At 30.2% G+C, this 141273-nt stretch overlaps 17 protein-coding genes across 34 annotated transcripts in view; 10 read left to right on the plus strand and 7 right to left on the minus strand.

The window, feature by feature from the left end:
• The first annotated feature begins 10543 nt into the window (after positions 1–10543).
• LOC137818184 (stem 31 kDa glycoprotein) lies at positions 10544–12319 on the plus strand. Its single transcript, XM_068621451.1, has 3 exons — positions 10544–11217; positions 11688–11897; positions 11980–12319. Exons 1-3 carry the CDS (start codon positions 10793–10795, stop codon positions 12155–12157), a joined length of 813 nt encoding a protein of 270 aa, XP_068477552.1. The 5' UTR covers positions 10544–10792; the 3' UTR covers positions 12158–12319.
• A 6745-nt stretch (positions 12320–19064) lies between these two features.
• LOC137818493 (stem 28 kDa glycoprotein) lies at positions 19065–20530 on the plus strand. The gene is made up of 3 exons (XM_068621950.1): positions 19065–19510; positions 19808–20020; positions 20206–20530. Exons 1-3 carry the CDS (start codon positions 19134–19136, stop codon positions 20381–20383), a joined length of 768 nt encoding a protein of 255 aa, XP_068478051.1. The 5' UTR covers positions 19065–19133; the 3' UTR covers positions 20384–20530.
• A 3138-nt stretch (positions 20531–23668) lies between these two features.
• On the minus strand, positions 23669–25549 carry LOC137819099 (uncharacterized). The gene is given in 6 exon segments (XM_068622839.2): positions 23669–24027; positions 24030–24112; positions 24114–24154; positions 24874–24914; positions 24917–25071; positions 25493–25549. Coding segments are annotated over 5 exon segments (522 nt in total). The 5' UTR covers positions 25053–25071; positions 25493–25549; the 3' UTR covers positions 23669–23806.
• A 444-nt stretch (positions 25550–25993) lies between these two features.
• On the minus strand, positions 25994–28462 carry LOC150024842 (Pentatricopeptide repeat (PPR) superfamily protein). Of its 2 annotated transcripts, XM_090296782.1 has the most exons (2): positions 26245–28462; positions 25994–26132 (listed from the first exon to the last, which is right to left on the minus strand). In XM_090296782.1, exons 1-2 carry the CDS (start codon positions 28280–28282, stop codon positions 26086–26088), a joined length of 2085 nt encoding a protein of 694 aa, XP_090152908.1. In that variant the 5' UTR covers positions 28283–28462; the 3' UTR covers positions 25994–26085. The 2 variants fall into 2 exon arrangements, with proteins under 2 accessions (XP_090152908.1, XP_090152907.1); XM_090296781.1 differs by lacking the exon at positions 25994–26132 and having other exon boundaries at positions 26163–28462.
• A 484-nt stretch (positions 28463–28946) lies between these two features.
• On the plus strand, positions 28947–31690 carry LOC137818185 (stem 28 kDa glycoprotein). The gene is made up of 3 exons (XM_068621452.1): positions 28947–29441; positions 29975–30184; positions 31390–31690. Exons 1-3 carry the CDS (start codon positions 29050–29052, stop codon positions 31568–31570), a joined length of 783 nt encoding a protein of 260 aa, XP_068477553.1. The 5' UTR covers positions 28947–29049; the 3' UTR covers positions 31571–31690.
• A 6341-nt stretch (positions 31691–38031) lies between these two features.
• Positions 38032–41120, minus strand: LOC137819357 (protein IQ-domain 26). Of its 3 annotated transcripts, none has more exons than XM_068623173.1 (5): positions 40441–41120; positions 40258–40343; positions 39542–39965; positions 38903–39109; positions 38032–38803 (listed from the first exon to the last, which is right to left on the minus strand). In XM_068623173.1, exons 3-5 carry the CDS (start codon positions 39926–39928, stop codon positions 38210–38212), a joined length of 1188 nt encoding a protein of 395 aa, XP_068479274.1. In that variant the 5' UTR covers positions 39929–39965; positions 40258–40343; positions 40441–41120; the 3' UTR covers positions 38032–38209. The 3 variants fall into 3 exon arrangements, with proteins under 3 accessions (XP_068479274.1, XP_068479273.1, XP_068479272.1); XM_068623172.1 differs by having other exon boundaries at positions 39542–40016; positions 40441–41119; XM_068623171.1 differs by lacking the exons at positions 40258–40343; positions 40441–41120 and having other exon boundaries at positions 39542–40228.
• Positions 41121–50643: 9523 nt separating this feature from the next.
• LOC137818186 (nuclear poly(A) polymerase 4-like) lies at positions 50644–55207 on the plus strand. Of its 6 annotated transcripts, none has more exons than XM_090296341.1 (12): positions 50644–51163; positions 51260–51337; positions 51806–51913; positions 52162–52224; positions 52312–52473; positions 52604–52717; positions 52825–52887; positions 52996–53325; positions 53428–53592; positions 53697–54491; positions 54597–54673; positions 54768–55207. In XM_090296341.1, the coding sequence occupies exons 1-12, from the start codon at positions 51050–51052 to the stop codon at positions 54793–54795; spliced, it is 2097 nt and encodes a 698-aa protein (XP_090152467.1). In that variant the 5' UTR covers positions 50644–51049; the 3' UTR covers positions 54796–55207. The 6 variants fall into 6 exon arrangements, with proteins under 6 accessions (XP_090152467.1, XP_090152468.1, XP_090152469.1 ...); XM_090296342.1 differs by having other exon boundaries at positions 50654–51163; positions 53697–54479; XM_090296343.1 differs by having other exon boundaries at positions 50657–51163; positions 54597–54707; positions 54791–55207.
• A 567-nt stretch (positions 55208–55774) lies between these two features.
• Positions 55775–61743, plus strand: LOC137818187 (hexokinase-1). 2 transcript variants are annotated; one of them, XM_068621454.2, is made up of 9 exons: positions 55775–56272; positions 56934–57084; positions 57202–57384; positions 57838–57912; positions 58047–58202; positions 58328–58426; positions 58503–58633; positions 60499–60580; positions 61106–61743. In XM_068621454.2, exons 1-9 carry the CDS (start codon positions 56001–56003, stop codon positions 61442–61444), a joined length of 1488 nt encoding a protein of 495 aa, XP_068477555.1. In that variant the 5' UTR covers positions 55775–56000; the 3' UTR covers positions 61445–61743. The 2 variants fall into 2 exon arrangements, with proteins under 2 accessions (XP_068477555.1, XP_090152471.1); XM_090296345.1 differs by having other exon boundaries at positions 55961–56272; positions 57224–57384.
• Positions 61744–65545: 3802 nt separating this feature from the next.
• Positions 65546–69215, plus strand: LOC137819577 (auxin-responsive protein IAA26). Of its 3 annotated transcripts, none has more exons than XM_068623470.2 (6): positions 65546–65715; positions 66370–66859; positions 67547–67830; positions 68268–68463; positions 68786–68850; positions 68936–69125. In XM_068623470.2, exons 2-6 carry the CDS (start codon positions 66483–66485, stop codon positions 68953–68955), a joined length of 942 nt encoding a protein of 313 aa, XP_068479571.1. In that variant the 5' UTR covers positions 65546–65715; positions 66370–66482; the 3' UTR covers positions 68956–69125. The 3 variants fall into 3 exon arrangements, with proteins under 3 accessions (XP_068479571.1, XP_068479568.1, XP_068479572.1); XM_068623467.2 differs by having other exon boundaries at positions 65577–65715; positions 67544–67830; XM_068623471.2 differs by lacking the exon at positions 65546–65715 and adding an exon at positions 65942–66049 and having other exon boundaries at positions 68936–69215.
• Positions 69216–77842: 8627 nt separating this feature from the next.
• On the plus strand, positions 77843–84473 carry LYK3 (protein kinase family protein / peptidoglycan-binding LysM domain-containing protein). 2 transcript variants are annotated; one of them, XM_068621972.2, is made up of 11 exons: positions 77843–79082; positions 80362–80439; positions 80550–80855; positions 81467–81612; positions 81702–81791; positions 81903–82008; positions 82795–82946; positions 83044–83141; positions 83222–83369; positions 83614–83721; positions 83975–84473. In XM_068621972.2, exons 1-11 carry the CDS (start codon positions 78485–78487, stop codon positions 84137–84139), a joined length of 1995 nt encoding a protein of 664 aa, XP_068478073.1. In that variant the 5' UTR covers positions 77843–78484; the 3' UTR covers positions 84140–84473. The 2 variants fall into 2 exon arrangements, 1 of the variants encoding a protein (XP_068478073.1); XR_016516245.1 differs by having other exon boundaries at positions 78018–79082; positions 81907–82008.
• A 911-nt stretch (positions 84474–85384) lies between these two features.
• LOC137819504 (uncharacterized) lies at positions 85385–87529 on the plus strand. Of its 2 annotated transcripts, none has more exons than XM_068623378.2 (4): positions 85385–85574; positions 85745–85891; positions 85975–86728; positions 87060–87529. In XM_068623378.2, the coding sequence occupies exons 1-4, from the start codon at positions 85491–85493 to the stop codon at positions 87269–87271; spliced, it is 1197 nt and encodes a 398-aa protein (XP_068479479.1). In that variant the 5' UTR covers positions 85385–85490; the 3' UTR covers positions 87272–87529. The 2 variants fall into 2 exon arrangements, with proteins under 2 accessions (XP_068479479.1, XP_090152472.1); XM_090296346.1 differs by having other exon boundaries at positions 85444–85574; positions 85698–85891.
• A 1304-nt stretch (positions 87530–88833) lies between these two features.
• On the minus strand, positions 88834–93078 carry ELF7 (hydroxyproline-rich glycoprotein family protein). Its single transcript, XM_068621531.1, has 13 exons — positions 92855–93078; positions 91911–92778; positions 91657–91725; positions 91456–91563; positions 91191–91371; positions 91037–91113; positions 90818–90937; positions 90544–90649; positions 90035–90121; positions 89871–89939; positions 89640–89711; positions 89391–89534; positions 88834–89311 (listed from the first exon to the last, which is right to left on the minus strand). Exons 2-13 carry the CDS (start codon positions 92723–92725, stop codon positions 89174–89176), a joined length of 1986 nt encoding a protein of 661 aa, XP_068477632.1. The 5' UTR covers positions 92726–92778; positions 92855–93078; the 3' UTR covers positions 88834–89173.
• Positions 93079–95740: 2662 nt separating this feature from the next.
• Positions 95741–97672, minus strand: LOC137818605 (histidine-containing phosphotransfer protein 4). Of its 2 annotated transcripts, none has more exons than XM_068622127.2 (6): positions 97244–97672; positions 96882–97012; positions 96712–96783; positions 96492–96563; positions 96260–96332; positions 95741–96036 (listed from the first exon to the last, which is right to left on the minus strand). In XM_068622127.2, exons 1-6 carry the CDS (start codon positions 97301–97303, stop codon positions 95989–95991), a joined length of 456 nt encoding a protein of 151 aa, XP_068478228.1. In that variant the 5' UTR covers positions 97304–97672; the 3' UTR covers positions 95741–95988. The 2 variants fall into 2 exon arrangements, with proteins under 2 accessions (XP_068478228.1, XP_068478229.1); XM_068622128.2 differs by having other exon boundaries at positions 95741–96058; positions 97244–97424.
• Positions 97673–106331: 8659 nt separating this feature from the next.
• LOC137819523 (NADP-dependent malic enzyme) lies at positions 106332–111642 on the minus strand. Its single transcript, XM_068623401.2, has 20 exons — positions 111444–111642; positions 111037–111311; positions 110820–110940; positions 110644–110718; positions 109883–110034; positions 109684–109789; positions 109513–109578; positions 108905–109000; positions 108728–108799; positions 108536–108619; positions 108353–108451; positions 108141–108188; positions 108018–108071; positions 107833–107931; positions 107662–107751; positions 107500–107577; positions 107328–107402; positions 107146–107236; positions 106927–107055; positions 106332–106669 (listed from the first exon to the last, which is right to left on the minus strand). The coding sequence occupies exons 1-20, from the start codon at positions 111471–111473 to the stop codon at positions 106581–106583; spliced, it is 1929 nt and encodes a 642-aa protein (XP_068479502.1). The 5' UTR covers positions 111474–111642; the 3' UTR covers positions 106332–106580.
• Positions 111643–113207: 1565 nt separating this feature from the next.
• Positions 113208–123463, minus strand: LOC137819175 (ABC transporter G family member 36). Its single transcript, XM_068622946.1, has 23 exons — positions 123035–123463; positions 122470–122844; positions 120951–121160; positions 120745–120829; positions 120468–120627; positions 120299–120375; positions 120155–120208; positions 119707–119797; positions 118957–119258; positions 117897–118495; positions 117560–117720; positions 117348–117457; positions 117107–117263; positions 116861–117016; positions 116587–116756; positions 115703–116035; positions 115315–115605; positions 115137–115220; positions 114928–115061; positions 114611–114838; positions 114352–114523; positions 113871–114125; positions 113208–113760 (listed from the first exon to the last, which is right to left on the minus strand). The coding sequence occupies exons 2-23, from the start codon at positions 122826–122828 to the stop codon at positions 113488–113490; spliced, it is 4461 nt and encodes a 1486-aa protein (XP_068479047.1). The 5' UTR covers positions 122829–122844; positions 123035–123463; the 3' UTR covers positions 113208–113487.
• Positions 123464–135576: 12113 nt separating this feature from the next.
• On the plus strand, positions 135577–137749 carry DTA4 (downstream target of AGL15-4). Its single transcript, XM_068623358.1, has 3 exons — positions 135577–136407; positions 137062–137401; positions 137490–137749. The coding sequence occupies exons 1-3, from the start codon at positions 135872–135874 to the stop codon at positions 137721–137723; spliced, it is 1110 nt and encodes a 369-aa protein (XP_068479459.1). The 5' UTR covers positions 135577–135871; the 3' UTR covers positions 137724–137749.
• A 2348-nt stretch (positions 137750–140097) lies between these two features.
• The window catches only part of LOC137819324 (protein SAWADEE HOMEODOMAIN HOMOLOG 1), a 5684-nt gene continuing 4508 nt past the window's right edge, over positions 140098–141273 (plus strand). Inside the window, exons 1-4 of one of the 4 annotated variants that reach the window (XM_068623126.2) lie at positions 140098–140164; positions 140710–140862; positions 140988–141073; positions 141165–141210. In XM_068623126.2, coding sequence (XP_068479227.1) covers positions 140809–140862; positions 140988–141073; positions 141165–141210 — 186 coding nt within the window. In that variant the 5' untranslated portion in view covers positions 140098–140164; positions 140710–140808. Of the gene's footprint in view, positions 140165–140187; positions 140391–140709; positions 140863–140987; positions 141074–141164; positions 141211–141273 lie in introns of those variants that run through there. The other 3 variants (XM_068623128.2, XM_068623125.2, XM_068623127.2) reach the window with 3 other exon arrangements.

The following is a 141273-nucleotide window of genomic DNA, read 5'->3' on the forward strand; positions in this document are numbered from 1 at the left end:
TTCTTACTTTTGTTGCAGTCCTTAATGTGCCAACTTGTGAATCTGTTAACAAGTTCCATGCAAAATAAACTTGCATGTGATCCTTAAAGTGATCATATTTTTTTTTTCAAAGAGCAAATACACTGAATCAGCAATAATCTATGTGGATTTGTCTAATGTATTAGGTGCATACTCTAAACCAAACCAAACCAAAGGCTTATGATCACATAGTGTTGGTAATAATAATGTTATTTAAGGATTACATTGGTGCATATCAGAATGTCACACATTTACCATCTCATGTATTATAATGTTTGTAACAACAATGATGTCTAACGATGTTTAACTGCTTAACATGTGAGTTAAGCATCGTTTTACATCTTTGTAACAACAGCGATAATGTTTAACATGATAGTTTTTAAATAGAAAGAAATTACTTGTGGAAAAAATTATTTATTAGAATGAAAAATAATTAATTATATTAAGTAATATAATTATTAATTAGCATAAATAATGATAATGTTAATACAAATAAATATTTGTATAAGATGAAAATACTATTAAAAATAATATAAAAAAATCTTTCAAGGCAAATAATCTAGAAAAACAAAATTTATTTTAAAAAAAATTAAATTTTTAAGTTTTTTTCTGACAACCAAGTAAAGAAGGGTAAAAGAATGAGAGCTAGGGTACAGTCACGTGAGTGAATAGAGAATCTTGAACCCTAATTATGTGCAAAATGACAATAGAGTGATGTGACTACTACCAGAAATGTAGCCTAGTAAAGTTCTCTCATTTTGAAATGGAATCACTACATTTGAATAAAGTAACACCATTATTACTCACACACTGCCCTCTGACACTGTCCATGCCTGTGGATTCAGGAAGACTATTTCTGAAAACAAAAGAAAGAGAATAAAAGATAAATTATTTAAATTAAAACATTTTTTTTCTCTCATCAATATGTATTGTCCCTCTCAAATGTTATGGTTCAAGTGAAGAGAGTACACTTCTCTTCCATTCTGGTGTTAAATAAATCTGCATATTTTTATCACCATTAACTCTGCATCACCATGTGCAAGCTTAAGCATTTCAATTGCCAAATGCAAGTGCATCACATGTAGAATAATATATGTACCACTTATACGACACGGAAACGGATAGAGATACGTAAAAATTTTAAAATGTAGAAGACGAGGATATTGATTTATATATTATATAATTATGAATTATATAAATTAATAATAAAAATTTATGTGCATAAGTATATTCTGGATTATTTGTTTAGAACAGAAAGATGTTCTTTTATGATTAGTTTACAAGGATTTTTTTTTTTTATAATCATAAAATAATTTATACAATAAAATTTGAATTTTTAAAAAATTAATATATATTTTTTTTTTTAAATTGTGTTAGAACCGTACTATAATTGTCATAAATCTAAGAAATACTTTTTGAATTGGACACTTCACATATAAGTATCATACAAATGTCATACAAGTATCGAACACCGATACATCATTTAAGAGAAGTGTAATCATGACTTTAAATTTTAATAAGATTTTAATAAGTTCTAATCTGATAAAAATATATTTAAAAAGTATATATATTTTTATTTACAGCCACATAAAACATTAGTTAGAATCTAACTCTTATAAAATATTTAAAAGGGATGTGAGTGATGAACATATATTTATTTACACACAATAGCCTTAATCATAGATTATTGGACTATAATAATAAATAAATCCATTGTTTTAATTAATATTCTTATAATTGGGTTTATTTGGGTCTTAACTATTATTATTGTTAATTTTGTGTTTTTAGAGTAAATTATCCGGAGGAAGCATCTACCTTTGTGAATGGGCCAAATATGCAAAAGTCCAAGTTGCTTCTTGAACCAAAACAGAAAAAATATTATGAGGAGAAGAAAGAGAAAATAAAAGCTACAAGATTCTAGAAACAGAATTGGAAGCAAATCTTTTGCAAAATAAAAAGAATTATGGAAAGATAGAAACTTGAAAACGGTTAACAAAATATAAACTACAATATTCTCTCAAAATCCTTGGAGCAGAAAAGCCTATAAAAGGACACAAGCATCAAGGAGAAAAAGGGAGAGCTTCATAGGGTTTTCTTAGTTTCTTTTCTTCTTTACAATTCTTTTGTTTTGCCTCCGCATGGAAGGCTAAACCTTTTTGGTTGATTCCTCTGTAATTTCCCATTGAGCTCTGAGGTTTCGTTCAATAAAAGTTTCTATTTTTAATTCTCTATAGCAGTTGTTTTTATTGTCTAATCTCCTGGAAAACTAGTTTTTGTGAGAGGTTGTACTTGAACGCATGATTGAGAGTCTTCCTTATCTTAAACTTTGGTTTCTTAGTTAGTTCACATTGTTCTAATTAATTTCTTGGGCGCATGATTCAAGGGAGAGGAGGTAAGCATTCCCATGGAGTATACGCATGAAACAAAGTGGGTATTGATTAAACTAGTAGACGCATGCTTTACTGGTGAGTTTCAGTTGAATTAGATCTCTGATTTAGCTCTGTTGGAGGATTGAGAAAAGATTAATCTTTAGAGAACCTGTGAATAATTCAATGGTGGAAGAACTTGGGATCAACCGCTTTTTATTTGCTATTTTAGTCTTTTTTATATTTTCTGCACAACTATCTCAAACCCCTTTTTTATCTTTATTGTTATTGCTAACTTTTATTGCTTGCAGATAGATTTTAAACCCTGATCAACTGATTTTACTATTGGATTCGTTGGAAGACGACTTGGGGACATTTGTCCACAATTATACTATCATCTCTCTAGTGTTAGACAAGTCTACAGCAAAACGACAGCTATGAGTGAGTCAATGGATATAAAAGAATTTAAGACTTTATATGATAAATCTTGTAATAAATATCAATCATGTTAGGAGTGTTTTCACATCTAGTTCATAAATAGACAGATTTGAAATTATAATAAAAATCACATTTTTTAATAAAAAATAATTTCACTATATTAAAAAAATACATTCATAAATACCCTTATCTGTGTTTAAAAAAATAAAAATAAAAACAATTATTTTAATATTTTTAAAAACATGTTTATATCTTAAAATTAAAATTTGAGATATGTAAGCGGATATTTATCTATTGTTTTTTCATGAGACATTAAATAAAAATGAATCTTTTATTTAAATTGGGAATATAGAATTATGAATACTAAAAATGAATCTTTTATAGAATAGAAAGAGTTTTAGTACACTTTCCATTCTTGCCTCGACACTTTTTTTTCTTTCACATGGCCAACATATTTATTAAAGACTTTCAATCATTTTATTTTTTGACTTTTGTCAACAAGTGTCTGAAAATTATTATTCACTTTTGCAGAGAAATAAGACTTCCTTTGGAGATTTAAAAATACACATTATAACAAAACTTTATCATTCAATAAATCAAAGAGGAAATGAAAAGATGAAGTTTCGAGGAAAAAATTAAAAAAAATATATTAGAAATCTTTTCTTTCTTCTTAGTCTTATACATATACATCTTAGTAGCATTCTTTTTTATATATTTTTCGTGTATTTTGTAATTTTGTAGAATATATGTGAGTTTTAATTGGACCTTAATTGAACTTTCATAATTATCTTATCTTGTTTTATATATAAATTATTAACAAATTATTCATGTTTTTTCATATGTTTTTCTTATATCTTCATAGTTCTTTTTAATTTTAATAATACTCTTTCATAGTTCTTTTTAATTCTAATAATACTCTTTAAGTATAGATGTAAGTGTAGTGATTTTTGTGATAATGGTTGTTTGTGGTGACCGGTCATGGTGAATGTTAGTGGTTAAAATATGTTCTGTAGTGTTTTTATTGATGATGGTTGTGTTTTCGTTATCTTATTTCTTTTTAACTTTTTTAAGAAGCTACTTAGAAGAAAAAACACCAGCAAGATACAAGAATGGAGTACAAAACGCGAAAAAGAATTAACTTCACACTAAAAAATGTTGAATACAACGAATCTTCTCGTCGACTATCTCACGCACGTTTAAATGATGAAATTGTTTCCTCAAAAGTTGTCGAAAAAAAAAAGTGAGGACAACGGAGATTATTTAGAAATGTCACATTATAGCTCTTTTTAAAAATTTAAAAACTTTAAAACCGGAATTTAATAATTATTATAAAACGCATGGAAATGTATGTATACTATTGTTGCACTCTATGGTCACTTGACAAATTAAATCTAATACTAATTGTTCACTTAATTTAGATTCCATTTGAATGTCTCATTTCTTAAAAAAAATATTTTGTATCAACTCTCATAATTCTTTGATTATAGATAAGGTGGAGTCGGTCTTAAAAATAATTTCTCAACTTTATATAAGCTCAAATATTTTTCATGGATGTCTATAGTATTTACATAATATTTATTATTTTTTTCCAAACTTTTTCTTATTTCTTATACTTTTTAGATTAATGGATTTTAATACATTGATTTTTTTTATACAGAAAATAATAAATAAATATAAATTATTTAAAGAGTGACTCAATCTTTATATAATAAATAATAGAAAAAAAAAACAAGACTTCACACCTCAAACCTATCATATATATATATAAAGAAGTTCACTATTAACTAGAGGTTATAGAACACTAATCATTATGTACTAGTACATAGATTGATTTGTATATTATTACTACAGTGTTTTAGTAACAGTAGAGGTTTAGTAACAGTAGTTGAACTACTACGTATTCTATGTTGTTTTCTTAATTATAATTTACAAACCAATGAAAAAAAAAGTATAAATTTATTTTGTTTTGTGATAAATCATTGTGAGACATAATTTATTATACCCTAAAAAAATATTATTATGAAATAGAAACTAATTTTAGAAACCAAAAGTAATTAGTTGTTATAATGATTAAATTAAAGACCGTTTTAGATACTAAAAAAATATTGATTTTTATATTGATTTTTATATTAATTTTTATTATTGATAAATAATTTCTAAATTGATATCTAATTAGCTATCAAGATTTTAACTTTTTAACTACCAATTATTTATATTCTAAATTTAGTAGCAAAAACCTTGACAACTAATTAGATACCAATTTATAAACTATTTATCCTAATATAAACAAATTTAGAAACCAATAATTCTTTTAGTCTTTTAAAATGATCTCTAATTTAGTCACTATTACAACTAATTATTTTTTGTCTCTAAAATTAGTTTTTATTTCATGATTTTCTTACATTACAATATAATTAACTTGTATTATATTATATATCTTCTTGTACAACTAATATAGCTCTACATCGTTTAAGAGTCGAGGTCAAATACAATTGTTGAAGGTCGTTTAAATACATTTTTCTTTATAAACAATTGAATCGTTTTTAAGGACAAAACCGTGACGAAACTCAAAAACTCAAAAACAGACAATTCTGAAATCCTAACAATACTATGTAAATGGACTTGATTTCAAAACAATTTAAAATTTTAAGCTCTTTTAAAACATAAATTATCATAAAAATATTAAGTTTGAATTTTGTGTTGGTTTTAAACCTTTGTAGACTAAATATCATAAAATACTGATAAAAAAAAACATTATCTCTACTTATTACTGTCTTAACAGGCAAGAAAGTGAAAAAAAAAAAGACATACCCCACCATGGATCGTTCCATTTTGAACAAAATTGAAAAGAAAAGTGCACTCACACAATTTTTTATATACTTTTACATAAAGGACATTTAACTTTCTGTTTAAAAAAAAGCATAAAAACAAAATTTGGATTTAGTACTGAATTTTTGGTGTTGTTTGCAATTTTAAAATATACTAATCCTACTATTTTAGATATATTAAAAAGTTAATAATATATCAAAATTAATATATTTTAAAAGTATAATAAAGGAATAATACTTATAACGAGTGGTTTGCGAATATATATATATATATATATATATATATATATATATATAGTTTATGTTATAATCGATTGTATGTTATATATAATCAATTACATAATATACTAAAAAAATAAAAAAATAAAGAGTATTAAAAATAAATTAAAATAGTAATAATAAATATTAAATAAATTTATATACTAAAATTATGTATTAAGATTATTAATAAAAAAATAGTTAGAAATTGTAATAATAACAATACAAATAATAAGAATGAATACAATTATTTATAATAAAAAATTAAATTTATATAATAAGAATAATAAATTATAGTATTAATTATAATAAGAAGAATAAATAGAAATTTTAATATTAATAAAATTAAATTTTAATATTTATTTATTATTAATAAAAATGTACTTTAATTATTTATAAATATATTATTTTACAATAATAGAAAAATCTTAAATAATAATTATAGAAAATAAAACACTAAAAGTAATAATATTATAGAATAATAATGGTAATGAAAATACTAATAATAATAATAATAGCAATATATAATAATTATCTTATTTTATTTTATTTTATTTCATGAAAATATTTTTATATGTTTAGATATATTGTCCTTAAGATAATTCGTAATTCTTTTTTAGTCAAAATCATAAAGATTGTACCATAATAATGCTTTAACTAAATGTGGTATTACAAATAAATAATTTATCGTTTATTTGATGCTGGATTTTTATATTAATTATTGTTTATTTTATTAAATTATACCGAATTTTTATTTTGAGTTAATTTTTTTATAATTATTATAATTTCAATTTTATTTAATTTTATCAATATTCATTTTTATCAATTGTGTATGCATTCACTATATCATCTTATTTTTTTAATGAGTTCAGGAACACTAGCAGAAATAATGTGTTAATTACTCTTACATATGAGTTCTATATATAAATAAGTGATTGTAATCTGTATTAAATTAATTTTAACCATAAAAATAAAATTGTAATCTTATAATTTCATTAATTAAATTTTTCTTTACTTTTTTTTTCCTATACCTCAAATTTATTATTTTTTTTCTTATTCGAAATCACTTCTTTAGCATTTGTTTGAATTAGGAGTTCACTATTGGTAAAGAGAGAATACCTTAAGCTTCACCGTATTCAATGTTGGACTAAGCTTAAATTTTCTTACCATAATCAATTATTTATTTATTTATTATTTTTATTTATTTATTTTTAAAAGTTTTCGTGTTAGGCATCACTATGCAACTTGACATCTCAGCTAAGCTGACACCTCAAGTAACAACAATTATATGCCATCACATAAAAAAAAATATTATTAAAAAAAAGAAAGAAAATACAAAAATATGAGGGGACTAGACCAAAACCCATATGTTAACACAAACGATACATAGGTAGATTATACCTATTCATAAAGAATTTTAAGAACAGACTAGTTGGGAGTCTATTATGCCAATAAAATGATTCTTTATGAATAAATCCTAAATTAGCCAACTTATCAGCACACGCATTCCCTTCACGAAATATATGAGTTACCATAAACCTGATTGTCCCACAAAAATTAAGACAAGTATTCCATCGATTCTGAAGCATCCACAGAACATTAGTCCTAGCAGTAAATGCTGCACAAATCAAGGCAGAATCACATTCAAGCCAGACATTAGTAAGCCCCATTTTTTGAGCTTCCTCCATAGCATGTATAACTCCATAAAATTCAGCAACCAAAGTAGTTTGAACTTCAATAAACGCTGAAAAAACACCAATAAATTCTCCCATACTTTCATGAAAAATACATCCACAAGTAGCAAGACCAGGATAACACCTAGCAGCCCCATCAGTATTAATTTTGACCTAGCCTGGTGAAAGGAAATTTCCATCTAATAGGAAGAGGACGAAGAACTTTACCACTACGAGTCTTAATACCGAAAAACTTAATCACGTTGAAGTCCAACATATCATTCTTCATTGAAGCTTTAGACGAATTTCCCACTAGACAAGTTAAATCTTTAATTATCGAAATAGCCTTAGAAACCCCAATCTTATTTATGCAGTTATTTTTATCATAATTATGCAAATTGATTATGTATGTAATTATTTTCTTGCCATAATTAATTATTTATCAATTATCCATACACTTACTTTTTTACCATAATTAATTATCTAAATAATTTTATAAATATTTTTTATAATTTTCAATATTACAATTTAAATATGTTTTTATAACCTTGATTTTTGAGGAAATTATTTTTGGAATGGTTTATTGGGAAAAAAATATTGCGGAGTTACCTACCAAACAACACTTCCTATCTATAAGACTCGGACCCTTATCTTAAAATAAAATGTCCATGTCAAATATATGTATCAGACATCGACACTCGTACGATGTGAAATATGTAATTCAAAAAATATTTATTAAATTTATGACAATTTTAACATAATTAAAAAAAAAATACACTAATTTTCTAAAAACTCAAACTATTATTATAGAAAAAAAATTATTTTAAATGAATTGCGTATTCTTAACAGTTATTGCTTTAGTCCAAAGATTCCTTAAATGATGTGTACCAGATTTTAACTTTACTCTGAAGATGCCTTCTAATTATAGCTGCCCAAAACTCAGCTTTATCGAAATTCACACATGTTACATGTAAGTCTATTAAAATGGTTAAATAATAATTAATATAGCAGTGGCCTTTAATTTGTAGGTCAAATTAAGGCCCTGACACAACCCTATTCCCATTGGATAACGACGTTACTTTCCAACTGAATTCAACATTTCAAATATCCTCACACCTACTACTTTATTATACTCTGCATATTACATTCAATATTTATTAATCAATGTTATCTTATAATTCAACTTTTAAATATTTAAATCATGTGGTATAAAATATTTTTAATTGTTGACTTTTTAAAAAAATAAATTTTTTTGGTAATGAAACTGTTAAATTTGATAATTTATATAGTGTTTATTTTCATGTAAGAGAAGGAGAAAAATAAGAGGGAATGTTTTTTTTTTATTTCAATGATTTTGAGAGTGAAAAATGGATAAAAGAGAAAATGAAGATCTATTTTCATTTTTTACATATAAATAAAAAATTTATAAAGATTGATGTAAGATTATTATATTTTATCCATATATTTTTGTTGATCGGTGAGAAAAGGAAAAAAAAGGAAGTTATTTAATCAGATTTTTAATACTGTGTTATTTTATTCATTTCTACCTTTCTCCACGATTTTTTTTATTGCTTTTCAGCTATAGTTTACGAGGCATATAAATAAAAAAGATGTTAATAATATTAAGTATATAAAAAAGGTGGCTTAAAATAATTCAATAGAATATTTACGGGGCATTCCAAATTTTTGTTAACGTGTAAATTTGGATTCAATTCAGAATTTTGTTGAAATTAACTGCATTCTCAAAAAAAAAATTATAACTATTTATTTAGTTATTAGTGATTTTGTTATTAATATATATATATATATATATATATATATATATATATTAACGTGATATAAAAGTTTAATTTATTGTTTTGTTTATATTAAAGCATATATTAACATGATACAAAAGTTTCATATATTAGTTAACTTTCTTGAATTTATATTACTGTAAGTTTTGTTAAAATAGAAAACTATATAAAGTAAATATATGCATAATATTTAAAAACCTGTAAAGTTTTGTACTAGTCGATCTGATTTTTTATTATATGCTCTAATATTTTAACGCTCATTACAAACAAAAAGTAAATCAAATATAAGAAAAGGTTAAATTATAGGAATTTAAAATAATTGTATTATTCACAGAAACTAAAGATTTATGATAATCTTTCTTGTATAATATTTAACTTTCACAATTAATTATATTCAATATGTGATTTAGATTCAAACTTAGATTCTCTAATAATAATAATAATAATAATAATAATAACAATAATACATAAAATTTATTATATTTCTAAATCATCACATATTCACTTTAAACATTTTACAAATCACTTGAAAATGTTTTTCAACTCTACACATAATATCTCTAAATTATCTCATATATAATATATTAGGTTTTTGTTTGTATCAATAAATTATGAATAAATCCAACCAAAATATTACTTTAAACTCAATAAATTTAAGCCATATGTTTATAGATATTTATCCTCACTCATTTTAATTATCTTTACCAAGGACTTTCAGTTACTCTTAAATTTATAATATCATGTGGTTTGAATAACATGTGCTAACTGCATAAAAACTGACAATCTGTTCATTCTTTGGAAATTTGTTCAAAACTATTTTACCTAACCATATTGACCATAAATTTTTATTATTTTCTGAAATTAATTATTCATTATATTATTTATAATTTTAATTTATTTATATTTAGATAAAAATACCTAATATTTAATTATTCTATTTTTTAAGATGAGAATAAATTTGTATACCTTTTGAAAAAATAAAAATACTTTCACAAATTTCAATAAATTTTTCACATAAATTCACTCTAATATATCACAATAAAAAAGTGACTTTTTTTCACAATTTTTTCTCCAATTTTTAATACTTTAAGAAAATATTTAAAAGGAAAATAATAAAAGCACTTTACAGCCAAATAAAGCAGCTTTTTTGATTCCCAAGCCATATCATATCACTCTTCAATTAATCTTGTAATGTAGAATAGTGTATCCTTGCAAAACGTGGACTAAATAAACAAAACAACACATTTTCAAAACACAAATTAAAAATTGGACTTAATCAAACGTGAAACATTATTTAAAGCTTTTTTAGTATGCATGCTTATTTTTTATTCAGAGAGTTTATTTTTTATTTTTTCTGTGACCCGTGATCAGAACTTGTTTCTGTCATTGTCTATTTAAGGAACACACCCTCAACAATGTTCTTCACCAAAGTGGTTAGTGATAGCAAAAAGAGTGAGGTGAATATGAAGTTCTTCTCTGTTCTGATAGTTGCTGTTTTCTTGGTAGCATTGCCATGCCATGGCTCTGAGTACCAAGTGTTCCCTCTCCAAATGAAAACTGGCTCCAATGAGCAATACTCCACTCAGGTATCATGCACAAGTTGGAGACTTGGTGTTGAGGCAAACAACCTCATCAAATGGAAAACTGTTCCAGCAGCATGCCAAGAATACGTAGCAGATTACCTTCTTGGGGACCAATATAGATCAGACTCCAAAACCGTTTGCCGTGAGGCTTATTTCTATGCTAAAAGACTAAATATCACTGCCAAAGACGTGTTTGTGTTTGACATAGATGACACTACACTCTCTAATCTCCAATATTTTGCTAACCATGGTTTTGGGTATGTTCTCTAACACCCTTTTGCTTAATTTTCTGTCTATTTTGGAATATGCACCAGTTCATGTTTCCATGTCTCAAAGTCTAGAACTTTGTATAGTATAAAAAGTGATTGCTGATGAACACTAATACCCTTTTGCTTAATTTTCTGTCTATTTTGGAATATTCATCAGTTCATGTTTGCATGTCTTAAAGTTTAGAACTTTGTATAGCACAAAAAAGTGATGTTTGATGAACACTAATACCCTTTTGCTTAATTTTCTGTCTATTTTGGAATATTCATCAGTTCATGTTTGCATGTCTTAAAGTTTAGAACTTTGTATAGCACAAAAAGTGATGTTTGATGAACACTAATACCCTTTTGCTTAATTTTCTGTCTATTTTGGACTATTCATCAGTTCATGTTTGCATGTCTTAAAGTTTAGAGCTTTGTATAGCACAAAAAGTGATGTTTGATGAATACTTTGGTGGCAGGGTGGAAGCACACAATGCTACTGCCTTTAAGATCTGGGTTTCCTTTGGTGAGGCATTTGCACTGCCTGAGACTCTTGTGCTGTACAACAAACTGGTGAGTCTTGGGATCAAAGTTGTGTTCATAACAGAGAGACCAGTGGATCTGAAGGATGTAACTATTTCCAACTTGAAGGAGGTTGGATTCCACACTTGGGAGAAGTTAATTGCCAGGTTAGTTAAAAATGTGTTTATGGAAGTTTACTGAATGTGATGAACAGTGTGGAACATGTGAATAAGTGGTTTTTGGTTGCAGGGATCCAGCCATATACTCTGGGAAACTATCAAATGCTTTCAAAACTTCTGAGAGGAAGAAGCTGGTTGCAGAAGGATACAGAATCGTTGGAAACATTGGAGACCAATGGAGTGATATTGTGGGAGAGAAGAAGGGTTTTAGGACCTTTAAACTTCCAAATCCCTTGTACTATGATTGAGCTCTTAAGTATCTAACTTTACTGTCAACTATGAAATAAGATAGTTAGGTGCTTTGTGTTTTTCTATGTTGTTGTGGTGTACTTGAAGCAACATGTTCCTTTCTAGACTCAAATGTTGTCTTCTCCATGTGAGTTTTATGAATCAAGAGAGTTCTTGTTGTACTCAGAATGTGTACTTTTGTTCAAGTTTCTTCTTTCATGCATAGTAGTTTATTGCCATAAAATAAATCTTAAATTCTATTTATCATACTGCTATATAACTTATTTAAAAAATGTATTTATAAATTAAATATTATTTATTAACCCTAATAAACAGTGAGAAGATAAATTACAAACATATACATAACATTGGCAATATAAATGTCTTTTCTTACTGAGAAATTATTAGTGATTCACCATCTTGAATGAAATTTTATCCACAATCTTTTCTTGCTGAGAAATTTTTCTCATTCAAATAACATAAAATTATTTACTGTAATTTGCATGTGTGGGAGATTTTCATTATTTTGGTAAACGTTTATCTTTTCATTATTTCCATATATGCATAAAAAGCCTTTTTTTTCTCACCCTCATTAACTACAAAAAAGTTCAATGAGAAATCTGAAAAACATAATTAGGACCAATTTTTTTCTAAGGTTTTTTAGCTTTGCTATAGTCTTATGGCAATTGCTTCTTCCACCCAACACTTTTGAATTTGCACCCAACACAATTTAAAAAATTCCAAACCTTTTATTCTGAAAATGAAAATCCAGAATTAAGAATAATGCATACTGAAAAAGTAGATTTTTTGAAGAGATTATTGTGTTCTGGATATAAAAATCCGGAAAAAAAAATAAAATCTCATTCTAGATAAAAGAATCTAAACTTAAAAATAATACATTTTAGAAAAATTTATTCAAAGAAATTATTGTGTTCCAAAAAGGGGTATTTTTGTTTTTTTCACTGTAATTGGGTGCAGTTATATGCTTATATGCTGCAGGAAGCAATTGCCTAGTCTTATATTTATGAGTTGGCAACTTCTTCCTGCACCTCCACAAATTTCTTCCTGCATCCTATCATTTTCAGAAAAGACTGTTTGCCCCTTTAAAAAATGACTTCCAGATTCTTTCTGAAATATTTTTGGAACATCTTTTCCAGAGCTGTTTTATGAATTCCAGATTTATCAATTTGGAAATTAAAAAAAAAAAATTGTGTTCCAGAAAAGGTGTTTCGAAATGATTTTTTGTCTTGCAGATTTTCTATTCCAGAAATACCCTTTTCTTACGGAATCACTATTTTGGAAACATCTAAAACTGTAAAGCGTAATTTCGGTATTTTTGAAGAATGTAGGGTGCAGGAAGAAAAATATGGAGGTGCAGGAAGAAATTTATGAGTTTTATAGGTCCAAAATTTCAGCCCAAATATTCGTAAGGCCCAACACTGTCCAAGCAAAGCCCTTATCCGCATAAAGAGAGTTATGTTCTGCATGCTTAATGTATTCTAGAATTTCGAATTTTAAACATCTTTTTATTGCAAATTATGAATTGATGAAGCTCGAGTTTACTTAAATAGTAAAAGTATCAATGATATATATAAAACTAATGAAATATTGATAAAATAAATTATGAATTTGTTTTTATGATAAATTAAAATAAATTTATTTTATTATAATAAATTTATATTTTAGATAAATTACCTTTCTACTTATTATTTATATAATGACTGGTTATGATTATAATGAGTATGTAAATAGATAATAAACTACAAAGATAATAAATGTTTTCCTTTTCGGAAATAATATATAATTTTATATTAAATTACAAGTTGATAATAATTTAAAAATATTTTAATATTTGTAATTATTATCATTCGTTAAAATGGAATAAAAGAGTGATAGGATAAGGTTTTTGATAGGGTTTGTGTTGTGTGTGAAAGTAAAGGTCCCACACTGAGTGATATTATTATTACACCCAATACATAAATTTTGTGGGGTTAGTTCAAATTGAAACGTGATCCACGTGTCCTTTTCAAATTTGTGGTCCAAAACTTCTCCGTACAATTCTACAGTACACAGTTTCATCTACTTTTATTTGCACCGTCTGTTTTCAGCGTCTCTCTCAATCTGTCTGGCAGTACAATTTTTTTTGTTTCTATACAATTTCTTTTTTTAGTTTTTTTTTGGCTATTATTATTTTAATTTTTGTATGTTGTCTCTATAATAATATATTTTGTATTTATTTGGATAGAGTGAAAAAAATAGAAAAATGTGATAAATGACTGAAAAATAAAATATTTAAAGTAAAATAAAGTAAAAAGAAAAAAAGAAAAAAAATCAAACTATTACTACAAGAAATAATGATTATTCAATTCTTATTGCTGATAAAAAAAAAATAATAAAATAAAAATTAATTTTGGAAACAAAATATAATTAATTGTTATAATGATTAAATTAGAGATTATTTTAGAGATAAAAAAAGATTTGGTTTCTAAATTAGTTTCTATTATTAATAAATAGTTTTTAAATTGGTATATAGTACCAAAGTTTTAACTACTAATTATTTAGATTCTAAATTTGATAGAAAAACCTTGATAATTAATTAGATACTAATTTAGAAATCATTTATTAATTATAAAAATTAGTTTAAAAATCAATAATTTTTTTAGTCTCCAAAATGATATTATATTTTTATTTATTTTCTTTGTGTGTTATCAATCGGATGATACTCTAAAAGGTGCCAACACTCAAGTAAAAATTAAGTATTTGATGATCGATGTAATTAATTCATTTTAGAAACCATTTAATAATAAAAAAATAGTTTCTAAAATGTACTTCTAATAATTATTATATAAACTAATTATTTTTTATTTTTAAAATTTGTTTTTATTTGATGAATTTTTTTAGTGTATATAATATGAATGCAGACATCTTTATAATATGAGTGAGGATCATGGATAATTGATTATGCACCTTAATTAAATATTTAAATATTCAGTAAGTACATAAAAATTAATTACGAAGCATATTTAAGTGAAATCAATTATTCATATGAATTGATTCACTAAATTTATATTTATGTTTAAGTATAATCATATATATATATATATATATATATATATATATATATATATATATATATATATATAAGGCGAAGAAAAGAGCGAAATGACATAAAGCAAAAGGTTCTGGAATTATGAAGAACATCTAATTTCCGCATCTCAAAATTATTATAATAAACTAAAATGTTCTTCATCAAAAAACATGAACAAGTTAAAGAAAGTTTCATGTGAGTGTAGGACATTTCTTAAATAGAAACTCGACAAATAATCAAGTAAATGTCATGTCAACTTTAATTTATACATTTTCAAAACATTATTCATTTAATTTAAAATAATTTATATTTTTTTTCTTTTTAATTTACCTATATATTTTATAAGGAATAAAATTGTAAAAAAAAAACTTAAAAAAAAAAGATAATATTTAAAATATGATGATGGACTCTAACTCGAAATAATTAATTTTCAAATTTTAAAAAAAAAGTGTGTTGTGTAAAATTTGTTTAGGTTCCCAGTTTTCTTCAACCACCTATATTTTATAATCATATTTACTTTGTATACTAATCTTGAAACAATGTTTAAAAGATAAAAAAAAAACAATTAATTTTTTTTTTAAAAATCTCCATAAATAAATATTTTTATTTCATCAACATTTATCTCTTTTTTATTTTATTTTTTTAAGAGTTTTGGTATTTTGGTACAATTGTAGGTGAGGCATGTATCACGTGTATTAATTATTCCTAGATTCACGACACCTGAGTGGAGCCCCCAAAAGATATTGTATTATTTGGACAAAGATGTTTTTGACATCACTCTTCTTATTTCACATTCTTATTCTTATTATTATTATTTTAAAAACCATGATTTCAAACAATGTTTCTTTATATATATACAGAGTGTACATATTTCTAAATACAATTTTTTTATTAAATAATTACTACAAATCAACTGATTAAATAATGATAATATAAAAAAATACTTGAACTTGGCTAATTTAACATAATTTAAATTTCAACTCATGATAAGAAAAGTAATTATTAATATTCTAACTCATTCAGAATTTATTAAACATAAGCAAACAATGATCATTCAAAAGTTCAATGTGCTTCTACACCCAATTTTTTTTTTTATATATATATATATATATTCTCATTTTAGAAATATATATCAAGTTTCTAAAAATTTAAAAATAGAAATAAAAAATAATTTTAGCTTCACTTGGATATAATGTGTTAAAACTTAAATGTTTTTTATTCTAATTTTATGGTATGGATTAGAACCAATATATTTCACCTATCGAAAATATTATTGACACTTTAATATTATTAAAGTGTTTTTTTTTTACATTTATTTTACAAAGTTATATGTAACATATTTGATAATTTATGTGATTTATATTATGAGTAAAATTAAGTTATCTTATTCTATAAAAAATTAATATGTGATAGTGTGTTAAAACTTAAATCTTTTACATTCTAATTTTATAATAATGCCTTAGAACTAATATAATTGACCTATCGGAAATATTATTCACACTTTAATATTTTTAAAGTATTTTTTATATTTATTTTACAAATTCATATATAACATATTTGATAATTTATGTGATTTATATTATAAGAGAAATTAAGATATCTCACAGTTTTAAAAAACAACTCCAACACCGACAAACTTCCAACAAAAAGCAGATAAAATTTCAAAATTTTAACCTATACAATAAGCATTTTCACTTGTTCATTTTTTCAGAAAATTATTTATATATTGATTTAGACATATGGAATGTAAAACCTGCACATATTTTTTAAAAAAATATGATAAAATCAATTGTAAGAAAATAATAAACTCACCTAAATTAATTTTTTTATTAGTCTGTCTTTATCAATTCCTTGTTAATGGTGTAATTTAATAATGAAAATAATAAACCATTAATACTAAAAAATAGAAAGAGTAAAAATTTCTAAAAAAATTAAAAATAACGTATTTTAAACTTATTTATAATTTTTTTTAAAAAGTATTTTAATTTGTTATTAAATACATCTTATAAAATAAAAAATAATAACTTTTTTGGATAATATTTATTTTGTATATAACTTCTTGATAAGTAATTATAACAATATAATATATAAAATAATAAAATAAGTTTTAAATATTACATTATTATATTATTTTAGTTAAATTATTAAATAGTATATAAAAAAAAACTTTTCGAAATACAATTACTAAGAAAACAAAAACTTACTTCCACTTTTCTTATTCAATCACACAACTCTTATCCTAAATACAACCACAAAACAATTTGTATCTGTCTCTCTCTCAGCCTTTCATCCTCAAATTTTCACTACTGTGAAAAGGGGAGAAAAAACAGGAAAAAAATGAAAATTTATTATATTTAATAAAGTGAGTAAATTTGAGTAAAAATTTGTAAATAATATGATTGATGTAATTGAAATATAAAAAAAAAGTTTATTATTAATTGATTTATTAGAATATTTATTTTAAAATTGTATTTTTTTTAATTAAAATAAAAAAAAATTAAATATTAATGTTTATGAATACTTTTTATATATTTGTATTTGAAATGTTTAATTAAAAAAAGTTATAATTATTTTTTTAAACCAACATTAGTGTTGTGGCTGAACACGAGTGAGACTCCACTCAAAAAATTATAACAGTTCAATATAAATAAATACTATTTAAATATTGATGAATTTAATTTATGCATTTGGTGTTGGTAATTACTATTCCTAAAGTAAATTGGTATAATGAATTATACCATATTATTTTTCATTTCTCAATATTAAATTAATTGCTTTATTTCCAATTTTCTGTATCAATAGAAACCTTATCGTGGCTTTGCTTTACAAAGCCAATTATATCTTGATTATCATTATCACTTGTTTTTATTATATACAACTACTTTAATTTTTTAATTACTAATTATTTCTACGTATGTAAAAATCAATAATCAAATTTACAATTAGTCTATTCAAATTAGTACAAATAAACTAAACCATTTCAAATGAGTATTTAATAAAAAATAGAAAAAAAAGTGTTCTAGTTAAAATCTTCATTACCTACCCGAATATTCAAAAGTCAAGCTTTTAAGTGATGTTATTTATTAGAGATTCATTATTACCGTACACCACCAATTTTTCAAAACTAGCAAATAATAACTGATTTTTGATAATAAATAAATTATTTAATACAAATAATTGCAGAATACTTATACTTATTATTTTTAAAGGGTCCTAATATTTTTAACGAAAATTATATTTGAAAAGTAAAACATATTCACGTCACAATAAAATATTTAAAATTAAAAAATAAACTAAATACAACTAAAATATTAACTTTTGAATTGTTAAGTGTTGGAGATGTCACATGAACTAAAGAGTAGAACATTTATATATAAGTGAATATAAACTTTATTTTATAAGTTCGGTTTTATAAGGTTGAGTTAAACTTATTAAAGTCAATTTTTTATAATATGTTATCATAATCATTCTGAAGTTTATCCTAACGATTATTTATTGGGTTTATCAGGTCACCTGCTATCGAATTGTTACTGAATCACCTATAATATATACTCTCAGACATAAGTTGGTAATATCGACGTGAGCAAGTGGTGGAGATTACACATATAATATGAACAACATATATTATTGAACTTATCCGGTCATTCGCTATCGAATTGTTACCGAATCACCGGTGTGAGAAACAAGTTGATAATATCTAGGTGAGAAAGTGATGGAGATTACACATATGATGCACGTACAAGATTGAAAAAGTAAACTAAATTATTGGAGTGTAAAAATTAGGTTACAGATGGCAGATAATTTATGGTGGAGGTACAGAGGCAGCGTGTATTTAAGGATGCAAAGCATGGAGGAAGAAGATGCAGAAGGTAGTTGAGATAAGAAGAAGAAGAAGCAGTGAGTGAGTTATGAAGTGCCTCGTGTTCTTTGTTGCTGCAGTTTTGGTGGCATCTCAATGCCATGGCGCTTCCTTCCGAAGCTTCCCTCTGAGCATGACAACTGGTTATGGCGACGGTGCTAGTGACACGGAGGTACGATGCGCCAGTTGGAGGCTTGCGGTGGAAGCACAGAACATCTTCGGCTTTGAAACCATTCCTCAACAGTGCGTAGACGCTACAGCCAACTACATCGAAGGAGGACAATACAGATCAGACTCCAAAACAGTTAACCAACAGATTTACTTTTTCGCTAGAGATCGCCATGTCCATGAGAACGATGTCATTCTGTTCAACATAGATGGAACTGCACTCTCCAATATCCCATACTATTCTCAACATGGATATGGGTACACTCTTCTCTTTTCTCTTCTTTTCTTTACCTACTATTCTCCTTATTCATCCACCTTTTTGGTTTCTTTGTCCCTACCAACCACATCAAACAAAGGTTTTTCATGCATGGAAACCTATATAATATATAATATGTGTTTTCGTATGTTATATTTTAGAAATTATAAGTATCTCTGCGTCACTGTGTTATGTGCCGTGTTCATGTCGTATCAGTGTTTGTGTGCGGAGTTTAGACGAACTTATGATCTTCTGGGTGTTGAGTATTCTCTTTACTTGTGAATAACTTTGTGATATAGATCGGAGAAATTCGATTCCGAACGCTATGACGAAGAGTTTGTTAACAAGGGTGAGGCACCAGCATTGCCTGAGACTCTCAAGAATTACAACAAACTGGTGTCTCTTGGCTACAAGATTATCTTCTTAAGTGGAAGGCTAAAGGACAAAAGAGCTGTAACTGAAGCCAACCTAAAGAAGGCTGGTTACAACACATGGGAGAAGTTGATTCTCAAGTGAGTTTCAATACTTGTTTACTTAAAGTATGATAACACGTGTACTTTAAGCTTAACTCATCTTCCTAGGATTATCGTGTATGTGTACTTTAAGTTTAACTCATTCTCGTAGGATTATTGTGTACTTTAAGCTTAACTTTTCTTGGATTATCGATTTATAAGATGAGGTTCGATTTTGGTTGCAGGGACCCATCTAACAGTGCTGAAAATGTAGTTGAATACAAAACAGCTGAGAGAGCGAAGCTGGTGCAGGAGGGTTACAGAATCGTTGGAAATATTGGAGACCAGTGGAACGATCTGAAGGGAGAGAACAGAGCAATAAGGAGCTTTAAGCTGCCTAATCCCATGTACTACACTAAGTAGTTCATCTCATGGCTCTAGCTTGCTCCTATATATGTATCAAATAAGTAATCCAAAGAGGAGCATTGCCTGTGTATCAACTAGTCACCTAAGAGACTCCACTACTTTGTTTTCTCTTTGTGGCTTTAATAAATTATGAAACTTTCTCAACTTACTTTTTTAAGTAAAACTAGTTTATTATTATATAAATAAAGTAATAAATGTAAAAAGAAGAAGGTAATTAGCTAAGTTCTAAAAATTTACTATGCCAAAAAGAAAAGATGTCTAGTAGGGCCTGATGAATGTAAAATTTAAAAAACATTTGTAAACTCCTTCCTCACTAATTTTTTTTTTTTTAATTGTATGTTGTGATTGTTATTTTTGTACATAGTTTCATTTATAAATGTCGTTATTTATGTTGTGATGGTCCCGAATACCATCACATGTTGTCATATGACAATTTATTTTGATCCACTCTAGCTAGTACCCACCATATAATATCTTGTATAAAATAACGTTGTTAAGTGTGTAGTTTATGATAGTTATAAATATCGTAATATTTTAAGTTGTCAAAACAATTTCAGTGTAAATAACTAAACTTTTAAACACCACTTTATATACTACATTTGTAAACATCAATATTAAATTAAATTGTGAAATATTATATACTAATTATAATTGTGTAATCCAAGTATTAAATATTTTAACTTTTAATATTTTATTAAACTTGTTTTCATGATATAATTAAACATGTTTTCATATAGTTAACTCTATTTTCACAAATTAATTTTATAATATAATTAAACTCATAAATACTAATAGTTGAATAAACATATAAACAAATTTATAATAAAAACGACTTTATTCATTCATTGATAGATCAAAATTTATATGTCATTTCACATTATACCAAACTACAAGCGCATGAAAATGATAACTTAAAATTTACAAAATAATAATTGTTTCACATTTGACACCGTAGAAGACACATCCTAATATGTTTTGCTTCCTCTGGATGATCTTAGAATGTTTTGGTTTGGTGATGATGCCTATTGATTTGATGATATTAATTAAAATAGTTAAATAGCCCAAGGTTTTAATGTGATAAACTTTTACCCTTGTTTTGAGGCTTGTGAGGTTTTATAACATGTTAGGTAACTTAAGAACATACACTTGTTTGTGTGTATGCTTTTCTGAGCTTTGACACTTAGTGTAACCCAATTGAATATCTTGGTCAATTGACTTTTGCTCATTGATTGTGGTTGAATAACTTATTTATGGTGTTGGATTGGCTTTTTTCCGGTTGATTAGAAGCTTTCTGCCCAACTTTTTAAGCTTTATCGTATAAGGATTTTAAACTAAGGAATTGCTTATGTTTATTCTTTTGGTACCTCTCTTTGTGAAAGATGATAATTTTAATATGATGATTGATATGTGGTCTATGCATAGGTTTATATATTAGAAAGTACAATATCTATTTTTCAAGGCGTATATTAGAAAATAAGATTGAGTCTAACTCGACAGTACAAAACATGTTTGTAAGATGAGGATTATCTTTACTTGTATACTAAAAATTAGTCTTATCTCTACTTGATTTGTGATATCGAACATATAATCCTCACGAGACATAAGCATCCCATATGTGAAACTTTCCGTTGTGAGACTTGATATTTAGAGATAATTCAAAAACACGTGACACAATAGGTAACAAATCTCATTAAGATAAATTATTATACAATATTAGAAAATTGATCTTATTTTTTATTATTAAATTAATATTTTTATTTTATTATGTATTCATATAAAATTACTAGTATTATAACTATGAATAAACATCCTATGCGCGTATTCTACATAAAGTATCAATTCCATATCATTCTTAATAGTTATTAGTATCATAACTATTTTTATTATTATTATTAGCCTTATTATTATCATCATTATCTTAATCAATATTATTATTATATTATTGTGGACATTTATTAACAAATATTGATTCACGTCAAATTATCAAAGAATAATTATTATAGAGATATGGATTGACGTCAAATTATCATTGTTGTTGGTATGACTTTGACCATCTTGTCAATGAATTCACCTATAGACCCTTCTTCCTCAGTATGATTCTGGTAGTTTCTTAACCCTAGAAACGTTACACATCCGATTGGACCAAATTTTGTCCAAGGGATACCCTAGTATGAACTATGTCTCTAGGAATATCACCATTGCTTCAGTTGTGGTGGTGACGAAGGGAGTCTTTTTGGGTGCCATTTGCAATTCTTTGCAATGAAAGTTTAAAAGAGAGGAAGCAATATTCAAACTTTTTTTCTCAGAAAAGTGAGTGCCTGTAACGAAACTCTTGAGCATCAAATTAGGTTATCCTGTGAAAGTTGGATCCAAGGTGACAGTTTGACTTCAGATGACGATATGGACAACATGAAACCATGAAACACTTAATGTGTATGTAGTTATTCTATACCTTTTTGTTTTGTCATAAATGTCTTTTAAAGCATCTGAACTAAATAATTATTTCTCATTAAAATTGTTACTGATTACTTTTGTTGCCTTTACATTGTTTGATCTGTATCTCCTGAAACATTTCTTTGTTAGACAAAGTTCAAACTATAAGTCCTTTAATTTAGACATTCTTCATGCACCTTAGACCTTCCACATATTCTATGCAGTCTTTACCATTCATCAAGAGGAGTATCTCATCCTGATGTATGAGAATGCAAATTTTCTCTCCCAAACTCCTTCTAGATGGTCTTTATGGAATTCCTAAGCTCCATGGATAATATCTAAGCAACATTTTGAGGTCTTCTTTTGATACAATGATATTTCATTTTTTTTGTTCTTTTTGTATTGCTCCCCTTCATACTAGATGGCTTCTCTCTTTAGGCACTGGCTTATACTCAAAGATAACAATACTCAGATTTTTCTTGAATCCTTTGTTGTTAGTTCTTGTTATTTGCCTTTAACACTTTCGTTTTCAGATTTACCACTATGAAAGCAAGCAACCTTAGCATTTTCATGAGCATGCATGTACACATCTCATGCATACTTGTCTGATATGCTGTGAAAATCATAGATAATTTGAAGTATTATATATATATATATATATATATATATATATATATATATATATATATATATATATATATAACACTACCTTTTTTTTTTCATTTGTATTCGCTCTGTTTCCTTCCTTTAGTAGTGCAAATTTCTATCGCACCATCCAAATAAAGTATGCATTATGTGTCTTTTTTGGGTCCTCTGTACTCCTTTTCATGACCTCGAAACCATGCAATCTGCTGTCAAAACTATGTACGCTTATTGTCATTTTTTTCTCAATAGATACTTCAGACTGATATCTCCTCGTGTACACTCCTTTGAGAAATAATTATATAGACAAAATTGTATTTTCAGCAAAACAGAGCATCGACATCATCACAGAAAAGAATCAATAAAATAATTTAGCAACTCATAAAACATTATCTCAACGGGAATTGTAAACCAGCACTGAACAGTTAGATTACGTGCGGGCTCCTCGGCAGCACTGCACTGGTCCTCTTTCAGGGGAGGGCAGAAGTGAAGAACATACATTTCCTTTTTGTCACCGCAGCAAAGCCTTATTTTTTTTGCTTTGAAAAATCTAAGGCAACGGTATCACTTACAATAATTTCAAGAGCTCCATCTTGGTTATCTTGATTTGACGCAGTTCCCATCAAAACACTTTTCTCTTTCTCCAGATTCTATCTCCATCTTCAGCCTTGCTTTCTGACGAGCAATCTCAGCCTGGAACATTAAAAAATGGAGGACAGTGAGGATGTCTTACGAATTGAGAACTACCTAGTAATTTAAGCTATAATTCATGCACAACCATTTCCATGCTCAGTAGAACTGCAGAACGCAGTTAACATTCCATATTTTTTTGTTTATTTTAGAAAAATTGAGAGCTACCTACGTAGTAAATTAAGTCATAATTCATCCACAGCCATTTCCATGCTTAGCTGATAAAAGGAATGTAACAGAGTTTTAACAATAAAACTTAACTAGGAACAACAGTATTCTCTCATTTCATCTGATCAACCATAAACAGTATTTTACAACTATTAGATCTTAAAAGTTAAAATGTTAAATTATTGATGTGTTAAAATAGTATTTTGTTAATAGGTCTTTTCAATATTATCTTTTGAAAGAACATAATGTTCAACTTTACATGTCAAGAGTTAGAGAAGCTCCATGATTTACATAGAGGGTGTTTGGATAAATGTTGCATTTAGTTGGCTCGCGTTCCAAAGGTTCAGTCAGTTACCAAGAAGTAACAGATTGTATCTTTGAAATGAACGTGTGTTTCAGACCTTAACACAGAAAAACCAACATGAATATAGACTCTCAAACTTCACAGCCTTTATTACAAAGGCAATAGTCTTATCCCACTAGGAGAGAGCACATTAAAGTAAGAAAAATTAAAAGGATTAAAAATTTGAGAGAAATAGGTAATCAGTAGACACCTCACAGCGAGAAAGATCAGCCTTCCAAGCAGCTTCACGTCCGCAACCTCACGTTCACGCTCAACAATGTAGCTTTGCATCTCTCTATCTTTCCTGATCCTATCCTGAATATCAACCTCCAATGCTTCCTGCAATTCCTGGACAAACTTATCTACCACTGCCTTTATTCGGAGAGACATCTTGTACTAAAACCTCAACCTGAAAAGACACAAGTCCAAAATCCAATTCCTCAGTTTCATAAATGGAATTCGCTTGCACATTAGTTTAGCTCATTTTTCAAAGATTTTTTTTTTAGCTTCTTGAGAAAGTAAAAGCCCACATAACAATCATGTCCTTAAAATTAATGCAAACTAAACATTTTTTTCCTTTTAAGTCCGGAGAAAAGATTTACATAGAATTTTTATTGCAATAAATTTCAAATTTAGGCTGAGAATGAAGGCTGAGAATGAAAACGCAGCTTCATGTCATGTAAAAAATAAAAATTCATAGAGTAAAGAACAAGCAGCAGAAATATAAAAAATACACTTTATGCATCTCTCAAATTCTACAATGTTCTTTAAAAGAAATAACCTAATAACTTTTCCTCAACAGAATATTTTACAGAAAAAACAAAACAAACCGTAAACAATGTTGTGTACATCAAACACACCTCTTCCTTTTTTTATTCCCTGGAACCCTGTTATTCTGCAAAAATCCAACGGAAATTTGGTGTTTCTGAAATTCATTTGGTTCAAATTAAGCCTTCAAGAAGTGATTGTGAAAGTGTATGTAATTGAAAGGGAGTGAGAATTTAGAAGACGACCTCAAGGACATCCTTCCCCAAAAAACGTCTTGTACCCAGCAGAGTCTTCCTCTTCCACTTCTGAGAGTGTGTAGTACTTTAGGCATTTTTGTTTTCAAATGATTAGTACATACCAGCTATAGAACAATCTACCAAAACAAATACATAACACCATTCAAAACTCTCAATGGCTTAGCCTCCATGAATAAGTACAAACACTTTCAGGTTTGATAGATTTGACTGATTAAGTAGCTGAGTCTAGTCATATATGGCACTTGTCTTCTTCTATGTACTAATTACTTCTAGACCCAATTCCTTTAGTTCATTCTCTCTCACTGTTAGTATACAACATGCAGCCACAAGATAAATTTTGTGATGAGAACAATCTTTCCTCCAAAAGAAGTACTTGATGTCTTCCGTAGTCATGAAGTTCATATCAGCATCTTGTGAAAAACACTGAGTACACCATCCTTGAAAGCTTCCAACAAAATCCAGAAAACAAAAATACAAAAATCATAAGAACATTTTATCATCATAACCATCTAGATTATCTAAACACTGCAGTAACAACATTTGATTGACAAAATTACCGAACAATTTAATTCCTTGATTTAGTTGTTGTAGTTGTGTGTATATCTCGTCACATTGGGGATGGGAATGATCTTCAGCGTTGAAAGCATGCACTTTATTCTTCACTTCTATCCAACTCCAACCTGGAACCTTTTTCACTCTCCTTTCTCGCATCATCCTTGTTACAGTAGCCTTCTCATCCCACATTTTGAATCGTCCATACATTTCAGAGAGTATAACATAAGTGCAGTGGTCCTCAGGCTCCAGCTCTAGCAAAGTTTTTGCTATTTGAGAAGCTAATTCAATATCACCACAAAATCTACATGCACCTAACAAAGTTTTCAACACCATTGCATCAGGTTCAAAAGGCATTGTTTCAACCAAAGCTTTTGCCTTCTCAAGATGCCCTGCCCGACCATAGAGATCAATTGCACAAGCATAGTGCTCGTGTCGTCGTGGAATACCAAAATCAGACTCCATGGACTCTATAAATTTGCAGCCTTCTTCTACTAGCCCATTATGACTGCACGCAGTTAGAACTGCAACAAAGGTTATATGATCAGGTTTCACCTTTCTCTTATTCATTAAGTGAAAGAGGTCAAGCGCAATGTTTCCCTGTCCATGTTGTGCATACCCAAAGATGATTGAATTCCAAACAATTGCATAGTCTTTGGATGTTGCTTCAAAAGATTTCCTAGCATCTTTTATGATCCCACATTTAGAATACATGAATATCAACGAACTCCCAACATAATTATTGTTATCAAATCCTACTTTAAGTGCTAAGACATGAACCTGTTGACCTAACTGTAGAGTTGCTAAATCCGAGCATGATCTTATGACAGCCGAAAAGGTATAATGGTCAATTTCTACGACCAAAGATCTCATATGTAGAAATAGCCTCAAGGCATCTTCACTCAAACCAACTTGAACATATCCTGCCAAAATGCAGTTCCAAGTGCAACAATCTTTTAGATTCATTGAAAAGAATATTCTTAATGCATCTTCCATGCCCTTATCATTAAATCTGATGTACATGGCAATCAAAGCATTGGAAATAGGAACAGAATCTTCAAGACCGCTTTTTATCACCAACCCATGCAAACATTTTCCATTGCTTTTACACTCTTGTACAGAACAAGCACTGACACTCCCAGTGTAAGTATAAGTATCAGGCTCAAACCCAAAATTCTGCATATCAATGAACACTTTAAATGCAAGATCTTCTTTCTCGTGCATCAAATAAGCACTAAGAATGGAATTCCATGTAACCACATCACGACAAGCAACAGCACCATGAAATACTCTCTCAGCATCTTGCAAAGAACAACAATCAGAATAGGCTATGATAGAAGCATTGCAGACAGTGTTAAACAATTCCAACCCATGTTTCACAATTTTACAATGCAACTGCATTGTCAACCAACAAAACTCAGCATCATCAAGCAATGTCAAAAGTGGAGACATCGTGCCATCATCAATTTCTACACCCTCAAGCTCCATACAACGTAGCACCCGGAACGCCATGTCACGATCACCAACTCGTGAATAACCAGCAACAAGTGTATTCCACGACACATAATTACGCTCTGGCATGGTTTGAAAAATAATGTACGCATCATCAACTCTCCCACACTTGGCATACATGTCCAAGAGGGCACTACCAGAAAACATATTTTCTGATAACCCCATCTTGAGCATGATAGAATGCACCTGTTCACCAAGTGACAGCTCACCAGCTTGGGCGACACCCTTGAGAATGCTTCCCAATGTGTGGCTGTCAAATGCAAGAGCTGACCTTCTCATGGCACTGACGATTTTCCATGTGGTGCCCAGGTGCCCAGAGTTTACATAAGCAGAAACGATGGCGTTCCAAGACACAGTGTCTCTGTGAGGCATTTCGTCGAATAGTTGGTGAGCAGATGTTAATTTTGTGCATTTTGCGTACGAAGTTATGAGGTTGTTGGCAATGTAAAGGTTTGCGATGGAGCCTAACTTGATGGCTTGGCAGTGGGTTGCTTTGAGGCCAAGCAAAGTGAAGAAGTGCAACCTCTTCATTCATGAGCATCTGAAAGGGATGATAATAGTCTGGTTCTGGAATACATAAGATTTTGATGCTCAAAACGGAATCTGAACAAGACACAGACAATGGAACAGGGAAAGTTCTCTAAATTAACCAAGAGGTTGCCTTTCAATATTCAAACTAATCTTAGAGTCGTGGGATGCACAATGTAAAAATTAAAAACAAAATAAAAGCTCTCTATTAGATGATAAAAAATTCTTATATAATATTTTAGATTTTCAATTATAACTACCTTATCAGTTATTACTGTTCTATCAGTATCATTTATTTTTATTTTTATCTTTTATCTTTTTTAATGTGCTATATAAATATAACACTCAATAATCTATGTGTAACAATTCTTCATCAATAAAATATATCATTTTCTTTTCTCCTTTTCTCTTATTTCTCTGTATAAAATATAAAATAAAAAAAACTAATATCGTATCAGAGTATTTAGAAGCTCGTCATCATCTCTTTTGTTTCACTATATGAAATATCCAAAACTAATACTCTCTTAAACCAATGAAAGATGAAAAGGGATTCAATCCTTGAAATCCATGTGTTTTATGATTAAAAAAGTGCAAAACATCTTTTTCATTGCGTTCACAGCTTATAACGTGGATCATAAAAAAAATGCCACGGGTGTAGTCACAAACAATATTTTACCCTCTCTATGAAGCCATTGGTGTTGTGTATATAAAGAACAAAAGCCAAAGCCATGAAGCTGCAAGTGTAAGCTGTGACAGAACTAACAGTGACGATGAGAATGAAGGTGTTTGTTTTTGTTCTTGCTGTGAGTGTAGGAGCGTGGCAATGTGAGGGTTCAGAGCATGGCCATGAGAACCAGATTTTCCCTCTGAGAATGAAAACTGGTTCTGGTGGCCACTACATTCCAGAGGTTTCGTGCCAGAGTTGGAGGGTTGGTGTGGAAGCACATAACGTGGTAGAGTGGAAAACTGTTCCTGCAGATTGTGAGGGATACGTAGGGAACTACATGCTTGGTAAACAATATAGATCAGACTCCAAAACTGTTTGCCATGAAGCTTTTTCTTATGCCAAAACCCTAAATATCACTTCCAGAGACATATGGGTGTTCGACGTAGATGAGACCACACTCTCTAATCTCCCATATTATGCTCACCATGGATTTGGGTATGTTCTCTTTTCATTTTTCCTGTGAAAATCTCACATGATGGCACATTTCATGATATTGTGAATGTGATTTAAAAGCGGTTATACACGTAAGAAATTATGTAAATTAATAATTTCTATAAAGTGATTTACATGACTTAAAGTTTGTGTTTTGGGTCCGATTTAAAAGTGGTTATATATATATATATGTAAGAAATATATATCTGATGATATACCTAATGAAAATCGACATCTGGTGGAGATTGTAAACTAAAGGCTATAGGGTTTTGTCTCTGCAAATAATAGTTATCTCAGTGTTAACCATGAAAGTGTGTGACAAAAACGGAATTGTTAAGAGATAGATTGGGACAAAGGAGATAAAGTAGTTGTTCAAGTATGATCACTCATGGATCAAGGTAAGTGTCTATTCCTTTTTGATTGTATGAATACATGTGAGAATCATAAGATATGTATGTGAACATTATTGTATGCGTTCATAATCATGTTTAATCTAATCGTGTTTTAACTTACAATATATATATATATACATATAGGGTGGAACCATATAATGCGACAACGTCTGATGAATGGGTTGAAGTTGGTGAGGCACCAGCACTGCCTGAGAGTCTGAAACTGTACAAGAAACTGTTGTCACTTGGCATCAAGATTGTGTTCTTGACAGGAAGACCACTGAACCAGAAGGCTGTCACAGTTACCAACTTAAAGATTGCAGGATACCACAAATGGGAAAAATTGATTCTAAAGTCAGTATTTTTCACTACAAATCTTCTATGTTTCATCTCCAAATTGCGGTTCATTATCCAATTTTATGTGATTTATGGGAATCCTAATACATGTTTCTCCATACAAATCCTCCAAGGAATCAGTAATATACCCTACACTGATGTCACAAAACATGTTGTATCTGCATCCACGGCTAAAAGAACTAAGTTTTTACTTCTTATTAGTCAATCGAATTTAAAAACAAGTGAACCTTATAAAATTCACTTAATTAATATTATGTTATAAGTCGATTTTATAAAATTTAGTTAGAATTAAAGTGAACTTCTTAATATAGTATTAGAGTCATTTAATTTAATGTCTACGTATTTTAGCAAAAATTAGTTCAAACTACCTGTTATTGGACCATCCATAGTATATAGTCTAATGCACAAAGATCTCAACCGGAGAGGTTCTAAAGATAAAAATTATATATATATATATATATAAATACAAATCTCACCTTATAAACCGATTTTATAAAATTGAGTTAAAATCGCATTCTTAACAATTATTTTTACAATATTTTAATATTAGGCTTCATACGGATGAGAATACATATATATATATATGTTAGTTAACACTACAAGAAAATCATGAAATAGAAACTAATTTTTAGAGATCAAAATAATTAGTTGCAATAGTAACTAAATTAGAGACCATTTTAGAAACTAAATAAAAAAATTGGTTTCTAAATTAGTTTCTATTATTGTTAAATAGTTTCTAAATTGGTATTTAACTAGAAACCAAGGTTTTAGATACCAAATTTAGAAACTAAATAATTGGTAGTTAAAACCTTGGTTACTAATTAGATATCAATTTAGAAACTATTTAATAATAATAAAAACTAATTTAGAAATCAATTTTTTATTTAGTTTCTAAAATGGTTTCTAATTTAGTTACTATTGCAACTAATTATTTTGATCTCTAAAATGGTTTCTATTTCATGATTTTCTTGTAGTGTTAACTAACATATATATATATATGTATTCTCATCCGTATGAAGCCTAAAATTTTTTATTTAGTTTCTAAAATGGTTTCTATTTCATAATTTTCTTGTAGTGTAAGATTATTTTGATGATTTTGTTTGTGGAGCATATTTGGGAAAAATTGTAACTTTTGTTATTATTATGTATATGATGATAAGAATAATTAGAAAATAATGCAATAAAACTGGTTATTGTGGTAGGGATACATCTATATACCATGGGAAGACTGCAGTTACATACAAATCAAGTGAGAGAAAGAAGGTAGAGAAAGAGGGATACAAGATCATTGGGAACATTGGAGACCAATGGAGTGATATTTTGGGAACCAACACAGGCCAAAGGACCTTTAAGCTTCCTGATCCCATGTACTACATTAGTTGAGTTCATAATGTAACCATAACTTCCTCTTATCAGTAGAATAAGATACATAGATGTAATAATAACTTCTGTGTATATCACTTTTTGTGACACATTTCTTTTCTATAAACTAAACACCAATTGGTATGTAAGTTCACGAGAAAATTATTAAATAAAACTTAATTTTATAAATAAAAAATAATTAGTCATTATATTAACTAAATTATATATTATTTTATAGATTAAAAAAATTATTGACATCTAAATTATTAGTTCTTTAAAAAATAATTTATAAATTTATTAATAATAGAAAGTACTTTAAATATTAATAATTTTTGTAGTCTTTAAAATAATCTTAAATTAAATATTTTGGATATTTTAAGTGGAAAGACGAATCCAATCTCCTGGTTCTGGAAAGGAAAAAGAATTTCACGTTCTTCCTTTCGAGAAGGATAATGATTTACAATAATTATATTAATAAATTAGTGAAAAGTTAAAAAATATTTTTTATTTATAGATGGATGATAGTATTTTAATTTGTTTATATAATATTGAAAAAAATAAAAAAAAAAAGTATTCATAATTTACATATACATTATATTATAGTTTTTGGCAGTACGTATGCTAATAAAATTATCCCTGCAACCAAGGGAAAAACTATAGTCACATACTTGAATTTCATCCAAAATCTAAATTAAATTTTTTTCTTGCTAGAACCCAAATATTTTTATTACAGGTAATATTGTTTTTATATGACTAAAATATATATTTTTCTTATAGTGCATATATGAGCTATTTTCTCTCATAAATACAAGTTGAATGATAAGAATGTATTTCAAAAAATATTGGGATATTCTCTCAACACTTTTCACTTTCATATCAATTATGGAAAGTGAATTTTAACTTTTTAAAAGTGTTTAAATACCTAAATTTCAAATTTTTAAATAACTCTAACTACACTCGTACATACCTTTTTTTTAATCGCATATCTCTCTTCAAGCCAAACCATTATTTGTGTGATAGGGTTGACGAAAAGATTCGTTGTATTCGACGTTTCTAAGTGTAATTTTTTTTAAAATTTTGTACTCTATTTTTGCATCTATTTTGTTTTTCTCTAGATTTTGTGACTTTTGGATTGTATAAAACATATCTCAACCACCAACATTTACCACAGCCACCAACACAAGCAATCACCACCACCACTTGAAAATGAAGAAGAAATCTCACAATCTCCACCGTATTAAAAATCCTAAACCCTAAACACCACATGATGAGTACGACTAAGATTAAAATTTATTTGTAGTTTTTTGTTTTTATTTTTGCACTAAGCTTTTGACAATTATTGTGTACCTGGGACACATTAAGAATGTTATGACTTGATGATACATGTAGCACGAACATAATCCAAAATACAAATTTTATATTTTTAACTACAAAATTCATAATATAAATTTTCTATTTCAGATTATGCATTTCTATTCCTAATCATGAAGTTAAAGGTATGGCTGGAGGAAAAAAGGTTCTACTGGAAGGTCTTATAAGTTCAAGGAAGATGATGAGATAAAGAAGAGTTGCGGCTGAAAAAGATGAAAATGGTAATTTCACCACCTCCATTAAGGTGCAGGATGAAACCATGAAGGTGGAGAAAGAAAAGCCCATAAACAATTGATCCCATTATTTTGGGCCAACTTAAAGATATTGTGTTGGGCCGAGAGTGAAAATGGACCCTTAAAAAGATGACTTTGGAACCATTGGTTTGGACCAATATGTGAGTTTAGAAATTCTAATACCAACTTTACAATATTAAAACATAAAATATACTTCATGCTTAACTATCTTTCATTCTTAATTTTATGTATTTATTCATAAATTACAAAATTATATATATATATATATTATAGATAGAGAGAGAGAGAAAAAAGTGTTTTTTTTTCTTTTTTTAAGATTTAAACTACTTTTTAATTATTACTCATTTTGGGAAACAATTATTAAGAGTGTCTAAGATCTTAAATGCATACAATATAAATATTTTTATTCAAACATGATTTATCTCATACCTAGTAAACATTTATATATCTTCTAATTTTATATACACTTTTATTATTATTATTTTTTCTATTTCTTAATATATAGGATTAGAGATATTAATTCAAATTAACTAACTTCATGGTATTTACCTTTGACATTCATATGGTATAATTGTTTGGTTAGGTGGATTTGAAACTTGCTAATATAAATCCATGATAAATTACTTTTAGGTTTAATTATGTTTTGTACATCAAATTTAGGATGGATATGAATTTGATCTCTAAATAAATAAATAAAAACATATATATTTTAGTCTCTTAATTTTTTTTAGTATTTTTTAAAAATATTATTAATTGCTAAGCAGACATTTTGAGATTAAAATCAAAATAATATAAAAATTTAGATATTAAACTTATTTATAATGTGAAATCAATTAATAATTCATTATATATTTTAAATCTCTTCTGTTTGGTATCTTCCAAACATGGTCTAATAACTTCACAATATGGGCATGAAATATTTTTTATTTCACACATTATTAAGATCCTGTTTGTTCCCAAAAGACAACCACCTTATTCAATTGTTTTCGAAACTTACAAACACAAAAGGCTAACACAGTACCAAGTGGTACAATTACACGGTTTCAAACATTTAGGTACATTTCTGATCCACCCACATAACTCACTCAACATAGGTACTTAACATAGCTATAACTAATTTCTAATTTTGTACCATTTCACTTAACAACCATTTTTTCCTTCAAATGTAATAACATTATTAACTGTCACTAATTTGTGACTAAAGACCAGTTCAAGAAGCTCCATAGTATATAAATATAGATATTAATTAATGAGAACTTAAGGGGTGTGCTTTCTCCATTCAAAAAAAAAAAAAAATTCTTACACATTTTTCAGTTATTTTGTTACGATCAATCAATGTATCCGTTACAATTTTATTCTTAAAAAAGGTCTTTGTGAGTTGAGAGATGAAAATTTATATAAAGTGTTCTTAATATCAATTTTTGAATGATATGAGATTCATTATTAAAAAATCATTGAATAAAATGAATAAAACCCAATTTTAGAGGAAAAAAATTATTAATTTCTAAATTAGTTTTTATTAATGATAAATAGTTTTTAAATTGGTATTTAATTAGCTACCAAGGTTTTAACTACTAATTATTTAGATTCTAAATTTGGTTGCAAAAACCTGAATATCTAATTATATACCAATTTAAAAACTATTTATCAATAATAAAAACTAATTTTGAATTTAATAATTTTTTTAGTTTATAAAATAGTATTTAATTTGATCATTATAAAAATTAATTATTATTTTTTTTTAAAATTGATTTTTATTGAATGATTTTTTTTTAGTGATTGTTGAGTGTAACATAGTATTATTATATTACTATAAATTTGAAGATAATTTTCACAGAAAATAAAAGATTTATCATACATAGTAATTTATAATTGAATAACAGCATAGCCTAATTTTTCTCATAAAAAGCATTTCAATTCATTTTTTTTATTTCTTTCATTTTTTTTAATGTTAGTAAATATATTCAGAACTTCTTGAAAATCTGTGTCCAGCATGGAGAAAATTTGTAGTACTGTCTGTATTCCGTGAATGAACAAAACTAAGTGTAAGTTTTATTAGAAAGAGAGAATTTTTTTTATAGGTTTGTGTTATCTTTGTACCTGAAAAGTACTTTTGCCAAAACATTCCTTTTTACTTTTTCCATTGAAGTGCGTAGAACTTCATATTAACAACATTTCAACACAAATATAAAGTAAATAAAGTGAATTATTTTATACATCATATTTCTCACTATTGTTTGTGCCACAATGATTATAATAAAAAACGACGAAGAAAGTCTAATTATTTCAAAAAATATTTCATATTTTCAATTTTTTAAAAATGTTAAAGAAGTGTTCAGTGACATATTATTAGTGAAAAAAAATATTATTTTTAGAAATTTAATATGATAATTGACAAAATAAATATTTTTTTGTAAAATAAAATCAATTTATATTTAAAAAAAATGCATTATTTTCAAGAACTGATATCTTAATATTCAAAAGAAGTAATTTAAAGTTGTAAATGTGCTTTATAAGGTATTTTAAACTTATATTAAAGATTAATTGATAAACTTTAAATATAAGTTTTATTAAGTCAGGGTGTGTTTAATAAAAATCCATTACTCAATAAAACTAACACTTGCTCATATTCCCCACTACTTTAGGTTAAGCAACTTGGTTTATTTCAAATAAAATATTATATTTAAACTTTGTAAATAAAAATATTGTTAAAAAGACTACTAAAAATAATCAAATATTTTTTTTTACACAAATTAGTAATCAACATGCAAAGCATGATTAAAATAATTAGTAAAACTTAAAAAAAAGAGTTAAGAATAACATTTGATTTTTTTTTTATATAATTTTCCTGAAGTGACGTAAGCAGCATCATTAAGATCATGAACCAAACAAATTCAACCTCCATTTTCTTGAAACAAGTGATTCTGCAGAACACTGTATAAAATAAGGTTTTCCAATGTTGGAATCAAAAAATCACAACCTGCTATAATGTTTTTTTAAGAATGCAATTAATATATATTAATCTTTTGGCCATTTCTCAACGTCTCTTTCTATCCGTTCAAACAATAGGGGCAATAAAATTAAATACAGAATTCAAGAAGATATTCAAAAGATTCTTAATAATTATTATGAGTAATGTTAATTAAAAAAATGATTAAGATGAAATTGTTTTTTCCATTTATAATTAAAAAATTATTAGAGTATGATCTTTATTAATTTTTATTTACATAATAAACAAATTCATATACTTAAAAACTCTTAATTTTTATTAATTATTGATGCTCACAGAATTTAAAACACTTAAGATTAAGTATTGATTTGAAACAATATTAATATTAATATTAATATTTTTATAATTTTTCAAATCATTGTTTGATATGATCACTCTGCACGAAAATATTGACGATGATGTATGGATGAGGGCATAATCATTCTCTACCAGTGTAAATTACCTATATTACCCCTACAGTAAAAAATTTCACGCGCAACGAAGCACGTGGAACACCACAAGATGAATACTATAGAAAAGCCCGTTTCAAATCAAACCCTAATCATTGCTGAAATGAAATTTAAGATTCAAACACTGCCTTTCGATTAGACTTCTTCATTCAACTTCACGCGCTTCTTCGGGAAGTGTGTCCACATCCTTAAATTTTTTTTCTCGTTTTCTCACATATCTTTAAATTTTAATTGCACAAAACCATGAAAGAAAAACTGTAATTTTACTTTCTGTATTAATTTTTATAATTTTTTATATAATTTTTGTGCAGTTTTGTTCTTATTTATAACATTTCTATTATTATTATTTTTTATAAAAATTTATGCTATATTTTTATTTTGGTAGCGGTTTTTAAACATGTAAAAAACGAGCATACACAGTGATGTCTATATTTTGAATAATTAAAAGTTTAAAAAAAATTAGTCTAACACATTTTGTAATTTTTATTTAAAAATATAATTTCTTAAGAATATAATTAAATTGAGAAGAAAAAATGTTCTGTTCTAATTCAACACAAACAATAATATATATAAAAAAAATAAAAGATAATACTGTGTGAACATAATTGTACATGTGTTTTTTATAACAAAAACTAAATAATATAATAACAAATATCTAATCAGATAAATTCCCTTTATCATTTTTTTTTAATTTTGTTTCCTTCTATAAACACCTATAGCAGTGTCATTGTCATCACCATTTGATGTTATGCCATTTTAGATGTTATTCACACTTGATCCATGGCAATTTCAGTAGAACGTTGGACTTTGTAAATAAAATTAAGGTCAAACATTGGCTTCCAAATTTGTTTATGACTCATAATTTTTTCTGAACACTCACCTAATGTTCTTCCAATGTTCATTACCTAACACATGAAATACTATCAATAGCAAACTCATTTTTCAGTGACACAGACTTTTCAACCATTAACAGTGATTGAAACTAGTCCTAGTCAGCAATGTAATGCCCCACATACACAAGACCCCACCTTTTTTTGTTTGGACTTTGAAAGCCACCATTAAGTTTTCCTCAACAAACTTTCCTTTTATGGGTCACTAACACAAACTAGTTTTAAGTTTTCTATTCATTGCTCTTTTACAGTATCAATACAGCAATAAGCACTGTGAAAGTGAAACTGTTGGAACTATAATCCAAACCAGCAATTAGTTAGTATGCACAAAAGAAAAACTATGTTATTAAAAATAACCAAGCCAAATTATTCTCCAACACATTTCTCTTAAATGACGTGTTCGTGTAGGTTAGAATTTGTATATTTCTCTTAAATGACATGTCCGTGACATATACGTGTATGTCAGTATTCGTATTTGTGCTACATAGCATTTGGTACAAGAGCATGATTGAAAAAAGAAACTCTTTAATTAAAAGAATGTACACAAGCAGAATTGAGAATTTCATCCCTGAATTTATAAGTTGTAAGCACAAGAGAAGAAAAAAAACAAATTCTAGATATCAGTAACATCATTGAGTGTCCAATTGCCTCTCAAATTTTTCTTTGTGTTTGTGCAACTGTGACTGTCAAAAATTCCAGGATTCTTGAGTCTGGAAGAAATTTGATGATGGCCTTTGCATTCTAACACTACTTATGCTGTTTCTTGCAGCCATGACTTCATTCAGTGAGAGTCTTTTCTTGGGTTCAGGTCTTTGTTTTGGAGCACTGTGAGACCTTAGTTTGGCCTTGAATGACTGAGTATTGGTCATGTAGTTGGGGAAATTGGAGCAAGGTCTGAAGAAGGTATCTCCACAAACACTCTTAGCTGGTGTAGCTGGAGCATTAGGTCGGGCATAGTTTGTGAAACGTGGTGTGCTATGAGCAGTGGAGAATCTACACTCATCAACATTGAGGTACCAATCAAAATCTTGAAGGTGTCTGCATTCAGGAACCGAGATTCGACCAGGGACATGACAAGGAAGAGGGGACGACATTGCCTGAGAGGACATGTCTTCTCCACACTCAGACATTGTAGAGGTAAAGCGCCTAGACCTTGATCGAGTCTTGTATGTATCAATTTCAACAATCTTGGGACTCTCATCAAAACCATTCAAGGATGTTTCATAGGATGTAGGCAACCTTTTACTGTGGAATTCACTCCTTGTTTCATCAAATCGTTCCTAAAAGTACAAAAGCACAAGCAAATAAGACATTGTTTGTTGATAGATAAATGATTGAAGTAATTGGCATTCATTCAGGACCAGAAAACCAGTTTTTACCACAGATTTTCTTGCAAGAACTTCAGGTAGAAATCTGCTTTCTTTGCTCAAGGAACGACGAGCTCGTTGTGATCTGACAGCAGTTTGAGCTCTTATTAGAGCTTGCATACTGTGAAGAGTTGCAGCAGCCCTCTTTCTAACCAAGTACCCTCTAACAAGAGCTTGTATCTTAACCAATCCTTTCAGTGCTCTAAGAGCCTTCCGTGCCTGAAAGTGAACAAAACATATTTATATATGATTGACAAGGTAGGTAACAAAATTATTAGCCATGCTCAAATTTGTCAAACATTCAAATTTATCAGATATTGAATATGGTTTAAAAGCCATTCAACAGAAGAAAAATAAGGGAATTTTTAATAACAAGATAGGTCAACTAGAATGAGGAGAAGAGGCACTGTTTCATTAAGAATCTAAAATAATATTTGAGAGGAGACAGAGGAGTAGGAATCAAGCAAAGCACTTCACTTACACCAACCAAATATATTTGTTCAAGAGACAACCACCACAATCACAAATCAATGCAATTTATCAAACAGCATTTTCAAAAACAAAGGAAGCAGACATACTTACATACATACATTCATACCTCATGACCAACACCAATTGGATTTGAACCATAAAAAAAGAGAAGACACATACCAAGTAGCCTCTAAAAAAAGTTTGGATCTTCACAGCAGCCCACTTCTCCCTGCTTCCACTGAACAATGCACCTCTCCCCTGGCTTGTCAGCCTCACAACCGCCACGGCAGCCTGTGCGGCAACCATGGCAGCATCGGCGGCAGCCGCAGTGGCGGCGGCAACAGCAATTGCATGCTTATTCTGCTCAGTCTCTGTATCATCAAAGTAGGATCTGAGCCAGGTGTTATCTGTGGCAGGAACTGAAGATGGCACATCCTTCCCTGGCTTAGCAAAACTCCACCTTTTCTTCTCCTTCTTGTCAGGAGCCAGTGAGCCTGAATTGTCGCTGTGGTCCTTCTCCTTCTTCATCCCCAACAAACCCTTCAACCACCTGCTAGCTTTTCCCATAATAAGTTCACAACTTTTTCTTTTTCTGAGTCACGATCTGGAATGAGAAACGGTGCAAAGGGTAAGTGAAACTTTTTGCCTCCTGTGGCTAAAGATAAGAGGGGTAGCAACCAAGTTAAGTCAGATGTTGAAGGGACTGTGAAAAAACAAATGAAAATGAAAAATCTTGGTTTAAAAAATGGAGGGACAAAGAAAGTGAGTGCAAAGGAAAGAGTGTAAAGTGTAAAGAATCCAACAGAAGAGGATGTGATGAGAGCACGTTGTATATGTGTATGGATGAAAAGATTAAAAACCAGAGTTAAAAAAAAAAAAGCATCAAACAAACAAACCTTAAAATCAAAGTGAGTGAGTGGAGAAAACGGATAAAGATGGAACTTGTTTTGAAAATAAACCTCTGACAGGACCTCGTGAAGAACTGCATTAGAGGACAAAAAGCGGTCACAGAAAGTTAGCAGAGGCTGAAATGAAAAACATTATAATAGTTTCAGAAAAAAAAAACTTTAAAATCTCACCTTGAGTAAAGAGACAAGAATTACAGACAAAGCACAATGGTGAAATCCTATGAAAAAAGTGACAATAATCATAGGGAAAAGCCTCCAATACCCAAGACAACAACACCTTCTTATCTGATCTTGAATTCAAAAAAGAGAAAGACCGCCGAATTCCCTTCAACCCCACAAAAACAAACTGCAACAATATTATTATTATTATTGTTTCTTCTTTGTTGTTGTTCTCTCTCTCAAACTTTCTGGAGCAACGTGTAGTACATATGAAAGATACCCACTGACAACAATCCCGTGAGCTTGGTTGAAAGGGGGCATTGAGTCCCTCTCCCACCCTTTCACTATCTTGCTTTATTTGAGAGAAAAAACTGGACTGTGAGTTAAGTTCTGCAACCGAATAACACCACTTTTAAAGCCTAAAATAAAAACTTGCCACCATTGATAGTACACTGTGCTTTGTACCATTCATTAAAGGCTATTACCAACTAAAGGGTTCCTTTATATCATCTTTTTTGTCCAGATAATACCCACTTTCTCCTTTCTTCTTCACCATCATCATTCCATTGCTTACCTTCTCTGCCACACCTTCTCCAAAACCAGACCCTCCCAAAAATTCTGCCTTTTTCAATCCACACACCAAATCAATGCTCTCTCTCTCTCTCTCTTTGGGATGCACCCCAACAACAAACACTATCTTGATCTGATTTGGATAGTTAATAATAATTATCTGGGTAAGATTCAAATTTTGAATTTAACTATTTTTTAATCAGCCCTTTTTTTAATCAGCAATGCCCTGTGGGATTGTGGTGGTTTAAGAGGGAATATGCTAAAAAAACAATGAAACTCTAGCATTATTATGAACCATTTGGTGGGTTTTGTTAAGGTGACAGAACAGTGTGAGATAAGAAACATTTTCTCCGTAGATCTTGGCAGACAGATGGAATCCTGATCAATTGAATTCAATGTGCCATTCTGTTTTTATCAGAATGCAAGACCAAATTGAAATGCATCTAATTATCATTACTTGTGACTCCATTTGGTAATAGTTTTTGCAAAATGTTGAATTTTTTTCACTCTCCCTAAGCAAATTGTAATGGGTCAATTCATGCTCAAAGACACCCATTCAAACAAATCATTTCTTTTCATATGATTATAACTTCCTGAGGAAAACTAAACACTGTGAGTTTGTTTAAGTTTGTTACACGCTAAGCTAACTTTAAACCTTCAAACTCATCATAAACTGTGCTTATTTTTAAGATTTTGTGCCCCATAAATAAGTAGACACGCGCACCATTATACTACTAGACAACCTTCATATACTAGACAACCTTCCTTGTCATGATGCAAGTTTTTTACTAACATTTGTTGATGTTCTCAATCTCGTTATTCCTTTCTAAGTTCTCGATCTTCTTGTAATCCAGACTCTGAGATAACTGCAAAAGGCATACATAATTTTTGGAATATATGTTATTTATATTATTTAAATGGCATACCTTATTGGACCGGACTAGATTATGGAAGTGAGTCATGTTTAGGGACACATTACATAGCTCTTAATCATGGATTAGCTTTGCTGACTGACCTTGATTGAACGTAATTGGACTTGTGTTGTCGGTCGGCCTTATGATGAGACCGAGATATGACATCAGTCGTACGACCCTCACCAATACAGTTAGAGATCTCATATGTTGTAGATCTGACATCGACATGTTGTTAATCTAAACTTATAAGTTAATTTTGTAAGTCTGAGTAAGGTTTAAAGTTCACTTTTTAACATCGATTTTAGTTTAGATTTTCTAGTATCCCACCTTTTTCTTAGTATATACATACCGATTTATAATATTGAGTTAGACTTAAAGTTTACTTCTTAATGATAATTCTACGTGGAATTTTTGTATATATATATATATGACCCTTTTTGACTTAGACTTGTGAATACATGATAACTAGATAGAAAAGAAACTGGAAAAGGAAAAAGGTTTGAAATATAGTTTGACTGTGTAATGCATGGAGTGTAGTGTGTAGTGTGAAGTGTACAAAATGGTTGAGAATCATTGCAGTGAGCAGTGGAGTGTGGTGTGTGTAGGCATAACTTACTGGGATTCAGTGAAAGGGTAGGGACCAAGGGAGAGAGGGTAGGTAGTGTTGGACCACCATTCATTTCTTTTATAGCATTTGCCTTAGGAAACAATTTGCTTCTCACAACCTCAACTGCTTCTTTCACTATGCTCTTTCATCATCTCATCAAGCCCAAATACACCTATCCCAACCCCAATTTCTTTCACTCTAGTCAACTCTGCCAATTACTTTCCCCAATCAAATCTAAATCTAAAATTCCACCCATTTTTATGTGAAAAAAATCTCTTAAATAAAAAGAGTTGTGAATAAAAAAATATTTCCCAAACCCCTCTTTAAGAACACTTTTTCAGATTTAGATTTCCATAACATTTTTCTGAATTCTATTTTTTTTTTCCAAAATATGTTTCCTGATTTTCTCTTTCATATTTTTTTTCCCACTACAAGACAAGAAAGAAATCGTAAAAATAATTAGTCATCGCTAAATTATAAACTATTTTAGAGATTAAAAAAAATATTGATTTTTAAATTGATATCTAATTAATTATCAAGATTTTAACTACCAAATATTTATATTCTAAATTTGGTAACAAAATCTTGGTAGCTAATTAGATATTAATTTAGAAACTATTTACCAATAATATAAACAAATTTAGAAACCAATAATTATTTTAATCATTAAAATTGTCTCTAATTTAGTCTATTTTTTTCTCTAAAATTGATTTCTATTTAATAATTTTGTTTAGTTTTCAGAATCCATATTTTTATCTAAAATAAGATTTTTATTTTCGAATTGTATTCTAAAATTTCATTTCTAAAACACAATCATCTATTTTGAATTTGTTTTTTTTAAATATATTTTTTGAATTCTGGATTTTTAATTCCAAAATAAATAAAAAAATTATGGAAATTTTAAAAAAGGATAGATGCAGGTCATAATTAGTAAGATGTAGAAAGAATTTGCCATCAACTTTTTTCCTTTCAGAATAACTACATTTCACTAAATCAAGACTATTACCAAAAATTCAAAGAAAATTGTAAATCATACCAATTTTGTAAAGGTAAAATTAAACTCTACACACAACTACTAAGTTCTCTATACATTTAAGACATTTATTGAATTTTATGAATACACTCAAATTAACTATTTTTCACTTTTTTTCTTATTTATTTTCATATTAATCAATGTAAAACTTTAACAAATATTCACTTGAAAACAACAACAAAAAGAAAAAATCAGCTGTTTTTAAAAAACAATTACTTATGTTGGAGACTTCAAATTAAAACTTTCAAAGAGACATTTTGATTATCTCTTATACTTCAATTAGTTATCCATTTACAATGTCATGTAACTTTTGTAATTATCATGTCATGTAATTCAATTAAATAAGACAATGTTTCTTACTTTTTCATTTGGAAATGTTTCTTAAAACTACTATTGGTATGAACTAACCAAGAAGGAACAAGTATGAGAAATAAAAAAGTAGGTGATTAATTATGATGAACCCTAACATAAAAGGTGATGAACTAATTGTGAAACCATTAATGGAAGATGGGAAGAAGAGGAGAATGGTTGAGAGAGACAGAGATGATCCAGCTAATATACGCAATAAGAAGAGATTATATGATTCACTAGATTTAATATGTTAGATGCAACAACTATCATAGAATTAGAGTTATATATAGCCTTTTTAGTATAGGGTTGCATTAGGGTGGCTACTTTCATCATCTACTTGCAATTTTGCTTTTAAGAATTCTGGGTTTTGGTCCCAAAAACATTTTCTCACTGTTTTTTTTTTTCTTTAAAAAAACTTAAATTGTTTTTTTATATGTTGTAAAATAAGTAAATTAAAGTTTTTTTTCGTCCCTTATAATTATTTTTGTATACCTTTTAAAATTTAATTATCTGTGTTTTAGGTATAATATTCATTTTTAGGATGGACTAATAACATCCGGCAAATTCTTCCTGCACTTTCATGGCTTCTTCTTACAATTTTATATTTTTTTTTTATTTTCAGTAATATTCTTCTGAGTATGTAAAGAGTGTGATGTCTTTTTCTTTATTTTTAAGTGGTGATTGTTGTTGTTGGTGGTGATTGGGGATGAACGTTGGTAGTTGAACTAAGTTTTGTGGTATTTTTATGTGATGTTTTGTTCGTTTTTTTTATTTTTTTTAAGTCACACAAGGTGCAAAAATAAAATTAAAACTTTAAAAAAAAATCTCACTGGTTAACGTCGAATACAATGAAATCTTTTTTTGTCAATATTTTACCCAAAGTCAACTTATGAAACTACTCAAACATTACGACTATGAAGGAGGTATGAAGTGCATGATGTTACTTAAAAATGTTAAACCATGTTTCATTTACAATTATTTTAAAAAAATAAAAACTAAACCTAAATTTTTACATTTATTATGTTATTATGGAGGTGAGGGAAAATGCATGGTGGTGGTGGAGAATTTGCCTAACATTTTTATGACTTCCACGAAATTCTGTAGTCATCATGACATGATCGTGATTATTTTGTTAGACAGAAATAATTAATCAAGTTCGTATAATAATAGGAATAAAATATATTGGTCTTAATTTTGTACAGGATAAAAAAAAATTATAGAATAAATACTTATTCTTTTTGGCTCCAACTATACTTTTTTGTAAGTTTACGAAGGTATAATACCTACAAAGATACTTCAATATTTAAGTTAGATGAGATATTTTAATTACTTAACTCATAGTTTAACAATTATTATCTTTTATAATGAGGATCTTCATTTATTTATAGTTTTCTATTGGATCTTCCTTATTAATGATGTTGATCCAGATCCAATAAGTTTTTAATGATGTTTTGCAACCTTTAATTAAGATTAACCCATTTAATTAGCAGAGTTTCGCACTTTGTGTTTTTTATCGAGAGTTATTGGCTACTTGATCTCCTGGTTCTGGATAAGACAATTATTAATATTTTTTTTTATATTATCTGTCTAAATCAAATATTGTTAAAATTTTATGTAATATATTTAATTTTTCAATAAATATTGATTATTTTATATTAGTTCATGATGTCAGTTTTTTTTAATTGACACAAATTGATTACTCTTGAGACCAATAAAACTGAATTTTGAGCCAAGACATGTTTAATTGTAATAGTTGTACGCTAAGAAAGTTGATTGAGTGTTTCCATGTTTCTAGAAAGAAAAATAGGAATAATATAAATGATATACTATTTTTTTTTTCATCAATTGAAACAATAAGTTAAACAAATACATCACATTAATTCTTAAGACTAAAATTAAAGATGCCTGAATTAATATTAATTATATTTGTTTATATTTTGGTTCAAAAAAATTAAATGGTATAAAATTAAAGCATGCAAATTTAGTGTTTACAATAAGAGATATATTTTATAAGGTTTCATTATTATCTTTAAATCTTAACTAATATTATTTAATTTTTAAAATTTAAACTAAAACATCTTCTGAATATTAAGTAATATTATTTATTTTTTAAAATTTGTATCTTCTTATTTTAAATACCATAAATAAATATACTTTTATTTTTAAAAAATCAGACTAATTAACAGTACAGTTTTCATCATATAAATAATATAACATCAAATTAGAAAAAAGTATACATGTACTTTCATGTGAGTATTATTAGGATATGTTTTTATCAAGTCTTAAATGTCTTGTATTTCCCTCTATATAGTATTCGTATGAGGTATTTTTGGACGAAAATAGATACTTAAAAGAGAGTATATATATATTATTTACTCAAATTAGTTGTATATTTCTGTGATAATAGGAGTATTAAATATCAAGACGAATATTATATTTATCTCAAAATTTATTTTTTATATACCTATATAATATGTCTACTATAAAATACAAAAATAAGGTATTTGTGACCAGATTTTGTTCTAAAAAAGGTAGTGGAAATTTTCAGTATAATTTTATTTAACATACAAGCGAATTATAACTTTTAAATCTCAAAATCAAATTCGGATCTATTTCTAAATATAAGATTAAATATGTGAACATTTAAGTTTTGTTTAATTAAAAAAATATAGAAAATAAATTAAATTTCAGATTAACTCGTACATCTAATTTTTATATATTATTTTATGTAATTTTGCAAAATTTTAAGAAATTTAATTTGCTACCATTTATAATTTTTTATTTATTTATGTTAATATTTATGAATTAACGTGACAGATATTATTGGGTCAGACCATGGGCTCTTAACGGCCCATCTCTTCATTGCTACGTCTTCTTTTTACTAAATTACTTTACCTAATTCTTATTGCACCTCCATGTTTTCTTCCTGGTCCGAAAATATCAAAATTATCATTTTTAGTTTTTATTTCCGACTTATAAAATCCTAAAGTTAATATTTGTAATTTCTTGCATTCTGGATTATATAGTCCGAAATACAATTTTTATATTCCGAAATGTGTAATCTATAATACAACACAACTCAAAAATTTACAATATGAAATATGTTATTTTTTCCAAATTACATAATTCAAAAAATATTTTTAAAAATGCATTTTAACTTTTGTAATTTGGAATGTATTTGAAAAACAAAAGGGGTGTGGAAGTGTTATTCAACACAAACATGAAGCAAAAGAAGAGGATAGGGGGTGCGGTGCAACCCTATAGAGGGGGGGTGCGCCATAGAAGATGAAGAAAATGAAGAGGGAATGTTGTAGGGTTTATTTATTTCTTCCTTTAAGAATAAAATGGTATTTTCACCATCTCCATGGGGTGTAGGATGAAACCATGGGAGTGCATGAAGAATTTGTCAGTATCAAAAAGTGCATTATTGGGTCATTGGTTGGTAGTGAAGTTCAAAGTGTGGCAAGGCCTAATATCTCCTTTTCGGAAATTTCTCCCCACACCATATCATTATTTGTTGGCACCAAACGCAAAATTTAAAACTCAACATTGATTTTATTTTTCCTTACGGATGCAAAAATTCATAAGTGATTTCAATATATTTCAGATTTCGATATCCATAAGGTTATTTTTGTACTTCATTTAAATGGTTGAAACAAGTAATTCACATTCAATTAAAATAATTACAATTTTTTCAGGGCAAGGAAATTGGGTATATTCAATTAAATATTTTATACCTTAAAAATAGTTAATATTTAAAAGAATACAAATTTTCAATAGACTATTTTTCAATAATAGTTTTAAACAAATCTTATATGACATTTCACATTTTTATTTAACAATTTTTTTAATGAATCTTGTATAATATTTAAGATATTTTTATATTATTGTGATCTCAAAAACATATTACACCCATAAAAATGCATTATAAAGCTAATATATAGTTGCCACGTGAAGCAAAAAATATATTCATTACAGTTTACCTCAAATATAGTAGTGGATTAATTATTTAAACAATTAAGATGATATATCTCAAAGAAAAAAGACAAAAGTAGTTGACTCAACAATGTAAAACTTAATACTGTTTAAAAATTAATTCGTTTTATCTTAATATTTTAGTTAATACCGATTAAGAACAAGTTAGATATCAAAATAATAAAAAAATATCAAGTTTATTTATTTTTATTCAAACTTTATTATTTTTTCATTTACTCTTCTAATTTTGAATGTTTATGTAAATTTCATAACTTTGTTTCCAAATCTTTTAAATACATAAAGTTTCTTCAAAATCGTTTAATTCTAGGATGCAAATTCATTAAAACTAAATAACTTTTAAGTTTTTTTTTTATAGAAATCATATCATTATTAAAATTTACAAAAACCTTTTTTTTTTGTCTAAATAACATTTTAAAAGCCTAATCTAATACACTCCTTTAATTGAAAAAATAATCCCGAGTCGAAGCTCACTTATAATAAGTGCTACGTGCATTTTAAATGTATAGTTAACAATTTACAAAAAAGTAGGTGTTTTGAATGTATAACTAAAACTCTTAAAAAATACGATAATAAAACGGGTCAGGTTTTGCATACTAGGTTTGATGAAACCATCCGACGGACTAAGTTTGATGAATCAACTCGTTATCATTTAGGTATAATGTGTTTATTTTTTGAACTTGTCAATATGTATTGGTTCGATCTATTTAACTCGTGAGTCCGATAAGTCACAAGTGGGACGAGAGTCAATAATTTGTTATTTTTGACACTTTAAAAGATGAATCTCATGTTTTTTTTTGAATAAAAATTGAAAGTGATTAATGTTTTATATAGAACTTTATTTACATTAATTTTTTATACATCATTTGATTAATTGAAGTATGGTTGATATTTACTTTATTTGGTTAGGTATTAAATCTTATTTCATTAGAATATTAAATATTTGTTTTTTATTTTTATTTTCATTGTCCAAAAGGTAATATCAATTATTATAACAAAATAAATAGATGTAAAACAAAAAATAAAAATAAAATTAAAAAATATGAGATAAACCCTAAACCCTAAATCCATAAAACTTATACAAAGCTTTTTATGTGAAATTCACACTATTTATAGAAAACATTTATTTTTATTCAAAATGTGATGGAATTATGTTTTTGCCATTTATATATTGGAGGTTGTGTTATTAAAAAAATATCAAAGTTGCTATGTTTATTATTTAACCAATAGACACACAATATTATTAATTTTCGTGGTACGTGTTAGTTATTATTATTTTTCTACAATTTAAAAACGTTGTATTTTAATTGCGAACTATTTGATAAATTAGCAATGCACATTTTAAAAATAAATAAATATGCAGTTCCAAAAAGTTATAGTTATTAATTATTGCATAAAACGTCTTTCATGTTATCAGTGTAGGTTTGTTCAATTTCAGTTATTAGAATGTGAGGATGTGTACTACATAGAAGTTTTCATCTTTGTATTTATTGAAAATTTAAAACAATAACTTGAGTTATATATTATTAAATGTTTCAATTAAAATATTATAAAAAGTTTTAACAAAGACTTTAAATAATATTTTTTAGAGGTAAGAAATACAAAATATAAGTTAAATGAAATAATAGGAAAACATAATTACACCAAAAAAGGTATTTAAAAAAAAATACACATACTATACATTGTTATAAATATTTACCACAAACTATTTATTTATAAGTAAGACAAAAATTATTTTGTTGTTTTTAATCATTATTATGTTTTGTTATTACGTGAAACGTTTTATATTTGTTTATTTATGCATTATGTTACTTTTCATGTCTATCTAATTATATTTAATTAATTATTATTATTACTCTAGGTATAATTTGGTTATTATGTTGTTTTAATTTTATTTTTTAGCACTTTATAACTCATGTCTTACAGGGATATACTTTATTTTACAATACGTTTCTTATTTTAAATTATTAGTTTTTCAATTTCTAAATTTAATTAATTTAAAATACAAAAAAAAACACTGATTCTACAAGTTATAATAACGACAATAAACAGAACCTAATCTTCATTAAAAACATTTCACAACAATAAAGATGGTTGATGCAAAATGGTGATGATATTACAAGAAAGGATAAAAAAAAAATAAAAAAAAATCAAGATTAACCTTTAAATTTGATTTGTCCCATTAATTTCTTGACATAATTTACATAATCATTAATGGTAGTTAAAAAAAATAAATTCTTAATTTTCTTTGCGTACGAAAGATTAAAGAAAGTAATCTTAATAAATGTAATCTTGAAAAACCTAAAATCCAGGAAAAAAAATGTAACATCCTTATCATTAATCCAACTTTCAAAAACTGAAAATATTAAATATATATATTTATCTATAATCGAATAATCACTAATCCAAGATTAAGAAGATAATAATCAAATCTTCAAAACTGAAAAGATTACATATATTGATATTGATATATAATCTAATAATATAATAATATCTAAACAGAAAAATAAAATTTAAAATTTAAAATATAATTGAATTAAACACGTTGACACTGTAGTTTTACGCGCATGTGATATATTATTTTCAAATTTATATTGGGTATAGATTTAAACTGATTAATTAATAGATACCGTAAAAAATAATCTGTTGAAAAGAATATTGAATAAAATATTATGAAGCAGTAATAAAATAAAATAAATAAGCATGAATGGATAAAAAAAGATATTAGATATTAAATGTGCGATTCTATAAATATCTGAGAAAAATTGAGAAAATTGCAAAGCCCACCATTGCATTCACCGCGCTTTCTCTTCGCCGCTCCCTTCCGAACCTCTCTTTTTTCGAACCCTCTCTCTGCAATCCAATCCCTTTCAAACCTTTCAGATCTCCCTTTTGAATTTTCTTCCTCTTTGATTTTTGCGATCTAGGGCTTTTAAGTTCTTTTCCAATTTCTCCTTTTTTTCTGTTGTTGTTTTTTCATCTTCTAGGGATTGATTTCCCGTTCTGGGGGATTTTCAATCGTGGGTTCGTCCAGTTTTCGATACGTTGTTCTTTTTTTTTATAAATTGTTTTCTGGGTATCCGTTTTGTCTCGGGAGAAGAATAGGAAAAATATAAAAATATTCTTTTTTTTTTAATTTTGGGTGTTGAGATCATGGGGAGCTCTGAAGGGGTGGGGGCATCGTCGAAGCAATGCGGTATCACGAAACCCATTTCGATGGCTGGACCTACGGTTAATGATTTGCAAAGGACTACTGAGTTAGAAAAGGTTAGTTTTTTTGTTGTGGGTATAACACGATCGTTTGCTTTTTAGTGTTTGGTGATGTACTTATTTGTGTTTAAAATTGGTTTCTATGTGTACAAGTTTCTCGCTGTTTCGGGACTTTATGAGAACAAAGAGGAAGCTGCTAAGAGAGAAGAGGTTCTTCACCGACTTGAACAGGTAAGGGAGAGATAGAGATAGGGAGAGTGTTATGTGTTGGTGATTCTTCGCTGTAATGATTGTTGCGATGCTTAGATAGTGTAATTGTTTGATGGCAGCAATTTATGTGAGATACTTGTACGTGTTAATGATGATGATAAAGTAGGAGTTTAGGGGTAAGGGAGGAGCTATTTGTATGATTAGGGAGCTTATTTCTCTCACGTGGAGTTTAGTCTAATTGAGTGGTTGATTCATGCTTATTATTGTATATCAGAAGTCTACAGGGAGTTTATTGAGTGATTGATGAGAGCGCATTTTTTGATGATTTTTTTCTGCTGGTATTAATCATCATAGTTTGAATTGCGGTTAATAATAATTATAATAATATTTTATTGTGCGTTAATGTCAGTTTGTATAGAATTATTTAATACAGGTTGCAAAGCCTTCAGAGTTAACCATATAGCTTTTGATTTGTTTTCTTTATTTCAGATAGTAAAAAACTGGGTGAAGCAACTTACTCGCCTAAGGGGATACACTGATCAAATGGTGGAAGATGCAAATGCTATCATCTTGACTTTTGGTTCTTTTCGGCTTGGTGTGAGTATCTTACCTCCTTGCGTGACATGCATACCTTCATCACTTGGTTATCGTCGTAGAATCAGACAAAAATGTTTTGGATATGTTTACTCTGCTTGGGAATGTTATAATTTTACAGTTTGATAGATTCTATTGGTTTTTGCAATTGAACAATGTTTTTACTTTGTCAAGATTTGAATGCAATTTGCTGCACCTGTTTTTTATTTGTGGATTAGTTGAGCCCATTTTCATTGAGTTTAATGATGCAGGTTCATGGTCCTGGGGCTGACTTAGACACAATATGCATCGGACCTTCCTACGTGAATCGGGAGGTAGGTTGGGAATGCAAATATTTTTGTTTGTGTGGTCCATCAAAATCATATATTTTTGTATCTGATTTTTAATGTTTTCACAATCAGGAGGATTTTTTCTACACACTGCATGATATCCTTGCCAACATGGAGGAGGTCTCGGAATTGCAACCAATTCCGGATGCTCATGTCCCTGTCATGAAATTCAAGTTTGATGGAATATCAATTGACCTCCTTTATGCCAGTATTTCTCACTTGATTGTACCTGAAGTAAGTCAAATCATTTTATTTTGTACTAATTTCTCCAACAGAAGCAAATGTTATTTTGTTCCAGATCCAGTTCTGTTCATTTGGCTTTTTGTCATATTTTGGAACTTTGTTTTTTTTAATAAATCGACAGGACTTGGTTATATCTGATGTCTCTCTTCTACACAATGTTGACGAGCCTACTGTGCGAAGTTTGAATGGCTGCAGAGTTGCAGATCAAATTCTAAAGCTTGTTCCTAATGTTGAGGTGATTATTTAGACTGTTGTTTGTCTTACTGTGCTACGTCTTCCATTTAATATTATTTATTGTGCCCCCTTTACTTTTAATATATTTACCTTTTGTATGTCTTATAGCACTTTCGCACCACACTTCGCTGCTTGAAATTTTGGGCCAAAAGGCGAGGCATTTATTCCAATGTGAGTGATATTTTCAATTTTTTCCCTTGTGAATACGTTTGTTTATTTTGAATGCCCACTTACATGGTTATTGGCTAATTTATTTATGCTTTTTTAATGATTTTTCAGGTGACGGGTTTTCTTGGTGGTGTTAACTTGGCACTTCTTGTAGCTCGAGTATGCCAGTTGTATCCAAATGCAGTTCCAAGCATGCTTGTTTCTCGATTCTTTAGGGTATATACACAGTGGAGGTGGCCAACTCCTGTCATGCTATGTCCAATAGAGGAGAATGAACTTGGTTTTTCTGTTTGGCATCCTCGTAAAAATCCTCGTGACCGATCCCATCTTATGCCAATTATTACTCCCGCCTATCCCTGTATGAATTCTAGTTATAATGTTTCTACAAGCACACTTCGTGTTATGATGGAGCAATTCCAATTTGGCAACAAGATATGTGGGGTAATCACCATTCTTTCCTTGTTGAGCTAGATAGAAATAATTTGGATGTCGATTGTTACAAGTAATTGATAATCGATTCCTTTGTTTTTGTCAAAAATCCAGGATGTAGAACTGAACAAAGGTTGTTGGAAAGATATGTTTGAACCATACGGTTTTTTTGAAAGTTATACAAACTATTTGCAAGTTGATGTAGTTGCTGCTGATGTCGATGACTTGCGCAATTGGAAGGGTTGGGTGGGATCACGCCTTCGGCAGTTGACCTTGATGGTATGTTTAAATTGATACATTAGAATTAATGGAGTTTACAACTCCTGGGTACATTTGCTTAATTTGTAAGCGTGTAATTCAATTTTTTTGGTTCCTGTTTGCAGATTGAGCGTGACACTTTTGGGAAGTTGCAGTGCCATCCCTATCACCACGAGTATATCGATACCTCGAGGCAGAGTGCACATTGCGCTTTCTTTGTGGGTTTGCAGAGGAAGCAGGGAGAAGTAGTTCAAGAAGGCCAACAGTTTGATATACGAGGAACAATTGAAGAATTTTTGCATGCGGTTAATATGTACATGTTCTGGAAACCAGAGATGGAGATTTTTGTTTCTCATGTTCGTAGAAGGCAAATTCCATGCTATGTGTTTCCTGATGGTTATAAAAGATTGCGACCATCAAGGCCAACATCAAAAGAGAATCATAAATCATCTTGTAAAAATGAAGTTTCTGGGACTGAGGTGCGTAAGAGGAAGAACAATGATGGGTTGGGTGTGAGGGAGGATGCTACACTAAAAAAGCAATGTACTAGTCCTCCTGAAGGTAGATGGGCAAGTCGCAGTGGCCTTGGTACTGGTGCTGTGTCTGATAGTCAACAGTTGAGAAATGTGGAGTGCAATCATTTGTCAAACAGTGGGCAAGAGTTGGGTAGAACGGAGTCTCCTGAACCCGCCTCTAATTCTAGTGGGATTGCTTCGGTTACAAGTGATAGTGGTTCTTCTGAAGACACTGGAGCTGTATCTGTGGCAGGTTGTGTTGAAGATAGCACCGGGGGTGTTGATATGAACAACAATGGCAGGTTTGAGAGTAGTACATACGTGAACGGTTCTGTCCAACTGGTGAAAAACAGAATAACAAGCGGTGACGAAGTATTTCAACACGAGCTAAAGGTGCAGTTGCAGGTTTTGGCTTTCAATTCCTCCCTGAATATTTTTTCAATTATAACTTTCTTTTTTAGGTTAATCTGAACAAAAATTACCATTTTTCTTTCCGGGGTTTTTGTGTAGCAAAATGCAGTGCTAGGGATGGTTCTTGATTCTACAGTAAAGGTTCATTCAGAGGCGGTGCAAGAGGCGGTGATAAGGCATGTTCATGTTTAATAATGAATGTGTTCAGAGGTTGTGTATTTGTGTTTTGTCTTTATGTGGTCTCTGGTGCTTTTTTGGTGTGTATAACAGGAGACTGCGTGTGGCATCTGCAGTGTGAAGGATGTTGTGCAGTGGAGAAAAGAGGGGAGCCAGCAATTTGGGTAAGTAGTAATTTAAATGGCTGGCTTTCATTTCTCTAATTTTTTCAGGCTTTTCAAGCTTGCAAACTGCAACTGATCACATCAAGCTGAAGAGCTGGAGCTGGGATTTGTGAGCAGCCACTTGTACAGTTGCATTTTTTATGCCCTTTGACTAAGCTAACCTACACTATATCTTGTTTAGGATTCTCCTAAACTCACCTTTTTGTTGGGTTTTTCTTTTTCTTTTTCATTTGCTTTTTCTAGGAGTAGGGAGAGCCAGGGAGAGGGTGGTGGTGTGGTGGTTGTTGGGTTGTCTAGTGTGTTCTAGCATAGGCTACTCTGTAAGCTGCAACATTATTATACTCATATTTTTGGGAACTCAACACTCTACTGCTACTGTCATCTCAATCTTCTCTTCTGCTCTACAATCATTAATTCATAACTTCACTCTTTCGACTAAAACTAGAGAAATGCAACTCATTTCATAACCACAAACAAATGAACTATAAAATAAGGACAAAGATGAGCAAAATTGATCGTAATCGTAATCATAATGAATTTGTTATCAATGGAACAATGATTTGTTAATAGCTTATATTGGCTTCAGGCACTCTCGCTAATTGACAAAATAATTTAAATAACAACGAATTTGATTGCGTTAATCTGTTAAAAATGTTTCTTAAAAGTTGGTTTAAACATGACCTCGATAACATTTCTAAGGATTTATTGAATGACACAGTTACAAGTACTTTACATTTTCATATCAATAATAATAATAAACTGGCATTTAAAAATTCTTGAAGCAAAACTACATTAAGTACACTTACTCGTGTATATTTTCTAGCAAACTTGTGTGTACACGAAAGTACTAATTTATTTCTTTATTCAAACAGCAATTTGTGACAACGTTGTTTGGTTTAGTTGTTTTGTCGCGTTGTTGTTCCGATTTTTGGCATCATCATCCTCGTACACACGTCACCATCAGCCAAACAAGTACTGAATGACTCCATTTAAACAGTGACTTAAGCTTGAACTAAAATTAATTAAATTCGTTATTCGTTTTCCTAATTAGCCGCGTTGGTCAATAAAATGTGTTTATTCGCGCTTTCTATTTATATGCAAGAACATCATACAAACACAAACAGTTAGTTAGTTTTGCGTTAAAGCCGGTCGTGAAAGCAAAATGAGGAAGGTGGTAGCGTGCGCGACGGTGATCGGAGCCGCGACGGCGTGCGCGGTGGGTGCGGTGGTGGTGCATAGGTACGTGAGGAAATGTCGACGGTGGGGAAGAGTGACGGAAATACTGCAGGAATTGGAGGAGAAGTGTGCGACGCCGTCGTGGAAGCTGAAGCGGATTGCGGATGCCATGAACGTGGAGATGCACGCTGGCCTTGCTTCCGAAGGTGGTAGCAAGCTCAAGATGCTCATTACCTACGTTGATAAGCTCCCAACTGGGTATTGTTTCATTCTTTTTCTTCTTCCAATCTACCTTCAATCTAAGATCTTATTCAATGTCTTTATCGTTCTCCTTATCACTGCTTTCTTCGATCAATCTAGATCAATTTCCTTCTTCACATTTCTTCGCTTTTCATATAATTAAAAGTTCGTTACCTCCATACATGAATCTGCTGGTACGAAAATGTTTATAGTGATTTTATCTAGTTTGAACAGGATTGTCTATGTGAGCATACATGTGGTTTAACCAAAAACGAAAAAGGTTAGATGTTGCTGAGATGGTAGATTTGTTATTGTGTGGATGATTATATATTATTCCAGCTCGTTGATTATTTGATTATTGAAATGTATTGTCTACAAAAGGAAGTTGTGGATGCATCGCCAATGATGTGCCTTGTGCTACTAAAATGAGTGTTAGGAAGCTACGAGCATACTGAATCTGACCTTTCTTAACTGTAACATGACTGAAAAATTCACTGCTAATATCCTTTGAATTCATATTTATGAGGTTCTTGTGAATGAGAAGTTAGTGACTATACACACACACACACTTCTACAGCTTAAGTTTTCTGTGCTGAATGTACTTTTTTTTCTTCATTTCGGAACATTTTGAAATTTTAGAGGCTGTTGGGTTGTTCTTATGCATCCCTTCCCTTTTTAGGTATGAGGAAGGACTATATTATGCCTTGGATCTTGGAGGGACTAATTTTCGGGTGTTACGTGTGCAATTGGGAGGCAAGGATGGAGGTATCATTAGTCAAGAATCTACAGAGGTCTCAATTCCTCCTAATTTGATGGTTGGGACATCAGCTGTAAGTTCTTCTTCTTTGCCCACCAGCTGTTTTGTTTTCTCTTTTTTCCCAGCAGTTGTTGATCTTTGTGCAAATCAAATGAGAAACAAGACCAATCTAAAATAAATTGTGATCCAGGAACTCTTTGACTATATTGCAGCAGAACTTGGAAAATTTGTTGCCCAAGAGAATCAAGATTTTGAAGTTGCTCCAGGTAGACAGAGAGAGATAGGTTTTACCTTTTCCTTTCCTGTCATGCAAACGTTAATTGCTTCTGGGAACCTTATCAAGTGGACAAAAGGCTTCAACATAGAGGACGCTGTAAATCCCGTTTCCTGATTGCTTTCATGCCTTTTCCATTCTTTCAGATTCATTATCTCCTTGTCTGTTGATTATAGCATTTCAGAGATATAACTTTTTGATGATTTATTCATACATATCTTATCACATTACCCTACATTTGAATTTAAATTGAATCACAATGTATATTACAATACCCAGTATCATCTCATTTTAGTGACTACACAACATAATGAGGGTATGCTCATTGTTCATTGCATATTTTAAATATTCTATCAGAACTCGTTAGAAAAATACCCTTTATATATTTTGGTATTCCCCTAAACTCGTTGATGTGGATTTAAGTTTTATCTATTAACCTGTTAATATTGTTGATTTGAAACTAATAACTTTGGAGATTGAAGGTTTGTAGACTCTAGAAACTTACTACTTTTTTCACCTTTTTTCTACTTAGTTTTGTTGTTGTTTAAATAGGTTGGTCAAGATGTTGTGGAAGAATTAATGAAAGCCATTCGGAAACGAAGTCTTGATATGCGTGTAACTGCTCTGGTAATCGACGGTTTGACCTCTTTCAATCTGCATAACAATAAGACTTTAAATCTCTTTGGTCTTTTATTGATCTTAAGGAAAATGAATTTTCAAGGTATTATCTCCATATTTATTATATTCAGTATCTATGCTAGGTCAATGATACAGTTGGGACATTAGCAGGAGGTCGATATACAAACAAAAATGTCATTGCTGCTATTATTTTGGGAACTGGAACAAATGCTGCCTATGTGGAGCGTGTTCAAGCAATACCAAAATGGCATGGTCCTTTGCCAGATTCTGGAGATATGGTGAGGAGTTTCTGTCATTGTTTTCTTTGGTTGAGTGTGTGTAGTCTTAACAATGGTTACATATTATTTGATATGAATGATTGATTAATATGGAATCTTGTCTGGTATATGAGAGATGATTCTAGGTTATCAATATGGAGTGGGGAAATTTTAGATCATCACACCTTCCATTAACTGAGTATGATCATGCCTTAGATGCTGTGAGTTTAAACCCTGGTGAACAGGTTAGTTTGTGCTACTTTTAAGCTCCATCTTTTCTTAATAAACCAGTTATATAATTATTTTTAAATTACACCTCAGATTTTTGAGAAGATAATTTCTGGCATGTACTTGGGAGAAATTGTTCGTAGAGTACTATGCAAAATGGCAGAAGAAGCTTTACTTTTTGGTGACGATGTTCCCCCAAAACTAAAAGATCCGTTCATATTAAGGTATAATGTTAGGTTTTTGATTGGCCACTCTATCAGTGAGATTTTGTTTCTTCAGTATTTTTTTTTTCAATTGTTTTATGGGACAGGATAATTTTGTGATTTTCATTTAGCTTTACCAAATGGCTTTTCTGGGTTTCCCTGTGGAACACATGCAGAGTGAAAGATGTGATATTTCATGAACTTTCTTCCCTTTCAGTCAGAGAAGAAGCCTAATCCCAACCCAAACTTCTCCTTACTTCTGATTTCCTCATCAATGCAGATCCCAACACTGATTCTTTTAGCCCAACCCTTTCATCAAATTTTGAATCCTCACCAAACTCAACCCTAGCACCCACCAGTTGTTCTTGGTTTGGCCTCTGTCAATAGATGGCATCTTCAAGAACTTTATCTCAGTAATGCATTTCTGCATGGTGAACTCTCTGAAGACGTTTAGATGCAAACTAAAGAAATTTCTCTACGGTTTGAAATAGACAACTAGGAAATTATATGAAAAACTGTCTCTATTACTTTGATTTTGTGGGTATAAACAAGCTCATGGTGATCACAACCTTTCATTAAATTCAAGATGCATAATTTCACTGCTCTGCTTGTCTATGGTGGATGACATTGTTTTAACTGGGAATTGTGTGCAAGAGATTGCTAATTAAGCTAATTTTACATTCTCACATTCATATTAAAGATCTTGGTCTTTTGAAATATTTTCTGGGTATAGAGATTGCTCATTCAGATGCAGGAATCTCATTGTGTCATCGCAAATACTGCTTAGATCTTCTTGAGGATTTTGGTATGATGGGATCCAAACCATGTTGCACACGCATGGACAGTGCACTTCATTTTCAAAATGATTCTAAAGAACCTCTCGGTGATCCCTTTAGTACCAAAGACTTGTTGGTCACCTATTATATCTCACGGGCAGACATCTTGATATCACTCTTGCCACGTAACAACTAAGCCAATTCATGGGTATCCCACAAACGCATTTTTTAGCAACCATGAAGGTCCTTCTATATCTCAATAGTAGTACAGAAAAATGTTTAATGTTTAGACGTGATTCTCCTATCCAAATTCTTGGATTCAGTGATGCAGACTGGGCTACTTGTGTTGATTCAATAAGGTCTATCACAAGGTACCGTTTCTTTCTTGGAAATTCCTTAACTTCTAGGAAAAAGAATAAGCAAAACACCATGTCTCAAATGTTCCAAAATGGTTGTTATGTACTGTGACAGCCAAAGTGCACTGCATATTGCTGTCAATCCCGTGTTTGATGAGTGAACAAAACATCTGGACATTGTCATCTTGTTCGTGAAAAATTGCAAGTGGGGCTCATGTGATTGTTCTCTGTGTCATCTTCCAATCAGTTGACTGACATTTTCACCAAAACCCTTCCTCTAAATTTATTCGCTTTGAACTTATCCAAGTTGGAGTTAATCAATATATTTCTAACTCCCACAATTCTAACTCCAACTTGTGGGAGGCTAATAGACAAGAAACCCAATCCACCTTCAGTCCAAAATCAACATTGTACAGTCCAAATGATTCTAGCTTTACAGGAATAGCTGAACGATAAATTAGTTATAGGATTCTTCAAGAATTCGGTGTGTTGTATATATCTTGTAGTTCAGAAAAGAAATTCAAGTATTTCTCTTTCTGTTTTTATCTCTTTTATTTTCCTTTATTTAGTTCAGAAATGAAATTCAAGTATTTTCTGCTTTCACTATTTTCTCTAACAACTTCCGAAAATTAAGAAAAGGGTATATCTGTGTAAAACAGTAAATGTTTTTTCATGAGCTCCTAGTGTTGTGCTTTCTTATAATTAATGGTACTGTGTAAAAATTGTCTCATGATCATCAACACTGGAAGTGCAGGACACCTGACATGTCTGCAATGCATCATGATTCGTCTGCTGATCTCACTGTGGTTGGAAGCAAACTGAAGAACGTTTTCGGGGTATATAAAATTTTCTATTCTGGTTGGATTAAGATTTTCCAACATGCTTTTTACAGCTTGTGTACACTGACGTTTAGGAAGCTTATTCCAATTGATAGATAGTGATGTCAAGATTCTTTATGTACTTATAAGTTACAATAGTTATAATGCATCTGATACAACAATACATAATTTTAAACATATGTAGATTCAGTATATGTAGGATACATACCTATATATAAATTTATAAAACATGATAAATAGTTATTACTGTTCTGCTATTTCAAGAACACACTTCTTAGACATTAATAAAAATTACTAGTGCAAATTGTTGTCATTATAACTTTCCTTTTTGTTAAGCACATGCTGCTATGTTATTACGTAGTTATATTAGATTTTTCAAACATCAAAGATCTGGATATTTCACAGATGCATATTAGTATTATACATGAAACTCACTCCAAATTTTCATACGAAAAACATTCTGATTCAAGTTAAGAGTTCCTACTTTGATCAACTAACTTTGTTCTCTCACTTTTAAATTAGATATCTGATACCTCCCTAGAAGTGAGGAAGGTGGTTGTAGAGATCTGCAATATTGTTGCTACCCGTGGAGCTCGTCTTTCTGCTGCTGGCATCTTAGGAATCTTGAAGAAGTTGGGAAAAGACACTATCAGTGATGGTAAGGGTGAGAAGAATGTGATAGCCATGGATGGTGGATTGTATGAGCACTATACTGAGTATAGCAAGTGCCTAGAGAATACAGTTAAAGAATTGGTTGGTGACGATGTCTCAGAAAGTATCATCATTGAGCATTCCAATGATGGTTCAGGAATTGGTGCTGCCCTTCTTGCAGCCTCTCACTCCCAGTATCTTGATGCTTAATAACAGTGATCATCATCATGATATTGGGGTTTGTATCAATTATTTTTTGGAGGCCATGATCCATTTATGACCACAGTAGTCTTGGGAGTTGGGAGGGTTGACTTGCACAGCCTTTAATTTAACTCAATGTTTTCCACATTTACTCCACACCAGTTCTTTAAGTTCATGTATTCAATTCTTTCAGCAGGATTCTGCATTTTTCTCTTGCCCTGTTAACCTCAACATCATACTTGATCTGTTTCTTTCCAAGTGTCAAATTTTTTTAAACTTGTATCTATTTTATCAGTGGTTTTCAATATTTACATAAGCTTGTTCTGCAATACTCTTAGAACAGATACCTCTTATGCAAAAATTATTGGATTACTAGTTGGCGATGAGACTAAAGAATGCATTGATAATATATTTTTTTCAGCTTTTTTTTTTCTTTTAATTCTTTTGATCAACATCATTAAAACATTTGTGTTTTTTCTTACTTCAATTTAAAGTTAAAAAGTTATAATTTCTAGTTCCTTTTTACTCAACATTTACTTAAAAAATCTTTGAAAAAATCTTAAACTTCATTTGAAGCCAAATCACACTTTAAAAAAATATATATAATCGTATGAGAATATGTAGAGAAACAAGAAATATGAAAAGTTCAGAACATGACAGAGAGGCAGACCAGACAAAAAAGTATGAGATCTGTGTTTTTATTGCAGAGTATGGATCATGCAAATCCTCTCACTTGAAAAAGTTCTAAGAAACTTTTTGAAAGAAACTTAGAAAGACCACTGTGGCAAATTGGGAGTCTCATCCATCAATTCAATTTCTTGTGACACATAAAAAGGTGACTAACTTCAATTAATTCAGCTTTGATTAAACCCTCAACACGTGTTTATGTCTAATCTGAAGTCTCGTCTAATCATATAAATAACATCATTGACAATAGTGATTTTTTGTTCTAGGTGTTGATATGTAGCAACAAAGTAGGAACTTAGTGTGGTAGTGCCTCTATTTTCAGTGTTACTTGAAACATTGACTCCAACCAATAAAGAGATGAATAATTTCTGAGTGGAGTGGCATGAAGAGAAGGCAAAGTCATTTGGTAGCTTACTGAGTCAAATACATGAGAAATATATCTATGAGGGTTTGCTAAACAACCTAACTTTCTATCTCAACATGCTACTCTAAACAAACCCTCAATCTCAACCTTCATAACCACACTTCAATAGGCATTAGCTATGTCAATCTTTCTGCAACTTAAGAATTTTTTTAAAGTTAAATTTCTAAGTGATCTTTTATACCAATTTTGTTTCATTTTTTTCCCTTCTTTAGGGATAATTTCTTTTATCAACCCATTTACAAAAGAACTCATTTAAAAAATGAAACCCTATTACAAAAAATTGCAACTGAAAACCAACATGAACAGCTAAAAGAAACACCCCAAAACTACTTTCTCAAAACTATCAAATCCTAACTCTAAACCCTAAAGAAACAAGTACTTATTCTGTGATAGTGAAACTTGTTGCAAAAGTGAAGTTATCGTTAGAGAGATTCCTATGGTGGTGGAATTCAAAACATAAAGAGAAAGGCAATAAATATGTGAAGTATGTATTGGTTGAATCTGTGTCTTCTTGAAAGCAGAAATTTCTTTTGTTAATAATAATAAGTGTGGTCACAGCAGAAAGAACCAACCCTCTAAATACGTTACGTTACCCTAACCTTCGTGTAATACCAAACCTAATATTTTCCCCATTTTAAAACCTATGTTAGGCTTTTCCTATACCCTACAACTACCTCCTACTCCCCTTTTTTATTTATTTATATTATATATATATATATATATATATTATAATATTTTCCTCCATTTTTGCTCTCTATCAAAATAATAAACTACTTTATTTTAAAAAAAATATAAAATATGTATTTTTAAACATCTAATTGATTTTTAATTTTAAATATTATAATACTATATTTTTTAATAAAAATAATATCACTTTATTTATTTTTAAATGTAATTGTTATTATATAAAATGGGTGAATTTATAAGTCCAATGGTTGGTTCGAGCTAAAGTTGTTTAGGTTGTAGGTTAAACAATAAAAAGTATCTTAATTTAATTTAGGTTACAATTTCTTTTGTCAACTTAACCTATTTTACGAATTTTTCAAAGCATTTTGATAGTTTAATATTTCAGCAATTGATTATATATATCCTGTGTCTTCTTTTGGACATGGTCCTGACATGCATTTCTTAATACAAAATGATTAACTTAATCATTGTATGAAAATTCACTTAAAATTCATAGGTTAACCCAAAAATCTAACTTAATTTTATCTCAATGTCAGAGATCCATCACGATCCTATAAATAAACGACCTATCAAGGTAAATGTACGTGTTAAACAATATTGATTACACTCAATCACCTCAAATTGAGCACTAACTTAGACATTGAAAAAATACACCACCTACACCGACAGAAGATCAAAGACAACATGAAATCAGAAGTTAGTAGTGATTCAAAGAGGTTAAGGGAGGATTGAGACCTTCTCGACTTTTTGTAAATACAATTGGTGTCCACCATGAGATTCGAACTTCCGAACAATCAACTATCACACACATTTTTCAATAACATTGAGTTTCATAAACAATAAACTATGTTATGCATTATCTAATATCATGAATCTATATTAAAAAGTGAAAGAATCTCACTACAATTGGAATCAAACCATACACAAAAGTGTTATTGAAGTTGTTCAAAAGTTTTTCATTTTACTTAAAATGACGATTAAAGTTGTTTACATGTTTAATTCATATTTAATTCAGATTTGGAGTTCATGGGGGCTTGGAAACCTAATTCCATCTAGTGTTGGGAATTGATCTTATAATTCCTTTATTAATGGTTAATGCTTAATTATCTTGGTCCGCATTACTTCTTAACACTAAGCATTTCCATTTACCACAAAATAATTAATGTCACAAACATAGTATCGTGGGTTTCGCTTTACCATCGGATGAACAATTAGGTATGTTTTAAAGCAATGCTTTAAAGAGAAAATAATTTTTTTTTGAACTTTGTAAATTGAAAGAAGTAAAACAGTAAATAGATATAAATTTAACTTTTCAATTTTTTTATAAATATTATATAAACCTTTTAAATATAAATTAAAATTCTATCCTTTATTTTCTAAACACATTCTTAAAGAATAAGTTAATTGCCCATAAATCATGAGAGAAGTGTAAACATTTTGTCAATGAAATGATGAAAATATTACTGACGAAAATGACCTTAAATGAAAGAAGAGTGCAGATTAACAAATACTTTTGGAACCTCTTTTCAATAATACATTTTCAAATTTAGATTCCAAAACACATTTCTGAATTTTGAAAATTTTATTCCAAAATATATTTTCATATTTTGTGTTCTGAATTTTATTTTCAAAATGTATTTTTTCATTTTAAATTTACTTTTTCAAGATAAGATTTTGATTTTTGAATTATAGAATTTCAAATCCAGAATAGTGAATAATTTTGGAAATTTTAAAAGGTGATAGGTGCAAGTTCATATGGTATGGTGTGGAAAGAATTTTTGTGTGCAAATATTCCTTAAAAAAAATTACTTAGCTTATATTTACTTTTGCATTGATAGTTATTTCTTACTCATTGAAAGATTGCTTTTATCAACTAAACTAATTCCTTTAAAATGTAAAGGATACATTTTAGAAGATAAAATATAACAATAATCTTTAGACTCATCACCAACTAGTAATCCAATAATTTTTGCATAGAAGGCATTATTCTAAGTATAGTGTAGAACAAGCTCATGCAAACATTGAAAACGATTGATAAACACATACAATTTTTTCAAAAATTGACTCTTGAAAAGGATCAGATCAAGTATGATGTGTTGAGGTTAACAGGGCAAGAGAAAAATGCAGAATCCTGCTGAAAGAATTGAATACATGAACTTAAAGAAATGGTGTGAAGTAAATGTAGCAAAGACTGGTTAGATTAAAGGGCTGTGCAAGTCAACCCTCCCAACTCCCAAAGACACTGTGGCCATAAATGGATGATGGCCACCACAAAAAGTTATTGATACAAACCCCAATATCATGATGATGTCACTATTATTAAGCATCAAGGTACTGAGAGGCTGCAAGAACTGCAGCACCAATTCCTGAACCATCATTGGAATGCTCAATGATGACACTTTCTGAGACATCTTCACCAACTAATTCTTTAACGGTATTCTCTAGGCACTTGCTATACTCAGTATAGTGCTCATATACAGGGGTATGTATCTTACATATATTGAATCTGTATGTGTTTAAAATAATGTATCTTTGTTGTATCAGATACATTAGAACTGTTATATATAACTTAGAAGTACTTAAAGAACACTGATATCACTCTCAAGGGAATAAGCTTTGTAAAGGTGAGTGTATAAACAAAAAAAAGGTTGTTGGAAAATCTTAATCCAAACTTTATATACCTCTAAAATGTTTTTCAGTTTGCTTCCAACCACATTGAGATCAGCAGACGAATCATGATGCATTGCAGACATGTCTGCTGCCATGCACATGCAGTGTTGATGTCATGAGACAATTTTTACACAACACCAGCAATTGTAAGAAGCACAACACTAGGAGCTCATGAAAAAAAGTTCACTATTTTACTTGTTTTTTTTTTTCAGAAATTCTTAGAGAAAATAATGAAATCTGAAAATATAATGTTCTTCTCACTGTTGTTTTCTGCACAAACTGTTGAAAAAGAAAAACAATGTCAAATCAAACTACTCCTCCTGAGTATTTCTGATTATGGAGGATTCAGTGAATGCTCCAAAGTTTTCATCATCTTCCATCTAGTCTACCATGAATGGTGTGATGATATTTGTCTTGGATTTGGTATCTTAGTACGTGGGGTAGTTATCATAGATTCTTGTGGCAGGTGCTTTTTCAGATATCAAAGGTTCAAGAAGTACTTGTGTTGTTTCAATCCATAACTAGAAGCTTGTTTATAAAAAAAGGCAAAAAGAAGGAAGGAACACAATTGCAAGCAAGATGTGGCAAAGAAGCCACAGATCTTCAGAGGAGAGGAAACTGGAGCTTAGGCTTGGTCCACCTAGTGAAGAGTCTCTCAATGGAAGCATCAAAAAGTGCTTCACAGAAAGAAATGACTCACCACTTACTCTTGGTTACTCCTCAACTCACGAAATTTCAACTTCTGACAAGCCAGGTCCAAGTGGGGCTATGTTAACCACTGCATGGCGTTCCACATCCTACCACCAACACCAGGCTAAACCCAAAGCTCCATCATTTTTTCAACTCCAATCAAGGCCACAAAACATGTTAATGATGAGAAAAGAAGTTCCACAACTTTGTTGTGTAGAGAACATGGCATTCTCACCCTCTTCTGCAGATGCAGCCGTGTCCAAAAGGTACTCCTACTTACTCCTACTTTTCTCTTTTGTATTCAAGGCTTTTAAACTGCTTTTGAGGTTTGTCACAATCCTTGATGTTGTCGAAAACTGGGGACAAATATTGGCAGTTGCAGACCTTTTTTGAAACCTATCTTGTATACATATATTTATTCAACTCTTTTTAGTATATTCATTCTCAGATCACCTTTGATATAGCTGTAATACATGCAAAGCTGTGTTTCTACAGCATTTCAGATTATAATTATATAAATCGCTTTTCATCGGATAATTTTGTATGAAGCTTCTAATTTCATTGTTAATTGCAACATGATTTCTATGTATTTGCTTTACCACAGCACGTCATTTATTATGTGGCTTTGTTATCTAATCTTAAAATTTGACATTGGCATTGCATAGGAACATCTCACCCTGCCTCTTGATGTGTTTCTGTATCTTGTTATGGTAAGTTAATGTGGCCTATGTATTGTAATGTCTGTTGGATTCTCAGTTAGTTTGGTAATACGAAATTTGTATTGAGATTATTTGTATAAATGTTAGACACACCTTGCCTCTATTTTCTTCCTCCTCTGTACGCTTGTAATTTGCTATGATACTGATATGCTATTGTCTTCTTAGTGTGGTGCTTCTTATTTTCACTGTTAATTTTGCTGCCTAACTTTTTGTATATGGACCCCCCAAAAGAAGAACTGCTTCAGGTCCAGTAGTGGGTTGGCCTCCAATTCGTTCCTTCAGGAAGAACATTGCAAGTGGAAGCTCTTCTAAGCTGCCTACTGGGTCCCAACAGCATCAACATGTTGTTCCAGACAACGTTGCTAGCAAAAAACCTGCTCACAACTGTGGCAAAGGCTTGTTTGTGAAGATCAATATGGATGGTGTTCCTATAGGAAGAAAACTGAACATCAATGCTTATAACAGTTATGAAAAACTTTCCTCTGCTGTCGATGAACTCTTTATAGGCCTTCTTGCAGGTATTACTCTTGAATACAGAAATTTGTTTCAATGAGAATGAAAGTATTTCATTATCTGTGTTGGCTGCAAATTTTTTAACCAACTAGTAAACATGTTATTGAAGTTAAGGCAAAATGTGTCCTTCTGTTGGCTATGATAAGTCAATAATTTAACTCCTAAGGAAAAGAGTTTATTTGGATAAACTTTTGGATCTTAACTTTGTCACAAGCTTTCTGATATCACTTTTCCAGTAATACCTTCAATGTTACAGGGAATCAAATTCCTATCTCAATCAAAAAGATCTCACAAGATGCTAATCTAAATAAAGCCTAAATCTCAACCATCATAACCACAGTAGAATAGGCATCCCCTTATGTTAAGTTTCTAAGCCAACTTTTATACAAAATTAAGTTTCACATTTTTTTTCATTCTTTTGTGATAATGACTCTTGTTGCAGAGATGAAGTTATCTCATATTGCCTCTTCCCAGTCTTGTTCTGCACAAAGAGATTCCAGTGCTGGTGGAATTCAAAACAAGGGAGAGGAACACAAAGAGAAAGCCAACACAGGTTTATTGGTTGGAAGTGGAGATTATACTCTTGTTTATGAGGATAATGAAGGAGACAGCATGCTTGTTGGAGATGTACCTTGGCAGTAAGCACCTTATCAACAAAGATCTTATGCATTTTTTTCATGTTCCATTCCATGACTATACTTTGAAGCCAAGATAAACACAAACAACACTAGACTAAAAGTAACTCTTGCAAGTTTTTTTTATAAGGCTTTTATATTCGTTATCATTATACAATGACATCTCAGCTATGTTGACACTTCAAGTAACAACCATGCAGTTTTTTGTCTCTTTGCTACTGCTTAATTCTCATCTTATGGTGTAGTTATTGCCAGAAATCTATGATTCTTGGAAGCTGTGACTGTTATTATTATGTTATTCATTTTTAAGGTATTTGTTTGGCAGCATGTTTGTGTCAACAGTTAGGAGGCTGAGGGTGTTGAAGAGTTCTGATCTCCCTGCTTTTACACGTGAGTTGGAGTGTTTTAACTTGATTGAGAAGAATTTGTTCATTATCAGAGTGATCAATGATTGAACAATTTTTTTTGTTTTCAGTTAGTAGTAAGCAAGACTAGCCACACTACTTGATTTTGCCATGAGGAATGAAGGATGAAGCTGTTGAGGCCTTCTTCCATTCTGAAACTCCAAGAATAAAGAGTGTTTTTATTTGACAGTTTTGTTCTTTTCAATGTTGAAGATTAGGCAATGAAATGTTCAATTAATAAGTAATGTTTGTATGAATGAATGTATCTTTGTTTTTACTCAAGTTTTGATTTGTTTCTGCACTTCACAAATGTGTGTAGTCGTGATTTTGCCGTTAACTTAGTAGCTCTTTTTTGAAAATGGATCACAGATTTAGCTTTTTATATTAAAGTAAATGCTACTGAGTTTTTGGTTTGTGTTTTTTTCATCATGAACGTGAATTTTAGATAGGTTTGCAGAGAAAAACAAGTTTAACTAGAAGTTAAAAGAAATATAGTTTCTCATGTGTCAAAAAAATTATATTAAGTTTTACAACAAGCATTTTTTAGATAAATGTTTTAAAATATCAATAAGTTAACAGTTTTAAATTTTAAAAAAATATATATCAACAACTTTGTTAAAGTATACAACTCTCTTTCTTTGCCTAAAATTTAAATTTTTTTGTATGAAATGACAACAATATCCTTTTTTATATATTAATTAGAGGTTTATAATGGTGCAAGTTGTCAATATATCATTACTCTTAAATTTAATGAGTCCTTTCTATTATCGGTCTCTATTGTTAGGGAAATGATGCTTTGACAACTCTGATAGTTGTATACAATTTTTGATGTAATGAATTTAAATATAAATACATATAATAAGGGTAAACTTGCAATTAAATGATATGAAAAAATACTAAAATATTAGTATTGGGAGTTGTAACGTGGTTATATAAAAATTATGGATTGTCAGTATATCATTATCCCTATGGTTAACATATTAAAAATAATAATATATTGACAACTCTACTTTTTCTGAAATGTGAACTATATTTGAAAGGATTGAGCAATTTTGAAATTGTATTGTGATATATCATAGTTATAAAGTGATATTTTTTATTATATAGTTGTCAAAGTAACATTTAAAAAATGTTAATGGTTATAGTTATGAAACAAACTAGGAAAATATATTTTGACATATTTTGAAGTTGCATACGATTCTTGATTCGATAGTTGTTGTTAAAGTGAATGTAGAAAAATGGTTGGATCCGAAAGTATCAAGATCAAAAAATTAAATACAAAATCTAAAGTGATTTAGGGGCATCAACTTATTCTTTAAGAATATGTTTGAGACTAAAGTTATAGAAAAAAAAATAAAGAATAATTTTTTATAATTTAAAAGGAATATTTTGTTGTTTAATTTCTTTAATTTTTCAAAGTTGCTAAATGCAAGTCTTCTTTCTTTCTTTTCTCATTAAAACATTGCTTTGAAACATATAGATATTGCTTTATGTTTAGAAATAGTGTGGACCAAGATTTAAGCCCATTGTTTCTTTAGTTTGAGAAAGAGGCAACAATCAAACATTTCACTTTCTTTTTTTCTCCCTTTTTGCCTACTATGGAAGGAACTACATTTATTCATACTTTTAGAATTTAAATATCTATTAGTTTATTTTCTAGCATAATATTTCTCTCACTAATTTATTTTTAAAATAAATTAAAGTAGTTTATTGTTTTGATAGAGAGCCAAAAATGGAAGAAAATGTTATAATATATTTAGAATATAAATGAAAAGGGGAGTAGAGGACTTTTTACATAAGGCAATAGCATATAGGAAATACCTAACATAGGTTTTTAAATGGGGAAAAGATTAGGTGTGGTAATACAAGAAGGTTAGGGTAATGTAACGTATTTAAAAGGTTGTTGCACTTCTCTTGTCACCACACTTATTATTAATCTATTCTTTAAACACCTAATTTAATTTAGGTGGTAAACATCAAACATTAAAAAAGTATTAAATATATTTTTCTTTTTGTAAAATTAATTTTCTTTCTAATCTAAACTTTAGATTTACTGGATATTTGTAAATAAAACTATTATAATAAGTTTGTATCAGCTCTTTTCTGACATAACAAAATAATTATCGCTTGAAGGTGTTATCAATTAGGAGTTGATGGGAGTTTCTTACTATACCTTCATGTTTTTCTTCTTGCATTCCATATTTCAAAAAATACTCAAATTACTCTTTCATATTTTTCATTAAATGTTATTTAATTCCAAAATGTGGAATCCATAGACTTCCTGGATTATAGAATCCAAAAGTTAAGTTTGTGTTTCGGATCGTACTGTATTCAAGATTTCACAATCCAAAATATAAATTTATATTCTAGATTGTAGAATTTGGAATGAATATTTTTAGAATTTTTGAAAATATAAGGTTGCAGGAAGAAATGATAGGATACCCATAAAGAAATTTCTAAATTTTTAAGATATTTAGATTAACCCGTCCTATCCCACACTTGACCTGTGCAAGTTGTTACGTGAAACGGGTCTAAGCGGATCAATGAATTAAAATAAACAATTTGTATCGCATTTTTTCAGAACGGTGTGCATTACCATCCCTAAATAAGTTAGGAAAGAATATGCAGATTTCTATTGTCAACTAATAAAAAATAAAAAATTTATATAATTATGGGGAAAATATTATGTGAGCAAATAGAATATAAAAACTTATATATTTTATTATGATTTTAAAACATACTCCAGCTATCTACATATTTGTATTTCGTTATTTCCTATCCCTATGGTTGGTGCCAATGCTTTGGGCCTCATGCAGCTATATTGTGATCCACATACCCAATTTGACTATAATGCTTAATTTCTTCAATGTTATAATTTCTCAAGAAAAAGAAACCCAAGACTTTTACAATAACATTGAGATTTGATGGTTAAGAAAAATGTTTCAATCATAAACCAGCTTAGCTCATTAAATTACCCTTAATTACTATAGTTTTTTAAAAGAAATTTTATTTAGAAACCATTAATTTGATATTATACCGATTGGTACTGGACAAGCCATGTCACTCAGTTTTGGCGACAGATCAATCACATTCATATTTGGTTGGTCGTCGAGAGCGAGTGATATGGCATATCTGGTACCGACCGGTACATATATTAATCTAATTCAAAATTTTATGAATATAATTTTTCTTCACGAATATTTATAAATCACTACAAGAAAATCATTAAATAAAAATCAAGTTTAGAGACAAAAAATAATTAGTTGGTATACCGACTAGAAAAATTATTAGTTTCTATTATTAATAAATAATTTTTAATTTATTATCTAATTAGCGATTAAGGTTTTTCTACCAAATTTAGATTCTAAATAATTGGAAGTTAAAACCTTAGTAGCTATCAACTAATTATTTTTAGTTCTAAAATTGGTTTTTATTTAATGTTTTTCTTGTAGTGAATATTTTTCTAGTATTTATAATGACAGATAAATTTTTATGATGAACCGTAGGTAATGTGTTGTGTATGATTGATGATGGTTCCTTGGATAGTATAGAACACATGGTGTGGTTTGAGGTTGTGGACAATGATTTATGCTTTGGAAGGGTTTCACATGCAACTGACGTAGCTTATGGGCCCAACATATTTTTCCTAATCTTTTATTTGTATTATGTTCCTGGGATTAGGTTGATTAGGTGTTATTAATATTTTATTAATAAGTGAAAATTATCTTCAATCATGCTACTTTCATTAGATGCTATTTCATCGTTTATATAAACTCAAATTATTTCATGTTTTCGTTTTCTGAAATCAAAGAGTCTTTTTTTTAAATAATATTACTTTTTTTTTTTCAATTTTTAACATTCATTTAGCTTCAAATTTCAATTTTAAAAAAATCGTTTCAAGTATGTTGAAAATAATCCTGATTTTTTTAGTTATAAATACAGTATCAATCATCCTCTAATTTTGGATTAATCCTGCAAAACACTCTCTTAATGCTAAAATATGTGAACATTTTTATTGATTTTTATAAAACTTTCACTGTGATATTATCGATAGTTTAAAGGTTAAATATGTTTTTGTCCTGTACTATCAAAATTAATTTTCGTCCATCCCTAAATTTTAAATCATCTGAGTACTTGTAAAGAAACTATGAGAATGATTATTACTAATTCTTTATTTGACTTAACAAACAATCATTCAACGTATATTATAATTATAACATTCATTCATATAAGCTGATGAATCAGCATGAGATATTTTAATATTTTAGTCTACACTAAAAATTTGTTTGTCACATTAAAAAAATTATAGTAAGAACTCATTCTAGTAGTTTGTTTACTATAAATACTCATAATCTCTAAAATTTAAACTAAAAACGAAAATTAATTTTGTGTGAAAATAAGGACGAACAACGTATATAACCCTAGTTTAAACATAACTACTTTTCTAATTATAATTAGTGCAATATATAATTTCCAAAATAGTTATAAGCTTGAAAAAACAAAATATTCTCAATTTGTACTCTTTTTTATGTTTAATGTTGTTGTGTATAATATTAATAATAAAATAATTTTCAGAAAAAAAGTGTGATAATAAACATTAAACCAGAAATTCCGTATAAACTGCCCAAAATCCTGAACAAGTGGGCTTTTTTTTTGTCTAATTTATAAACTAAAGTTGTGGGTTTTGAAAAGCAGAAATTGTTTATATATTTTTGTGGTAATTAAGATTCTTAATTGATGAGATGTGTGTGTCCCATAGATTATGGTATAATTTAGAATTGTGATGAGTCCACGTGCGTAAGTATTCCATCTTTATGTTCTATCATTCTTCTTCTCACTCATTCATCACTACAATTCAAATTTCATGCTTAGTTTGGACGAAACACAATCTGAGAAAGGAAAAAAAAAAGTTCACTTCTCTTCTTTCTTTCTTTACTTCATTTGTGTATCTAACGTGTCTGTATTCGTATCGATGGAATAAAAATACAGAGTTAAGTATGATTTAATGATAATTAGCTCATATGAAAATTAGATAATATGAATGTTACTTGTGATGATCGTTTCAGTTAAGGTTCAACCGTGAAAGAGTTTATTAGATGTTATAAATAAATACTATAATCAAGGCAAAAGTATGTCATTATTATCGTATTTATTGCATCCAAATACCGAACACTTATTTAACGTCGGAGAACTTTTTACAAGTATCATCCCAACAAAGAGTTTAACCTGAACGACTGAAAGAAAGAGGACAAGAGCGATCGAGGAAGGAGATTTAATTGTTCAACTGGTGAATACTAACCCCTCACACTAAAACAATGTAGAAGTTAATATAAAATTATAAATCTAACACGGAAACTATTTCTTATATAAAAATGTAATTAAATGTAGAAATTATCGACATCTCAAAAGATTTAGCTTGACTTCTCAGAAAACTTACTCTTTTCACGTCCGAAGAGCAATGCTCCTTTCATGTAAAAACATTTAGTGTTCACCATGAGGTCAAGTAAAACTTTTCCTAGACCACAAATCTTATGTCACTTACCAGAAGTAGAATCGTCTCATCCTCATCAGACGCTGAGATTGATCCTTCAATCTCCAGTGCCCTAAAAGCACACATGGAAAGTATTTTTTCAAAAAAAATAAAGAGAACCTCCAAAGCACGATAGCTAGCATGCAGACCAAATTTGAATATGACTTGAAGAACTTACAAAATCAACATCGGATCGAGTTGCAAGCACTTCATGAGCAACTCATAATACTCAACCAAGACTAGAATATAGATTGATTTGAGCAAAACTTGTAAACCAAAGCTCAAGCATTTCGCACCATTTTTTCACTCACAAACAAGACACTCATTTTTTACTTTTCTCGTTTTTCCACATTCACGTTTCATCGTTAATGAACATATCTAAATAACCGACCCTCTCAAATCCATTCAAGTGAACAATACTCACCCGAAACCAAACAAAACCTAAGAAAAAGGAGTTCCTTTCACCGTAATAGTAAAAATTAGGTGTGTTTGGTAGTTTCCTTCTTGTTATTGAGAACATGACATCACCAAGTTGAATTGAAGGGGTGATTATGGTGGTGGGGTACACTTACTCAAGGAGAGGCGACCACTATTTCGTCTTCCACTAAAGGGTGCCATGCTTTTTTTTGGCATTCCCTCGTTAATAGAGACACCTACACTTTTTCTTCACTTTCATTACACTTCAACACATGTACAACTCCTTATTTTTATTCCGTCATTCCAACACTAAAAGTGAGACCTCTAACTTAATCACCCTTGTTAAAATCTTCCTCAAATTTAAATTAATTTATTTACTATAAAAAAATGTTAAATACATGTGTAAATTAATGTTTATAAACTGAATTAGCAAAACAATTTACATATGTAATCATACTTTCGAAGGAACGATATCTTAAACTAAATTCAAAATGAACACAAAACACTCTAAACAAGAATCAAACTTAACGTTAGATTTTATGATATAAACTTTTGATAAACTCAAATCTTTAAATTGTGAACATAAAATAAAAAATTATATTATAATTAATGAATCATGTAGTCATATTCATGTCTGTGTTGGTTGAAAATTTGATATTGACTAGTGATAAATGTTGGGATTCATGACTAAAGACAATGATAATTCGTAGTATATAAATGGGTACAAACATGATCTTATAAATCGGATTTTATAAAGTTAAATTAGACTTAAAATTAATTTCTTAATATGATATTATAATCATTTACAACCTATCATAGTGATAATTTGTTGGATTTTTCAGATCACTCATTATCATACCACTATCAATCATCCATAATATATGTACCAGACAAGATCTAGAAGCCTCGGTACTTGATTATGGTCGACCGATATATCCAAAATGCATAAAGACAGAAGGAGATTAGTGAGCCTAAACAATATGAAAACATTAAGTAATATCATTCTTAATTATGACTCAAACGTTAATCCAACCCAATAATAATGAACTCATAATAAATATATAAATAGTCACAACTTTCCAAAAAAAAGTCATTATCGCACATTAATTACATCGAATACCGAATAAGAAATTCTTATTTTAGTGTTAGCATCTTTTTCCAGTACTCCCCAACCGACATTACACAAAAAAAATAAATGAGAATATAGAATGATAGAATGAAGTAGCTTGATCCATTTAGCATAAAAAAAAAACTTATCGTTTGATTAAAAAACATGTCAACATGTAAAAATTCTTTTAGTCCTATTATGAACAATAATATACACTACAGTAAAATCATCAAATAAAAACAAAAAATAATTAGTTATTATATTGACTAAATTATATACTATTTTAGAAAAAAAAAATTATTGATTTCTAAATTAGTTAATTATATATTAATTTAGAAATTATTCATCAATCAATTTTTTTTTTAGTTTCTAAAATAATATCTAATTTAATTAATATAACAATTAATTATTTTTAATTTTTATTTAATGATATATTTATATGAAAAAATTTGGAGAAGAGTTTAGAATTGTTCCTGGGCAAGGTTGTGTTTTGGTGACTTGTGCGTTGCCCCCACTTTCCAAACTGTCCTTTTCCTTTTGCCTACTGACAGCTATTTCCTCCATTGTGCCTTCCCCTTTCCGCAACCATACTTTTATTTCCCATATTACCCTCACCCATTCAAATATCAAAATCCCTTTTATCAAACAACATTTTTTTTCTCTATGGCCCATGGCTTTCAAGTTTTATCCATATTTTTTCGTTCACAATTTTCCTAATAATGAAAATAGTTATTTAAATGACTATAATTAATGGTTCAAAAATAAATTAATGTCAATTTACCAAATTAGACAACATAGGTATTCAAGTAATGTACAAATAGATGCTTTGTTTGGATTACATGGTAAATTTGATATGGTTTGAATGGAAAATATAAAGAAAGTTAAGGTATTTGAAGTAAGGTAAATAAAATAAAAAATGAAAGAAAAAAATTTAAGAGTTGACGAGTAATGTGATGATTGTGATTAAAATTATATTTTTTTAATCAATATAAATGTATGATTACAAATTTGTCGTTGTATATAAAAAAATAAATATGATTTTATTTGTTTTGAGTTTTAGTTGTTTGTAATTGGAATTTTTTTTCAAACATATGTAAGAACAAATTTACAAATATTTTGAAAAAAATACGAATTATTAACATTATCAAAAGATGATAATAATTATAAATAAAATAATTTGTTTTATTTGAAAATAAAATTTAGGAGTTGAGTTAGTGTTGGTGTTGAGGTTATGGTCAAGGTTGTGGGTAGGGTAAGGATTAGGATTGGGGTTATAGTTATAGTTATAGTTATGGTTAGAGTTAGAATTAAAATTGGAAATAAATTAGGATTATAGTTGGAGTTATGGTAAGGACAAGGGTTAGTGTCAGAAATAAGGTTAGAGTTAGAATTATAATTAGGAATAGGAGATTAGGTTAAAGATAAGTTTAGAATTATAAATTAAGAGAAGGGTTAGAATTAGAAAACTAGAGATAATATTTTGGAGATCCTATATAGACTAAAGATTAAGATATTTCATTCTTGGTGAGTGCAAACTTCACCTTATAAGTCAGTTTTATGGGGTTGAGTTAGGTTTAAAGTTCACTTCTTAATATGATATCAAAATCATTTTAAAGTCTATCCTAATGAGAGTTTGCTTGATATATTGTGTCACCAACTATCGACTCGTTATCGAATCACCCATAACATATATTTTCACGCACGAGTTGGTAGCCTCAATGTGAAGGGTGTGTATTGGATATCACACATCGACTAGAGATTATGATATTTCATTTTTAGTGAATGCAAACCTCATCTTATAAGCCAGTTATATGAGGTTGAGTTAGACTTAAAGTTTATGCATGATTATAACACAGTTAAAATAATCCATATAAATTAGGCAAAAGAAGAGTTACTAGTTAAAATGTATTTACTTGTTTCCAATTGGGCAAATCCAAAGAAGGAAGGGGTGAAAATGTCAAAGAGAAATGTGTGTTGAAGACAATAAGGTCTGCCAGGTGAGTGGGTGGGTCTGAAAGTTCTCTCTTTGCTTTGCAGGTCGCTTTCTCTTTTACTGTTTTCATTAAGCGATTTACCAGTTACCACAACCAAACAATGCACCATTACCCTTTCCAATTCCAATCACATAACAATATACACTTCAAGTACAAATGCTCTCTTTACACTTTCTTCATTGCCATCTTCTTCTTTCCTTCAACTTCAAACCCCCTTAACCACTACCATTTCTTTTACCCTTCACTAATCTCTCTCAACTTCTATTCCTCAGCTCTCACTTTTTTCCTATTTAAAATTTTTCATCTTTCATCAAATTGTTAGAAAAGGACCAAAAACAAGCTCTTTTGTCATCTGAGTTGGAGCATCAAAATCCCATCACTTTGCTTTCTAGTTTCTGCTCAATCTGGATTTTCCTTTGCTTTTTCCCTACTCAATTTGTACTGGGTTGTACTGTTCTCCTTTAAACTTAGATCAAGCTGCTTCCTTTCTCTGGATCAAGCTCGCTCTTTGCTTCACTTTCATTGGCCCTTTTGCTCTAAATACCAGTCACTTAAATATTATTACCAATCAATGATGATTCTGGTGAGAAAACCCCATTGGGGGTTGCTTCTTTTTCTTCTCCACCTTCACTGCCGCACCTGTCACTCTACAGAACCTATGAACTGTACGGACACAAGCCGCGTTTGCACTTCTTTCATGGCCTTCAAACCTGGACCGAACCAAACGCTTCCTCTGATTCAGAGCATGTTTGATGTGCTGCCTGGTGACATCACAGTTGAAGGCAACGGGTGGGGTTACATGTTCATAAGGAAGAATTGTTCTTGTGCTACGGGTATCAAGGAATACTTGTCCAACACCACCTTCACTGTGAAATCCAATGAGGGGTTGGTGTATGACGTGGTGATGAATGCCTATGATGGCCTTGCTTTCCTTCCCAACACCACCAGGAGGGCCAGGAATGGTGCTGTTGTGTCTCTGAGGTTGTTTTGTGGATGCTCCAGTGGACTGTGGAACTATTTGGTCAGTTATGTGATGAGAGATGGGGATAGTGTTGAGTCCTTGGCAAGCAGGTTTGGGGTTAGCATGGATAGCATCGAGAGTGTGAATGGCATTAGTAATCTGGATAATGTCACAGTTGGTTCACTTTATTATATACCACTTGATTCTGGTTAGTCTTCCTTGCAATCTTCCTCAATACTTTTCTTGGAATATTTTGGAACCAGTTTCTTCACAAGTTTTTTCAGAAAAAATGAATCTCACTTTTCAATAAGCTAATGCCCAAGTTAAAAAAATATAGAAAAACTATACGAAAGAAGTTCTACAAATTAGTTAATGTATAAACTAATTCTAGAGAAGTTCATTTCAATTTTTTCTTAATTTTCTTTTTGAAAGGAACATGCGGAAAAATTTGTCCAAACATACATGAATGTGTGTGTTTATATGTTGGAGAAGGCCTTGTTTTGGTTGAGGATGTTTTCGACTTAAGTGTTAAATTTTGCTTTGTGCATCTGCTTACTGTTCATTTTGAAAGTCTGGATAGGATGTCAGAGTTGGGGGTGTTGAGGGTTATGTAGTTGGTTGGGATTGGGACAGTGATTTTTGAGAATTGTATGGTTAAGGTCTTCTTAAGGCACTTCAATAGAAAAATATATTTTATCATGATAAAATAGAATTTCAGGATAGGTTATAATTTACAAAGCAGCTGGCAAATGAAAGAGGATGTGTACATTTAATAAGTTGATTATGAATTGAAAGTGATTCATTCACGTAGTTGGGAATTGGTAAAATTCTTGGTTTGTCATGCGTGGTGGGCTGGTGGCATTTAATGTGTTAAGAAAATCATGCGTGTGCGGGAAATACCTACTACTATCAATTGCTTAAAATTTGGAACAGTTTTGTTTATTTTTCATGCATTGATTACTTTGACTGTTTGAGGAACTAGTTTGGAGGGGTTGCAGAATGCATTTAAAGAAGTTTTCCTTTGCATCTTCTCTTTCCCCTGAAGACAGTTGCATTCTGTTTCCAAACGAGATTGATTTAATATTAAATCAAGTTGTAAAGTGTTGTGTTATCTTGGTAGCAGATTGTTGTTAAACAGTGGTTTGTGGTAGTTTCTCCATGCAGAGTGAAAGTTTGAGAATATCATATATTCTATGCTGGTGATTATGTATTAGTTTCCTTACGTTTAGGACAAATATGATCGGTTTCTTTGAGGTGGTGGAAGTTGCATATTCTGTAATGCAGTTTAATTGGGAGAATATGCATGGGATGACCTTCACTTTTATTGAATTGACCAAGCTGAAATTGCTCATTTAAATATTTGCCTATATTCACTGCTTCAATGTTTTACGTGCAATGGATTTGTCTATATTCCTTTACCATTATTTAGCGTTGAACCACTATTCCAATTGTATTTGTGAAATGCTGACCGTTTCAATGGATTGCAGTTCCTGGTGATCCTTATCCCCTGAATAATGCTGCTCCACCAGTTCCTGTTCCTGCCCCATCCTTTGATAATTTTTCAGGTACTGATATGTTGTAAAAAGGAAAAAAAAATTCTTTTTTTTGGCTTGTAGTTGTCTGTCATGCCTCTACCAAAGACTATGCATTAATTTATTTAATTTTTTGGTTACAGCTGATCAAGTCAACCACAAGACTCATGTACCCTACGGATGGATCGTTGGGGGCTTAGGAATTGGTCTACTTCTAATTATATTAACTGTGATTCTCTGTGTTTGTATGAGATCATCAAATTGTTTTGCTGATGATGCCAGAACTCATGAGAAAGATGCTGAGGGCAAGATTTCTCATAAATTCCACATTCTAAGGAACCCAAGTTTTTTTTGTGGTTCTGGAAGGTACATATGTGGCAAGCATGTTGAGCAGAAGCAAACAGATGCTGAATCCAGCAATCACACGGTTACCATTCCAAAAGCCTCAAGTAACTACCTACATACTGATTCTCGTGTGTATTGTTCCTACTATTTCAGTGTGATGAAGTAATAATGTCTCGCATGTCTTATTTTTATCTTCTTCAGTACATTACCAAAACTATATTTTGTGGGCTTATTTCTTTAAGGAGGAATCAGGAAAAGGGTTTGCCTAGTGCTGGTTTTTATCTGATTATGTTGAGTATTGATGGATATTGGATTGAATGATTGGTGATCGTATGGTCCAGTCTGCTATATAGTCGAGCATGCATAAAACATATGGTCCTCCACTTTTTAAAACATATGATATCTGAAAACTTTGCTTATATAACCTGCATTCATTTTCATTCGGGCTGTCGAGGTGATTTTAAATAGCAAAGTAGTTTTCTGGCTGTAAGATGCATTATTAACAACTTGTAAGTTACGACTAACTCGTCCTTGGTTTTAAATTTTGAATATTATTCATTAATACGTTCTTAGGATGACATGAATACATGCCACTCTTTCAACTTAGATATGTAACTTTTGGTTCTATCATACATCTCTGTATGTACTACCAATATTAATGATTTGTCCATTCAAATTAGTATCGATGCATAATATGCTCTTATTATTATTGCAGCTCTTGGGCCTGATGTATTTGAAATGGATAAGCCTGTTATTTTTACATATGAAGAGATTTTCTCCACATCTGATGGTTTCTCTGATTCAAATCTACTTGGGCATGGAACATATGGTTCTGTTTATTATAGCCTCCTTCGTGATCAGGTTTTTGGGCATGTACTTGAAGACTTGAAGTTTGTTATTATATGCAGTGGGCATTTTTTCTCAGACCAATTTTACTTGAATCCTTGCAGGAAGTTGCTATTAAAAGAATGACTGCTACTAAAACAAAAGAATTTTTGTCAGAGATGAAAGTTTTGTGCAAGGTTCATCATGCTAATCTGGTAATTTCCTTTTTAATGATTCCATCAAATAAATTATATGATTTGATTTTGGAGTCAATTGCTTGGCACATTTCAAAAGCCTGAGTTGTACTTTTGATTGATATTGTCAAGGTAGAATTGATTGGCTATGCAGCTAGTCACGAGGAGCTTTTCCTAGTTTATGAATATGCTCAGAAGGGTTCACTTAGAAGCCATTTGCATGATCCTAATAGTAAGGGTAAGACTATGCATCTATGCTTTGGACCGTAGAATATTAATCACCACTGTCTGTACGGACTGGTGCCGGTGCTTTTACATTGAGATTTGAAGTTTCTGAAAATTTCACAGAATTTTTTATTCAGTACTATTGGAAATTAAATGCTTACAGCATTTTGCCTTGTTATTGTGATGAGACGTGCAATAATAAAAGTAACGAGATTTTCTTTTTCCTTATTTGTTTAAGGGGTTCAATCTGATACCAGCATTAATCTGGAAACCTAAATAGTTTTTTAGACTGGATTTTTCTTATTTTCATCGTATTCCTAACTGTTAGTCGATATTTTGTTGTCACAATTGAGAAAGTTGACAGCGAAAGAATGACATTTGTGCCTAACCACCACCTTATGAACACTTTTGAACTCAAGAAATGCCATCTTTCTTTTCAATTTGATGTCTTTATCCGGATTTTCCACTATATAGAGATTATATTCAGTGGACTGCCATTTTTTTACTATGAGCAATTGATTATTTTCAATATCTTTTGTTTGGAGATGTTTTTACCTTTTAAGCGAGTCAGATATTAAGTTGATACTTCATGAGCTAGCTACTGTCTCTATGATGCAATTTTGTGTGTGTTGATACATGAATGAAACTAGCAGTGGGGTCCGTTATGAGAAAATTCTTATGTTATTCAAAGACTAGTCTTGAATTGGTGTCAAGACTGCCAAATTTCCATGTTTTATTGTATGAACAAGTTTAAGCTATGCATTTATGGTTTGTTTTCATTTTTGTGTGCTGCTTACAGGTCATTCCCCACTTTCTTGGATCATGAGGGTGCAGATTACGCTTGATGCTGCTAGGGGCCTCGAATACATACACGAGCACACAAAAACTCATTATGTACACCGTGATATCAAAACCAGTAACATATTACTTGATGCTTCCTTTAGAGCAAAGGTAATAAAAAAAATGTAAACAATGCTACGCTATTTCAATTTCAAAATGTTTCACTTTTCTTGGTTATCGTTTGTCTTAGATCTACTGTCTTCTCTAGATTTCAGATTTCGGGTTAGCAAAACTTGTTGGGAAAACAAATGAGGGAGAAATATCAACTACCAAAGTTGTTGGTACATATGGATATCTTGCCCCAGAGTAAGTAATGCCACTAACAACATTTTTTTTACTTATTCCTCCTGCACAAAATAATATTTTTTATTTCTCATATTTTGCAGATATTTGAGTGAGGGTCTTGCGACAGCTAAAAGTGATGTCTATGCATTTGGGGTTGTCCTTTTCGAGATTATATCAGGAAAGGAGGCCATCATTAGATCAGAAGGCACAACGACAAAAAATCCTGAAAGACGTTCTCTGGCTTCTATAGTAAGTTCTGCTTGCATGAGTTTCAGTTCTACTGAATATAGTTCTGCCTTGCTTTACGTAAAAGATTTTGAGGTGTAAGTAACTTGCACAAAGTATGACGACAATTTATTGAATAATTTTCTTGGTTCTCGGAACTCGGTTTCTGTATGTGTTTTTCTCAGCAATACCAGTTGTTGGTTATGCATGTTATTTTACCATTACAACTGTGTTCTGGGGTATAGCCTTGATGTATGTTAAATTGCAGATGCTGGGAGTTCTTAGGAATTCACCTGATTCCATGAGCATGTCAAGCTTGAGAGATTATATTGATCCAAATATGATGGATTTGTATCCCCATGATTGTGTATTTAAGGTTAGTTCTCATTTTCACATTGTTTTTCCTCATCCACCTTGGTTTGGATGTTTTCAATATCTTGGATCTATTAACCTGGAAAATTGAAGACTCTGCAGCTCAAATCTCAAAGCATGACAAAAATAGATATTTACATACCTGAATTAAGTAATTCATGCAACTTTGTAATATCTCATCATGGTATTATTGATCTGACTAAATAATTGCATGAAGTTTTACTATTGTACTCATTTGTTTTGTTGGTATATATTAGATGGCCACACTGGCAAAGCAATGTGTGGATGAGGACCCCATCTTACGACCTGATATGAGACAAGTTGTGATTTCCCTCTCACAGATTCTCCTTTCTTCTGTTGAGTGGGAAGCAACTCTAGCTGGGAATAGCCAGGTTTTCAGTGGCCTTGTTCAGGGAAGATAGTTTACACACCCAGATTCATTCTTTTTCTTTTCTTTATCTCTGTATCCAGCTAGCTCTATACCTTTTTGGTTGGTTGATGATGGTGATGGATCAATAGGAACTGGGACATGTGGGTCAATATCTACTTTTAGGCATTTATTTTGCTTAATATCTTATGCACCATGCCTTGATTTTTGTTTAGCTGCATTCTATGTGTAGAAAATTTTGGATGTATGTTAGAGTGTGATAACGAAGCTAAAGAAGAATCTCATAATTTATTGTTCTGAGATTTGTATTGATATAAGTTGTAATTCGACATTAATCTATGTATGTTTATATTCTTTGATTCCTTCCATTTCTTCTGTTATTGTAACATTTTCCTTGAGTTTCATGGTTTCATGGAGAGGCATCATGATGTAATGTTACTACTTTCATGGTCTAAATAATTGTATGTGTAGACCAAATTTACAATATTGAGAAAGGAAAAATAAAAGAGCTAGCAATATATTTTTTAATAGGTTGTTTAATGATTAAAATTTATTCAAAATTTTAAAAATTAGGAATAAAATTCATTAAATAAGTCGTGATATTTAAAATAGTAAAAGTGCAATTTTAAGCGAGTTTTAACCGACAACAAGGAGTATATTCATATGGGTATATAACCACCGATATAATAGTTTTAAAAATATATAATAAAAAATAAATTTATAAATAATATAAAAAATAATTAAATAATAGTATTGAAAGTTGAAAGGTAAGCGTAAGAAAAAAAAATAATTATCAATATATCATGATTATTTATATTATAATGGTAAGGATGATATGTTAACACCATAGTGAAATACTTAAACCCTAAAATACATACATTTTACATACCAATAAATTAATATTTTAATTATTTTTTAATTAAAATTATTATTATATTATTATAATGGTTTGTTTAGCATATGTTTTTTTACTTTCTGGATGTTAAAGAAATCTTTTGCTAATGATAAATGGGTAACTAACCAATGTGAAAAGTTAATAAATTTCTAATTAGAAAATAGTGCAAATTATTTTATATAAGTGGTGTATAGCTTTTAAAAAAAGTACAATCATTTTAATATATTTAGTATGGATTATAATTAAAATTATTTATTCAATGCCTTTATGGTTAGATTAATTAATACACCAAAAGTTAGATGTGTGCAATGAAGAGTCATGATCCAAACAAATTTATGGGCCGAAAAGACCAAAAAAAAAAAAAAAACCCAACAAAACGACGTAGTTTGGTGCAATCCCGCGTTGGCGAGAAATTCAAATAAGCAGAGAGAGAGAGAGAGATTGTATGGAGTAGAAGGAAGAAGAAGAAGAAGAAGAAGAAGAAGAAGAAATGAAGAATATGAGTTTGGATAGTGAGGTTGAAGACAATGATCTCCATCGTCTTCGCTCCGATCTTTCTTCTCTTCTGCATCAGGTGTGTCACACTCTCTTTCAATTCAATCCTTTCACAAATGCAAAATTTCATTCTTCAATCTCTTCAAATTCCAGAGAACCAATGCAACCATTCATTATTTCTTAACCTAACCACCAATTTTAGGGAACATGTAATCATCAAAATCCATACTTTAATTATTGGATTCACAGATTGACGAGCTTGTTCTGCGAGCAATTGAAGTGAATAATAATAATAATGATGAGAAGAAGAAGAAGAAGAATAGCATAAGCAAAGAGGGCAAAACGCAAATTGAATCTTTCTCCCGAGTCCTTTCTGCCATGCTCTCTTCTTTGAAGGTGAAACCCTACTCAACCCTGTTCTTTGTTTTGTAATTTTAGTTTTTTTTTTTTTTTTCTAATTTGCTTTGCATTGATTGTAGTCTTGGGTACCCAAATTTCAAACTGCACTTCACCCTGAAGAGACAGATTCATACGATGATGAAGGCATAGCGTGTGACAGTCCTGAAGAGACAACCTTAAGTTTGGTGTCTCCTTCACCTCTTGTGTCCTGGCGTGCAAATTGCACTGTGAAGAGAGGTAGACAAATGTTCATGCTTACACCTCTTCCATTATCATCCAAACACCACGAACAACCTAAACCACAGTTCCCTCCCTCCACGTTAGCCACTACTTTCATGGACAATGTAGTTGTCAAACCAACCCCAATCAAGCACCAACTGACAAACAACCAAGACAACGGATCTATGCTTCTTGTGATGACTCCCTGCCTGAAAATGTCCCCTCCCAAATCCTGCCTTGTGCTCGAACCTATTTCCGAAATCAAGCATTTGGGTGATCACAAGTTTCGCAAGGGCACTCCTTATCCTGTTGGGATACGTTGCAGTGATTCAGAATCTTCTGGTAGTGATGATTCTTCGCCGGATTTATTCTTGATGTATCCGGAGCTCCTTGGGATATGCCGCGATTCTAAGGCAGGAATTGGGAACAAAACAGTGGAAGCATCGCCGGATTGGTTTACCTCACCTCCTAAAACTTGTGTTCTGCTGGAGCCACCTGATGATAATATTGACGATCGCTTGTGTGTACACATAAATGGCAACATTCTTAATCAACAAGTTGGAAAGTTTAAAGATGGGGATGGTGATGATGTTTGCAAAGATCATAGTAACCAAGGTAATGCTTATTGCAATTGCTCGTTTTGTTTGGATAAATTTATCAACATGATCATATAGGAGAAGAAAATGAAAATGAAAATGAAAATATGCATCTCAATTTTTTCCAAAGTTAAACTGAGCAACTTTTATAAATTGAATTGTATCTGTTGATTTTAGATTATGGGTTATGAGAGAAGTTCAAATCATCTTACTTTTTCATCTTCTGCTCCTTTAAATGTTCATTGAGAATTTTACCCAAATATGGCTTTAATCTATTATTGAATCGTTGGTTTACACTTGACATGGGTTTCATGCATAAAAAATAGCTGTCATTTTTCTCTTCTGTGCAGATAATTTTGTTGGGAGTTTAAAACACGCAGAGAACACTCCCATCATACCAGAAAGCTCATTTCAAACTGGAAAACGACCTGGTGAAAATACTTTGAAGAGGGAGTTATGGACTAAGTTTGAGGAAGCTTCCACTTGGGGATTACCCACAGATCAAAAGAGTGCCCAGAAAGGGTTTCTTGACCTACTGGAAGAAGCTTCCTGTGATAAATAGATTAAAGATATGAAGGTGTCAAAGATATAATCTCATTAGAAAATTTTGATTTTTGACTTGTAAATGCTCTTTTATGTTGTAAGATTTGTAGCAAAGAATTCATTCATGTACTTAAGGGCAATGCTTACCAAATGCCCATTGTTATTTTCTCTCTAATGTTACTTCTCTATATCACTATTCTCGGCCGTTTTATTTAGTGTTAATATCATATTTAGTGTAAAAGAATTTTTACAAATCAATTTATGGAAAACTTTATTTTATATTGCTTTTTAACTTTTTTATCATGGAAGTGTTTATCTATTAATTTATCCAAACTATCCTTACATCACAAGCAACAACATACTGACTACTATTTACTTTTGAATTTTGATCACTTTCTTAACAGTTGGTTTGTGCAATTGCTGGAATATAACCTTTGTTTTATATATAATGTTGATGCAAAATGGAAAGAAAAGACGAAGAATAAACATTCTTCGTTCCAAAGCATAGGAATTTTTTAAAAACAACGAATAGTTCTAAGTCTGTCTTATTTAAACTGCCTCTAAGTCAACAGGCACATGAGTAATCTAAGAAATGATAAATTGCATGTTACTAAAATTAATCCCAATAGAATTGGTAAAATGAAGTGATCTTACTTATTGATAAAAGTAATTAGGTAAAATAATTTATATTAATAAGGGTAAAATTTATAATGAAGTGTGTACACGGAAACGGTCATAAAATAAAATATTCTTTATTAAAGCATACTTATTAGCATGACCTAGTAAATGTAGCACATCCGTTATAAAAATTGTGAGAGTGTATTGTGATTAATAAATCGTTAACACATCATATTAAAGATATTTAGTATTGAATTATATAGCTTGTTATACTAACTAGATGTTAAGTTCATTAATTTAGGATTAGTTAATATAACTTATTACACCAACTATGTGGAGAATTATTTTAAAACAGAGTATTACGTTGGATCTCCTCCGCAACCCTTGACTCTGAGATCTGTTCCTACACTTCTTCAAGACAACCTTACCTTCACTTGCTTGCTCTTGTCTCTTCTCCTACTTCTCTAATCCTGGATGTTTTGCTCTTTCAAATTTGCTTGTTAATTCTGAGTTCTTCAATGTTACCCAAAAAGACAATAATTATCCACACCTCAAAAAACAAAGACAATAATCATCATCGCCTCAAGAAACCAGAGACAATAATCATCCACACCTTAAGAAACCGACCGATCTTGTTCGTGTTCTCAACCATTTGGTACCCATTTTTGAATTTGTAGACTTACGTTTTAGTTCAGGTTTATAATCATGTTCTCACATCCACGAGTAATACCCAAGAACTTATCAACTGTTCATTTGTGTTTTAAAAAAATGAATAGCTGCCTTAAATTATTGAACTAAATTCCCATTCGACAATCATAGGAGGCGATTTTTACTTGCCAAGTAGTAGAATGATCCATGAGCGAAGTCGGTCATAGTTTGACCTCACTCAATTTCATCAATTGATAAAAATATCACAAAAGCAAACATATCTGAATCGGAATGTCACAACATTATGGGCAAGGATAACCGAAGGCTGTAATTTCATTGGCAAGCAGGTCACGATTAACATTAAGCAATGACAAGATTCTGTTTGGTCTGACATGCTTTTTACAATTCATCATTTATCAATCTTTTCTAATATAATGGTATTGAAAAGAAAATCTATATTAATTTAACAGCTGCCTACACTCTGAGTGTATGTGCATTAAGTTAATATGGTCATACAAAAATATGGGATTTGTCGTTGGCATTCTTCATTGAAGCACAAAGGCGCCACTAAAAATTCAGTTATCTGCAGCCAATCATCCAACTACCATTTCGTTGGACCAATTTGCTTTAAGGCGGCAGCATTTGCATCAAATAATCACTCTGACATGTAATCTTCTGCTCCACTAGACTGATAGTTGTCCTGGTGTGGAGCACCTCTATGATGGTGTTCTAGACCATCGTCCATTTCTAGACGAGATCTCTTTGATGAATTGCCCCTTGAACTTGTATAAACCTTTAAAGGATTGTATAGGAGATTATAGTTATGCATTAAAACACATTGACAAACTTAATAGATAAATTCAGTGCCATACCCCAGTATCCTTCCGCTCAATCGCAGCGACACTAGACCTCCGTCTTACAGTCACTCTTGAAGGTACTGGACATTGCTCAATCTCTTCACCTGATCTTCCCTCTTTAGCCCTCTTTTTTCTTAAAACAAGTTTAGTTGGAAGAGGCTGCATATCAAATTAAGTATAAAATTAACACATCGACATTGTGTCACCAAGAAGCTATGTTCCAATCCTTAATTTAAAACGACAGATATAGGCTCCAAGAAATACCAAGTAACGTGCTTCTGAGTCATCAAATGCAACAAAGAATGTTGTAGGATCGTCTGCATCATCACCCCGAACCTATTAAGATGATACAAAATTGTAAGATAGTGTTAAAATGGGGAATTTATTTTAACATTGAAAGGGTTAACGACTCAAATTGTTTGTGGAAAATTTAAAGCAGGTCATGATGTAATTTGATGGTAACATTCTTTGAACTGTTAAAATAATTCTACGCACATCCCAATGATACTCGCGAATCCAAGAGTATGAGACATCTTCATTTTCATCATATATATCCTTTGACAGCTGCCATCACAAAGTTTAGACACATCCAGAGTTAATACACAATTATGTACAACTAAAGTTTCAAAATTGAAATCATATATAGATTTAATGCATACCTCTCCTGGTGCTGGGGCCATATATGCCAAAAACTTTTCAGGATTAGCAGGATCTGAACTCGTTGCAACATAACTCTTCATAACTGCCTGCAAGCCACAAATGGATAGGAATCAGTCTAACAACATTCGGCAATTGGCACCATTAGTCACACAGGAGCCAAGATAATATTTACTTGATATATTTCATAATTGCCACTTTCAAACGCACACAGAACCAAAAGACCAACAATCAGGTAGTTAAGACACTGGTAATTTAGCCAACACTATTTATTGCTACTGACAAACAAAGGAAAATTGAACTTTTCAATACTAGATAGTTCCACCACAAATTGAATCAAAACTACAAGAGAGAATACGACAGATGATGCATGAAAAGTTGCAGACAATTTGCGAGTGTTTCCCTTTTTACATTATCGGAAGTATTTAACCGGATCCTAGCTTTTAACCTTGGTAAAACAGGGGATATGTGAGGAATCGATTACTACTACATTCATCCTTGAAAAGCTTACCTTTGATTCAAAAGCATCACGAACAGATTTGTCCAACTTAGCATACATTTCTGAATCGGCTGTGGGAGCATTATCAAATGCAGCAACGACAAACTGATCATCATACCTGCAAAGAGATCAGTAGATAGAAGGTAGCTTTAGTTATTATGAAATATGAATGTTGTCTTACAGTTTGTATTATCTATTCTCAAAAGATTAGGCTTTAATATCACCAAAATAAAAGACCGATCAATAGAACACCAGGGTGAGCAATAAGTTAAATACGGTGTTGTACCTATCAAAATCGGGCAGTAATGGCATAACCTCAACAGGATACAAATCTTTGTTGGTTGCATGAACAGGATCAGACTTAGCTGCTTCAAACGATGCTTCAATTTCCCTGATTTGTCTTTCCCTAAAATGGAGATTTCAATTTTAGTTAGAAGATACAAATTACTTTCACATAGTAATTCATATGCGTACAAAGGACTTTGTAATGGTGGAATATACATACCTACTGTTGAGGTTGTCCAAAACGCCACGGCCTCCCTTCATCTCTCTCAGCTCCTTAGCTTGTTTTTCAGTTAAAGACTACAAACATTTTTATAAGTTTTTGCTTGTAGTGTGAGAGAGTAATCCATCATCATGTCAATATATAAGCCTAATACCTGTTTCGTTGACTCCATGCTTAGAGGAGATATATATTGTGTTTTGACAAGCCATGCTACACCTTTATCAGTAGGCCTCTCTTTTCTTTTTATGCCATCTTTTTTAATGGGTGTAGCAGCTTCATCATCCCGCAACAGTTCTTCATCTTCTGGAGCAAGAGGTGGTCTGACACTGGGAGGACTGTATAAAAAGGTTCACCAGACCTTCTCAGTCCGCATAATTCATTCAAGTATTCAAATTTTAAAAAGGAACAGAGGACAGTACTTGTAGACACTGAGATCAAGCAGGTCCAGAGGTATCCCCAGATCTGGCTCCACAAAAAGCTTGGGTTTGTACATTTTCTCCAGGGATGTGATTGTATATTTTGCATATCTGCCAACAATCATAAAATCACCATTAGATTACATACTGATTTTTATCCGTATTTCCTAGCTACAGATGTAAAGTGCCAGTAAGATTACATACTGATCTTTATCTTTTTTGAAAGCCATAAGCTTAGGTTGAGCACTTGGATCTGGAAGTTCATTTCGAAATCTTAAATGAGAATACACAAAGAAAAAGTGTCAGTGTTAGAAATAAGCATGACAAAACCACTACATGGCAACATCCAAAATATACACATAGCATTTCCCCGCCTCATGGATCATTACCAACACCAATACAATGTAAATTGAATTGAATAAACACTCGCAAACATAAAATGACATCAACATACTCACTTGAGCTTACACAAAAATGTGGTGGGCTTCTTCAACCTATTTTCCACCCTCTCGGCACTCAACAAGGGAGTGGATCTCCTTTCTCCCATTCGAGAACCTGCAACCAAGCCGTGTCCCTTCCCAGACGACAACAGGTGAGTCTTCTGCAGAACAGTGTTCTGGGACTCCTTGAGCTGTTGCCTATGCTTTTCCTCCTGCCTCTGCTTCTCGAACTCCCTCTTCTTCCTCAACCTCTTTTCCTCCTCAGTCTCGGCTCTGCCAGGAGGCCCATTCACCTTTTTTGCTGGCACGGGCGGCTGGTGTTTGTGCTGCTTGTGACCAATGCCATGATTTGAAGGATCATATTCGCGGCGACCGGATGTGGAAGGATCCTTGAAGCGCCGCTCTTCGTTGTTATGAGTTGCCGGGGGAGGAGGAGGGGGCGAAACAGGGGGTGGTGGAGGCGGAGGCGACAACGGCGGCGGTGGCGGAGGTGGCTGGTTGTTATACTGGCTATTAGAGGGATAGTACGCAGGAGGAGGCGGAGGTGGCGGAGGCTGGTACGAAGCCTCCGGCGGCGGTGGAGGCGGCGGCGGATATGGATAGTGAGGGTGATGGGGATTTGGAGGCGCGTATGGAGCATGATGCTGATTTTGATGCTGTTGTTGTTGCTGATGATGATAATTGGAATTTGGAGGGATTTGTGGGAATGAAGCATTAGAGGGATCTCCGTAAGCACCCCAATTTTGATTATTGTTAGTATACTGATGATTCCCACTTGGAATAGGGTTTTGAATTTGACTCGATTGCGGAGGGAAGGGCCTGTAAGAGGCCATTCCTTTGAAGCAGAAATCGCAGGCTAGGGTTTGAACTTCAACAGAGCTGAACCCTAGAACAAACAACACCAATATTAATAATAATCAAAACCAAAATGGGTTCCATTACTGAGAATCCTGGTTCTGTACCTCAAGTCGCAGAAAACGAAACGATGCAGAAGGAGGTGATGCTGATGCAGAGGAACACAGAGCAAAGTTCAAATTGTTTTGCTTATGAACAGAGCTTCTGCTACAATTTTTCTTCTCCCTTTTCCTCTTTCACCAATCATTCCTCGGACTCAAGGGTTTCCTTTTCAATTGGCCAAAAATCATCTAATATAATGAAAAATAACAGAATTCATAAATCATACCATATATAATCAAAATCTTTTTTTATTTTATACATTACATTTATTAATTCACCTTTTAAAAATATTAATTTAATTGTTTTCGTAAAAAAAACAATTTAACCTTTTTCACTTTTAAAAAAGTCAAAAAAAAAAAATCTCCATTACTAATTTAAATATAATGAAATTAGAAAACATTGCATACTATAGTGATGGTTTTTCAGTGTTACAGTAAATAATAAAATTAATTTTAGTTATCATATTAGTAAATAAGATCATTTTTAAAAATACAATTTTCTAATAAAGAATTAAATTAAAAAAAAAAATAAGACATCAAATTGAATCTAATATATATGATAAAAGATAAAAGTTAGATTTGATAATTCAGGCTAACTGAAATGTATTCTTACATGTTTAAATATTGTAGGCTTAGTAAAAAAAAAAAATTTGACGTAAATTATTGTAATTTCATATTTAAATCAAATAAATTATTGATTTAATTGACTTTTGATCCTATGATATATGTTATTTTGTTTTTGTAACTATTTATTTTTTTGTTTATTTTGTTTAGTCCCTATCAATAACTATCTATCTTAATTTTAGGATAATGAAGATTTCATCACATGTATATGGTAATAAAAAATTAAATTTAATATTGCTGTTATTATTAAAACTAGAATAAAAAATAAATTATTTATAGAGATTGAAAAAACATATTTATAAATACTAAAAAAATATAATTTATTTACTAAGGATTTAAAAAAAAACGAGATATTAATAAAATATAGGAAAAGTGTTACTAAATTTATTATTGGTTGCACTTCTTAATTGTATTTGTTTTAGCTTCAATAATTCGTTAAAAAATGGCTAAATATATCGGTTATAAATTATTATAATTTATATTTTTTCATCCTCTTTAAATGCAATAATAATAATAATTTTCTAAAATTACAATAATTAACTAAATATATTTTTCTTCTATTTAAAGAATGATATACAATTATTAGGCTTTATTAATGTCACTTTTTAGATAATGAAGATAAAATATCAAAATATATGGATGAATTGACCTAAAAAACTTGAAGAACAAGCTAGATAAAAGAAAATTACAGCTTATATTAAACTATGAAATTTTATGTATTTAAAAATAATAAATTAGGATTTTTTTTTCTTTATTAGAAAAACAAAAAAGCCTAAAATATATGCAAACATGATTTCTCTACTACCAATTTTCTAATATTTATACTAGTAGAAAATATAATAACTTCAAACTTATTATTCTTTTCTAACTTCTTGAAGAATAGATCACCACAAAGATATTAATTAGTCTTTAATAATATTGATAACATTTAGATTCCTAAGATGATCAAGTGCTTCTTTCATCATTCTTTTAAAATTTTTAAAAAATATTTGAGAATAAAAGAATTTAAAATAAGAGAAGTTAAAACTCTTTTGAATCTTAGTTTGGGTTGAGTGATACTAATTTTAGAAGATTTTCTTCTTCTTGAAGATATTTTAGCTTTGATAATTTGTTGTGGTTAAGACATTTTATAAGTTAGAGTGGAAGCAATTTATGTGATCATCAATGTGTTAGTAAATTGTTGATAGAATAAATTATTCTTGTTGATATGCAATAGAAATTCATCTTCCAATAGTTTTGTTACATTATTAAATTTTAAATATAAGGATATGTTTGATTGAGACTTTTACTTTTACTTTAGAATATATGTTAGTAGTTTAATTTGAGTTTTTGAAGTGCTTATATATTAGTGATTTTTTAATACTAGTTGAAAATAAAAATGATATGTATGTTTGAATATTTGATTTTTTTTATCTCAATGCCCATTTAAAAACATGTATATTCATACTCACATATCTGTAGTGTAAAGGATACATTTTTTTAATATCAAATATTAATAAAAAATATAATTGTATAAATATGAAATGAATATAAAATAATAATTGGATAAATATAAAAAATATTAAAAATATCCAAAAGTTAATATAAATTTTGTAGTGACATAATAAATTAAATGAGCACGAAAATTAGTTAGATATGATTTTTTTTAGGCAAAAACGAAATTGTAGATTCGATATGTGTAACATATATTATAAATATTCAATCAATTTTTTAATGAACATTTATTTGTAATGATTTCTATTATTTTTATGAGTAATAATATTTTTATAATCGTTAAGAAGTGGAAGGATCTCCAATACATTCCTTCCGAGACTATCAACTTATGCCTAGAAATATATGTTATGAGTGGTCAGATATCGATCCAATACCATGATAGACTTAACAAACTCTCGATATCATGATAAGAAGTGAACTAAGTCTAGCTCAACTTTATAAAATCGGTTTATAAGATAAGGTTTACCCACTTATAAAAAAATATGAAATATCATAATCTTTAGTCAATAATATTTATTTGATAAACCTATTTGATAATTGACAAGATAATTTTTAGATGTTAATTTTTATATTATTATAATAGGATTGTGAAGTATTTATATTCAAAATAAAATAAAATAAATTTCTTTTCTATATTTGTACAGCATTATGTTCCAAGATTCTATCTAGATACTTTTAGTAATGCCTAGAGAAAGAGAATGGCAGTGTGTCTCTTGGTAAGTTTTGACAAACCCTAAAAGCCTCTTTTTAAGCAATATTATAAAGAGATTACACTTTGAAAGGTGTGAATTAGGAACATATTATTGATTGCAGGGTTACATTATATTATATTATGTATATAATACAAATAGTATAAAGTACATGAGTAATATTCCTGTAACATCTGAAAACAAAATTGATATTTTGAAACAAAATATCCCAAAAGGGGGAACATCACACTTCCCTGTGGTGAATATTTTTTTTCTATGCTACAAAATTCACCAATTTCATTTGCCTTATTTTGCAGCTTTCTCATCAGTACTTTATTTGGAGCGACATGCTGTTTCTTGTGGTCCAGCTTGCCTTGCCAACTGCACCAAACAAGCAACATTGCTTTAACAACATTGCCAAACATAACAATTTCACAGCACCATTTCACTTTTTTTTTTTATGATTTAGTGATGAAATTCAATTTCATAAAATCGGTTTAGTATTAAGAAATGAATTTTACGTCTAACTCAATCTCGTAAAACCGATATATAAAATGAGATTTGCATTCACTTATATACTAATCGACGTGTTCCAACAAGTTACCTGAAAATAAGCTTCAAGTTTCTTTCTGAGTGCTGCATATTCTTTCTTCAATTGTTGGAAGCTCCTCATGCATCTGCATATTCAAGCAAAAACAATACCATCATTCATTGCTCAGGAAAATTTACAATTGGGTTAGTGAAATGAAACATTTTTTTTGTTTTGCACTTATCAAAATGCACTAAGCATTCAGTTCTGTATGGCCTGTGTGAAAGATCAAAGAAAGATATATTACCCTTCTGCATTTCCCACCCTGCAATATTCCCTGAACAGATTGCACTCTGCTTTCACCTTTTTGGCTCCTATGCTGCAATCCATGTAAAAGAAACAAAAGAAAGAATTGAAAAATCAAGATTCTTTGCTGTGATAAAGTCAACACAGTATGTTCACAATGATACTTTTAAAGAACATTTCACCAAACTTGTTATTTTCTTTTGGACTATTTTATACTTTACCTTGAGCTGCTTCCTTTGAACTGATGCATAAGAGTGTCCAGCTTGTTAAAATCCAGAGGGTTTCTCTCTTTGCTGCAACCACAAAAATGAACAAAACAAAACCATTTATCAGTTTGCTTTCAAGGAAAACTGCAGAAAATACAAAAGAATGGTGAAATTAATTAGCTTACAGAGCCTGCTCTATGCTTGAGATTAGCCGTGATGAATCACGGTAGTGAAGAGTCACAATTTCCTCAACAAAGTTGGGATTTGCATCATCCTGCAACTCCTCCAGTTGGATAAACTGTTCATCAAGTAACCCCTGCAGAGAACCAACCAATGTTAAAAGATAATCCATCATTGAACTGATATGAAGATAGCAGTAGAAGAAACGAAGTCAATTTTATAAGGTTGTGTTAGACTTAAATCCACATCTTAACAACAACACAAGCTAAGCTTTGATTTGCAACATTCTTTTTGAGTGTTGCAAATTGGAAGAAAACAAAGAGATGATGTATTGCATAGAAGTAGAAGGGTAGGATGAGGGAAGAACCTGATCAAAGAGGGACTGTTTCATTGCAGCAACCTGCCTGCGGGATTGGTTTCTGTCCATTGGAAGAGAATGTGAAGGAGAAGAGGAAAAGGGTGAGAATGAGAAGAGAAGGTTATGGTGGTTGAAGGGAGTGGAGAAATGAAGGTGAAGGGAAAGGGTTTTATAGGAGAGAAAAAAAGATGTCAGGTGTCTAGGATCTAAGAAGTTAGAAGCACAAGACAAAAAGCTTCCACCTTTTGTTTATGATCATTGATGGGTGGGGCTGGTGGAAAATTGGAATGTTGCATTGCATGCATTCTCATTCTCTTTCCCACATTTGAGAGTGAAATGGTGTTTGTCAAGGAAAGGGTCACTTCATAAGCACTATAGGAGGAAGAGTATCTTCTTCAATGGTATTTGCACATTCAATATCACCACCATTACTCATATTTTCTTTCTTCTCCCTTCACATCACATGGATGGATGGATATACACAAATTGATGGATCACGTACTTCCACTTTATTCAAACCAAGTTTTGTCATTATATGTTCTAAAAAATATGACTTCAGAACAAGTTTTCTCATATGGAAAATTAGTTTAATAGTTGTATATTAAGTTTCACACTCCATACATAACCCAAAAGAATCGGTCGAGTAGAAATAAGAACATTTAATAGTATATAAGTGAATATAAATCTAATCTTATAAGTGAATTTTATAAGACTAAGTTGAACTTAAAATTCACCTCTTAATATGGTGTCAGAATCAAGTAATTTTAATGTGGTCGATTTTTTCTCTTTTGCAATTAGTTTCGCTATAGTACCGGTTACTCTAGTTTCGCTATAATTGTCTATCGTTTCTGAATGTGATTTTTATGTTATGTATGACTGTGTCTAAGGGCATATCGTTTTTCGAGTATGATTTCTATATTATGTATGGTCGTGTCTAAGGACACATCAGTTGAAGTAGATTAATCAAAACATCTTTTCAAATTGTACAAGCTTCTTACAAAATATATGGATTTAGATGATATATCTATACAAATGAATCTTCTATATCGTACAATGAATGAGTGTATAGAAATTTAAATCCGACTAAAGTTTAGTAGATTTTTTAGGTTATCACCTGTTTTATAGTCTCATGGACAGTATATAGTGAATATGAATATTACTTTATATTATTATAAGGTTGAGTTAGATTTAAAATAATTTTTTAATAAAAAATTTATAAAAATAAGAAATATGTATTGAAAAGAGAAAATGGTTTGAAAAGATGAAACAGTGGTGAAGATGTAAGAGAGATGATTTTACAGTGGAAGAAAAGTGGGTGTACGGAAAGGTAGGCCATGGTTGTTGAGCATCGCATTAACTTGATTGCGAACATTACAACAGAACGTTGAGATGACATTATATACGTAGACGCATTTTCAGTCCAAATTCATTGCATATTTTTAACTCTTTTATTCTTTCTTTTTTTACATATACTCAATTATACTTAAAATCAATTTTGAGCCATAAAATATATTTTTTTACAAATAATTGAATAAAAATGAATTCCAATGCAAATTTTATAAATTTTCTTTTATTAAACTAAAAATTGTAAGAAAATCTTAAAAAGGCAAAACCTACTAGATATGGCATTTCAAAAAGAGATGGTTTGTAGTAATTCATATTTAGAGTTCATGACAAACTGTTTTTTAATTTTTTTTTATCGATACATCTTATCAGAAAAAAATTAAAAAATGTTTAAGAATTTGTGCTGATTGCATTGCAGTATAATCAAAATTATTCTAATAATAATAATAATAATAATAATAATAATAATAATAATAAAAAGAATCTTAAATGGAAATAGCATTATGGATGAGAAGTGACCATGCATATCATAAGATAACATAACTTATGATATATAGTACTTAGAAAGTAGGAACTGACTTAAATATGATTTTTATTTTTGAAAATATAATATACTTTTTTTTGTTATAGTATAAAAAAAAATATAAGTATTTTTATGAAAAAGGGAAAATTAAAAATTATTTTTTCTATAAACTATTTTTATATAATTGTTATTTTTTTTTTAATTTTTAACCTACACATGAACTAATCTTACAAAGTAATTGTCTTACAATGTTATCTACTATACATATGATAAAATTGTTAATTTTATAATAATTTTTAAATCATATCCGAAGAGATTTTTAATCAATTCATAAATTAAAATTAAACTTTTTAAGTTAACAGAGGAACCATTTTAAACTATTTTAAAACTATAAAAAAAGTTAAATTAAGTTAAAAAATTAAAAAAAATAAAACAGAAAAGATAAATATCATTTATATAATTTAACTTCACCCAACATTTTTTCCTAACACTTAAATATTCTCACTAAATATAAAATATACCTTTTTTTAAGTCATTTAACTTATTTTCATGTAGATTTTTTTAACATAGAGGAATATAAAATTCTTCAATTAATATCTGATCCATTGATTGTCTCGTGGCATCATCATGTGGCACCACGTCAATGAAAAACAACTGCTGAAAAATGGGATTGAAGAAAAGTAGGTTATGGACATTTGATGTGAAAGAAGAAAGAATAATTACAATATTTTCTATTCTCCTTTTTACTACTATCAGACACACCAAATTAGCATATACCATCTTCTCTCTACTAACTCATATCCGGATGAATTTTTTTCTCTTCACAAACAACTATAAAACACACTTTTGAAGCCACATAAATTAAATTAAATTATTTTTTTTAATTGAAAAAAGTAGTTTAATAGTCAAAATTATCAAACTTATTATTCGTTTGTTAAATCTAATCTTACATGGTCGGATTTATCTTAAAGTGACTCCTTTTTGTCTTCTGCTTCTAGTTTTGACGGTTTTCAGGTGTAGTGATTTCTGATTGTTTCTTTCTTTTCGTCAAATGAGTGGAGGAACCTGCAAAAGCACTTTGACAATCAAGTTTGTCTCAATACAATACGCAGGTTAGTCGAGAGAGAAAAATTAACTCTAAAACTTGATTTCCTCTGATATTTATACCTTTTAAATGAGTCTTAATTGTCATGAACCCGCTTGTGGGTCCAAAATAGAGTTCAATTATAGTTTAATCATGATTTACAACTAAATTGACTTAATTACGGTTAACTATAAATTTATGGACTATGTTTGAATTAGTAGAGTTATTTGACTTTCTCGGCTATCCCTTAGTACAAACATATTTCTATATATACAATTTAAATACATTGAGAGTTCCTTTTCATTTGATGTCTGATACTTTGTGGAAGGGAAAAAATGTTTGGTTGGAAGCAAAAGGGAATTAAATTAAAATTGAAAATACCCTAAAATATTGGGTATCGCATGAGACAAAGAATTTATCCTAAATTGCTGAGTGTTTATGATTGAAAAAACCAAAAAGAGAGAATTGCCTTTGTTAATTGCTGTTTGTAGCATCACCATGGTTTCATAACAGAACTCACATTAATTAAATAGGATTTCTAGAAGGAATAACTGCAAGAAAGAAGAGTGGAGCAGACCACTGATTCTATGAAAAGACACTGATAAGATAATATTTAAACCTGGTTCTTATCTGATGCTGACACATTATCCCATTCCTCAACAAAATTTTGTATTTCATATCAGATGTGATACAATTATAGGCAAGAGAGTAGAATAATGTATTCATGTGATCAACTCTGAGAAATCACACTTCAGTAATATGTTAACAATTCTGCACCATATTACAAAAATATTTGCATTTTTCACTATTATATCTTACAACTTTTTGCAGATAGTTGCATATCAGTGTTGATTTTCTGAGATGCTGATAATGAGAAATCAACACTAATTGTTATTGCAGTATACTATTTTTTTTGTATTGTGACAGCAGAAGAGATCTAGAATTTGTGGGTTAAGGAGTCTTTTGCAAGCAACTAAATTTTTGAACTCATGCACACATTTTACTTCAGTTCTTCAAATTCTCTTTTAACCAAAATCATTTTTGTAGACATCAGTGTGATATTGAAAATTCTTATGCTTTGAAATGCTCTATGGATAGAAATCAGAAAGACCCTTGTTTGAAAAAACAGAAATCAGGACACTCGTATCTGCCTTTATACTCGTATATACAACAATTTGTATACTTCTGTGGAAAGAAAAGGTAAAGGGACATCTTCAGCATGAAAAAAGTCAACTGCTTTCACTCTACACAGGATTTTTATAGGACACGTGCCCCGTTGTTTATTGTTTCCAGTGGAATATTGAAACACGTTGCACTTTAACCATGTTGAATGTGATGGCAGCAGTGAAAGGCAAGCCCAAGTTTAACAGTGTCTGAATTGAGCTATTTGTTTTTTGTTGCTTCTGTGCTTCCGTAATCCTTGTTTTCTTGCCTTGTAAGTGAATCTTTTTGCTGAGAGATGAAGCAGTGTAGAAGCAACCCTGAAGGGCTGCTCTGTTGTTGAATGTTTTGTTGTTGTGTCTAAACATGTAAAAGTAGCATAAGTTGGACAAGAACAAAACCATGTGACTGTGGGAAGGGATGGTGCAGAGAGAATAATGAAGAGGGGAATCAGCAAGTGACCAAAAAGAGGGAAACAAATTAAGAGAGAAAAATTCCCAATGATTGACATGAGAATTTTGCCATGCAGCTCAGTGGTCCATCGTGTCCTTCTCAACAATTTCAGGAAAGGGAAACCTTTAAAAGGAGAAACAAGTGTTGGAGAAGAGATACTGTCTCTATTCTTTCTTTATTCCTGCGCCACACTGAAATGAAAGGACTAATTCAACCCTCTTCTTCCCCTTGCTGCTCCTTTTCTCCAATAGCATATTGTTTGTTTGTTTCTCTTCCATGTGTGAGTGGTCACATCTGTTTCTTTGTAAAGAGTTAAAAAGCTTCATGTTTTGAGTGGTGGAAGGAAAGGGATCAGAATCTGGTTTCTTAGTCCTTTTCAAGTTTGGCAGATTGTGGCTTATTTTTTCCTTTCTCTCATTACTATCTCCTATCTTGATAAGGATCCCACCGTGGACAATGATCATTCCTACCGATACTTGCCTCAGCAATCTAACAGCAACTACCAGTAAAATATCTTTTTTTCTTGGCCAATTGTAGAAATACTTGTCTAAACCCTTTAAAGGCCATAATATGAGTGGGGTAGGAGAGAAGAAAATGCAGCATATGCTGATGTAAATGTTTCTACTACAACCATGCAAAATCACTATTACCAACATAACCCAAACAATTGCCAAAATATCAAAAACCATGTCATTTTTTCATACCAAATTCCTTAGTTAATAACTAAGCAAGCATATCAATCTAGCAAGCATATACAAAAAACATTGATTGCATATTAGACAATTCTAATCCATCTTTATGTAACACAGATTCATGTTTTACTTTAAGAAAAATATTAATGTTCCGACCTCAAGTTAGAGAGATGACATCCTAGGATCAATCATCACATCCGAGATATTGTTCGTTTTGAAACTCGGTGCTCCGTAGACGTTTTGATGGATTAAGAGAAAAATATGTATTTAAACTGTCATTAACCTCACTCCTAAGTGATGTAGTACTGTATTGACAGTATCGGACCACTAAAAACATAATCATATCACATGATATGAAGATTAACAAAAACTATAATAGTGCAGGACTAGATAATAAATTCTGGTAAAGAGGAGAATATTCCATGAGAAAAGGGAGATGGAGGCATTGTATTCTACCACAGATGGGGTGGCACGTCAAAGAATTAGCTTCTGAAATGGGTTGCCACGTTGAAGCATCAACAAGTGAAGGACCTGAAAAAAGGGTATACCTATTCTTTCCTTTCTTCATCAAGAATGTTGTGACACGTCTTTGGGAATGGAGAGAGGTTAGAGGGTAGCTGAAGTTGCTTTCTGAGTGAGTCTATTGTATTCTCCTCTGGCAGCATAAATTCTGCTCATCATCTTCACAGCAGAATCCATTGTTAGCAAGACACATTGTTGAAAGCAGCTAGCATGCCACTAAAGACAACTTTTGATCAAAAATTTTATCCAACAAAAGATAAGATGAACAAGTGATGAACTTGTAAAAGGAGGGAGCAAGAAAACATCAAATGCCAAAAAAGGGCCAAATCAGTGAAAAGAAATCAGGTACACTTACTATCACTCACCAATGCAGTTGTCAGCATGTCCAAAAGACAGCAGAGATGTCAATACAATCATGGTTTCATATGCTGCTATGTTGTCATAAAGTTCTTATTCTTGTGCACAACAATGCAACAACAATGCTAGCCAACAAAATTCGAGATTCAGAAAACCAGAATGAAGCACCCTTCACCTAATCAAGCTTTCCAAACAAGGCTCAATAATTGTATACACATTCATATTCCTCTAAACTAAATTATGATCTGCCAGAATACCAAATCACACCAAGTGTAAAAGATCAAAGAATTTATCACAACATCATACACAAATGGGTGCTTATTAGATCTTTTGTAACATGTTTAAAGCTAATTCTTACATTGAGATCAACTTAATACGAATTTGTTTGAGTTGTAATCATTTTAGAAGGATTAGGAAAAACAGAACAAATATAAAATATAATGTGAGAGAAATAGTAAAACATAATTGATATGCATAGACTCTCCCTCCCCTATTTTTTATTTGTTTAATATATAAAGTTAGTTTTAATTTTTATGTAAATATATAATCTTACAATATTACTATTTAGTTTGATTTTTTTCCCAAATTTTATAAGAGTAACTTTATTTGAGTTGGTGTCGAAAATTTTGCATTAATTAGATATAACAACATTTCATAATACATAAATAAATAAATAATTTAAGTTTAAAGTCAACTTTTTAATATGGTATGAGAATTCTTTAGAATTTACCTAATAAGAAAGTTTATTAAACTTATCAGGTCACTTCTTAAATAACATGTTGTTAAATTTCATGAAAAACAATAAACAATTCTTTTTTTTTTATATTCAAATATTTCAGATTTGTAAAACTATGCTAAATTATACAAAGGATTATTTATCTTTAATGTTTTATTTCTCTTATCTTTTGAAAAGTTTAATTTAATCGTTTATGTTGTTGAAGTGATTGAAAAATGGTTTTTTCTCTTCCTCCTCTCCAATTTCATATTCAATCCAATTAGCATGAGAGAAACTTGGTTCACAAACAATCGAAATTTCAATAGAAAAGTCACTCAAGGATAACACACAACATTCACACTCCTAAAAAATTAAACAAGAGTGGTGATGAGTGATTAATCACCCATATATCCTCACTATAAACCCTAGAAAACAAGCTTACAACTTGAAGCATTATCTTCATATTACAACAATTATTGTTAATCAAAATATGGTCTTCAATTCAATCACAATCCTTACTAATAACATTATATAATTTCTCAACAACCTTGAAATCAAAATGAACACCCAAATCAAAGTGTTGGGGTTGAAGCACTTGGTGTCTATGCACCATGTGAGTGAGTTTGTGAAAAGATTATGGAGGAAGGAGGATGTGTTTCTACATATGTTGCAGGTGTTATGTAGTTGATGATGCAAGTAAAATTGAGGTACTTGAGCAATGTGATGAATTTGGTCATAAATTTCATGCTCTGAAATCTAAGATTTTGCAAGAGTTTAAGATTAAAGAAGAAGAGGAAGGAAGTTAATTTTGAACTAAAGCAATGACCATTTTAAAAATATAAATGACCAAATTGAAATATTTTTAAATTGGACATAGGTGAGAGCCCATACAATAAAGATAGAACCATATTTGCCTTCTTTGGCCCAACTTCAAGGAAATTATTTTCTACAATCTAAAAAAAATTAATTTTACCATTTTTTTCATAATAATTTTATGGCAAATTCTCCTCCACCTCCATACCTTCTATTGCATATCCATACTTTTATTTATTCTAACAATACCTTTCAATTAAATGTCTAATCTACATTAACTTTATTTTAATAAAAATATATAAAAAGGGATTAAAAACTCAAGATGACCCAATAAAATTTCTTATAAAAAATAAAATTAGTAAAATGTCACCTTTAAATTGATTCCGGTTTATTTTAAAAAATCTATTTGATGTACTAAAGTATTAAGTTATTTAAGTTAATTTGTATCATAAAAATATAAATTGACAATGATTAAATTTTTTTTTTCAAATAATGAAAAAACTGAATCAAATAAAACAGAAAGATATTTAAAAAATATGCTTACTTTTATTATTAGGAAAGCACAAAATTCAAAAAAAAAAAAAAAACTTACAAGTTGCAAAATTGAAATACAAAACTAAAAAATATATCTTCAGGTGAATGTTGAATACAACGAATTTTTTCGTCAACCCTATGACATACACTCAAAGGATAAAACTATTCTCTCAAACGTTTGCGACTAGAGAAGTGGTAATTCAATTTATTTGCAGAGTTGCAAATCCAAAATTGAAATGGGAGATTACATGGTAGCATTCCGGAATGGCTAGTCCATAAGATGTTATCGGAATAGGTCTGGAATTGAACATACAGCATGCATATCTCAATTTATTTTGTCTTTCCTTCCATCAAAATAATTATGAGTTTGCATGATTGGAGGAAAGAATGATTAGTGAGTGAATTTGTGAAGAAACTAAGATGAAAAGCGATGAAGAATAGGTGCATGGGATCTAGATGAAGAATAAATGTTTTAGAATTTTCTATAATGACATGAAATTAATTAAACTAAGTTTATCCTAAAGTACAGTAGATAGTAAAAATGAAATTAGAAGTGCAAATGGTGAATCTCTCTATGTCCAATAATGATATTGCATAAAACAGTTATGAGTGATCTGATTTTTTTGAAAGATTTCTATGCTCATTTCTGTGTCTGCAAATGCCACCAGGGCTACAAGTTTCCTTCAACAGTAAATTACATTTGGTGATGCTTTCTTCTGGAGTATCTACCACTTAAGGTGCACAGAATCTTGATTATTTTAATTTTTTAATGAATAAATGAAAGGAAAAGAGACATGCAAAAATGGTATACCAGAATCTAAATTATTGTATTTAAAGCTATTCTTATGTTCATCTACCTACATTAACAACAACCTAAACTCTATTTTACCGGAAAAAATATACATTCACATCTCATTTTTTATACAACAACGTTACAATCCTCAATACTTTCCTATCATTTAATTACAAATTTATTTTTTATTATATATATTTATTTCTAAACACATATCACGAAGAAGAGTTGTATATAACTCTAAGGGTTGTTAAAGCATCATTTCCCATCATAACATAAAAGAGCAGGGAAAGGATAAAGAAAACATTTTATAATTAAAAAAACCCAAAAAGATGAAAAATGGACTGTTGTCACTTCACCGGTAGTCTCTATAGGCTGGTGTATACATAGAGCTCTCAGCAAACTTCATCAAATCTTTTGGCTGAGGAATGTTAGTGGCCAAGCCTGTTCAAGAATGTGAATTCAATTTCATTACTCTTGTAATTTATTTTACACTATTTCAAGGAGAATAAGTATTAGAAACATGAAACATAAAGTGTGCATGTTTGGATTAACATTGGAAAGTTAAAAAATTCTTTTACTCTCAAAGCAACAACTTTTTTCCTTCTTCATTTGGTGCATTGAATTTGCAAAAACACTTTCAAGTTTAATCCAGACATAGCCAAAGTTTTTCAGATATCAAAAGAAAAACTAAGGTTTACCAAGTTCATAGGCCTTAGCAGCCACTTTGGCAGCTATATGTGCTGAAATCTTTCTGATGTTGGAGAAAGGAGGGTATATGAGCCCCTTGTCATAGTCCTCCTCAGCCACCTGTGAAGCCAAAGCTTGAGCTGTTCCAAGAAATATGATTTGTCATTTAAATTATAAGTATTCCAAGCTTAAACACTTTAAGTAAATGTTTGAATTTCTTCTGCACTTACCAGCTGCCAGAAGCAGGTCATCATGGACACGAATGGTTCCAGACATTATTAAACCAAGACCAAATCCAGGAAAAATGTATGCATTATTGGACTGATGATAACAAAGAACAAGTTTATATTAGTAAAATTCATTTCATAGGATTTGAGAAATTAACATTTCTACAAAAAAACTCCTTTAAGACCTGGCCAGGCATAAACACTTTTCCATCATATTCAACTGGGTCAAAAGGGCTCCCACTAGCAAAAATGGCACGTCCCTGATTGAAATGCGAAATAAAATGAAAAATGATACCAGTTATTACTCATCCATTCCAACCAAATAATGAGAAGATAATAACTTTGTCTTCATATTACCTGGCTCCAAGTGTAAGCTTCTTCAGCAGTGCATTCTGACTGTGATGTGGGATTGGAAAGGGAAAGAATAATAGGTTTCTACAAGCATTGCAAATGATGGATACATTAGCTTCTGTAGACATCAAAATGCACAGCAGTTTGGCAAGTGGATTGACATATTACCTCATTCAAGGAAGCCATAGCTTCAATCACTTCCTTGGTAAAAGTTCTTCCTCGTCCTGATGTTCCAATTAAAACTGTTGGCTTAATATCCTGAGAAGAAAACATTGAAATGTAAGAAATTTGAAACAACTTCTCTCTGGGTGAGAGAGCAAGAGAAATGGAGAGCCATACATTAATAGCATCTACAAGTTCCTCAACAGGTTCATGTTCATGAGCCCAGGGTTTCTTAAAATGTTGAAGTGATTCTTTGCGGGAATCCACAATCAAACCCTGTAAAAGTAGGAATAAAAGATTAATACAATGGTAAGCAAACAATTGCTTTCTACAGGAAAGAGCTAAATTGGCTTTTGTACAACCTTTGAGTCCACCAACCAAATGTTCTTGCGCATTTCTTCTACTGGGAGATTTGTCTGCAAGACAATAGTTAGTTTCTGGAAAAATCTAAATCGTTCATTTAATGCTAGCATAAAATATCTAACCCGTTTTGAAGTTTCAAGTGCTATGAGTTCTGCTATTCCAGTGCCAGCCTGCAACCACAAACCATGCAATTCAAGTGAACAATTCAACGTAATCTGATAATGTTCAGTACTCTCTTCTTTTCACCTTGTTCTCTGTTGTGAAATGATTAAACTTTCTTATCTCTAGGAAACAACAAAGAAGGAAACATGATCCCAGAATGGTAATGACTTACCTCTCCAGCACCAAGGAATAAGAACTTGTGATCAGGCAAGTCTCCCCCAACCAATTTCAGAGCAGCAATTAGTCCTGCAAGAACCACTGATGCTGTTCCCTGAAACAAAGTGGATAGCATATAAAAGAAAATTATTGATTACCAAAGTATCTAAACATACAATTTAAGAAAGGAATTTCTCACCTGAATATCATCATTAAAGACAAGATGTGTTGACCTATATTTTTCAAGTAGATCAAAGGCATTGTGGTTTGCAAAGTCTTCAAACTAAAATATGGCAAAGCAGATGCAGAATACAGGAACTTGAAATTAGCAGTGTTGCATTCTTTCTATCCAATAAGGCTTGAAATGATGTCTTCGCATACTGCTTAGTACCTGAACAAGGATTTTTTCACCATAATTCTGCTTGACTGCATTCATAAATTCTTGCAGAAGATCAGCATATTCCTGGAAAAAGAAAAGGTAAAAAAAAATTATTATTGTGGTACATCAGACGACATAATGCCTGAGATTAAAACTAAGGCTAAAAAAAAAGACAAATTATGAACCAACCTGCCCAGTTGCCCGTTTCTGCCTGAGTCCTATATAGAATTCTTCATTCAACAAATTCTCATTGTTTGTACCCACATCGATGGTAATAGGCAAGCACTGAAACAGTTTGATGATATAGCAATACAATTTTAGTAAGAAGTGGAAGACCATACAATTTTTTTATAAACAAATCAGAGATCAGAGGAGCCACTATTGACAATCTTCCAAAATTGAATGTTATGCGGCAAGCAAACTTTGAAATAAGCACTACTATTTCAACAGTAAAAAAGTATAAATTGCTACTACAAGTGTATTTACTTTTCTGCAGAAAAATCATGGCAAATTGTCTTGGTGCTCAATTTTTAAATCAAGATTCTTTTTTCTGAGTGGTGGTAAGGACTTAAGGGCCCAACTAATGAAATTCAAAGTCAAATATAGGAATCTCCCAAACAACTTCTGTTCTTTTTTGTTTTGTTTTTCTTTCATTCTTTTAACTTATTCCAGGGTGGTGTTCTGCATGTGGATATGTTGGGGGCTAAAATCTGCAACTCAAATTTCAGTACCATCGTAAAACAAAGTACCATATCACAAGAAGTTTGTAACAAGTATAGTACACCCAAAATACGTACAGAAGAAGGACGAACTCCACCAAGTGCTGTATATAAAGAGAGTTTTCCAACCGGTATTCCCATTCCCTGGTAATACAGCATTAGTTAGCAAAAGAGAGATCACAATATTAGACCATTAGTTACAACATAATACAAAACATCATAATTTTTATACATGGACGAGTATAATACCTGACAACCAAGATCCCCAAGGCCCAGAATTCTCTCTCCATCAGTTACAACAATGACTTGAATGTTCCTCTCAGGCCAATTCCTTAGTACTTCAAGAATCCTCCCTCTTTTAAAACCCATCCAATAGAAATCCAACAATGACTAAACGGTAAAGACAGAAAATTGAGGAGGATGAAAGTGCAAATGAACTCGAACTTACTTATCCTTCAAACTTATATAAAGTCCCTGAGGACTCATGAAGATATTCCCATATTTCTGGCATGCTTCACCAACTGTTGGAGTATAGACAACTGGTAGTAACTCCTCAACATGATCAAGCAGAAGCCTGTAGAACAATCTTTCATTTCTCCCCTGCAACCCAGCCAATCACAAATGGAAAGCATTAGAATCTAATCCCAAATTTTTCAAATCAAATTGCGAATATAGTTCTCCAAAGACATGGTTTTATGGTAAGGATGAGATCCCAAGTTCAAAACAAAATCATGACAATAACTACGCATGTGCAGAATGCAGACAAGAGCACGTCTATGGAAATATAGAGTTTTCTGTGAAAAAGTTTTGGACTCATTATTCAATGCTTATTTTTTGCACTTGCAACTTTTTCATACTGCACTCTACATATATTCCAGCATACTATAAGTAAAAGGGTCTTCCACCAAATACTAATGTCTAATAGTGTATTGGGAAAGATGTTAGTTGCTGTCAAATGCCATTTGCATTGTAATGTGAGAATGTCTCAAAACAAACACATGCTAATGAGTGCAGTAAGGGCGCTTGTTAATAAACCTTCAATCCACTTTATCAAATGTTTCCAGTAACTTATTAAAGCTAGTATTGATTTTTTTTATCAATTTCTAATTTTGTACCAAAGTTAAATTCAAAATGGAGAAACAGCCTAAAGCAAATTTTTAACATAAAAATCTGCCAGGAAGTAAGAAAAGGAAGTGTTCTCAAGGCCACCTGAAGATCCATCATTGCCACGAACTTGTGCAATGGAACTTCATACTGGCGTATGTGTTGGATCATTTTCTTTACCTGAACAAAAGAAGCATTGATAAATTATTGGGTTTTCAATATATCATTACCCTTAATAAAGAAAGATTATTAGGAAAAAGTGATGTGATGAGATGATTAACCTGAGTTTCTTGAGAAAGAACAGATGGGGGAATAAGGCCACGCAAGTAGTGGGAGTCCCTCTCTTTATCATTGAAGGCGAGTCCTTTGTTGAAGTGAGGATCTCTCAACAAAGTATACCCACTACAAGCCAATCAACAGTGTCCCATTCATTCAACCACAAATACAAACAAGAAAAATGGAAGATCATCACAGCAAGTCTCACACTCATTCACTCACCAAGAAACAGAGACATTCCACGGAGTCACACCCTGATCCTCAGTAGCTCTATCCTCGCCGTACACGTCCCGGACGCCGCCGCCGGCGATTGTGGAAGTCCCACTGGCCTCTTCCTCCATCAAAAAGCCGCCGTGAGTTTTGCCGCTGCTCGAAGTTGAAGCACAACACGTCACTCTCGATGGAGCAGAACGCCTCCTCTGTGAAGCTGAGAAGTCACTACCCGAAGACCACCCACCTATGCCCGACTTGCACTGCGGGTAAAGTTCACACGAAAACTGGAAAAGGAGAAGATTTTATCAATGCCCATGTACAGAAATCAAACGATCTCAAGAAAATTATTAGAAAAATGAGTTTTTTTTAATTTTTTTTTTGCTTCCATATGAGGATTGGGAAGTGTTATAAAGTACCATGAAGGAGTGTGCATTGGAGGAGAACATGATCTTGATGAAACAAGTGTGTGACAGAGAGCGAGTTGCGGTTGGATGAGCGAGTTGCGGTTGGATGAGCGAGTTGACACAAAAGGGAGGGAGAAATGAAGAGAAAGAGAGATTCTTGAGGAGAAGCAGAGGAAAATAACTGAAACTTCCCTCCTTTTTTCTCTCTCTCTTCCTCTTCTCTTCTTTGCCTCTGTGTACCTTTATTTATTTATTTTTATTGATTTTAATTACTTTATATTTATCGTGAAACTGAAAACAGAAAAAACTGACATTGGTAAGTATTTTATAAGAAAAAAACTATCATATTATTAATTCCCGTGAAAAACATAAATATGTGTTTTTTTTTTTTACATTGTGGGCAAGAACAGAGTGTTCTTTTATATTTACATAGAATATTAAGAGATTGTGATGGTGTGAGTAAGAACATAAAATTTGAAATTAGCAGTTTAGTTTTGAATATTTATATCAAGAAAAATAAATAACGTGTATTTTTCATATCTTAAAAGTTTTATAAAAATATTACATGTTAACTATATATGAAATATTAGTAGGTACGATTTAGAATAGTACTCATTTAAATTATTTTTTTTCTAGTCATGAAAAAAATATTAGGGATCAAATTCAATTTTAAAAATGTTAAAATTAAAATATATTTGTTTTACTAAAAATATTATAAACATGGTATTATATATATATAACACTCGTGGACAAGTTAAAAGGTGTTTAAACACTTAATTAAGATTTCATATTAAAGAATTAAATATTATATTTAATAAAAAATGAATTAAATGATTAAAAATGTCACACTAATTTATTATTTGAACATGTTTTTAGCGATGTAAATAAACCCTTGCAGATTATAAGTAATTATTGAAAATAATAAGAGTAATTGAATCTGATATCTATCCATTAGTCGAATCATAGAAGTAAATTGTTAGTGTGATGAATGTTTGAAAAGATAGAGCAATGCCTTGAAAATAATTGTTGATGCAAAGTGCACACATTAGGGGAACAACACATGTGAAAACGACCAATAAACATTATGCATTATACATGTGGTATAGGATACTCGCCTTAAATGTGGTATCGGATATACATATTAGATATTGATCATCTCTTAAATACAAGTACTGATACATATTAGATACAAGTACTGATACATGTACAAAACTCGTATGATAAGTATCGGTGAATTGTTTAATTCAAAAAATATTTATTGAATTTCTAATAATTCTAACACGATTTCAACATAATTTTAAAGATGACAAATACAATAATTTTTTAAAAATTTAATTTATTGTAGAAGTTGTTACTATGATTATAGAAATAAGAAACAAATTATTTTGAATCGAAATATCTTCTTGTCATATAAAGAGGAAACTCTTAATATTTTACATAAATTTTGATTGTCAATTTATATAATTTATAATGATATAATATATAAATCCATGTATTCGTGTCCTACATTTTGAAAATTACAGGTGTCGAAGTGTCTGTGTTAAGTAGATCAACTTTCTCAATACAATTCAACATCCTCTCTTTCTCTCTTTGCTGTTTTTCCTTCTCGTCTCTTTCTCCACCTTTTACATACCAAGAGCACCATTTGGCTCCATTATTTAATGCAACATTAGTTTGTCTCAATTAGACAGTAAAACTCATTTTAGGAAATTACAAAGTTAATCAGAGAAAAATGGCAATAGGCAAACAACAATATAGACTTTTCTTGACAAAGAGTTAATGCAAAAGAATTAGCTTTTATCTGTTATTGTTGCAAGAATAAAGCATAAGAAAATCTAACCTTTTCTAGGTACCAAACCAAACTAATAATAGCATGAATGACATGATTTACATTTACTGAAGAACCCTCTGCTAGCAAAACTATCGTGATCATCTATTAAGCTTATGAAATATGTTCCATAAATCTTGAGCATGGACTCCAGCCTCAGTTATTTACATACAGAAGTTGATTACAACTTGCCATAGCAGAACTTGCACATACAACATTGTAGCTCTTTTATCTTGATTGGAAGTTCAGTGTCTTGATGCAGAAGGAAAATACAAAGGCAAAGAAGGCAGTGAAAGCTACCAAAACTGCAGCAACTGGACCCATGAAGTCTGGTTTAAACCCGTAGTGGTTTTCAATATATCCTTTTACAGTGAAATTTATGGTACTTCCTTGCACAAAAATTGGGTCGTCTATGTCTCTATATTGAGAGATAATTAATCCATACACTGTCCATGCCACTGGACAAATCCAGTAATACCACACCCACCATTTAGGAATTTTCTGAAAAGGCAAAGTTGATAGAAGAGTTGTGTTAGCAAAGATTATGTAAGATATGTGTTATAGTGCTTATGCCTTAAAATGTGATAATAACCAAACTAGAAGGTACTCACTGGTCTTGGGATGAAGAAACCAGAGAAGAGATTGAAGAGTCCATAGAATGCTGCTGCAAAGATTGATGCCACTTGGTGGTTTGGTGTGATGGAAACAGTCATCATACCGTAATATGTGAAGTACAAGAAAGAGAAGAAGCTGACAAAGAAGAACCAAAAGAACTTCTCCACTTTCCATTCAAAGCCCACCATGGCATAGATTAGGAGTGAGTAATACACAGCTTGGACAAATACGTACGGTATTTCAGCAAAAACCTGCAATTGCAAATGCATTAGCTTAAGGATAACACAACAAGGTATGATAACAAGAAACAAATATTAGAAAATATTATTGTTCTTTAAAGTTATTAAGTGTACTTTAAGCCTGACTCAACCTCATAAAACTGACTTATCAGATGAGGTTTGAACCCACTTATATATTATGAAATATCTTAATCTCTAGTCGGTGTGAGATCTCCAACTAGTAAATCAATCCACCAACCTGTGCGAGGGCATAAGGCAGGGGAGCATACATTCCAGCAGCTCTTTCTCTATAGAACACTGTTCTTTCAACTGCTACTATTGGTTGAACAGTTTGGCAGTTGTTGATGCCAACAAAAATGACAGCAGCATACATTGCTCCAATGATCATTGTAAGGTCGCTTGAATTGTCCCTAAGAAAATATAACCAGAGAAATTAGCTAAAATTTAGAACTAAAGGTTGAAGAGTAGAGTTAGATTTCACAGGAAGCAAATCTCACCTATTTCCACCAATTCTCCAAAATATTGTCCCTATCATGAGGGCACTAGCCAAGGTGAAGAAAAATCTCACAAGATTATAATCTGGGCTCCTCCAGTATGTCAACCACTGCTTCCAGAAACAGGATTTGAATTGCCCCAGTGCGGATTGAGAGTATTTGGTGGGGAAATACAAATCAGTAGTTCCAGGTGGAGGTGTGCTTAGCTCCTTCACAAGGGCTTTGTTTCGTCTGTTCAATAAGCAAATGTGTCAGCTCAAACCAACAAAAGTATATAAACCATTTGACAATGTAGGCATTCTAATTGTTAGTTGACTCACTGAAACAAAGATGAAGAATTGTAGTATTCAGCAAAGTCCATTCCAAGCCTAACTTCAGCTGCTACAGAACTCACTTCTAGCATCCATGTTGCTGGGTTGTACATCTCTTTAATTTTTGGAACACCTGGAATTGCCTGTGAATGAAACTTGATGTTAAACCCTATGCTAAAGTACATGATCAAATGAATAGAATCACTTAGGTGTAATACCTCAAAGTATTCTATAATCTTGTGGGAATTTCGGCCTAATGGTCCTGAGTAGATCACTTGCCCTCCTCTTTTCATCAACAAAAGCTGGACCAAAAAAATTTCATTAATCTCCAAAGAGGCTATAGACGATACAAAGATAAGAAACACAAGATGAAATAGTTTATAGGTTAGTTGGTACCTCATCGAAGGCTTCAAAGATATCAATGCTAGGCTGGTGAATTGTGCAAACAACTGTTCTTCCCGTGTCCACAGTGTTTCTCACAGTCCTCATAACAATAGCTGCTGCTCTTGCATCAAGTCCTGAAGTTGGTTCATCCATGAAAATGATTGAAGGATTGGCCACAAGCTCAACAGCAATGGTCAACCTCTTTCTTTGCTCTGTTGACAACCCTGTAACTCCTGGAAGCCCCACTATAGCATCCTTCAGATTATCCAGCTCTACCAAATCCATCACTTGGTCCACAAATTGCTGAAAAGATAAATAAATAAATAAATTTTTAGTTCACCCTTCTATGAACCCTTACTAAGAGAAGAATAAAAGGGCTATAATGTTGTTGAGTACTTACTATTTTTTCCTCCTCACTAACTTCTTTTGGTAAACGGAGGAAAGCAGAGTAAATCAAAGATTCACGAATAGTAACTTGGGGTGAATGAATATCAGTTTGTTCGCAGTAACCAGCAACTCTTGCAAAGGTTTCTTGGTTCTTGGCAAACCCAGAGATTCTAATATCTCCTTCAACGTAGCCACCAGTTTTTCTTCCTGCTAAAACATCCATTAAAGTTGTCTTCCCAGCTCCACTAACTCCCATTAGTGCAGTTAGGACTCCAGGCCTAAAGGAACTGGTTACTCCCCTAAGCAGTTGCAGCCTATCTTCAGCCACTCCTTGTGCTTTCATTTCCTGTAAAAGTTATTAGAGTTAGAACATACTTTACAAGTACACAAAGGATTGTTAACTATGTAGCACAGAAACTCACACTCACACTGATACTCACACTGATATGACACGGACACAGACTCGGAGATACATATAATCTCTAAAATATAGGACATGGGGATACGGATCTATATATTATATAACTATGAATTATATAAATTGACAATAAATATTTATGTGCACGCGTAAGTATGTTTCAATTATTTTTTAACAGAAATATATTTTTCATGGATGGTTCAAAAGGAATTGTTACTTATTTTTGTAATCATAATAAAAGTTTATACAATAAGTTTGAGTTTTTAGAAAAATAATGTATTTATTTTTTTTAAAATTGTGTCAGAATTGTCAAAAATACAACAAATATTTTTTTAATTAGACACTTCACCGATACGTGTCTTACAAGTGTCGGTGTCTGTGTGTCCGACACATCAAAAATCAAAAGGTGTGTCCGAGCCTCATAGATTGTTAACTGTGCATATTATGAAATTATACTATAGAAGTAATCGGATCCTTACTGCAGGCATGTCCACGTAGTAATTAACAGTGTCAAAGGACATTGCAAGTGGTTGAAAAGGTAGAATCATTCCTCTTTTGGGGGCAACTCCAGTTGCTGAATCATTTGCTGAATCAACTTTTCTTAGTCCACTGGTAGCTTGGCTACCCATTCTCTGCATTGCCACTTCTCCTGAAATGATTCATATAACACAAACCATGTTACATCAATAAGTTAAGAACATACTTTTAGCCAGACCATCAAAGATTATTAACGTTGTGTGCTTTAACACTTACTTGAATTATTTCCATCAGCAGTAGATAATGATCGAAACATTGAATCTTTGTTGGACTGTGGGGGCCTTACAAGTCTAGGTTCTTCGTTGGTGTCTCCTCCAGTCTCCATTTCACTTGCATCTTCCTCAGAAATAATTGCTTGTTTCTTTCCAAGAGCTAGTGCACCAAACAAGAAAAAAAAAAGCTTTATTAAGATAGAAAGTGAAGCAAGTAGCTTGAAAGATTGATAGAAGTCAGAGCTCTTACGGTTAAGGTACATAAGTGCAAGGGTGAAGAGAACATTGTAGAAAATGGTATAAGCAAAAAGAGCAGCGGCTCCTATCCAGTACCATTCTTCTTTAGCAAAAACATCAAAGTTTTTTAGCACTGACAGACCCAATGTGGTAGTTTTATCCGAAGATGTCTGCAGTCAAAGACATGTTCAAGTTAGAAACCAATGAGTTTCTTCTTAGTGAGTTATATTCATGTTCATTTTTCCAAAATTTACCTGTGGATGCATCCACCTTGGAGCAAACATTTCATTCACAGCCAAGGAATTGAAGGCATATGTCAATGGTGACACCCAGTAAGCCCATACCCACCAAGGAGGAATTTCACCTGTAACCATTGAGCATGTATGTGAGCACATTCTTTGAACAAATGTAAGTATAGAGTCAGTTTCCAAAGGCTTTTGCTTCAAAAGTTTGGATTGTCACTCACGTTTGGGAAGGATGAAACCTCCAAGTAGAAAAATAAGAAGGAGCATGAGAGCCCCTCCAGTGTTGGCTATAATCATTGTCCTGCACACTCCAGAAATGACCCTAAACATCCCAGCTGCCATTTGTTGGATGAGAAACACCACCAACAATTGCTTGAAGAACCTAAAAGAATAGGCAAGAAAAGGCTCACTTAGTAATTATAAATACATCTCATATTTTGCATCAATGATATTATACAATGAACTAAACTTGTAGCAAAATCTTGTTAGGTTGCTATGTAAATGAGTCCAAATGTACATGCAAATTATGCAAAAAGAAAAGAAAAAGCAGGAGTTTACCTGCTAGCTTCAGGAGCAAATCCTATGGTGTAGTAGGTGACACCAACCCAAACAAGAGACTCAAAAATAGATATGGGAATACGCAGCAAGAAATTGGGGAGGGTGTAAGTCCAAGCAGGGTGGAAAAGATGGTCTCTGTGCTTGTAAAACACGGGAAGCCTTCCAATTGTGAGTGCTAGCTCAGCAAAACCATTAAACATGTTCATGATCATAGAGAACAAAATTGCCCCAATGTAAAGTGAAGCACCATCTTCACTATCTTGGTGCATTTCAGTCCTCAAGAACAATGTTGCAGATATGATGGCAATGATGATAATTTGGACTGTCTTGAATATGTAGACGAAGGAGTTCCTCTTAATCAGCAGCCACTCCTTGTCCCAACATGCTTTAAAAAGATCCATTGTGGGCACAGAGCCTTTACTGTATACAAGAGCTGCTTTATGTGCACTTGACTTATCAAATGGAACAGATAACTCACTCTCAAGCCTCGTTCCAACATGGAACCGCTTGAACTTGTTTGCAAACTCTGTCACTGTAACATAACGGTATGGTTTGTTTTTGTCTGCCCAGTATTGCTCCTGGTCCTTCCTTGAGGTAACCTGTTCAAAATTTCCAATTAACATTGTAATTTTAGTTCCCCTCACACTGTTTTTCAAATTAAGACAAACCTATTCTAGAAAGTTAAAGTAGGAGAGAACAGATAGTGTTTTTACTCAATCATTCACATAAAAGTTTCAGACAACCTGCTCCATTATACAATTTGTGATTCATGATATGAAAAAAATGGTATTTTCATTATTTCATACAAAAAAAAACTGAAATTTTAGGCAGAGTTGTAGACTGTTACAAGTTGTCAATGTATAACTTCTCTAAAAGTTTAACTTTATACAGAAATTGTGAGGTTTTGTTTTTCAGTTAACACGTGTCATAAAAAAATGTTCCTTGCATGATTGGAATGTGGCAGTAAGTTATGGGCACAAGTTATATAGTATTTGTTAAGCTTAAGTACACAAGTCATGTGATGTCTTGTTTTTTAAGGTATGTGATATGATGAACACACCTCTTGCAAGAAATCAGCGGTTCCCTTTCTTTCGGGACAGCGAAACCCACATGACTCAAAGAATTCCACGATGTGTTCACGTGGACCTTGGTATACAATCTGACCCTCAGAAATGAGGATGATGTCATCAAAGAGATTGAAAGTCTCAGGAGCAGGTTGAAGAAGGGACATTAAGATAGTTGCTTCAGTGAGGTGCACAATCTGCTGCAAGCACTTCACAATCTGAAAAGTTGTGGAACTATCAAGACCCGTTGATATTTCATCCATGAATAGTGTTTTTGTGGGCCCAACAATCATCTCTCCTGTGTAATCAAATCAAAGCTAAGAAATCAGAATAGTTCAGATAGTTAAGCATTAGATATTATCTTCATTTGGATTCTCATAATCTATCTGCATATACACAATGAGTTCTAATTAAATAATACATTTTTGAAAGTAATTATTCAAAACCAGAAACTTTTTAATGACATAACAATATAAGTATTCAAAAGATAAAATAAAAAGTAATCTGAATAAACAATGTTCTTGGACAATTAAACAAGAGTTTGGTTGGCAAAAAGTCCACGTGGCCACGTTCTCTTAATCTTAAAAAATTGTGTGGTTGAGAAATTCTATATACAACTTGTAGCCACCTTCCAGAGCATGATTAAAGATAGTGTTGGACTTGAAAACATTATGAGCAGATACAGATAAACTTTGATGTTATCAGTAATAGTTGTTTTATTTTTTGGACATTTTAGTCCTTCTAACCTGTGGTAACACGCTTCTTTTGGCCACCTGATACACCTCTGTGCATTTCATCACCCACTATGGTGTCCTTGCAAATATCAAGCCCCAATATCTGTTTCACACAAGAACAATAATGATTCATTAGAACATTAAACAAATCGTTCGCCACTGTCACTAGCCACAATTAGTTGATTATAAAATGTGTAATGTATGAGGGCAGTTAGGGTAGTTCACATGGCCACTAGTCATGCTCTGATGGGGACCTTCTTCAGCCAAAATACATGTTGACATCAGTCAACATTGCAGGGTAGGTGAATTGAAATTCTTGACAAGGAAAATTGAGTTTAATAACTTGGTGGGGTAAATACGTGGAAAGTTGTTGAGAACATTTCGTACTAACTCTGCCTCTTATTTCCATGCAAAACAAAAATGTTTGAAAAAATTTCAACAAGAAAAAGAAATTACTTACTTTGAGTGTGTAGTCGGTGATGAGACTGCTTTCTGTTCCTTCCATTGCAGTGGCCTATAAAGCAAGAAACAGGTTAGAACACCACCATGGATTAACCAAAATTGAGATAATTGTTGACTTTTAGTATTACATAATAATAAATACCTTCATGAAAAGGTCAACATCTGCTTCTGGAAATATGCCAGCTTCCTTTTCCCTTCTAGCAAGCTCGGTTAATAGATCTACAATCATATTAATTAAGACAAAAATAAAAATTTTAAGAAATTATTTAACTGGGAAAAATGGGTTGAAGAGAAAATGTTGAATTAATTACCATATCTAGTCCCTACTCCTAGACATCTAGCTGAGAAATCCAGTGTTTCTTTTACAGTCATTTCTCCAACATGAACATCATTTTGGCTAATATATGCTGAAGTCTTTCTTGGCACAAACTCATCAAGTTTGTGTCCATTGTAAGTGATTTCTCCTTTTACCTGTTTCATCAAAACCAGTAATTTATAATTTATCATCATTTATTATTACTATTCATCATCATTTTGTTATCTATGAAGAATAACTTTTTAAGTAAAAATGATGGGGTTGGAGTCTACCCTCAATTCAGGGTCTAATTTTCCGGCCAATGCCAACAAAAGGGTCGTTTTCCCTGAAGATGGGGGGCCTAATAAAAGGGCCATCCTGCAGAAACCATGCAACAAAAAAACCATATAAGACCAACTAGACTAAATTTTTTTTTATTTTGCTAAACATTATTCCAACCACACTATATACTATTTGTATAACAACTTGGGATTGGTACCTTGATGGTTTAACAATGCCAAAGGCATTCTTAAGAATAGTGAGCTTTGTCCTCTTAGCTGTACTAATCCCACAAATACCAAAAAATGATTCAAGAATGTTCAATGCAGAGTTTGGCAGGGTTGGCAGAGCTCTGCTGCCGACAAAGGAATTTGCCTCAACAGTCAAATTTTGGAACCTCACTTCTACTGTTGGAAGTCTGATCCCGACCCTGGAATTAGTAAAACAAAAAAGAGATAAATAACAAAATGTTGTACTATTTGTAAGTAGCATTATTCCAATGCCCAGAATAATTGAATCATGTAACAGTATTAATTTGTCTAAGGAATAGGTTAGCTCCAAAGATGGTTTTACCTTCAGCAGCAGTCCACTCAAGTATTAGGTTTGCAAGAGCAATAAGGTATTGACAGAAAAACAATATTAGGTGTGATTTTTATTCGATGCCTACTTTGGTTTTACAATGTGAAGTTTGGACTGACACTTGATTTTCGAAGGTTTAAGAAAAATAGCTTTGACAAAAATCTTAATTAATGAAGTACTAAAGTTTAAACTACATCTGCATTGATATTCATATGTAGATCTGGTTCCCCTCTACTGTGCATAGCACTGACATGAAATTGTCCTTCAACTTTTCTTAATAAGATGGCAAAGACACATTCAACATGATGATATGGTGGGATATAATGAAAGAAACCACAAAGTATAATCATAAGAGAGAGTAAGATTTTCTAAATAGAGGGGTTTCTTGATATAACAGATTGAAACTATAACCTATTTCATCTTTATTTAGTTAAGCCATAAAAACTTTCCAGTCTTGTTTGAGCTTTGAAGCCTGAAATCTGATTTTTTTTTTTTGTGTGTGTGGGTTACTTAGGCAGGGAAGAGGGAACAACACATGTGAAAATAAAAGAAATGTTAGCTCCCCTTCATCATCAGCAATTTCATCCACTCATTAGGTTTGCATGAAAAGTATGGTATTGACATGAAAAATAAAGTATTAGGTATGCTTTCAATTGGATATCTACTTTGTTTTGACAATTTCAAGTTTGAGATATGATGCTTGATTTTCAAAAGGTCTTAAAAAAGTAGCTTTGACAGAAATCTTAATTAATAAAGTATTTAAATTTAAACTACATCTGTAATAATGTTCATTTGTAGATCTGGTTCCCCTCTACTGCATAGCACCAACATGAAATTGTTCTTTCATTTGATTTTATCTTGATCAAATGACAGAGACGTGTTCAAAATGATAATATATGGTGGGATAAAATGAAAGAAGGCAGAAAGTATAAATAATCATAAGAGAAAGCAAGTTTTGTAAATAGATGGGAGTTCCTTGATTCAACAGATTGATTGAGACTAAAAACATATTTAATGTATTTCTAGTAAAATCATCAAAGGGTTTTCTAATTCAGTTTGAACTTTGAAGCCTCAAATCTGATTTTTTCTTTTTTGGTGAGTGGGGTAGGTAGGTGAAGAAGTAAAAAGAACAGCACATGTGAAAGACTAACTAGACTCACTTGTCAGTTCTGTTTCTGAACTTCTTGAGGAACTTTTCATTGTCTTCTTCAGCAACCTTGAAAATCTTGTCAATGATTTGCTGCCTATCATTCATGTCCAGCTTGCGAACATCAATTTCCTTGTGCAGAATTTGGTTACCAGGTTGTTGATCACCACCCTCGGCAAAGGTTTGGATGATGCTCGTCCTTAGCCTATCATAGGTGGGGAGTTTCTCTATGGCAGCCCATTTGAGAGCCTCCTCATCCTCATCTACTTGAGAAGTTCTGCGAGAATACCTTCCACTGGCAAACACTTCCTCCATTTTCCAACTTGATCTGCTTATGCTCCTGCTTATGCTTCTGGTGAAATTCCCATCCATTTTGCCTCCCCTTGTTCTGAAACACGCTCAAAGTTAAACTCCACTCAACAGCAAAACATGGTTTCACCACTTTCTTCAAAAGGGTGTTTCACTAACTCAAAACAAGCACTAAAGGACATAAACAGAACACCCTCTTATTCATTTTCCTCTCTTCACCATCCCTAACCAACCAAAGAGAAAAAACATGAAAGAGTATACAAACTTACATGACACCACAAGGACTAAAAGAATCCTCTCCTCAAGCCAAGGAGCTTGCACTCTTTGAAGAGTATGATTCTTCCTTCTCCCTCTTTCTTTGCTTTCTATTCTCACTTCATGAGAGTGATTCCGAGATATTGGCCAAGTAAGCTGAACTGATACCAGTTATGGCTTTTAGTTTCTAGATGAAACGAAGATATATATGTATATTGTGGGACAGGGTGGCTCTACAAGTTGTGGAAGAATTGTTAAATCCTATTGCTTTCTATCTTGAGGAGAAAAATAAGGGGTACCCTTTTGTTATATATTATAGTGTATATATATATAATAATCAAAAGCACATTCCTTGAGTTGAATTGTAACCATAGTAACAACAAAACCCGTTCAAACATGACCAGCGTTTCCGCTTTCGCACCAGCTTCCTACGAATGCTTCTTGAAAGCATATATTACTAACCTTTTTTTCTTAATAAAGAAGTCATAATTTTCCTTCCCTCTGAGTTAAAATCTTGCTTCAAGGAATCAAAGAACAATTGTACCACGTGACTCCACTGAGTATTCGGGAAACTCATAATTTGATATTGAGTTTGACCAGTGAAAATATTGAGATATTTTGCAGCAGATAAAAAAAATGCAGTAATATCTAGATAGGTGACAGTAACTGTTCCAAATTCAAATTTGTTGATACTGTCAAATGGAATGGTTATTTTTTCTGATTATTTCCACTGCAAATCAAACAATAAGACATGAATAAGAACATGGTAAATGGATAAATTATCTTTGTGGCATTCCTTGCTCGTGTGTTTTTTCTTTAAGGAAAATGTTGTGTGTGAAAAGTATATGTCGAGAACAGAACAGTAACACATGAACTTTAACCGAAGAGATTGAGTAGGAGGAATTGACATGTGAAGTGTGTTTGAGAGGAAATAATGTGTGTCTTGTTTGACCAAGTTATGGTTTTGCAATAATTGGAGAAAGAAAACAAAAGGTCTTTTATGGCTGCCAAAGTCTAAGGTGAGATGGCCCTGTGCTTTCCACCATCCCTGCATGTATGTTTCAAAATTATTTTATTCAAACTTCTGCTTTCCTAATAAATCTGAGTGAATAACTACTTTGTCTTTCAACATAACTATAATAAATACATAAAAAAAATAATATAATAATACTAAAAGAAAATTATTAAATATCAACCAAATTTAAAAATAAAAATAATTAATGCTTATATTTAAAATAATTTCTGTTATTAATAAAAATTTATAAAATAATTTTTAAATTAGTATTTAAATTAATTATCAGAATTTTAACTACTAATATTTTATATTATAAATTAGTCTCTAAAAAATAATTTAAAATTTAAAGTAGTATGTAGTTAAAATATTCGTAGTTACTTTATATATTAATTTAAAAATTATTTTATAAATTTTTACTGATAATGGAAATTACTTTGTTTTGTTAAAAAAATTTCATGATAGGGATCACTGTGCAACTTGACATTTCAGCTAGACTGACACCTCAAGTAACAACAATCATCTGTCATCACATGAAAAAAGTATTACAAAAAAAATACAAAAATATGGGAGATTAGACCAAAACCTCATATGTTAACAAAAACAATACCTATGTAAACTATACCTATCAATAAAAAAATTTAAGAACAGACTATATGGAAGTCTATTATACCAATGAAATAATTCTCTATGAATAAATCTTAAATTAGCTAATTTATCTGCACATGCATTCTCTTCACGAAAAAAAAAATTATGAATAATCTTAAACCTGATTGTCAATAATGGAAATTACTTTAGATACTAATATTTTAGTCAAATAGAATAATTAATTATTTTAATTTCTATAATTATTTTTTATTTAATAATTTTTTTTAGTGTAATAATGTTTTAAGATAAATTTTCATTAACTTTAGAGTCAATTTATTATTTAGTGGTATTTTTTTTTAAGATTAATTGTCATTCCAGGTATTTTATTCTCTTTTAATTTGTGTGTATGGATTAATTCATCTATGTAATGCCTAAACCAAACTAAAAGCACTGAATCAATATTTGATTTCGTTTATTTCTTTTATGTGTTTTGGGATTAAGTTAATCATTATTTCTTTTACCAAATTACATTAACTAAATTATTTTTGTGAAATTACTTAATCACCTTTTGTATTTTCCATTCCAGCACTTACTTTTTTTAATTATTAAAAATATTACATTAACAATATTCAACAACTAGAAAAGTTTATATATCAGTCCAAAACCGATTGTGCAAGTAAAGTTATTAAGTTCAAATTGAGCTGTATTAAAAAAAACTTTAAATTTTGATACATTTTGAAATTGAACTAAATCCATTTCAAAATTAAATAAAAACTTATTTAATATAAAAAAGTTTAAAAAAATCTCCAAATGTAAAAGGACTTAACTGAAACAAATTTATTGTCAAGAGTTTTTCAAAATCACAACTTGGCTATTTTCATAATAATTTTTTTCAACAAAAATTACACGATTTCTTTGCAAAACCCAACTTAATTAATTCACTCGTAGTTTAATTAGTTAATTTAAATTCAATTTGCATAATGGTGATCCTTTGATTATGTCCTTGAGATTTGAAACTCTTTTAAGTGTCCTGTTTAATTTTATTTATTCATTATTTATAAAAAAAAAATTCTTCTTAAAAATACTCAAAGAAAAGTCTTTTTTGGAATAAGACAAATTCACAGAGACATCAAATGTGGTGGGTACAATTGTATCTTATGATGCCAATTTACAACATAATTAATGTTGGATAACATCTTAAAATTGTAAAGAAAGATCTCATAGATAAGGAAGGGTCCACAACATTTCAATCTTAGTGGGGTGATGATTAAGTTTAACCATAATTTCATCTAGAATGTAATTAATTGTAATGTTATATATGTTTTATTTTAAAAAAATATTAATATTACTATTCATAATATTTAAGTTTATTAATAGGGTTATAATTATTTTACATACTTTAAAGGAAACTCATTTGATCATAACCATTAAATTTACATTGAAATAAATTGACTTTAAAAGAGGTTGAATAGATCGCACCACACAAACAACTCAAATAACACAAACATGTTTTTATATTGATTTATCTAAATTCAAAGGTTGGGTTTTTCCTAAGCAGCATACTCAAGAGGTTCCACTAATCAAATCACTCATAATTAACATGAGTACATAAATCACTCCTGATTACATTATCTTAATCCCCCTCCCCGAGATTAAAACCTTACAAAAAGAAATAAGAACACTCTTAAAGAGAGAATACATTAAATTTATTGGGATTACTTGACAATGATTTTTCTCGGTCACAAGAAACATTTAACACTATGTGATCACTAGAAGATAGAAAGAATTATAGATTATATTTATTGTGTATTTTTTTCATGGACTTGAATCTATCTTTTATGTATGAGTTCTTTTTATAAATTTGGTTGATGGGAGTTTTAAATTCATATTATTTTATCTTTCATGTTGGGTCTTTAATTTAATTTTTTTAAAATTTATATTATTAAAGTTTGGTGTTGTTAAGATCACTATGTGGTTGATAATAATAAACTTAATTACTTTAACATCTTTATGTTGATGATAATTTTTCATTCTCTAATTGGTTGTAATGCCAATTTTTAAGATATTTTGAGAATTATGACATACTATATTAATGAGAGGACTTTAATTCAATCTCATAAAATCAGCTTATAAGGTGAGATTTGTACTCACTTATATACTATGAAATTTTCTAATATCTAGTCGATGTGGAATCTCCAACCTATTTTTGTATCAAGGTTGTAAGATCCTTTAAATGCTCCAAATATATTCATTCTTTATTTTCTGATTAGAAAAATATTGAAATTCTAACGATAATTTGAAGTTTGGTGTCATTACAAATAGAATAATGGTCCTATAAAACTAAAACAAAGTGATTGTTATGTTTTCCAACACTTTGAGAGGGTAAAGAAAATGATTTTATGGCTTATGACACTCACACATGTTTTCTTGGTAATATATATACATATGGAAATAGGAAACAATTACCATCATGATTCAATATTATAGACTTTTGTTGAACAAGTCTTAGTTATTAGTCCTAGTCATTTTCCAAAATGTTACAAAATTAAAGATACACAATTAATTTTACCCAAATAGGAGAATGTTAGAAAGCTTTTATAAATTATAGTAGGTTGCAATTAATTGTAATATTTTCTTTTTTGTGCTAAAAACATAATATTGTGGTCCATTTGATGATATAGAATCCCCTAATAATTGTTTAAGGGTTTGGACACTTAATTAGGTCAATTTTGGATCTAACATGATTAATCCATTATAACTCAAATTGTTTCAAAAGTTTTATTTAACTATTCAATTTGTCAGGCTAGTGGAACATGAATTATTCGGATGGCAATTTAATTTGAGTGAATTATTTGAGTTTAGTTTATATTGGATCAAATTAAAAAAAATGAAATAAATATGTCAAATCTTTAATAAAATAAATCAAATTTATGATTTGAATTATTATTTCTATAATCAACTATAATTTACTATTAAATTTTAAAAAAAAATTATACCAAAATAAGATTGAAAATTTAAAATATATTTACGAATTTATAAATATTAAAACATTACTTTTTCCTCTCAGATCACTGAGCTAAGTGCATAAGTTAATAAATAAACTGTCTAGTTTGCATTGGAAGATGCTCTGAACATCTATGATACTCATTGAATTTGATAATATATACAACAAATAAACATTTCTTTGTATTTAAATTCATCTTATTACAATAAAATTATTAAATAAAAATCAATATTAATTAATCTTTTTAATTAATAATAAAAATTAATTTAAAAATTAATAACTTTTTAAACTTTAAAATAATATATAATTTAGTTAATATAATAATTAATTATTTTTTATCTTTAAAATTAATTTTTATTTAATAATTTTATTGTAGTGTATAGATTATTTCGTTTCTAAGATATTATTTATTTTAATCCTATAAGACAGTGATAAAATAAATAAGTTTCGTTTTAATAAGTGGAATTAGGTGTTTAAACTCGTCCGTCGTTAAAATAAAATTAAAAATAATAATTTTTTTATTGTAGATATATTTTAAGATTTTATTATTGTTTAAATTTAAAATAAATAGGTGATGAACTAGTCATGCCGAAAGGTCAGGAGGTCGAGAAGTAAAAAAAAAAAAGAACAAAAAATACGTCAGTGAAAATTTTATGTAAAAAGACATACATGTGTATTAACAAGAAATTTATAGATAACAAATAAAGTTAATTAATTGTTATATGCAGAATTATAAAATAATCAATTAATAAAGGATAAACAAAACATTTAGTATGAAGTGACAAATTCAATAGACTCATTAACAAATAGTATAAATAGATACAACATTTAGTTTAGTAGTTTAGTTTTTCTGAAGAGTAATTAAGACAAATACTGAGTTAAGTTTCGAAAAATTTCAACAGGTACAACATCTCACATCGAGACCATCAATACTTCCAGAAACACAAGTGATCGAGAGAAAGAATTAACGGACAAAAAAAAAACGAAAAAGACAAAAGAAAGACGGACTTTAAAGACACTCTCTCCTGTAAAGTTTGTAAAAGAACATGTGATATTATTATTATTTTAATTTCTTTAATACTAAAAAAAATATATAAATAAAATTTAAAATAGAGAAAATATTGGTCATGGTGTTCTAGAAGCCCTTTTATTTTCCCCCACTCAACAGATTTAACTGCAGCAAACTACACTTCAATATCAATGCTTCTCTTGACTTGGTTGGAATATCATGTTCCACTTTATTGGTCGTTTGAGTTTGACCAAGTTAATTAACTAAAATATATTTTGATATAACATGATTGTGATACTACGTTTTGAGTTTGAGTTTTGACCAAGTTCATAAAGTTTTAAAAAAATCATTAAATAAAAAATAATTTTAAAAACAAAAAATAATTAATTATTATATTCACTAAATTAGATAAAAAAAATTATTAATATTTAAAATAATTTATACTGTTAATAAATAATTTTAAAATTAATATATAATTAGATACTATATTTTTAGTTGTCAAATTTTAAATTTAAATAAGTTGGTAGTAAAAATCTTGATAACTAAATTAGATTTCAATTTAAAAAATAGTTTATAAATTTTACTAGTAATAAAAAATATTTTAAATATTAATATTTTTTTTTCTGTATGTAATTTAATTAACATAATAATTAATTATTTTTTTATCTTTAATATTAATTTTTATTTATAATTTCTTTGTAATGATAAATGAACAATTGAAAGCATCTACACTCAATTGAGGATGAAAACTTTGCAATTCCTTAATTTTCTATTAAATATTTGTTCACTTCTTAAATTTGTATATTGATTTCATATCAAATGAAAGATTTATATATATATATATATATATATATATATATATATATATATATATATATGATGTTTAACTTTTAAATGACTATGATGTTAATAAATCATAAAAGAAGTATTATAAATGTAATTAAAGAATAAAACCTTATTTTGTATATTATACATGAATGTAGGTGGAATACTTACCTGTTTGTTTTCTTTCACTCTTTTTTATTATCTGTTTTTAAGTGTTCTCATGTTGAAGTTAAGCAACCAAATAAAAGATATTATTGACTTTATATTTAACAGTTGACTTAACTCTTAGCTTCTATTTTCTCCAACTATTTGACTCTCATATGTGTGAAAAGTTGAAGAAGAACATTCAAATTCACACCAACCCATTATGGACTTAAGATATGTGAAGCTAAATTATAAATAAAAAATAATTAATTATTATAGTGATTAAATTAGAGACCGTTTTAGAAATTAAAAAAAAATTGTGATTTCTAAATTAGTTTTTATTATTGTTAAATAGTTTTTTAAATTGGTATCTAATTAGCTACCAAAGTTTTAACTACCAATTATTTAGATTTTAAATTTGGTAGCTTGCTAATTAGATACCAATTTAAAAACCATTTAACAATAATATAAACTAATTTAGAAACCAAAAAAAAAATTAGTCTCTAAAATGATGTCTAATTTAGTCAATATAACAACTAATTATTTTTTGTTTCTAGAATTGATTTATATTTGATGATTTTCTTGTAATGTACATTTTTATTAGTTTTTCTTTTTTTTCACATTCATCTACCTTTTTCATTTTTATTTGTTTACCAAACACTATCTAAAGAAAGGGGAGAAGGGGACAAGGTCTACACTTTGTTGTTTATGAACAAACATTGATGGTTGAAATGAGCAACATGATTTTTCTTAAAATTTGAATCATGAATGAATGTGATTGGTACTAAAGTTTTCTGAGTTTTCTTTATATTAACCTATTAGGTCAACACAAAGTAATTTATCCCCTTTCACACTTTTTTACAATAACTACCATGAGTCTGCATGCCCATCTTATTAATGCTGTTAGGTTATAGTAAATAGTCAAAATAACTTACCCTGAGTATTAAGTTTATGCTAAACAACATTTTCAAGGATTTTAATTTATAAAATTTACTAGAAAATTCAATCATATATTTAAGAATTGTTTAGATTGCAATTGCATAGAATATCTGGACACATAGAAATAATATAATTTTTAATAATCATATTTTAGATTGCGAGAAAATCTTCTTGATGATTAAAGTAAAAATACAAACATGGATAACAACAATATCTAATACGTCATTATTTTAATTTGATTGAGTGTTTGTGTTCCTATGCATGTATTCAACTTATATGAGATAATAAGTTTTTAGATGTAAGACATTCTTAACGCTTCAACTGTCTAGTCTAGATATTTTACTTTTACAATTTTGACAGATAAGGGAAAAATAATGCATTTTATTGCATCGTTTGAATCAGGTTCAACAAGATCATAACAAAACACCTTGTTTTTATTTTATTTTTTTATAAAAAAAATAAGTAAGTGATGGTAAAGTAACGAATTAAATGGATTTATAACTTTTTCATATATGCAGGCTAAGCTCTAAAATGTCTTTTGCACATATGGACTTTTGATTATGCAGGAAAACATTGATTAGGTGAACTAATGTAAAGAAATTATAATACATTTGAGAGTATTATAGAAATAGAGTGATAATATTGGTCAAATCTGAAATAGAAAAGGGTTGGTGAGTAGCAAAAATAATCTGTTATTTGTGTGGTTCAAAGTTGAGAGTTGAATTATAAAAAAAGTAGAAGTTAGATCGAAGAACCAAGAAATGGAATTGGAAGTGTTTGTTCAAACTTCAAAACTGGTGACTTCTTCTTCCCCAACCTTTTCTTCAAGCAATTGTTTTTGGTATGGCTTTTGGTACCTTCTCTCATATATGTCAACTATTGAAACATATCATACTTTTCACACTTTCTAACTAACACCTATTTTATATCTATTGCCTTCAAAAACGTAATATAGGGCTAAATGTGTTTTTCGTCTCTATGAGAAAATTGAGAAAATTGATTTTTATATAGTTCAAATTTTAAATTTTTTTTAAAAGTATTGTAGTAAGAAAATTATTAAAATTAATTTTTATTTGTGTATTTTTTATGTAACAAACAAATTTTTAGTTATTATAATATTATAAGATTCACATTGTCAGTTACAAGTCAGTATGAAATATTTTAATATCATAGTTTTTACTGAAAATTCATTTGTCACATTAAAAAATTGACACATACTTATTTCAACAGTTTTTTTCTTAGAAATACTTTAGAGATATAAAATTTAGACTAAAGAAGAAAATTAATTTAAAAATTTAGACTAAAAGACGAAAATCAATTTTGAATAAAATTACATAAACGAAAAAATATATTTAACATTTAGTTTAATCAAGTAAATTAACTTCACTAAAAAGGTTAAAATGTTGTCAATAAAAATATTATTAATTACAAATAAATATGTTTCTTGATCTTCAAAAACCATATTAAATACTTTTACAATAAATTAAAACACCAAGTGTAATATAAGACAAATGGAGAACACATAGACTAGTGCAACTTGCATGAAAAAACTTGCAACAACTTGTGAATATAAAAAGAGATTTGGATTTAAATTGAATTGGGACATAGACATTGTAGCCACCTTAATGTAGTGATGACATTTTCATTCTTAACATTTCATCTTTCATTAGATGTCTCAATTGCAAATAATGTCAATCTTGGAAGTGACTAATAAGGTAATTTTACACATGATACAAATCTTTATTTTCTTGGGGAAGTTGAAACATTACCATCTACACCAAATGTGATATGTTTTAAAACATTTATCTTTTTCAAATTTCTTCTTTGTTTAATAAAAGTTGGACTTCTTTTGACAAAGATGTAGTAATCGAGTCTCCACTAAGAAAAAGGACAAGAATTCATAGCCACCACCAAGACCAAGTTTTATATTATTATTACTATTTTTTGATGCCATTGCTTTCTGTAAATGAATTTGCAAATAATTGGTGCAAGCTGGAGTATAATATTGCTATTGCAGTAAACAGTTATTAAGAACAATAAACAATTCAATTCTTTTATATTTTACTCATGATAGTTATCACACCAGTTACTGTTGCTCACAATATAAAACATAAAGGATTGCAATGTCTCATGATAAACTACGAACAAGGAAAAGACAATTGTTAATAAAAAATTTGTGCATCTTTAACTCATTCTACCTGTACCCGTCGACTCAATAAGTTGCAATAAGTTGCACCGTCGAGTCAATAATTTTCACTATTTTAAAATGAACTTTAAGTTTAACTCAATCTCATAAAATCGATTTATGATGTGAGATCTATATATAATAAATTGTCTTTATTTCTCATCGATGTGAGATCTTCAATACCGACCGACACCATCATTCTTAAAAAGGATTAATAAGATCAATCATCATTTAATATTAAAAATACTAAATACAGAATATTGAAATCTTACTTAAACGTCGAAATGTCTTTTACAAGTACTATTCGAATTTGAAATTCACAAAAACAAAAAATAAAAATACTAGAGTACGAAAAAATCACCAGAATGAAAGAAAGGTAGATCGACCGAGAGAAGGACAATAATTCTTTTAATTTCAATCTCATTCCAATAAATCTATACAAATAAGAGCTATGGTTGATCTAGATAAAATACAAAACAAAATAATACATAAACACTTTTTGGTAGCTTTTGAGATTATATTTGAATAAACTATTAGTAAAGACCCAACAAAACTGTGTATTGCAGCCTTTCATTTTATATTTCTCTTAAAAGTTTGTGTGTAAGATTTCAATTGGTACATAATGAAATTATTACAATTTGATGAGATTAAGACATGTTCATATATCTGATTCAAACTTTCTCCTTTTATCCTTGAACCCTTGGCAGCCAGAATCTGTTAAATTCCACAGATTATGATGGTTTTTTGTTTTTAGTTTCTAGATGTGATTTTTAAAACAATGATAGTATCATACAAACAAGTCATTAAGCTATTTTTAAGACTGATAAAAACATTTATGCTAATTTGTTTTCAAGCCAAGAATTATAAGATAATACACATTTTAAACAAAAAAAAGCAATTTAGAAAACTAAAAAATGAATATAATTTATAAAAATTAGAAACTCACACCTAATAACCTTCCCAAACATTTTTGGTATCCGTCTCTGTCATTGACTTTTTTTATGTAAAACGTTTCAATTTTGAAATTAAAGGAAGCCTGATCTTCGTTTCAAGATAGGCCTAATTCTTTTTCAGCCCATTCAATCTGAGCCGAATTCAGGTTGTTGTTATGGGCCTCTTAATCCACATCTTCTCCAATTTCTTCCTCCACCTCCATAGTTTCTTCCTGCATCATTCCAAAATTACCCTTAAATAAAAGGTGCAAGATTTATTTGTTTTTTCTTTCATTTCTACGAATTATATGTATTCCGAATTATACAGTTCAGAAGGTATTTTTTTGGTTTAAAATGCATTCCGAATGTATGAATTAAAAATAAATAAAAATAGGAGTGTCAATAAAAAAGATGAAAAAAGGGTAAAAGTGTCCTTTCTCGTGTTCTATGGAGGTGTCAAAAGAAAGAATGGAGATACAGGAAGAAATTGCCCACAACTTCACTAGTCGGTGTTTCTTTAGAGGCAGCTTCTTCCTACACCTTCCTATTTTCTTCTTGCATCTCCATACTTATTAAAATACCAAAATTACCCCATATTCTATTGAAAATATAGAATTGAGAAACATTTTGGATTATAAAATTCGAAAGTTAATAATATTTGAACTTCTTACATAAATCATAATATAATCCAGAATGCAAAATTTGTATTCTAGATTAAGTAATTTGAAATAAAAAATTTATATTGTATTATGAATCATATAATCCAAAATATAATGTAAAATTTGTATTTCAAACTACATAATCCAAAATATAACATAAAAAATTATTTTAGAATATAAAATTTCGTATTTTAGACTATATATTTCATAACACAAAAAATACAATATAAATTTTGTATCATGAATTATACAATTTAAAATATAATATAAAATTTGTTTTTTGGATGATAGCATTTAAAATACAATAGCTATTGAAAGTGTGATGCAGAACTTTTTTTTATCAAGAGTGAAATGGTAATTTCACTAACCCATGGGGGTGCAGGCAAAAAATATGGAAGTGTAAAGAGGAAGAAGGTGCCTTGTTTAGATTAGATGCAGCATTACTTTTAGCATTGGATCAAGGAACTTTTGCTTTTTCTTTTTGTTCCACCTTTTTGGTATCCCTTCATTGTCTATCACTTATTTCTAATTTTCAGATTCGTTTAACAATTCTCCGACCATCAACTATTCAACCAATTTTCTTTTTCTTCCTTTCCAAACAACACTTTATAAACTTAGCTTAAATACCACGACAACCAACAAATTAATCGTTTCGCCCATTTTTTACCTACTTTATAACTTCAAACAAATCTTACAATCAAAAAAATTACAGGTAAAACACCACAAATATAAATTTCCAGGTGCAAAATTTTATTCAGTACACACCGATCCGTACAATACTTAAAAGTCCAGCATTCGATTAAGGTCGACCGACACGACTAAATTCATTATGTCTAAATAAAATATCAACAAGACTAATCAACATCAAACATTAGATAATACACTTTTAATCATGATCTAAAATTCTAATCCGATCAAATATCAAAGAGTCCATAATAATCTTGAAAATATACACAAATTTCAAAAATTAGATAAGTCATCTTTCATTATTAATAACACCAAATATAAAAACCAAAATCTTATTAAGACCGTTATTTTATTTTTTTACCATCATAGAACTTAGAGTTTAAGAAAACATTTCGAGAATGCACATGCTAACTACTAAAAAAAGACAAATATAAAAGTTTACATTGAACAAAACCTAGGATGATGTTAATTTTTTTAATTTTATAGTGGAAATGCACAAATCTATGTTTATATTTTTTGACAAAGAAACATTATGGTACTGACACATAAAGTCCCCACAAGAAAAGAAGTAATAATATGTGTTGTTGTTATTATTGGTTTTGTGTGTGAAGTGAAATGATGAGGAACACACTGGTAGCAGGGCTGTAAAGTAAAGGAAGAGAAGCAGTGAGCAAAAAGCAAAACGAAAAAAGGAAAAAGAAACGACGTCGTTATGATTCCCGGAACCTGTGTCGGCGGTAGAAGGGACACGCTATCATCGCTGAACCTTTTTTCATTCGCTTTCCCACCAAAAAAATCTTCATTTCTTCCTTTCAAATAACCAATCTCATTCTCACTATCCTTCTTAATTCATTCATTCATTAATTAATGCTATCGCCGTTTTCGCCAATGCCGGAAATCCACGTCGATTTCCGCGCGCCGCCGCCATCTCCGGTGGCATCCGGCCGGAGATCAACCGTCACCAACGACGACGTTTTGACCGAGTTTCTAGAGGCTTCGCTCCGCGTCCCCGATCTGGTCCTGCCGGACAAGATCTTCCCCAAACAGAAGCACCTCGACGCGCCTCCTGAGGTCGACTTCGTGTCGCTCTGCTTCCACCGCGACGACGCTCTCCGAGACGTCGTTTCCGATTCCCTCAGCAGGATCGGATGCTTCCAGCTTCTCAACCACGGGATACCGTCACAGCTCGTGGACTCCGCCGCCGAGGACGCCGCCGGAGTGTTCCGGGTGCCGCATGCAAAGCGTGCGGCAGCTACTAGGTCGCCGGAGAAGCCGTGGGGGTTCGAGGAGTATCACGCCGGAGAGGAAGAGGAAGAAGGGAGTGAAGAATTCGTGTGGTGCAATGAAGAGGAGTTGAAGTCGAAAATGGAGGGAATTTTGCCCATTGCATATCCAAATTTCAGGTTACAATATATAAATTATAATAATACTACAATATATTATAAATACTATTACACGGAAACAAACAGAGATACAAATATAGATACGTATAATCTCTAAAATATACCATATCAGATTAGATTATCTCTAAAATATACCATATCAGATTAGATTATGAATCTATATATTATATAACTATAAATTATATAAATAGATAATAAAGATTTAGGTCATTAAATATATATTAATTTTTTTTAGAAAAATATGTTTTTCATTATTGATTCGAAAATTTTTTTTCTTTATTTTTATAATTATAATAAAAAATCATATAATAAATTTGAATTTTTATAAAATTAATGTATTTCTTTTTTTAAAAATTGTGTTAGACCCGTGTTAGAATTATCAGAAATCCAACAAATATTTTTTGAATTAGACACTTAACCAATAAATATCATACAAGTACAGTGTTTAGTACGTATGTCCAATACGTATATCCGATACGGACCCGTCATTTAAAAGGAGTGTTCAAGCTTTATAGCGTTTAAGTTTCAGTAATGCATTAACATTAAAATTTGAAAAGCTTTTTAAGTCCAAATAACTTTATTATAAAAGAAAAAAAAATCCCAATAACACCATTAACTTAATTACTAAAGTTTTGAAAGTGTATGAACTTGCAGTGGAAAGATGGAAAAGCTTATGTCAAGCATAGAGATGGTGGCTATGAAAATTTTGGGTGTGATATTGGAAAAGAAGAGTGTAGAAATTGTGGGTGGGAATGAGAAAGGGAATGTTTGTTGCATTTATAAGCATGGTGGTGATAATAGTGGGGATGCATGGGCCAATTCCTTGAAATATGAAGTGATCAGAATGCTGATTAGGGGAACAGAATACTCTCACTCACTGTGCTTCCATGTATGTAATGGTTCTTCAGAGTTTCATGTTTACTCCAAGAAAAGTTGGCTCTCTTTCTGCTCTGACCCAGGTGCCCTTGTAGTCACTGCTGGAGATCAAATTCAGGTGCCTCTCTTGTTGTTTTTAGCTATAATGATGCATCATACATGACAATTACAAAGTATTCACAGAGGTTCATATTGTTTGGCTACAGATACTGAGTGGTGGACAGTACAAAAATGTGATTGGAAGACCAATCTTTAAAGCAGAGGAAGAACAGAGCATTTCAATGGCTTTCCTCTGTTCTGCTCAAAACAAGAAGAAGAAGAACAATTTTGATAGCAATAGAGATAAAACTATTTCACTTTCCCTGCAAGCCATATTGGCTTTAATTCTGCCTCTTGTGTTCCATCTCATCATTCTTGTCTACAAAAAACTTAATCAATGAAAACAAAAATACACATTCACATTAAAGTCTTTCAACTGTTAGATGTAAAATTTCTCTTTCAAGCTTCATTCAGAAAATTATGGATAGCAAGACAAAGCTATCATAACAAGCAAAAACAAATAATTAATATATTTAGATAAATAAAATGAATTATTAAGAATTAAATAAATAGAAGATATTAACTTCGAAATTCATTCTCTCTAGAAATGGTATTTCAATTGATGTATTTATTGCTTTAAATAAATAATTAGTATTATGTTCACAAATAAACTAATATTTTAATAAAAATAATACTAATTAAAAATTAATGATAAAATAAATATAAAATATTATCTTTATATTTTAGGCTTCATTAAATTTTAAGCTCCTTCTAAAATTGACTATTAATTAATATTAATTAATAAATTTTTATCCTAAATTATAATTAGTTTAACTCTAAATTTTGAAAATATTAATTAATATTATTAAGATAGTAATAAAAATTAAATTAGAATAATTACATATTTGTATACGGAATTTACAAATAAAAATATTTATATTTGAGATAAATAAGACAATTATATATATATATATATGCACTAATGTAATTTGAGATTTTTTATGAAAAATTATATATAATATAATTTCTGCAAATTATTTTTAATATTATTGTAATTATTGTTAAATAATTTATTTTCTTATAATAATAAACAAGTATTTTCTGTCTAAACAAAAAAAAAATATAAACATGGTTTACATTTTTATAGAAATATTAATTATAATATATTGGAATCATATGTAATATAAAAATAAAATAAATTTATTTATAATATAAAAAATATTATCTAATTAATCTACTTACTTATTTTATACATTAAAAAATTATTGATTTCTAAATTAGTTTATAATATTAATAAATAATTTCTAAATTGATATTTAATTAGCTACCAAGGTTTTAATAACCAATTATTTAGATTCTAAATTTAGTAGAAAAATCTTGGTAGCAAATTATATACTAATTTAAAAACTATTCATCAATAATATAAACTAATTTAGAAACCAATAATTTTTTTTAGTTTTTAAGATATTATCTAATTTAGTCACTACAACAACTAATTATTTTATGTCTTTAATTAAAATTGATTTCTATTTAATAATTTTATTGTAGTGTTATGTAAAAATAATAATTAACTTAATTAAAAAAATATTATTTGTAATAAACTTTATTCTATTAATGAATATTTTCTATTTTTAACGCTTAACTTATATATAAGCACATTTTAAAAAGTGAGATATTTTTATAGGGTAAAAGGTAGACAAAAGATGTTTAAGGGGATAATATACGTTTTTATTTTTTATTAAATTCTTAAAATATTAAATACGACTAATTTTTGTGTTATTTTTACCTCTTTAGATTTAAATATATATATATTAAGAAGGAAGGATTTATTAGAAGTAGAAATAATATTTTAATTGAATGTTTTTCAGTATGTTCAAATAAATAATTAATATTAATTTGGCATATAAGTTTAAGAAAATATTAACAATACAATAAATTCAAGATTTAGCTTTGAACTTTTAATAAATAATTCTTTGTGAAAATTGTGTGTTTGCTTTAACACATCTTAAAAATAATAATTGTATAAATATAATTTTTTTAATTACTTACAAAGATTCCCATATTAATATTTTTAAACTATTATATTACAAATTTATTTATTTTTCTAATTATTATCACCAACATATCTGGATCGAATTTTAGAGGTGGTTTTCAGTCAACCTTTTAATACAGTTGCTTTAAAATGCTTAAAAATCATAATGAGAAGACTTCCAGCTATTGATAAGACTCAAATGATCAAGTTACTAGAATATTAAAAAGTATGAATGTAGTGTGTTTACATGGAACAATACTTACCTTTTCTTTCGGAATCTTAAAAACATTCTTCGAAAGTTAGTAACACATAATAATTTGTTAAGGGTGTTGAAATATAAAGTATAGTTTATAACTATTTTTTTTTTTGAGTTTGTGCTTAAAAAAATATAACTTTATTCGATTCAATTTATATTTTAAATACTTAAATGATTTTATGTTTTGCACTACAAATTCAGTTTATATTTTAAATACTTAAGTTATTTTTTCTTTTTTACTAACTCATATTCACCACATATAAAAAATGACATATTTTAAGGATATTAAATTTACATTAACCTAAAATCATCATGGGCTAGTAATCATAAATTTTATGACATAATAATGATATTTTATATTGAATAATGGAAAACGATTATTACCAAATTGACAAAAAGTATGTTCTTTTAAAATAAAAAGTAAATCTATAAATAATTTTAAAATTTAAAATTAGTATAAAAATATTTGAAAATCGAATAAAACACTATTTTAGCTATCTTTATGTACATTTCTGTTACTCATTTCTATTTGGTTCAGCAATGCTTACATACAGGTTCTTCCTCCCTTTGTTCTAACAATTTCATTCAGTTCATCTTCAACAAGCTAAATTATTAATTTGTTAATACCATCTTAAAAATAAGATTAATGATAACTTTGACTGGTTAACAAATATGGGGAAAAATTCAATTTTCCTTATAAATTCTTCTTTTTTCACACCAAAATAGAGAGATTGTGTTCTGCATTTTACTTTCATTTTCCACACTGGGGTAGCCCAAAAGGTCAGCAATCTCTTTGCTTTCAATACCCTCTTCTGATGCCGCTGCTAACTGTTGCATAAATTAATCAGTTCAATGTTCTAGGGTTTTGTGAAATATTGTCTCTGTTTTAGGTCTAGCCTTTACTGAATGATATCTGAATTTTAGGCTGTTAATTTTGAACGTGTGATCATTTTTATCTGTTTAATGGTCTTTCTTACTACGGATGATGATAATGATCAAATACAGTGTGGTGTGTGAGGGATTGAGTTTTTCTTTTGTGTTTTGCTGTCTCTGCATTTGAATGGACTCAGAATATGATAGTGACTTCAATCCTTTGTAGAAAAGGTGTGTTGAGACTTTAGAGCAAGCATAAAAGAAAAAGGAGATTTTTTTTTGGCAATTCATCTTTCTCTGGACAAATTTTGTTATCTCTGCAAAGATGGACACATTAGGTTTAACTGAACAGCCATATCCTAAGCTCTCTTCAGATGAGGTAATGACAATATACATTATTGGAATGTTCTTTGTTCTTTATTTGTGCATTGTCATTGCATTATTCCACATTTATTGGCTAATCCTTGCTCTCTTCCTATGCTCTTCCCCCATCCCCACTCCTAGATGCTGGAATTGGAAAGAATATACAAAGATATGGGAGAAAAACCACTTGATCGGAAGTTGTGTCAGGAGATTGCTAAACGTTTTAGGTGAATTAAGTAATATCTTTAGTTTAATTGGGATTTTTTTTGTTCTGGTTGTAAATGATATTCCATTATTTGATTTACCTTAATTTTGTAGTTCCTTGTCAAATGCTGCTGGTAAAACTCCCTTATCATGGCAACAGGTTGTCAAATAAATTTCTTCATCCTTTACGCATATTTCTTATTTATGCTGAGTGTTATAATGT

The sequence above is a fragment of the Phaseolus vulgaris genome, chromosome 10, assembly GCF_051622355.1.
Source record: "Phaseolus vulgaris cultivar YP4 chromosome 10, ASM5162235v1, whole genome shotgun sequence".
NCBI classification, from domain to species: domain Eukaryota; kingdom Viridiplantae; phylum Streptophyta; class Magnoliopsida; order Fabales; family Fabaceae; genus Phaseolus; species Phaseolus vulgaris.

Excerpts from the sequence above, each read along its gene's own strand:
- LOC137819175 (XM_068622946.1), bottom strand. The coding sequence starts at position 122,828 with ATGGATGGGAATTTCACCAGAAGCATAAGCAGGAGCATAAGCAGATCA. Across the intron at positions 116,036-116,586 it reads ACTACGTGGACATGCCTGCA|GAAATGAAAGCACAAGGAGT; the intron begins GTAAGGATCCGA and ends TAACTTTTACAG. Across the intron at positions 115,221-115,314 it reads TCTTTGAAGCCTTCGATGAG|CTTTTGTTGATGAAAAGAGG; the intron begins GTACCAACTAAC and ends TTTTTGGTCCAG.
- LOC137818186 (XM_090296339.1), top strand. The coding sequence starts at position 51,050 with ATGGGGAGCTCTGAAGGGGTGGGGGCATCGTCGAAGCAATGCGGTATC. Across the intron at positions 51,914-52,161 it reads TTGGTTCTTTTCGGCTTGGT|GTTCATGGTCCTGGGGCTGA; the intron begins GTGAGTATCTTA and ends TTAATGATGCAG. Across the intron at positions 53,326-53,427 it reads TTGGCAACAAGATATGTGGG|GATGTAGAACTGAACAAAGG; the intron begins GTAATCACCATT and ends TCAAAAATCCAG.
- LYK3 (XM_068621972.2), top strand. The coding sequence starts at position 78,485 with ATGATGATTCTGGTGAGAAAACCCCATTGGGGGTTGCTTCTTTTTCTT. Across the intron at positions 80,440-80,549 it reads ATCCTTTGATAATTTTTCAG|CTGATCAAGTCAACCACAAG; the intron begins GTACTGATATGT and ends TTTTGGTTACAG. Across the intron at positions 80,856-81,466 it reads TACCATTCCAAAAGCCTCAA|CTCTTGGGCCTGATGTATTT; the intron begins GTAACTACCTAC and ends TTATTATTGCAG.
- DTA4 (XM_068623358.1), top strand. The coding sequence starts at position 135,872 with ATGCTATCGCCGTTTTCGCCAATGCCGGAAATCCACGTCGATTTCCGC. Across the intron at positions 136,408-137,061 it reads ATTGCATATCCAAATTTCAG|TGGAAAGATGGAAAAGCTTA; the intron begins GTTACAATATAT and ends ATGAACTTGCAG. Across the intron at positions 137,402-137,489 it reads CTGCTGGAGATCAAATTCAG|ATACTGAGTGGTGGACAGTA; the intron begins GTGCCTCTCTTG and ends GTTTGGCTACAG.
- LOC137818187 (XM_068621454.2), top strand. The coding sequence starts at position 56,001 with ATGAGGAAGGTGGTAGCGTGCGCGACGGTGATCGGAGCCGCGACGGCG. Across the intron at positions 57,085-57,201 it reads TGATGGTTGGGACATCAGCT|GAACTCTTTGACTATATTGC; the intron begins GTAAGTTCTTCT and ends ATTGTGATCCAG. Across the intron at positions 58,427-58,502 it reads GTTTAAACCCTGGTGAACAG|ATTTTTGAGAAGATAATTTC; the intron begins GTTAGTTTGTGC and ends ATTACACCTCAG.
- LOC137819523 (XM_068623401.2), bottom strand. The coding sequence starts at position 111,473 with ATGTTCTCCTCCAATGCACACTCCTTCATG. Across the intron at positions 108,452-108,535 it reads TCTTTAATGATGATATTCAG|GGAACAGCATCAGTGGTTCT; the intron begins GTGAGAAATTCC and ends ACTTTGTTTCAG. Across the intron at positions 107,056-107,145 it reads TGACCTGCTTCTGGCAGCTG|CTCAAGCTTTGGCTTCACAG; the intron begins GTAAGTGCAGAA and ends TTCTTGGAACAG.
- LOC137819577 (XM_068623467.2), top strand. The coding sequence starts at position 66,483 with ATGTGGCAAAGAAGCCACAGATCTTCAGAGGAGAGGAAACTGGAGCTT. Across the intron at positions 67,831-68,267 it reads CTTTATAGGCCTTCTTGCAG|AGATGAAGTTATCTCATATT; the intron begins GTATTACTCTTG and ends CTCTTGTTGCAG. Across the intron at positions 68,851-68,935 it reads TGATCTCCCTGCTTTTACAC|TTAGTAGTAAGCAAGACTAG; the intron begins GTGAGTTGGAGT and ends TTTTGTTTTCAG.
- LOC137818184 (XM_068621451.1), top strand. The coding sequence starts at position 10,793 with ATGTTCTTCACCAAAGTGGTTAGTGATAGCAAAAAGAGTGAGGTGAAT. Across the intron at positions 11,218-11,687 it reads TTTGCTAACCATGGTTTTGG|GGTGGAAGCACACAATGCTA; the intron begins GTATGTTCTCTA and ends CTTTGGTGGCAG. Across the intron at positions 11,898-11,979 it reads TGGGAGAAGTTAATTGCCAG|GGATCCAGCCATATACTCTG; the intron begins GTTAGTTAAAAA and ends TTTTGGTTGCAG.
- LOC137818605 (XM_068622128.2), bottom strand. The coding sequence starts at position 97,303 with ATGGACAGAAACCAATCCCGCAGGCAGGTTGCTGCAATGAAACAGTCC. Across the intron at positions 96,784-96,881 it reads TCAAGCATAGAGCAGGCTCT|CAAAGAGAGAAACCCTCTGG; the intron begins GTAAGCTAATTA and ends TTGTGGTTGCAG. Across the intron at positions 96,333-96,491 it reads AGGGTGGGAAATGCAGAAGG|ATGCATGAGGAGCTTCCAAC; the intron begins GTAATATATCTT and ends TTGAATATGCAG.
- ELF7 (XM_068621531.1), bottom strand. The coding sequence starts at position 92,725 with ATGGCCTCTTACAGGCCCTTCCCTCCGCAATCGAGTCAAATTCAAAAC. Across the intron at positions 91,114-91,190 it reads GCATGGAGTCAACGAAACAG|TCTTTAACTGAAAAACAAGC; the intron begins GTATTAGGCTTA and ends AAATGTTTGTAG. Across the intron at positions 90,122-90,543 it reads GTGATGCTTTTGAATCAAAG|GCAGTTATGAAGAGTTATGT; the intron begins GTAAGCTTTTCA and ends TGTGGCTTGCAG.
- LOC137818493 (XM_068621950.1), top strand. The coding sequence starts at position 19,134 with ATGAAGTGCCTCGTGTTCTTTGTTGCTGCAGTTTTGGTGGCATCTCAA. Across the intron at positions 19,511-19,807 it reads TATTCTCAACATGGATATGG|ATCGGAGAAATTCGATTCCG; the intron begins GTACACTCTTCT and ends TTTGTGATATAG. Across the intron at positions 20,021-20,205 it reads TGGGAGAAGTTGATTCTCAA|GGACCCATCTAACAGTGCTG; the intron begins GTGAGTTTCAAT and ends TTTTGGTTGCAG.
- LOC137818185 (XM_068621452.1), top strand. The coding sequence starts at position 29,050 with ATGAGAATGAAGGTGTTTGTTTTTGTTCTTGCTGTGAGTGTAGGAGCG. Across the intron at positions 29,442-29,974 it reads TATGCTCACCATGGATTTGG|GGTGGAACCATATAATGCGA; the intron begins GTATGTTCTCTT and ends ATATACATATAG. Across the intron at positions 30,185-31,389 it reads TGGGAAAAATTGATTCTAAA|GGATACATCTATATACCATG; the intron begins GTCAGTATTTTT and ends TTATTGTGGTAG.
- LOC137819504 (XM_068623378.2), top strand. The coding sequence starts at position 85,491 with ATGAAGAATATGAGTTTGGATAGTGAGGTTGAAGACAATGATCTCCAT. Across the intron at positions 85,575-85,744 it reads TTTCTTCTCTTCTGCATCAG|ATTGACGAGCTTGTTCTGCG; the intron begins GTGTGTCACACT and ends TTGGATTCACAG. Across the intron at positions 86,729-87,059 it reads CAAAGATCATAGTAACCAAG|ATAATTTTGTTGGGAGTTTA; the intron begins GTAATGCTTATT and ends TCTTCTGTGCAG.
- LOC137819357 (XM_068623173.1), bottom strand. The coding sequence starts at position 39,928 with ATGGGAAAAGCTAGCAGGTGGTTGAAGGGTTTGTTGGGGATGAAGAAG. Across the intron at positions 39,110-39,541 it reads CTTTTTTTAGAGGCTACTTG|GCACGGAAGGCTCTTAGAGC; the intron begins GTATGTGTCTTC and ends GTTCACTTTCAG. Across the intron at positions 38,804-38,902 it reads TTCTTGCAAGAAAATCTGTG|GAACGATTTGATGAAACAAG; the intron begins GTAAAAACTGGT and ends TTGTACTTTTAG.
- LOC150024842 (XM_090296781.1), bottom strand. The coding sequence starts at position 28,282 with ATGAAGAGGTTGCACTTCTTCACTTTGCTTGGCCTCAAAGCAACCCAC.